At 40.3% G+C, this 144,179-nt stretch overlaps 1 non-coding gene across 1 annotated transcript; it reads left to right on the top strand.

Annotated features, from left to right (window-relative positions):
* The first annotated feature begins 33,165 nt into the window (after positions 1-33,165).
* LOC127133491 (small nucleolar RNA R71) lies at positions 33,166-33,272 on the top strand. The gene has a single exon (XR_007807462.1). It is a non-coding gene; the product is annotated as a small nucleolar RNA R71 (small nucleolar RNA).
* The last annotated feature ends 110,907 nt before the right edge of the window (positions 33,273-144,179 follow it).

Raw genomic sequence — 144,179 nt, 5'->3', positions numbered from 1 at the left:
CCTTGGTCCCCTGTGGAGTTAGATCTTCCTGAGTCGAAATATGCCTTCTCCAGGTTTTCCTCAAATGTTTGTTGGTGGATTGATATCTCTCACTCGTACACCGGTCTTTGATATTCATTCTCCCCGAGCTTGTTACCTACTAACCGGTAACACCTCTCCCTTTCTTGCTTCCCCAAGAGAGTCTTTTCTAGACAATTGTTGTTGTGTTGACGTTTACCACAATACATGCATGTTCCCGGCAGGGACATCTTGTTCAGATCTTTCCCATTCGTCCGTTGACGTCGGGTCGTTGTTTCTTTGATCATCCCCCGCAGAGTGCAAATTCTACGGTTCTTTGGTATTCAATCCCTGGTTACCTTGAAGGTCTGACAGCCGTTGCTCTCATCCATTCAGGTCCTCAGTTGATTGAATAGGGGCAACTGTAGCACCTCAAATTTTCACCCCCCATTCATGCATTCATTTCATTTTTTAGGTCATTGACATTAATTAGCATTGCATAGCACATTGCATCTCATCAGTCAAGACTGGTATCATGAGGATCCATCAGTGCCAAGGAGTAAAGCATTTCCATGAGATCAAGGCCCTATGGTTGTTTTAGAGAGCTTATGTGAACCAAGGTTCATTTTGAAGCCATTGTACCAAGTGCTAGAGACTCCAAAGTCATCAGTGTAGTTTCAGGTCATCTGGGCCCCATAAAAGTCAACTGAGGGCTAGGAGGTGGAGAAATGGTTTGAGACACTTCATTCATGTTCAAGAGAGGTTTATTCAACATGTCCAACATCTACCTTGAAGGTTTTGAAGCCAGATCAAAAGTTTCCCAAAATGGAAAGTGACCTGTAATTTCAAGTTTCCAAAAATGGCAAGTTTTTGGACCAACTTCAACTTGACTTTACAACATCAAAGAAGCTTCAAATGAAATTTTGTCCAACATAAAAGTTGAAGATCTTTCTCTCCCATTTCCAAAAAGTCCAAGATCATGAGCATCTAATGAATGGTTGAGAATATATGATCAAATCATTGCCAAGTGTGCATGGAACTTCAAAAGGCCATAACTTTTGATTCATAACTCCAAATTGAGTGCTCCTTTTTGCAAAATTCTTCTTATGACATGAACTTTCCAAATCATTCATCACATTGCATGAAATTTTATCATATGGTCATTTATGCATACATGTGATTTTTGGAGGGAAAATCATGAATTCAAAATTGGTGCATCATATGGACTTTTTAACCATTCCAACACGTTCATAAGAGGATTTTAAGTGAAAATGTATGGCCATTGTTACTGTTCACGTGGGATTGCATGCATGGGGTGAAAAAACCAAATTTTGCATAACACCTCTTTTCTCACTAAAATCTCATTAACCATGATTAATTGTGATTAGGAAATGGATTAACATGTCATATAAATAGCTAATCATAACAGAATTTTCACAATTCATAATTCTAGATCTAGATCCAAAATTTCCCTCCAAAATTTCTCTTCTTCCAAATTCAAAAATTCTTCAAAGGACACTTGATTTTTATTGCATTTTTGTGTTCTTGGATCATTATTCAGTATAGATCAAGCCATTGATTGCAGAATTTGGTGAAGAATTGAGCACATGAAGATCAAGAACATGATAATGGAGATTCAAATCTAAGCTAGTTCCAAGCCATCTCAAGCTTCAATTTCAACTTCAGAAGTCATTACAAGGTTGATAGAAGGGATTTGGATGCTTGCCAAGCCTTGAATCTACCACTGCCATTGTTGAAGCTTCAAGAAGGTCAGAATTTCGCGCCTCATAATTCTTGTTTCTATTGCCCTAGTCTTGTAGTGCTTGTTCTCCGGATTACACTGATATAAAATTCTTGAAAAACTGATAAGAATTGAGTGAGTTACATGAGATTAAAGTTTGGATGTTAGATCTTATTCTCTTCGATTTGCATGATTCTTTGGGAATTAGGACAAAATAATGTTAGATTTTAACTCCTCGCGTCGAGACTTTTCATTTGGTATATGGTTTCGCAAAATCTGGAAAAAAAATGGTGATGATCACTGTTCACCACCGTCTTCATGAGGAAGATGGTGTTTTCCTCCGCTGGGAACAATACCTCCACCTTGCTGCTACAGTACTAGGGCTTGGCTGGTTCAGTGCTTCGTTGGCACTGTGTATGCGCTGGTAATGGTGAAGTCCTGTGTTCGATAGCACTGCGCGCTTCATTTTTTTTTTCATTTTTATCACTATCGCCCAAAACGACGTCGTTTTGGCGCTACCTCGCTTAAAATTTGGATGATGACAATTCCATTTTCATTCATTTTCATTATTTTCATGATATTTCAATTTTTATTTCATTTTCTCCATGCTACTTCAAAAAACCATAAAAAATAGAATAATGATCCAAATAATGCCAGATTTTTTTCCACATGATCCTTGAGATGTCTAGAATTTTATGGTGTGGTTTTGAGGATTTTATCATTTTGGAATTTGAATTGTGTTAGATTGATTGAACATGTATGCTTTTGTGACCTTGCTTCATTCACCCTATCATAAAATGCTCATACATGATCCAATTGCCATGAAATTTTGCATGATGATTCTTAACATGTTGATGGATTTGTGTGATTTTATTTGGCATTTTTTGCTATTGTCTTCACTGTTTGGAACACATGTACTTTAGCTGTGACAATTTGTGTCACACAATTGGATATCTAGCTTGTGAATTTTTGTATCCATGTAAATTGAACTCTGATGATTCTGATTTTTGATATGATGATTGTGTTTGATGTGTTGAATGCTCATAAAAATTTCCAGAATTGTTTGAGTCTTTTCTGTTTTAATATGGAATTTTGATTCTCAATGGTCAATTGCGTGCTTTGAAATTGCCTTTGCCTTCTCATGCTCATGAAATGATTTTGCTTAATGCTTTTGATTTGGTCCTTTTTAGGACATGTTCATGATAGAGTAAATGTGATTCATGTTGAGTTTTAGCTTCTATTTTGACTTTTTGCCCCACCTTTGACCCTAGCCTTTGAGCTAGTGGTTTGTTCTCATCCTTTGGACTTTGTGTTTCAGGTTTCAAGCAATTAGCCACATTGGTTGATATGATCTCATCACTTGAGATACAAGTCATTTTGGTTGACTAACCTTGCTGTTTTGTAGGTCTTGTGGATGATGAATCAATTTAGTTTGCTTGCATCTTATGCCTTGCATTGATGTTGTCTGACGATTGGTTGTCTCACTGTTGGATTTTCTGATTGTTTTGTCTGAATACCATACTGATTGATTGGTTGTTCACACTGGTACATTAGCTGCTTTAAGTTCATTATTTGAACTTTGCTTTGCTTGTGGTTGGCATACCACCCAGGTAATGACCTCTGACTTCATGTAGTCTGGAAGACCTGTCATGTTACTTTGGCAGGCCTCTGTCTGAAGTCCTCCTTAAGAGGCAATGTTTGTGCTTGTTTATCCTTGTGCCTTGTACATTTAAAGACCTCCTAAGTGAAGAGGCATTGGCAGATAGAAGGGATGTGCAATCCATCTCCTGCTATTCAGTTGAGTCATTCATCTTGCTCGCACTACGTGCTGATGCATTTTGAATAAACACCCAAGATCATTGTATATCGAGTCAGTCATGTGGAGTAGAGTTCCTCATTCTGAACTCTCACACTTTCATTGTTTCAAGCTCTCCCAGGCCAGGGATAAGAGCTATGAGGTCTGATCCTCATTTCCCATTTCATCTGCTTCACCCTAACTCTCAATGTTAGGGTTAAGAGCTAAAAACACCCCTTTCCAGTTGGCTTGTTTGTCGAGGTTGATTTGACCCCTTGAATAAAGCCTAGCCTTGTATGAGCCACTTGTTTGCATATAGTGTGTGTGCTTGCTCTCTTGTGCTTGTGTTTGCTTATTTGATGTTTAGGCTAGCTTGCTTCCTGTGCGAGTTAGGACTAGAGACCTCAACATAGGGATCGTATGCATGACAACTTCTAGGCTCGAGTCGTAGTCTCCCTAGTAGCTTATTTTCTCCCTAGTCTATGGTTAGGATAGAAGTTTTTTCCCTGTTAAGGGGAACTACGTCGCCCTGATCCTCATACCAGATGAGGTACGTAGGCAGAAGATGAGCAGATCTCTCCGGGCGCCCTTTTTCTTTGTCAACCCTCTTGTGTGTGTTTGGAGTCTGACGTAAGTCCATCGATTGGCAGTCGGTTTCCTGTGTGTGTTTGTTTGTTCGGAGTCTGACATAAGTCTAGCGATTGGCAGTCGGTTTCCCGTGTTATGTGTGTGCCTGGAGTCTGACGTAAGTCCAGCGATTGGCAGTCGATTTCCTGTTTGTGTTCTGTTTGGCGTGCGTTAGCCGAGCTACGGGTGCTCTGATTCTTTTCTCTGGTTAGTGAAGATACGTATGCATAGGATGCGATATCCTAGCGAGCACGTTTCCCGTTGTCCCCGAACTACGTCGACTCTGATGTTTGTTTCAGACAAACTACGTAGGATCAGGATGTGACATCCTGCCGAGTCACCTTCTTCCGTCTTTCCTGTGTTTCTATCCCAGTTTTGTGTAGTCCTTGAGCAGTTATTTAGCAACCTTTCTTCTATTCTTTCTGAGCGTGGATCCCGTCGAGTACGACGGATGCGTAGGGGTGCTAATACCTTCCCTTCGCATAACCGACTCCCGATCCTATCAATCTCTGGTCGTGAGACCATTCCTTTCCAGGTTTAGTTCGAGCGTTTCCTTTCCCTACTTTGGGATAAATAACGCACGGTGGCGGCTCTATGTCTTTTCCCGCCGGTTTTTCGCGTAATGCGACAAGGACCAAGTCATCAGTTTAGGCCTAGACCTCAACCTTTCAAAAGAAGGCAGGTGCAACCTGCAAAACCTAACCATCCTCCGAAATGTCAAGTATGTAGGAAGTCTCATTTTGGAAGATGTGCTGGAAGTGGAATTAGGTGCTTTAAGTGTCAAGGAGAAGGTCACATGGTTAGAGAGTGTCCACAAAATAAGGTCCAGATGCAGGGAAAGAATACCGATCAGGTTTATATGTTGGGCGCAAAGAAGGCTAAGAGCAACAATGCCTTAATTAATGGTACGTGTCTCGTCAATAATCATCCTTGTTTTGTATTGTTTGATTGTGGGGCGACACATTCTTTTGTATCAACTCAGTGCTTGAAGCATCTTGGCTTAAAAGCAATTCCATTGTCTCCTCCTATGGTGGTTACTACTGCCATGGATGATGTGGTTGAGACACCGTTGATTTGTGAAAATTGTTCGCTCTCGATGAATGGTAGAATTTTCCAGATTGATCTTATTTATTTACCACTTAAGAAGGTTGACGTAGTTCTAGGGATGGATTGGCTTTTCGCCAATTCGGTGTTTATTGGATGTGAAGAGAATTTGATTATCATTCCATCTAGTAATGCTACTCCAAAGGATGTATTGATTACTATCTTGGAAGGTACGGTTGGTATGGTTAATTCTTATTTGAGAAGGAAAAGTCAGTTCTCTTAGTTCTCACCCAGGAATCTAGCAATAATCTGAGTGTTACACAAATTCCTGTCGTTTGTGAATTTCCGGAAGTTTTCCCTGAGGATGTCACCTCTCTTCCTCCTGAAAGGGAAGTGAAATTCTCTATTGATCTGACACCTGGGACGACTCCAATCTCTGTTTCTCCATATCGCATGGCGCCACCCGAGTTGAGAGAGTTGAAGAATCAATTGGAAGAGTTGTTAACCAAGCATTTCATCCGACCTAGTGTCTCACCATGGGGAGCTCCAGTATTATTAGTAAAGAAAAAGGATGGTAGTATGCGGTTGTGTATTGATTATTGCCAGTTGAACAAAGTTACCATTAAGAACGAGTATGCTCTGCCAAGGATAGACGATTTGTTAGATCAGTTAGAAGGAGCCTGTGTGTTTTGAGGATTGATTGCGATCGGGCTATCATCAAATAAGAGTTAAGAGTTCGGATGTACCAAAGACCGCATTTAAAACCCGATATGGCCATTATGAGTTCCTTGTAATGTCGTTTGGTGTAACGAATGCCCCTGCTATTTTCATGGACTATATGAATAGGATATTCCAACCTTACTTGGACCATTTCGTGGTGATCTTTATTGATGACATTCTTATTTATTCTCGTACTCCCCAAGAGCACGGAGAACACTTAAGGATTGTTCTTCCAGTACTGCAAGAGAAGCAACTTTTTGCCAAGTTAAGTAAGTGTGAATTTCGGATGAACTAAGTGAAGTTCCTTGGTCATGTAATATCACAAGGAGGAGTATCAGTGGATCCATCTAAAGTTGAAGCAGTTATTAATTGGGAAAGACCGAAGAATGCTTCCGAAGTCAGAAGTTTCTTAGGTTTCACAAGTTACTATCGAAGGTTTATGAAGGGGTTTTCGCAGATAGCATCACCAATGATTAGACTTACCCGAAAGGAAATTTCTTTCAAATGGGATTCGAAGTGTGAGAAGAGTTTTATGAGTTTGAAAGAAAAGCTAACGACTGCTTCTGTTTTAATCATCCCTGATCCTAGTAAGTCTTCTAAAGTATTTTGTGATGCCTCTAAGAGAGTATTAAGAGGAGGTGTTAATGCAGAGTGGTCAGGTTGTAGCATATGCCTCTCGTCAGTTGAAGCCTCATGAAGAGAACTATCCGACTCATGATCTTGAACTAGCTGATATTGTTTTTGCATTGAAAGTGTGGCGACATTACTTGTATGGGATGCGTTTTGAGATGTTTAGTGATCACAAGAGTTTGAAATAATTATTCGACCAGAAAGAGTTAAACATGAGACAAAGGAGATGGATAGAGTATTTGAAGGACTTTGATTTTGAGCTTAAGTATCACCCGGGGAAAGCGAATAAGGTTGCAGATGCCTTAAGTCGGAAAGAGATGCATAAAGCTGAGTTGATGATGTTAGGATACGCATTGTTGGAAAAGTTTCGAGATCTTAATCTTCAGTTTAGTTGGACGCAAGATGGTGTGGTAATGGGAAATTTGAATGTTATTTCTAACCTAAGGGAAGAGATCCGGCAAGGACAAAAGCTGGATGAGAAGTTGCAAGAGATGTCGACTCAACCAGGTTTCTCTCAGTCACCGGATGGAATTATTCTGTTTAATCAAAGGATTTGTATTCCGAATGATGTCGAGATGAAAAGAAAAGTTTTGGAGGAAGGTCACAAGGGGGCGTTTACAATACATCCAGGTTCATCAAAGATGTATCAAGACTTGAAGAAGGACTATTGGTGGCCTGGAATGAAAAGGGATATTGCAGAGTATGTGTTGGAATGCATTGTGTGCCAGCATGTAAAGATCGAACATCAGAAGCCAGGTGGTTTATTGTGACCTTTAGAGATTCTAGTTTGGAAATGAGATAGTATTTCAATGGATTTTGCAGTAGGGTTACCTCGGACCCAAGGAGGTTATGATTCAATTTGGGTGATTGTGGATCGGTTAACTAAGTCCGCGCACTTCTTGGTCGTGAAGACTACTTACAAGGAAAGTCATCTTGCACGGTTGTTCATTTCAAAAATTGTTAGGTTACATGATGCTCCAACTAGCATTGTGTCTGATAGAGACCCGAAGTTTACTTCAAGATTTTGGAAGGCATTCCAACAAGCTATGGGATTGATATTGTGTTTGAGTACCTCTAATCATCCTGAAACGAATGGTCAAACTGAACGGACGATACAAACACTGGAAGATATGTTAAGAGCTTGTGTACTTGAAAGTGGAGGGAATTGGAAAGAGCTTTTACCACTGATTGAATTCACATATAACAATAGTTATCATGCAAGTATTGGGATGGCTCCTTATGAAGCCTTGTATGGACGGAAATGTAGAACACCTCTATGTTGGACGGAAGTTGGTGAAGAAAGGATCTTAAGACCGGAGATTATTCAAGAGACTACCGAAAAGATAAGAATGGTCCGTGATAAGATGAAGAAAGCATAAGATCGCCAAAAGAGCTATGCGGATCACAGGAGAAGACCATTAGAATTTGATGAAGGTGATCATGTATTTTTGAAGGTGACTCCGAGGTTGAGACTGAAAGGACCGTTTAAGTCACGAAAGCTAAGTCCGAGATACATAGGACCATACCAGATTATAGAGAGGATTGGAGAAGTAGCCTACAGATTAGCCTTGCAACCTTCTCTATCAGAAATGCATGACGTTTTTCACGTATCTCAACTTCGAAAGTTTATTCCAGATTCTCTTCAGCCTATTCTTCCAGATTCAATAGATGTAGAAGCATATCTGACTTTCGAACCTCTACCAAGTCGCATTGCAGGACGAGAAGTTAAGGTATTAAGGAATAAGGAGATTCCTCTTGTTAAGGTTTAGTGGGATGAATCACATTCGGGCGATGCTACTTGGGAACTAGAGTCAGAAATGCTAGAAGCTTACCCTCATCTCTTCCAGGTAATATTTAAATTCGAGGACAAATTTTTATTTAAGAGGAGAGGATGTAACACCCCGTATTTCCTTAAATAACCAAATTCCTATTAATTAAGGTCAATTGAGTTCCTCTGTGCTTTACAAGTTGTCAATTGGGATATATAAAGTAAATAGTGAGCTCATATTGACTTAATTAATATTAATTGGGATTGACCTTTTATTGGGACATTTTGGTAACACTGATAATGGGTCAATAGCTCTGGTAGAACAAATATTATGGTTAGTACCACTTGAGATATTTGTTTCTACCCACCTTCTAACCACACAATACCCTTGGCCACTTACTTGTGATCTTTCACTCACTCACCACCACATGTTATTATCTCTTACCAACTACCCACATGTGCTATTCTCATTTGCTCTATGTATCAGAAAGAATAGAGAGAAAGAGGAAAGCTCAAGAGAAGAAGAGAAAACAAGGATAATGGAGAAGAAGAAGAAGAAAAGCTTGGAACCAACACCATCATCTTCATCCTCATCTCATCTTCAACAACTTCTCCTCTTCTATTTCTTGAGGTGGGTTCTAGTTAGAAACCCTAGGTTTATAGAAGATTAGGGTTGCAGAATCATAGATAAATCATGAACAATCCATGCTATGTGATGAATATTTCTCTTGATGTTGTTGTTTTTATGAACATGTGCTTGATATGTTCTTCATGATTGTTTTGATTACATGATTTGTTATGGTTATGTTTATGACCTTGAAATCCTTGTGGCTATGAACTTGGAATTCTTGTTATACATGTGCATATGAGTATGTAGTGAGATGGGTGTGTTGGAAGAAGGAGTGGGGCTTTGGTTGGAAATGGTTTAACAGGGAAAAATGGTGTTCTGTGAAGTGAAAATGCGAAAATGTGTATGGACCAATCGATTGGTCCCTGTAACCAATCGATTGCACAACCCTTTTGTTTTGCAGAAAATGTGATTTTTACAGGACCAATCGATTGACAGCGTATTACAATCGATTGCACAAACTTTCTGTTTATGAACAGTGGAAAATTTTAGTGAGCCAATCAATTGATACTCAGAATCAATCGATTGATCCTCAGCAAACTTTAAAAAACAGAAATGTGAGAGGAACCAATCGATTGGGCCTCCCCAACCAATAGATTGACTTATGTTAAAAACTTCAAAATCCATTTCTTAAGTGTTTCTAAATGCATTCTTCCAACCATTAATCATTTGTGATGCTATGCTTATGTTGAATACATGTTAATGGTGAAAATTACATGATGAATATAGTAAGTTAACCTAGGATTGGTATTAGGTCATGAGTGAGGTTTATAACTTAGATAACATTCGATGACGATATTCATTCGTACGACGCTTATGTGGAGGTCGTGGACGAATTGTTGTCATAATTGAGAATGAGACGCATTGTATGGAACATGCCATGTTATTATTTGTGTATTATGATGAATGAAGTCACCTGTGATTGACGGATTTTGTTTGGTTCGTGGAACCGATGATTTGTGGAACCGATCATGTATTCAAAATGTGTGTTTTCTTTGATGGTGCACATCTCTATTTGGTATGCTTAGATGAGTAAGCATTGGGATGTGAGACTGATGATTCAAGCCTCAATTGGGTTTGAGCCCCAACCACAGCGGATGTGGGGCAAAGGTGGACACCTAAATGGGTTAGAGGCCCATATGGTGAAAGATACCCTAAGTAGGTTAGAGGCCCATACGGGTGACGGTCACTTGAACTGGGGATTAAGCCTCATAGAGGACCCAATATCCACTGCAAAAGTCGAATCATACGAGCATGCATGAATCGTACCTGGCTTAGATGTAAGTCCACTCAGGAATTGATGTTTCGTGATCTGAATAATGGTCGTGGTTGAGTTGTGAGAACTCAAGTGTATGTTGCCATACATTGTGAGTTAGTTCCCCATTGCTTAAGTCTTCATTCCCTTGTTGACTTGAGTTGAATATTGATTAGAAAACCCTGTAGTGCCGAGTGGATCCATAAGATAGGGAACCCACTGAGATTATTATCTCACCCTATGTTGTTGATTATTTTTCAGGTGGTTCTGAGCAGGTGAAGGGTAAGGGCAAGATAGAGTGATACCTTACTTACCTGATGGCTTTTCCGCCGTGTAGATATTTTTGGGATCATTGTTTAATGATCTAGCTCCTAGTAGTTTTATTTTAGGCACTTTTGTGTACATTTTGTGCCATGTTATGTTTCTTTTGGAAATGTATGTATATGTACACCGTGCCTCTAGGCGCTTATGTATTTCAGTACTAGTTTTACACTATGTATAATATGTATTCTAGACATATATTATATGTGGGTTTTACACAAGTGTTGCCTTGTTGAAAGATCAATAGTCCCCGACAACGGCACCAAAAACTTGATGACTTCTCGATAAGTGTACTGATGGTATCGCAGTAATAAAAAATCAAATCAGCAGGGACTGCTTTTTAACTAGATAAAAAGTGTGCAATACTTAGATAATAGTAAATGAGGGGTTTTCAAATTTCAAAGAGAAAATAAACAAAGAGTTCAGTTAGAATTATGGGAGCAGCCTGGTTGTGTATATAATCCCCTATTTCTCTATTGTTGATGTTTGATGCCTTACATGAATAATCTCATAACTATAATTCCACGACGAATTAGCAAAACCGTTATAACCAATCCCTTGCGAGATAGCTCACTAATCACTACTCAGAGTTTCATATCCTTAGTCCATTAGCGTAATTAGGATTAGGTGATGCAACAGAGAGTTAATTCACTAGCCACTACTCAGGGTTTCCTATCCCTAGTTAACCAGTGTAAGCATGACAACTGACCTAGGTCTAAAACATAGACTAATGGCCAGTATTCCCTATGTGTCCAAAATCATCTTAAAAGAGTGTCTCACAAAAAAATCATTAAGAACAAGAAATAATTGAATAGAATTATAGATCAAAGAATTCATGCAAAGTCAAATCAACATATTGCCTAACAATATTGAAACAGGTTCATCAAAACACAACCTAACCTAGAGGAGTTTAGCTACTGATAATTCAAAATACAATACCAAAAACAATTAAGAAAAATTGCATATGAGACTCCTTGGAGGATTGACCTCCAATGACTTCAAATGCTCTCAAAATCACCTTTAATAATCTCTTTCTCTTTATGTCTCTATTGCATGAAGTTTGCTAACATAGACCCACTTATTTTTAGGAAGGTCCATTTTAGCAAGCTTTAACTAAAAAAAATACTTAAATGCACATTAAGGTGCATGTTCCTAAAACACACTTTCATATAAATAAGTGAGTGTATTTTAGCAAACCCCAACAGGAATTTGCTATAATACAGCCACTTATTATTTGAAGGTGTATTTTAGCAAGCTTTGACTAAAAATGGTTAAATACATCCTAAGGTGCATGTTGCTAAAATAAACCTTCATAAAAACAAATGGATCTAGGTTAGCAAACCCATATATATATATATATATATATATATATATATATATATATATATATATATATATATATATATATATATATATATATATATATATATATATATATATATATATATATATATATATATATATATATATATATATATATATATATATATATATATATATGCGCGAAACCAGAGGTATAATTTTTACCAGAATCCAATCTACTTATTTTTAACTCAATAATTAACTTGGACGTTGGAGTATTAACCTTTTAAATACGTCCCTGCGCTATTGCATCAAAGGCCCGCACCACCGTGTTGAGAGTCCACCTCATCAGCTCATCAACAATTCTGGTTCTTGAAAGGAATAATTACACCGTTTATGAGAATTGAACCCATGGCGACACGGTAGTTAAGTGCAATTAAGCATCCTAGAAGGAAGCGTCACCCCTTAGCCTAGAAACATAGGGCAATGTGTCATAAAGGTCTTGTCAAATGTCTCAATGATGAGACTAGCATTTAATGCATCCGTTTTTAAGCTCCTTGTGCCGACTCCCAAGCCTTTTCCCTTCCCGGTGTAAAGTAGCTAACCCAATTTCTGCAAAGTCTTCTCATTTGTTATGCCATGACAAACCTTAAGGGTAACTGTTCTAGGCCATCAACCAAGTCCAATAAACAAAGGGCCTAATTTCCACTTTGAGATTAACTATCCAAGGTCACAAAGATTCAAGTCAATCCAATTGTAAAAGATATCTATTATTTGATATAGTCAAACGATTTCTCAAAGTAGCAATTGGCTGGATGGTCTCAAAGTAGCAATTAGACCTTTTTTTTTTTATTTTATTGAACCTTGCGGACAACCTATAATAGAAACCATAGTGATATATCCAAAATTAAGAGAGAAAATAATAATTTATATTTAACACTCGGTTGTGTTATTTCTTTACATGATCCTTATTATTGATTACAAGACACATCTTCAAGTTTGTGTAGTTAGAAATTAAACTATACAAAAAAAAAAAGGTGTTGAGTTCCATCACATTACTCAAATTTTATCCTTCATGAAATCTTTGTACTCGCTAGGGCATGGACAATGGATATCCAGAGTTAATAACTACACACTTGTAATCAATGCACTTCGTAATTAAAAGATAAAAAATATCTTTTGGACAATCATCATCAGATTCGCATTCACGTAAAGTTGCTGTAATTAAAAATAGAGAAAAAAATATCGTTAAAACATGATAAAAAACTGTGCACAAATTAAAAAAGAATGAAAAAATGACTTACGTAAACATTTCACACCAACAAGTAGAGAAATAAATAGAATGATAGCATAAATAAATTTGAGAAGTTCAATCATTTTTTTCTCCTTTTTGCATGTTAAAAAAATATGATTTGATCTCTTTATATACATTATACAGCTCATACTATCATAAAAGTAATTAAATTATTTTTACGACTTATGGAGTTATAAAAAGCCATTACTAATATTAGAATACTTATTTTATTAAAAATAGATTTATTGTTAAATGTATCTTAAATAGATGAATGTGACATATTTGATCTTTATCACAATTAGTAAGGTGTTCCCATAAAAAAAACTTGCTACTCATAATTATTTATCACAGTTAGTATTATTTTTTTCATTAATTTCCAAAATTGCATAAGAATTCAACGCTTCAGAGTTTTAAAAAATGAATGGGTTAAATATGTTTAGGATTTACCAAATATTGTTTTATAACTTTTTAATATCTGATTTAAATATATTTTAAATTAATCAATTATTGTCGTATCCTAAAATTTGCCCTCTCATTTTCTTCGTATTTCCATCTAACCAGTTGACTAGGTTTCAATTGCATACATTAATAACTCATTACCATGGATTTTAAGTGTTTGGCTTGCAGGCCTTTGGTTTGTTTGTACAATAACTGAAAATACTTGGTTTGGACTTGCACCAAGGCGCGGAGGCCTCCAAAACCCTAAGTGATCTCAGCGTGTCGCACTCATCATCATGTGCTTGGTCCATTCATAACCCAAGTCCTTGGTCTCATAATTTTCATCCACTTTCGTTCATTCACTTCATCACCGTCATGCCACTATTGCTTGGTCCATAGGTTCACGTTTCCCGCTTCCATGTGTCAGTTATAGATCTCGGGTTTGAGTTTATAGTCATGTATTGAGTCAATCCATTTTCATTCAATTGGATTTTTTTTTTCATTTTTATCCCTAAAATACTCGTTACATGCAGAAAAGGATGCAAAAAGGTGTATTACATTGGAAAAACTTATTTTTGGGTGTTTTTACCCTGTGAGTCGACTCATGACTCGGCGTAAAACCCTCGGGTCTGAACAGGTCGACTCACAGGTCGACTCAATTCTGGGAAACTTGAGTGAGTCGACTCACTCATTCCTTGCGTCGACTCATTCCCTTTTTTTCTTGAACCTTGCCCCTTCGGGTCCGAACAGGTCGACCCCCAGGTCGATTCAATTCTGAAAAATCCTAATTGAGTCGACTCATTCACTCCTTGCGTCGACTCATTTCCAGTTTTCCTTTGAGTTATTTCGCCGCGGGTCCGGACAGGTCGACTCCCAGGTCGACTCAATCATGGGAAAAACTTTGTTTGAGTCGACTCATTCCCTGTTTCAGTCGACTCATAGCTTGTTTTGCAGGAATTTTGCATTGCTGTAAGATTGGAATTTGTGGGATTGAAACTTGAACTCTCATCATTGAAGATAGCCAAGGCTTGCAACCCAAGACTAGTACACACCTGCATAAATACCGGGAAAAAATCGTGAGCACTCGACGACACTTCAAGGTTCGGTATTTCATCAAGCTTCAACCACATACATTGTGAATACAGTAAATCTGCAGCAAAATTCACAAACTCTTGAACCTGCACAAACATAACCAAAGCCAAAATCACAGTTTGCACAACATAACCATTGTTAACCTACAGTTGCAAGTCATGATAGTTATACCCACACCTATATCAAATAAATAACATGTTATTAGCTAACATCAAAGCCTAATTTCCTTCAAGTTTTCACCTGCACTAGCCAGTCATAAAAAACGATCTAAACACATTCCATTAAGTTAACCAATTAACTAACCTCCAACTCAGTGAGTTAACTGCCTAAACTCATTGAGTTCATCCCAACTAACTCCTAAGCTAACTCCAAACCTGTCAATAACTAACTCCAAGCCTCATTAATCCCAAGCCTAATCACTATAAATTCTCATCTTCATCATCATTTGAGGAACTCTCTACATTCTCTACACTATACATTCTCTACACTCTATATTCTCTACATTCTCTACACTCTACACACTCTACATTTTTTGCAATCATCACCTTCATTTCTATGCAATTTCTGAATCCTCTCCCTCTCACACTCAAAGCTCAATTTCCAAAACTCCATTGAAGCTTCACATTGAAGCTTCAAGAAGAGTGAGCTCAACCTCATCACTCTACAGTATTTTTTGAAAAAGAAGAACCGGAAGACAAGCTAATCGGAAGGAAGTGAAAGCACTATCTCACCTATTTGTACAAGTGATTTTCCGCAAACATCTTCTCCGATCAACACTCGCCGGAGCAAATCTCAGCTTCGGAGGTAGGTCTATTTTTTCACCATTTCATTGCATGTAGTTGCTATGCTAAACCTTGCATCATGTTGTTACAAACCCCTATCATGAGGAGCTCTGAATCTTGTTCATGGAGGAGTATTTTAGATCTAACTTTTTAGGGATTCTTGAGAGTTTGGCTTCACTTATGAATTTAGGACAGAAATTAGAGAATTTGGAGAGTAGATCCTTGTTCAGGAGATGGAGACGAAGATAAAGGTGTTTCCGTTTTCATTTCCGGTAGCCACCGTCGTCGGAAGCGATTTATGGTGCAGTGGCCCGCGGTGGAGCTCTGACGCCAGCGGTCTGAACGGCCATGAAAAAGAGCGTGCATATACATTCAAATTTTTCTGGTTTTTTCCAACCAGCTCCCCAATCTTTGGGCTTATTTCTAGTTGGGCTTATCATTCCAAGCCCAATGCAGTATCCTCTCACTCCCATTTATCTGCTGCACCCCTTGGCTGAAAGGAACTGTGTTCAACATTGGACTTTGGCAACTGAAGCCCATGTATTTGGACCCTGTTTTGCCCTTTTTTTCTGCACATCCAAACTAGACCTGCACCATCTGTTTTACAAAGGCCCTCTTATGTTATTTGTTTGGTTTGCTATTTGTTTTGTTAATTAGATGATTTTGATTGTTAGGATTTAGGTTAATTAGATCAACTAGAATTTGCATAATTAGAATTTTATATTCAAAGAACCACTAAAAATTGTCAATTGACCATTTTACCCTTTAGGGGTTATTTTGATGATTTAGTCATATAATCGCATGTTCCTTTAGGAATTTTTACATAGAAATTTTAATCCACAATAACATGCCCCCTTAGGATTTTTTCTAACATAGAATTTGCAATTAACAATGACTTGATCCCTTAGGACAATATAATTCAACGTTAACCATTAGATTAAGGGCTAACCTAGTTTCTCCAAATCATACAAACCCTCTGATTTAAATTGATCAAAAGCAATTTTGATCAGTTAAGTCCTTTGAACTTGTATAATCCCACAATCCAAGTTGAGTGACCAAAAGACCCTTGGTCACTTAATAAGACTTTTCTTTTAAGCTGTGGAACTCGAAGCCTCAAATCAAGATCTTCAATCAAGGCATCTCCAGTCACACCAAGTAGCGGATTATACAAGATAAATCAAAGGCTAACACTTGGTAAATGCGATTCAAATTGTATGAAACAAGCATTAAGTAATAAGGAATGATGAGATGGAATCTCTCCTATCCTCATCTAGAGAGACTTTGCGTATGGGGCGTATGCCCCAAATATTCAAAGTGTTCTCCCTTATTCATAGACTTTAGTGTAATACGAATCGATTAAACTACCAAGTCTTCTTCGCCCAAGATCAACATCAGCACAAGGATCAACAATGAAGAATCTTCACCAACAACTTGTCAGTTAAGAGAAGTATCATACGAAAAGAGCCTTAAGTAATAGGGAATGATGAGACGGAGTCTCTCATATCCCCGTCTAGAGAGACTTTATGTATGGGGCATATGCCCCAAATATTCAAAGTGTTCGCCCTTATTCATAAACTTTAGCGTGATTCTTATCAATCGACTGTCAAGTCTCTCGATTCAGTTCTCCATTCTATTAATCTCTATTTAATCATTCAATCATATTATTTTGCCTTCAATCACCTTGTTTTCAGCCCTAGTGAGTTGAACTACGAAAGCTCTGATTTCCTTATTGCACTATAAGGATACGTAGGTAGGAGAATCCAGTTCCTTCGCGAGCTATCTTATTTATCAATCTATCTTATCTATTGCTATCCTATTTATGAATCAATCATTCTCCATTCAATCTATACGATCTTTTTGAGATCAACCATATTTCTCGTTGGACTCCTTGTCTATCCTTTTGGGATATCTTAGCGACTGTCTGATGCGTGCTTTTCGCAAGTATACGAATGCATCAGAGTAATATAAAAGATTGTCGAATCCACAGAGACCAAGTGTCAAGCTATCGTTATCTGTTGTTATGGTGTTTATCAAAGGCAGTCAAAATAAGTATTTTTGTAGTGTGAAATTAAAAGTAAAGTGTTGAAATAGATTTATAATTGATAAAGACAGGGTCGAATGCAATTTACGTAATCAATGTTTCCTACTTTGAAAAGAACTCATTTAACAGGAACTGTCGCTTTCGCGTATTCAGAACCGAGTTGTACTCCCTAATCAAACCCTCTTATTGTCACTTATAAAAAGGCGCGCATTGCGTTAGAGTAGTAAACCTATTTTTAAGAAATATAGTATCTTGACTAAGTTGAAAAGTATTATAACCTGGACTTCTTAACCAAAAGAGGTTCTTACGAACCAGACTCTAAACTTATAAACGCGTCCGAAAATAGTTTTAAAATCTCTTTTCTTCTTAATGTTAAAAACTCCTAATGAACTAAACAAAGCGCTTTCGCTATTTTTGAAATAGTTAAAAACAATTAAGTTTATAAAGACGTTGGACGGCTTTCGATCTTACCCAACGAAATTGAAGTGCGGGAAAACTTAAGTTGAAAGTTAAAATAGCCCTTTAAGTATTTCTACGAACAATTGTACGGATTACTGGTTTAATTACGATCCTTACATTCTAACCTTATAAATTTAGTTAGACATGGTAAAGTAAAAGTGCATTAAAGTAAATAAAAGTAGTGCGAGTGCGGAAAGTAAATAAAAGTAGTGCGAGTGCGGAAAGTAAATAAAAGTAGTGCGAGTGCGGAAAGTAAATAAAAGTAGTGAGAGTGCGAGGAAATAAATAATTTAAAGCGAGTGCGAGGAAATAAATAAAAGTAAAGCGAGTGCGAGGAAATAAATAAAGTAAAAGCGAGTGCGAGGAAATAAATAAAGTAAAGGCGAGTGCAGGAAATAAATAAAGTAAAGGCGAGTGCGGGAAATAAATAAAGTAAAGGCGAGTAATAAAAACCTGCTCCAATCGGAGGGCTGAGAAAATTACAATGCGGAAAAGAAAATGGCGGCAGGATTAACTTCCTTCCAAAGTGCTCCAAACTCGATTACAGACTCTATCACAGACTTGATGACACAATTGTGGTAACACTCCAATGCGAAGCGATTACCACTATAAAATTCTGAATATATGCCTAAGTGAAACAAAGTTGCTTCTGAGTTTGCCTCTGCTCTAAGTTTGGATGCTTGTAAAACTGAATTCGCGTTTCTATTTATAAGCAAATAAAAAAAAGTGGAATTGACTTGGATGCCCTTCAACTTGAAAATAGAGGAAACCGTTTCCTTCTTGTGGCGCCCGCCACAAGGCTATGGCGCCCGCCACAAGCACAAAGTGGGGCGCCTTAGTGGATGTAGTGGGGAAACGTGGGAGTTGAGGAAGTTGGACTTGGACACGTCATGGCTTGGTCTGTGGCGCCCGCCATGGGGTAGGCCATAAGCACAAAATGTTGAATTTTAGGGTTTTTAGCTCTTTTTCACTCCTTTTCTCGATCGGGGCTCCGATTAAAGTAAAAACCTGAAAATAAAGGAAAACACAGTAATAACACAACAAAATGACAATAAAACAACTAGAATGCATGTGAAATCGGAGTCGAAAATACGTAAATTTTAGTGTTATCAAACTCTCCCACACTTAAACCTTTGCTTGTCCTCAAGCAAAACATTATAAAGCTCATGAAAGAAAAACTGGTATAAACGAGTGCTTTAGGTAGAAATTCTAAGTTCAAGTCGGGATGCAGTGATAGGTACTAACTGAGTGAACTAAGGGTATCATGATGACACTAATCCACGAATACGGACATAAACTCCATTCCTATATTAACCAACCCATATTATCCCACAATACCTAGGCTTGCCTCTTCATCTCTTTTGTGTCCTTTTCATTCAGGCGCAATCACATTAAGCCCGTTATCCGTACATGCTTCATAGTAGAGTGGCCTGTTAGTGATTATGATCAGAGCTTGGGGTTTGTGACACATAAACATGTGTAAACCCTTTTATTGGACCCAACTGTAGTTGTGGGGGATCGGATCGTAATCCGCCCTACCGAGTTCAGTGCCAGATACCTCTGAACCAACTGGCAGTGGGTATTGCTTTTCTTTTTCTTTTCCTTTTTCTTTTTGTAGCAATTTTTTACAATCCTTTGGTTTAAACGACTTTGTGAGGGTCACCTATACCGGAGTTGCCTTTTTGCTTTATTTTATTTTTTTGTTTTTCTGGATCATTCACTTATTTGCATCGGTCCCCTACGTAGAGGATGCGTAGGCCAGAGTTGACTGCTAGGATAAACTACTGAGGACTTATACGGAAATGATGATTAAGGCCATGGTATATGGGGTTTCGGGAATGATTCCTATATTTACGAAGCTTATGGTGCTAAAACAGATACTGATGTTTCGCAAAGTTCTCCCAAGTCACCGCATCCTTACTCAAAACATGTCCTTAAAACCTGAAAACTTTCGAAATAACACTATTTTCTTTTTGCAAAATTTTTTGGTGGGGCTAAAGGTATGGGGAGGTAGGATTGTACTAAGGATCTACTATATTTGGTGACTCGTCAGACTCATGCATTATACTAAAAAGCAAAATAAACAACTGAAAGGGAAATTAAATAACTAAAAGGGAATAAACAGTCTAAAAACAGCAAATAAACTGAAAATAAAAGGAAAACGATAAATGCTCCTCCCACACTTAAATCGAACATTGTCCCCAATGTTTCGAAATAAGATAAGGGAAGAGATACCTGGCAACCTATTGCTGACCACTAGTGCCCTCGCCATCCTGAGGTGGACGACGGGATTGGGTACGACGACGGTCTCTCTGATCCATCCTCGGGCATCCTGAGCGGTCCTCACGTCTCGAAGGTGACCTAAAATGGTACCCTGAGTGTTTTCTACGAGAGCAATGTGTTGCTGGTGGTAGTGTTGTTGACGGGCTTGTGTATCTGTGATCACTTGCAGGGACTGTAGAACAGTGTCGTAGGACCTGTCTGTCCTCCGCTGCGATTCTTGCATGAAGTTCATATTATCCGTCATTTGTTGCTGGATGGTAGAGAGTAGGTCATCTCGCCTCTGCTCTCTAGCCATGTGGTCTCACCACATCTCCTCTGTAATATAGAACCAGGAGTGGTACCTGCAGAAGAAGAAGATGGTGCGGTGTATGGTGGTGAAGGATGATGGGGGGACACATGTGGTACGGGAGATCTCTCTCCCCGATCATATTCATCATCAATGTCTGGTCCCGCCTCATCAGGAATGTTAGGAGGATGAGGACCCAAAACAGGTGGAGCATCTAAATCGTAGGTCTAATTCCTCTCATCTCGTATATTTGTACGTCTAGTGCAAGGTAGAATAACAGATGGGATGGCTACACCATGAACCATAAGTGTATAACCTCCTTCTCTCCTTGAACGGCACAATTTCATGTCTCTCAGAAATTTTAAGTTAATTGTGCGAGGAGGTAAGGGGTCTAGGGTAGCCATCTCATTGTTCAGGTTGAGTGCCCGAGCAATAGACGTAATCAGTCCACCAAAAGAAATCGGTCCCGCCTTATTCAGAGTTAAAATCATATGGGCGAGCATAAACGGAACCGAATTAATTCTCATATTTGTGAGGCTTCCTTGCAAATATAGAAGCTCTCTAGCGTTAACCTTATTTGGATTCTCCCGACCAAAAATAGTGCATGCCAACAGATATCTAAAAACTCTGATGGCCGGGTTATGGATAGTTGAGGCAAGAACTCCTTCAAAAGAGTTTATGGAAGTGTTTGATAAATGCTCCCAGAAGGAAAATACCTCAACAGACCATTCGGAATCCAAAGGGGCCTCACAAATAGCACCTTCCCCATGAGGGATCCCTAACAAGCTGGCTAGTTCATTGGTACTGAATTGGTATTCAACAGCAAACATTCTAAATTTGACAGTACCAATTGTGCTAGTAGTGTTAGGGTTGACAATATAAATTAAGGAACTTAAAAATTCGATGTCAACCGCTCATAGGTGGGTTCTTTGTTGATAAAGAAATTATGCAAACCTAAGTTGTCTAATAAATGGAAAATGCTATGGTAGATGCCTAAAGTATAGAGACAATTTTCGTCAACATACCTTGTCGGGAGAATTTCCCGATTTTGCAACCGTTTAATGATTTTTCTTTGTCTCTCCCTCGGTTTCCCTCCTCGAAGAATGAATCCGTTGAACTCCATTTGAATGCTCTTGAAAAGTGGATGAAGTGGTTGGTGAAAAGGTTGGATTTTTACAAAATCCGGCGGATGAAATCGAAAATGGAAAGTGGATTAATGATTTGTGTGGTATGATGGTTAGGAAAGTATGAGCTTTTTGTGGGTTCAAGGACTTTTTTCCAAGGTGAAAAAATGGGTTTTGGAGGTTGTAAGTTGAAAAAATGATGAAGAAAAGGGGTCTGCCTCGACCATTTACAAACGCTGTGGCGGGCGCCACAGGTTCTATGGCGGGCGCCACAGGTCCTATGGCGGGCGCCACAGGTCCTATGGCGGGCGCCACAAGGCAAAATCTGGCTGGGCCAGATTTTGGTCCTTTGGTTTGGGCTTCTCTTGTCTTTTGGCTTTGAGGGGTCTGGATAACATTTGTCTTGTGATTCTCCTAGTTTCTTTGACTTTCATAATTTTATAAAAGTAAAAACGAAAATAAAAAGTGAAACTGAAACAGAAACAAAAACAGAAATTAAACGTAAATAAATAAATAACTGAAAAATTAAAATGCAAATAAATATAAAACATATATAGATAAAAATAGAAATACTAATGTATAGTAGTTTATATAATATTCAAATGCGATAATAATGAGCAATGCAAATACGAGAAATATAAAAGAAAAATAAAATGAAATGAAATGGTGAGATCAGGTAGTAGGGGTGTCGTCTGCCTGAGTGGATCCACGGAGCACGACTATCTCCTGCCTGAGCTCTGCGATCTCCTGATATAGACAATCGGCTTCAGTAGCATGGGTGAGATCAGACACTCCTATCTGTAAAGTTAGGTCCGTCACTTCCTGTTTAAGCTCTGCAATCTCTCTACGGCACTCAGCAATCTGGGTGCGTATGTCGGGTGTCTGCAATGAATGATTATTAGAGAAAACAGTGATTCTAGGAGATGGTGGTGTAGGCGTGTATTCAGCAATAGGTGGTGATCTCGGTGCCTCGACGGTCTCTCCCTGGCCCTCCAGAGCATAACTCCAATTCGCTGGATCATGCACACTGGTCATCATAGGGTCTGGCAATGTGAAGTAATGGATAGCCTCACTGTCGATTAGAAATCGGAACTGACATGGGTGGAAAGAGGCTCTCCTCATCAATCCTCTGGTCAAACATAAATCGATGTCCATGGTAGTGTGTCCACAGTAGATCCGAAGATGTGACAGCTTGCGAGACAGACCCAAAACGACTGCAATCTGTGTGATGATTCCACCAACATGGATGACTCCTTCGGTGGATCTAGAGATACCGCTGAGATTATTCAATAAAAAGTTCCCACATGCTACTGGGTGAGACTGGGATGCGCAAAATAATAGGAAAATCTCCTCTTCACTCAGTAGTGTCTCTGCATCCTGTCTTCCCAAGAAGGAATGTGCTAATATCATCTGAAAATATCTGAAGGCTGGGTTAAGTATGACATAAGATAACTGTGTAGATGGATCCTGGCTTCCGCCACCTGATATATCACTCCAAAACTTCTCCACCTCCTTACCTAGAAAATATCCCATAGGTGTCTCCGGGATAGCATCAGGGGTAGTCTGGAAACCCAATAAGTCGCCGAACTCTTTCTGGATGAAGGAGTACTTAACTCCAAAAAGTCTGAAAGCAGCATACCCATCTGGTCCAAAATATGGGTCATAGTCGAATGAACTCAGGAATTCCAAAGTCAGGTTCCTATATGTGTTATTCAAGTCATCAGCAAATTCATCCTAGTGGAGCTGGTGGCTAAGGAATCGGATACTAGGCTCGACACCCAGTGCCTCCATACAGTGCTGATCAGGATAACGTGTGGGCACCATAGGGCGCTGATACAAAGCAATGTAGCGCTCCCTCTGAGCATTATCTCTATAGGCAACATGCATGTCATCAAAACCTTGCATCCTGTAAAAGTTAGGAAAGTGATCCTGAAAATGCAAACCATTCAAATCTTAGTCTCAATGCAAAATAAAATAAAAATAAAAATAAAAATAAATGTAAATAAATGCGAAAAAAAAAAGAAATAAAATGAAAAGAAAAACCATGGGTTGCCTCCCACGCAGTGCTTGTTTAACGTCATTAGCTTGACGGTTAGAATTTATACACCTGTAGTAGTAGGAATTGGTGGATCAATCAGGGTGTGGCTTGAGTAGTATGTTGGAATGTCTCCTCCTTCGTAGAGCTTCAGTCTTTGTCCATTTACAATGAATGGGATACAGGTTTGGTTCTTGATTTCTACGGCTCCAGATCTCAGAATCTTGGATACTTCGAAAGGACCAGTCCATCTTGAACGTAGCTTTCCAGGGAAGAGTCGTAACCTAGTGTTGAAAAGGAGAACAAAATCGCCTACGTTGAAGTTTTTCTTTACTATTCTTTTGTCGTGATAGGCTTTTGTCCTCTCTTTATATATTTTTGCATTCTCGTAGGCAGATTGCCTAAGTTCTTCTAATTTATGAATGTCTAGGGTACGCTTTTCTCCAGCGGCTAGGTAGTCTAAATTCAAAGTTTTAATGGCCCAATAGGCTTTATGCTCTAACTCGAATGGTAAGTGACAGGATTTTCCATAGACTAGTTGGTAAGGAGTAGTTCCTATAGGGGTTTTGAAAGCGGTTCTATAGGCCCATAATGCTTCTTGAAGCTTATGAGACCAGTCTCTCCTAGAAATAGAAACAGTTTTCTCTAGGATTTGTTTTATCTCCCTATTAGATACTTCTACTTGGCCACTAGTCTGTGGGTGGTATGGTGTTGCTACTCTATGCCTAACTCCATATTTTCTTAAAAGTTTGTCAAATATTCTCGATATAAAGTGTGATCCTCCATCGCTTATGACTAAACGTGGTGTTCCAAATCTAGGGAATATATAGTTTTTAAATAATTTGATTACTAACCTAGTGTCGTTTGTGGGTGTAGCACCTCAAATTTGCACCCCTCATTCATCTATTCATTTCATTTTTAGGTCATTGACATTACATTAACATTGCATAGTACATTGCATCTCAGCAGTCAAGACTGGCATCAAGAGGATTCATCTGTGCAAGAGACCAAGAATTTCCTTGAAAAGAAGCCACATGAGTATTCTAGAGAGCTTACATGAACCAAGGTTCATTTTTAAGCAATTTGACCAAGTGCTAGAGGCTCAAAAGTCATCAGTACATGTCCAAGTCATCTGGGGCCCATAAAAGTCAACTGCAAGTCAACTGAGGGCTAGGAGGTGGAGAAATGGTTTGGGACACTTCATTCATGTCCAAAAGAGGTTCATTCATCATGGCAAACATCTACCTTGAAGATTTTGAAGCCAAATCAAAAGTTTCCCAAAATGGAAAGTGACCTGTAATTTCAAGTTTCCAAAAATGGCAAGTTTTTGGACCATTTTCAACTTGACTTTCCAACATCAAAGAAGCTTCAAATGAAATTTTATCCAATATGAAAGTTGAAGATATTTCTCTCCCATTTCCAAAAAGTCTAAGATCATGAGCATCTGATGAATGGTTGAGGAGATATGAGCAAGTCATTGCCAAGTGTGCATGGAACTTCAACAAGTCATAACTTTTGATCTAGAACTCCAAATTGAGTGCCTCTTTTTGCATATTGCTTGTCATGACTCATATTTTCCAAATCCATCAAGGCATTGCATGAAATTTCATCACATGACAATTTGCTCATTCATGCTCATTTTGGAGGGAAAATCATGAATTTGAATTTGGTGCATCATATGAGCTTTTTAACCATTCCAACATGTTCATAAGATGATTTTAAGTGAAATTGCATGGTCATGTGGTACTGCTCACGTGCATGTTGCATGCATAGGGTGAAAAATCAATTTTTGCACTACACCTTATTTCTCACTAAAATTTCATTAACCATGCTTAATTCTAATTAGCATATGGATTAGCACAACATATAAAAGGATAATCCTAACAGAATTTTCACAATTCATCATTCTAGATCTAGATTCAAACTTTCCCTCCAAAATTTCTCTCCACCATAATTCAAAATTTTTCCACATAACACCTTGATTTTCTTGCATATTTGTGTTCTTTGATCATTATTCAGTATAAATCAAGCTTTGATTTGCAGAATTTGGTGAAGAATTAAGCATATGAAGCTCAAGAACATGGCAATGGAAATTGAACTTTGAGCTAGATCCAAGGCTTTCCAAGAGTTGATTCGTGCTTTAGAAGTGATAACAAGGTTGATAGAAGAGATTTGGACGTGGCTAGACACCTGAACACGCTGCTGCCATTGATTGAGCTTCAAGAGGTTGGATTTTCGAGTCTCTTAATTCATGATTTTATGTGCATAATGTTGTAGAGCTTTGATTGCTGAGCATTTTGATCTAAATTTCATGCAATTTGGTTGAGAATTGGCTGTGTTATGATGATTTAAAGTTTTAGATGTAGAAATGTTTCTCTTCGATTCTCCTTATTCATGGCTTGTTAGGAGTAATTGATGATAGATTTGAATTCCTCATGTTGAGAGTTTTCATTTGGTATAGGTATTACAAAATTCTGGAAAAAAAATAATTTGACGTTACTGTTCATCCACCGTCTTCATGAAGAAGACGGTGGTTTCCACCTTGCGCCGCCGTGCTGCATAGCTTAGGGTTTTGGTATGGTTCAGCGTTCCAAGAGCACTGTTTGGACGCTATTCATGTTCACGTCCTGGGCTCGATCCTGCATGAGCGCTCTTCTTTTTTTCATTATTTTCTCAATTAGCCAAAACGACGTCGTTTTGGAGTGCACCGAGTTCGATACTGGCATGATGCATTTCCAATTCCATATTCATTTTCAGTATTTCCATGTTTTCAATTTTTATTTCATTATTTCATGCTTATTCAAAAAATCACCAAAAATAGAATAATGATCCAATTAACTTGCAATTTTTTTTCACATGATCATGTGTTTGTCTAGTATTTTATGGTGTTGATTTTATGATTTTACCATGTCTGGATTTTTAATGGTGTTGAATTGTTTGAACATGTACACAATTATGCCATGCCTCATTCAAATTGGTGTGAAATGCTCAATACTTGTCCAATTGCCATGAAATTTTATATGCTGCTTCCTAACATGTTGTAGGATGTTTGAGATTTTATTTGGCATTTTTAGCATTTTCCTTCTCTATTTGGGACACATGATTGTATGGTGTGACAATGTGTGTCACACAATTTGATGTTGATCTTATTCATTTTCATTGCCTTATCAATTGAGCTCCTCTGTTTATAATTTTTTGCATGATGCTGTTGTGTTGGACATGTTGTATGCTCATAAAAATTTCCAGAATTGTTTGAGTCATTTCTGATTTAATATGGAATTTTGATTCTTGATGACCAATTGTGTGCCTTGAAATTGCCTTTGCCATATTTTGCTCATGTGATGACTTTGCTTAATGCTTTTGACTTGGTCCTTTTTAGGACATGTTCATGATAGATTAAATGTGCCATATGTTGAGTTTTGGTTGCTGTTTTGACTTTTTGCCTTACCTTTGACCCTAGCCTTGGTGCTAGTAGTTTGTACTCACTTTTTAAGCTTTGTATTTCAGGTTCAAGCTTCTAATCTTAATGATTGATGTAATCTCACTTCATGAGATGCAAACTACTTTGTGCACTAATCCTTTGTGTTGTAGGTTCATGGAGTGTGGTGGAATCACTTGAACTCTTGAGTCATAAAGCTTGACTTGTGTGCATATTGAGTTGTAACACTGTTGACTGTTGGTTGTTTGTCTGAACATAGTACTGATTGTTTTGACTTTCTTACAGGTACTTTAGCCGTTTTAACTCATTGCTTGAGTTGCTTTGCTTTGCTTGTGGTTGGCATACCACTTAGGTAATCCCTCTTGTACTCCATGTAGTCTGGAAGCCCTGCCGTTTATGTTTGGCAGGCATTTGGCTGAAGTCCTCCTTAAGAGGCAATGACTGTGTTTGTTTACTTTTGTGCCATGTACTTCAAGTCCTCCTAAGTGAAGAGGCAATTGGAAGATAGAAGGGATGTGCAATCTATCCCCTGCTATTCAGTTGAGTCTTTCATCTTTCTCGCACTACGTGCTGATGCATTTTGAATAAACACCCAAGATCCTTTGTATATAGAGTCAGTCAAGTGGAGTAGAGTCTCACATTCTGGACTCCCACGTTTTCATTGATTGAAGCTCACCCAGGCCCGGGTTAAGAGCTATGAGGTCTTACCCTCATTACATTTCATCTGCTCACCCTGACGGTCAATGCCAGTGGTTAAGAGCCCTCAGATACCCTTCCAGTCGGCTTGTTTGTCGAGGTTGATATGACCCCTTGACTAAAGCCTCACCCTTGATGTTTGAGCCCCCTTGTTGGTGTGTTTACTTCATGCTGTATGTGTTTGTGTGGTGTGATTGTATCCCCTAGGTTTGCTAGACTTTGCGTAGTCTCGTTTGCATGTCAATTAAGGTAGCACGGTTCCTTCGTCTAGGACTTCCTTTCTTGCGTGAGCTTTCCTAAAACACAAACCAACTTTATCCCCTCTTAAGGACACGTTAACTCCTTCTACTACAGGTGAGTAAGTCTCCAAAGGTCGAGCATCCGGTAGATTGCGTAGTAACGTCATCCATCTAAAAAACACAAAACAAATAGAAATGGTTTAGCCGAACTACGGCAACTCTGATTCTCATGTCCAAATGAGATACGTAGGCACGAGATGCGATGTCTTGTCGAGTTTGACTAACAACTAACTTTGATCCTTTCTGTTCTCTCGCCCCCGTTGCGATTGAGACCTTCCCTTTCTCTTGCCCTAGTTGCAATCGAGACCCTTCTGCTCTATGTGTGTGTTTGGAGTCTGATGTAAGTCCAGCGATTGGCATTCGGTTTCCTGTGTGCGTTTGTTTGTTTTGTTTGGAGTCTGATGTAAGTCCAGTCATTGGCATTCGGTTTCCTGTTGGTGTTTGTTGTTTGGAGTCTGATATAAGCCCAACGATTGGCATTCGGTTTCCTGTTTGTGTTTCTTTTGTTCGGAGTCGGACGTAAGACCAGCCATTGGCAGTCTGTTTCCATTTGCGTGTTTCTTTTGACGTCTCAGCGTCTTTGTGTTGTGTTTTGTTTCGGCGTGCGTTAGTCGAGCTACGGTAGCTCTGATTCTTACTCTGGTTAGAGAAGATACGTATGCATAGGATGCGATGTCCTAGCGAGCCCGTTTCCCGTTTCCCCGAACTACGTCGACTCTGATATTTGTGTTTGACAAACTACGTAGGCCCAGGATGTGACATCCTGCCGAGTCCGCTTTCTCCGTCTCTCATCTGTGTTCTATTCCAGTCTTGTGCAGTTTTTGAGCAGTTATTTGGCAACCTTTCTTCTATTCTTCTGAGCATGGATCCCGTCGAGTACGACGGATGCGTAGGGGTGCTAATACCTTCCCTTCGCATAACCGACTCTCGATCCTTGCAATCTCTGGTCGTAAGACCATTTCCTTTCCAGGTTTACTTCGAGCGTTTCCTTTCCCTCCCTTGGGATAAATAACGCACGGTGGCGGCTCTGTGTCTTTTCCCGCCGGTTTTTCGCGTAATGCGACAGTGGGTGCAGCTATAGCTTCAATCCACTTAGACACATAGTCTACAACTACTAAGATATACCTATTTCCTAAGGATGGTGGAAAGGGTCCCATGAAATCTATACCCCATACGTCGAAGAGTTCTACTTCCTGAATGTTTCTTAAGGGCATTTCATCACGTCTTAAAATGTTTCTAGTGCGTTGGCATCTATCACATTTGACAATGCAAGCATAGACATCACGCCACATGGTAGGCCAGAATAGGCCAGCTTGAAGAATCTTGGCGTATGTCTTAGAGGTGCTCGCATGTCCACCATAAGGTGCAGAATGACAATGCTCGATAATATTATTTACCTCTTCTTCTGGAACGCAACAGCGAAAAATGCCATCTTTACCCCTTTTGAAAAGGAGCGGTTCGTCCCAATAGAAGTTTCTCACATCGTGGAAGAATTTCTTCTTGCGGTGGTAGTCAAGATCAGGGGGTACTATATCAGCAGCTAGGTAATTAACGAAATCTGCATACCAGGGTACGTTACTTATTGCTAAGGAATTTTGGGGGTGCTCATAAGGATCTAGGTTATTATCTTCAATGGTTTCCACTCTAGCGATCAGTCTATCATAGGCAAAATCATCATTTATGGGTACTAGTTCAGGTTTTAGATGTTCTAGCCTAGAAAGGTGATCGGCTACTACATTTTCAGTGCCTTTTTTATCTCTTATATCTAAATCAAACTCTTGTAGTAATAGAATCCATCGGAGTAACCTGGGCTTGGCATCTTTTTTACTTAATAGGTAACGAACGACAACATGATCGGTGTAAACAATAATTTTTGCTCCTACTAGATAAGATCTAAATTTGTCTATAGCGAAAACTACAGCGAGTAATTCTTTCTCAGTTGTTGCGTAGTTGAGTTGGGCAACATCTAGGGTTCTACTGGCATAATAAATGGCATGTAATTTTTTATCTTTTCTTTGTCCTAGAACGGCTCCAACTGCATAATCACTAGCATCGCACATTATCTCAAAAGGTTCCGACCAATCGGGCGGTTTCATAATGGGTGCCGATACTAATGCTTGTTTTAAAAGATTAAATGCGTCATTACATTTTTCATCAAAAATGAATTCAGCATCTTTCATTAAAAGTCCGGTTAAAGGTTTGGTTATTTTGGAGAAGTCCTTAATAAAATGCCGATAGAATCCAGCGTGTCCAAGAAAGCTTCGGACTTCTCTGATGGTTTTTGGGGGTTTTAGGTTTTTTATAACTTCTATTTTAGCTTTATCTACCTCTATACCTTTTTCGGAAATTATAATTCCTAAAACTATTCCTTCGGTCACCATGAAATGACATTTTTCCCAATTTAGCACTAGGTTCACCTCCACGCATCTCTCCAGGATTTTCTCAAGGTTAGCGAGACAATTATGGAAATCGAATCCGTAAATTGAGAAATCATCCATAAACACTTCCATGATACCATCTAGGTAATCTGCGAAGATTGACATCATGCAACGTTGGAAAGTAGATGGAGCGTTGTAGAGGCCGAACGACATTCGTCTGTAGGCAAAAGTTCCATAAGGGCATGTAAAGGTAGTTTTTTCTTGATCTTCGGGGTGAATAGGTATTTGGAAGAATCCAGAGTATCCATCTAGATAGCAGAAGTAAGAGTGTCTGGCTAAACGCTCCAACATCTGGTCTATGAATGGTAAAGGGAAATGGTCCTTCCTAGTTGCTTTATTTAATTTTCTATAATCTATACACATCCGTCATCCTCCTTCTAAACGTTTTGCTACATGTTCGCCTTTATCGTTTTGCACGACTGTGATGCCTCCCTTTTTAGGTACTACATGCACAGGGCTCACCCACTTACTATCCGAGATCTGGTAGATTATACCTGCCTCAAGCAACTTAAGAACTTCCTTCTTAACAACATCACTCATTATAGGGTTTATTCTTCTCTGATGCTCCCTAGAGGGTTTTGAATCTTCTCCTAGCGAAATCCGATGCATGCATACGGATGGGCTTATACCTTTCAGGTCAGAGATATTATATCCTAAGGCTGAGGGATATCTTCGTAAAACGTCTAAAAGTTGGTTCGTCTCCTCTTGGCTCAAGGTAGCACTGACTATAACTGGGTGGTTCATCTTTTCATCGAGGAACTCATATCTCAGGTTCTTAGGCAGTTCCTTAAGTTCTAAGGTTGGTTTCTTAGGGCATGGCATAGGATCTGGGGTAAGGGATAAACATTCGTAAAGGTTATCATCGATGTAAGGTTCTTTAAAGTCATCATCTTCCTTTATGGGGGTTGATGGTAACTTAATTGTTTTTATAATTTCTTTTTGTTCTAATTCTCTCACACATTCATCAATGATATCTAAGGCATAACACGAGTCTCCCATCATAGGTGCCATAAGAAATTTCGAAAGTATAAATTCTATTTTCTCGTCACCTACCTCAAATGTCAACTTTCCTTTCTTGACATCTATTATGGCTCCTGCAGTCGATAAGAATGGTCTACCTAGAAGGATTGGTATATCATTGTCCTCTTTGATGTCCATGACGACAAAATCAGTAGGGATAAATAGTTGACCTATCCTAACAGGAACATCTTCTAAAATGCCTATCGGATATTTAACAGATCTATCGGCTAACTGAAGTGACATCTTAGTGGGTTGTAATTCTCCTAAGTTTAAACTCTCACAAACTGCTAGAGGCATTAAACTCACACTAGCTCCTAAGTCTAGAAAAGCTTTATCGATGACATGATTACCCAAAAGGCAAGGAATGGAGAAATTTCCAGGATCTTTATTTTCTTTGCTAATTTGTCCTCGGAAATAGCATTACATTCCAAAGGCTTCGGATCGTCAAGTCTACGTTTGTTGGTAAGGATGTCTTTGAGAAACTTTGCATAAGAAGGTATTTGGGTGATGGCTTCTGTGAAAGGGATTTCTACATGAAGTTTTTCTATAACTTTAATAAATTTTTGGTACTGTTTATTGATCTGGGTTTGTTTGAGTCTTTGGGAATATTGTATAGGTGGTTTATATGGTGGGGGTGGTACGTAAATTTTATCTTTAGGCTCTTCTCCTTTCTCTCGACCATCCTGGTTTTCAGATTCCTCTGGTTCCTTTACTTCGTCCGGGGGTTTGGTACATTCCTTAGAAGTTTCGGGTTCACTCAATCTTGGGTTTGGTGGCTCATCATAAGCATTCCCACTTCGTAGGGTAATGGCATTGGCTTGTCCTCTCGGATTTTGTTGAGGTTGTCCAGGGAATTGTCCTCCAGGTGTAGTCTGAGGGGCTTGGTTTAAAGCTACCTGAGAGATCTAGGTTTCAAGCATCTTGGTATGAGTAACTATTTGGTCAACCTTGGTTCCTAACTGAGTAATCAATTCGTTAACATGAATGTTTTGGTTCATGAACTCCTTGTTTTGTTGGGTTTGAGCGGTGATAAAAATTTCCATAATTTTCTCAAGGCTCGGCTTTGGTGGTATAGGTTGCATAGGTTGATTTGATCTAGGGGCTTGATAACTAGGTCTCGGAGGTGCATTATTTTGAATAGGGTTATTGTTTTTATAGGAGAAGTTCGGGTGATTCCTCCATCCAGGGTTATAGGTATTCGAGTATGGGTTCTCTTGGGTGTAGTTCACTTGCTCAGAGTGGGTTTCGTTCAATAGACTGCATTCTGCAGATTGGTGTCCTTGGGTTCCACATATCTCACAATCCGACGAAACTGCGGCTACAGTGTTCGGGTTCGTGTACATATGCTCGACTTTAAGGGCTAATGCATCCATTTTAGCCTGCATCATGTCTATAGAGCTTAGTTCATGCACTCCTCCTTGGGCTTCCTTATTCTCAACTGTCGCTCGTTCGACTTTCCATGATTGATGGTTTTGGGCCATGTCTTCGATGAGGGCACTAGCTTCAGGGTAAGGTTTATTCATCAGAGCACCGCCTGCGGTAGCGTCAATGGTCATCTTTGTGTTATAATGAAGTCCATTATAGAAGGTTTGAATGATTAACCAGTTTTCTAAGCCATGATGTGGGCATGCTCGTAACAACTCTTTATATCTCTCCCAAGCTTCGAACAGCAATTCTCCTTGGTTTTGGGTAAATCTAGTTATATGGTTTCGAAGAACGGAGGTCTTACTCGGGGGAAAATATCTAGCAAGAAAAACTCTCCTAAGGTTATCCCAAGTCGTAATGGAATTGGGTGGAAGGGAATCTAACCATGATAGGGCTTTATCTCTGAGAGAAAAAGGAAATAATCTTAAACGTATTGCCTCAGGAGAAGCTCCATTGGTTTTGAAAGTATCTGCTAATTGAAGAAATATTTTTAAATGTTGGTTAGGGTTCTCGGTAGCGAGACCCGCGAATTATCTCTGTTGCACTAGTTGTAACAGGGATGGTTTAAGTTCAAAATTATTGGCTGGGATGATTGGGTTTACTATACTAGAACTAGGTTCTTCATTGGATGGTTGAGCGAAGTCCTTAAGAGGTCTTTGGTTTTGATCTTCAGCCATAGCTCTCTTAATTCTATGAAAGAATAAACGTGCGCGAGCGTAACGTTCAGGTTCCGCCAGAGGGTATACTAAGCTTAAACTTCCGGTACTGCGAGTTCTTCGCATTGACCGGCGGGAAATAACCTAAGTCTAAACGATATAACAACAGGAAAATGAAATTTGACGAAATTGGTCCCCGACAACGATGCCAAAAACTTGATGCGTGCTTTTCGCAAGTATACGAACGCGTCAGAGTAATATAAAAGATTGTCGAATCCACAGAGACCAAGTGTCAAGCTATCGTTATCTGTTGTTATGGTGTTTATCAAAGGCAGTCAAAATAAGTATTTTGTAGTGTGCAATGAAAAGTAAAGTGTTGAAATAGATTTATAATTGATAAAGACATGGTCGAATGCAATTCACATAATCAATGGATAATCCAAGTACTTGCTAATAGAGCTACTTATGGGCAATGTTTCCTACTTTGAAAAGAACTAATTTAACAGGAACTGTCGCTTTCGCGTATTCAGAACCGAGTTGTACTCCCTAATCAAACCCTCTTATTGTCACTTATAAAAAGGCGCGCATTGCGTTAGAGTAGTAAACCTATTTAAAAGAAATATAGTATCTTGACTAAGTTGAAAAGTATTATAATCTGGACTTCTTAACCAAAAGAGGTTCTTACGAACCAGACTCTAAACTTATAAACACGTCCGAAAATAGTTTTAAAATCTCTTTTCTTCTTAATGTTAAAAACTCCTAATGAACTAAACAAAGCGCTTTCTCTATTTTTGAAATAGTTAAAAACAATTAAGTTTATAAAGATGTTGGACGACTTTCGATCTTACTCAACGGAATTGAAGTGCGAGAAAACTTAAGTTGAAAGTTAAAATAGCCCTTTAAGTATTTCTACGAACAATTGTACGGATTACTGGTTTAATTACGATCCTTACATTCTAACCTTATAAATTTAGTTAGACATGGTAAAATAAAAGTGCATTAAAGTAAATAAAAGTAGTGCGAGTGTGGAAAGTAAATAAAAGTAGTGCGAGTGCGGAAAGTAAATAAAAGTAGTGCGAGTGCGAGGAAATAAATAATTTAAAGCGAGTGCGAGGAAATAAATAAAAGTAAAGCGAGTGCGAGGAAATAAATAAAGTAAAAGCGAGTGCGAGGAAATAAATAAAGTAAAGGCGAGTGAGGGAAATAAATAAAGTAAAGGCGAGTGAGGGAAATAAATAAAGTAAAGGCGAGTAATAAAAACCTGCTCCAATCGGAGGGCTGAGAAAATTGCGATGCGGAAAAGAAAATGGCGGCAGGATTAACTTCCTTCCAAAGTGCTCCAAACTCGATTACAGACTCTATCACAGACTTGATGACACAATTGTGGTAACACTCCAATGCGAAGCGATTACCACTATAAAATACTAAATATATGCCTAAGTGAAACAAAGTTGCTTCTGAGTTTGCCTCTGCTCTAAGTTTGGATGCTTGTAAAACTGAATTCGCGTTTCTATTTATAAGCAAATAAAAAAAAGTGGAATTGACTTGGATGCCCTTCAACTTGAAAATAGAGGAAACCGTTTCCTTCTTGTGGCGCCCGCCACAAGGCTATGGCGCCCGCCACAAGGCTATGGCGCCCGCCACAATCACAAAGTGGGGCGCCTTAGTGGATGTAGTGGGGAAACGTGGGAGTTGAGGAAGTTGGACTTGGACACGTCATGGCTTGGTCTGTGGCGCCCGCCATGGGGTAGGCCATAAGCACAAAATGTTGAATTTTAGGGTTTTTAGCTCTTTTTCACTCCTTTTCTCGATCGGGGCTCCGATTAAAGTAAAAACCTGAAAACAAAGGAAAACACAGTAATAACACAACAAAATGACAATAAAACAACTAGAATGCATGTGAAATCGGAGTCGAAAATACGTAAATTTTAGTGTTATCACTGTCCATCTCATCAATCGAGAGTTGTTTAGGGGCTTTTCCCGAACACTTAATTCAGTCTTTCTTTTTGGCTTTACCCTATAGTTGCGGCCTGCTAGTCCATATATTGGTAAATACCTACCTTGCTTTCTGATTCAGAGTCTATCTCCTCCTTGGATCCAAGATACCATTCTTATTTGATCTTGAATTGTTTGTTTCCCCAGCAAGTGATATACTATTCTTTGTACTACAGTACTACAATCATTACTTAAATTGGTGTTTGTCTTGTGAGCCCCCGTCGCTTAGACAAATATCCCTCTCCTTGTTTTATGACAGTTAACCTCTGAAATTGGGTTTGTCTTATGAGTCCCCGTTGCTTGGACAAATACCTTTTTGATACCATTCTTTTGGTACAAATTATACTTTTCATCACTGTATGTCTCTCTCTCTCTACTCTCGTGGTTCCGAACTAAGATTGCTCTGCCTTTCTCATTGCATGATAAGAATATGTAGGAACGAGGATGCGAATCCTTGGCGAGCATACTTCTAATTATTCCTTCGCCTTAGGGCACTGCTCATATCTTTCACTATTTACTATCTACCTTCGATCTTAAACCGTTCACCTAGTGACATATTATTCCTTCGACATCGAAATACACTTTCCTTGGAATTCCATATACATCCTTTTAGGACACCTAATGTAGTCCGCCTTTCTACCTAGAGTTGTTTGAGCTACAACCTCAAATATTTAATTTCTTCCTTTTTTGGCTAAACACCCTATAGTGGCGGCAGGCTGGTCCACGTGTCGGTTAAAGTCGTTTCCCTATATGGTATGAATCACATTTATATCATGGATCCCAATACACCTTCACCTTTCAGTTTCAAACTATACTTCTTCAGTCATTTATCACCAGATACTTTATTCTGTGACTTCGGTCCCTTCATTCCATTCATTTCAATGATGCACTCATATTCTACCTTTCTTCACTCCATGTGATATACCTATTCTTTGAGACAAATACACTACCTCTTTGTGCTCCTCCTTGCGTCATCTTGTGAACCAAGAGATGTTTGGGACCGCGCCCAAACACGTATTTCTTCGTCTTTTCGGTTTTACCCTATAGCGGCGGTCCTACTAGCCCGCATGTGGGTAATAGCCACCTTACTCCCGGGTTCATGTTTTCACCCTTGTTGGAGCTCAAAACATTATTCTTTGGTTCAGACCATACCTTGATCACAACTTCTTTTCACCTCCTGCCTCTAGTTCCTTAAACTACGAAGCTCTGAATTCCTCATTGCACTATGAGGATGCGTAGGCATGAGGGCCCCAATCCTCATCGAGCACTCTATCTATTTCTTTTCCTTTCACCATTCTTTTGCGAGTAATATTTAGATATAACACCCATTCGAGCGAGAACAATCAAAATGGTTCCCATGGAGTACCATGGATGTTTGGGATGCTAATACCTTCCCATTGCATAACCGACTTCCTTACCTAACATATTTCTTTCCCCCGGGTTTTACCGATGTTTTTCCTTCCCTTAGGGGATAAATAAAGTTCGATGGCGACTTTGTTGTATGTTTGAGGGTGCGATACGTTCGGGTATATTTCCGATAGCTTCAGCTGGCGACTCTGCTGGGGATGCTTCATTGCTTGGAGTATTTCCTAGTCGCTAAAAGGAGTCGAGCCTAGTTTAGGTCGTTTATCGCTAGTTTTTAGGTGTTTATCTTTATGCCTTACTCGCTTTACATTATTCTCTATTTACTCTATTTTTGCATTTTGGCATCCTGGATATTTATATATCTTGTTGTTTAGGTTGGGTCGATGACACAGGAGAGAGAAGCTCTATACCCGAGCTTGAGTACACACACAGGATAGTAACATGACTAGAGTCGTGTTTGACCTCTATGGAGTTATTCTGTGATTATGGTTGACACGATACGTCACACATAGAGTAGATCCTTTTAGGAGCATCATTGTCCAAAGAGTCATTTGTCCAAGACAATGGTATCTAAAATTGGTTCGTTGACTCTAGGTACCTTTTAGGATCACCCTTTGAGGATAGTACATACCTGTGAGGGGAATATGGGCTTTTCTTACAGGAAACGAAGACCCTTCATACCCGTGTTCTTGTGTATACGTCGAACCTTTGAACTTGCAACAAATAGATTATACAGCTTATCCAGAGCATGTCAGAATTCTGATTATACGATACCCTGCCATCCTTGCATCGCATAACACCATAACATCATTACATTAATCATTACATGTTACATTTGTATCTTTCGAGGACCTACTGTGCCAGTTGCTATTGTCAGTGTAGTCATGGATAAGACAGACCGAAGAAAAACATATCAGTACAAATTGATAGACTCTAAGGTCGATGAATTAAGGAAGCTCGATGAGTTCCTGACCGAAGATTACCGAGTAGCCTTCAAGCAAGCCTATGGCAACCTGTTGGGAATTTTGTCTACCAAGGAAGATTCAGGGTTGATGTTCACATTCGCACAGTTTTATGATCCCACTCTACACTGCTTCACATTCTAGGACTTCCTTATAGCTCTCACACTAGAGGAGTTTGCCCATCTGCTACAGTTACCGGTTAAAGACCAAGCTCCCTACATGATTGGGGATAACTTCTCGAATTCCGCAGATATAGCTCAAGCCTTGTGCATGAAGAAGGATTTAATCGAGGCCACTCTCCGAATCAAGGGTAACACACAGGGCCTACCAGCTAAGTTCTTATTCGAGAACGTCACTGTGTTTGCCAACGGAGGAAGTTGGGACGCCTTTTACGCCAGCTTCACACTACTCATCTATCGATTGGTACTATTCCCGAATGTTGAAGGATTCGTTGACAAGACCGCCATCACCATATTCATCTCCCAGAACCCAGTTCCCACCTTACTAGCTTATGTATTCTTCTCCTTCCAATGGAGAAACATGAAGAAAAGGGGGACTATCAATTGATGTATTCCTTTGCTTCAGAAGTGGATCATGTGCCACCTACCAAAGAAATGGTCGTTTGTTGATAATGTGGGTGATCTGAAATGGTCACAAAGGTTGATGTCATTAGATGTTGAGGACGTCGTCTAGTTTAGTCTCAATTACTTAAGGGTGAAGCTAATTTTTTTATGTGGGGAGTTCCCAAATGTTCCTCTCGTCAGCATAAAAAGGGGTTTGATCAACTATAATCTTGTTCTCTCATTGTGTCAGTTAGGGTATCCGCTCAAGGAGAAACCCAAAGGTCGTCTATTGGAAGAACTGATGTTAGCTGAAGGGGTTGAAAATCCAGAACTGATGAAGAAAGTGAGCAGAGCCTGGGGCAAGATACAGAGAGTTGGGAAGAAAGACCTCGGCAAGCAATTGTGTACCGTGACAACTTCATATGCTGATTGGGTGAAGTCAAGGGCCAAAATGATCAAACTACCATACCCATGGGAACCTTCCATGTGTATCAAGACCATCAAACCACCTGCCACCGTCGTTTCTGAAGTGGATCGCCTTAAAGAAACCATTAAGAAGTTGGAAAAGGAGAACGCCGGTCTCTGTACCAGCCTGATAAAGGTCACCTCAAAAAAGAACACTCTGAAAGCCAGTCTCAGTCAGAAGAGAGAAAGGTTCAACAAAGCAGATACTGATATTCAGATTGAGAAAAACAAAAGAAGGAAGGCGAAAGATGCCTTCAAAGGATCTTTAGAGACCATTGCAAACAAGAAAAAGGAGTTAGCCGAAGCCCAACACCAATACTGTAAGAGGGAGATTGACTACCAAGGTCAGATCAAGACTCTGCAAGACCAATTGGAGAAATGTCAGAAAGAGTTGAAGGACGAGCAAACCAGCACCCAAAAGCTGGAAGTAACTCTCGTGCAACTGCAGAGTGACATTGATAAAATGTTTGAAGAGATACGAGCTTTGAACAGTCAAGCCCATCAGAACTTGGAAGAAAGGAACCAGCTGCAAGAGGAAGCTGCCCAATGGGAAATTCAGAGCCGTCACTTGCAAGTTCTCCTAGACCAGAAAGAAGAATTTGTACAAGATATTCTGAGCAGACCTAATCATTCCTTACTGCACAACCTCATCAAGGATGCTTAGTATTGGACTGATAGACATGCCCTCCTAGCCGAATTTGCTAATCAGTCGCTCGAGGGCCCTTCTGGAATATTGAAGGAAGCTTATGCTAACATGTTCCCTCACAACACTCTGTGGGCCGTTTTCCATTTTGTATCTGTATGTAGGGTTGTTATGGCAAGGATAAAGTCTGATCCCCGTGCTAGTTCATCAAAATGATCTCGAGTTGTATTAATTTGTACTGTTTGATTTTCAAATGAATAAAAGAGATTTTGTTGAAATACTTCTATTGTCTTGTTCCTGCTCACTGTATGACTATATATGCACACTGGCACCCTAGAAATAATCTTTTCTTATTTGTTAACATGCATTTATTACATTCATTCATTGTTGTAAGACCCCAATTTTGACCCTAAGATCCCTCATGCAATTTCATCATAAGCATTAGCATTGAGATCATACCTTGGCATTCTCCTTACCCCTCCTTCATTGGGTTTGTTTTGGGAGAGATCACCAAGCACTTTGTGATTATATTATACTTGTATTTTATCATTTTTACTAACCAAAATACCAAAAATATGTCTTTGCATTTGCCTAACTCCTTTGTAGATAGGGCATGATCTCCATTGATCTATCAAGTTCATATATAGGGTTGAGACCCTCATGACAAATAGCACAACCATGAATTGATGCAAGAATGGTTATGGGCATCATATATGAGTTACAATGATCTCTACATGTTATATTGATCAATTTTTCTTCAAGAGTTTGAGGGTGATTTGCCTTGGAACCCCTAGTTTGACTGGGTATCTTGAGTAACTTCTCCAACAAGCTATCTCACCAATTGATCAAATTTCTCAAGGGACATTTAAAAATTCATCATATTATACATATATGATCCACCATGAGCTTAGAAAGTCAAGAGAATTGAAGGTTAGCAAGTTGGTTGATGGTGGTTGGCCAGATGATTTCATCTGATTAAAACTGGGTCTTCCTAGACCCTATCTCCTACAATTTTCACCATATTCCAAGAGAAAACTTACTCTAAATGACATTCCAAACAAATTTCATGTTGATACCTAGAGCTATTTTTGCTTGGAAAATCATTTTCTATGTTGAAACATTATAGGTCATTTTGTCTAAACCCTAATTTGAAAGTCAACTTCCCAAGGCCATAACTTGCACAATTTTTATGAGATGAAATATTTCCAAGTTTCAAAATCAAATTCAAGATGTCTAGTTCAACTTTGATGTTGGTAGTGAGATCTAATTCAACTTTTATGAGCATGTGATATGAGGCTACGTTATAGGTCACTAAGGAAACTCACACACATAATTAAAACCTTTGAGGAACCTCTCTTTATTTTCTAAAATCACCTAAAAACCTATTTAAGGCCTAGCTAACTGATTAGGGATTTATATAGTCAATTGGAGGGTTGTTACAGCTGGATAATCAATTTATCCCTAAGGCTCTAATCGATTATTTTCACTTTGTAGAGTCTAAAATCGATTGGTACAATCTCTTAATGATTGGTGAGGGCTAAATATCAAAACCTTCCATTTGTGGTTTGAATAATCAATTATCTATTTGTAATAATTGAATAGCCTAGTCGATCATCCATTTATTTTGGCCTATGGATTATTTCCTTCTTAATCCATACTTTCTCATATATAAATGAGGCCTCTCTTCATTCTAAATCACACCAAAATTCAGAAATTTCCATTTTCCTTACTATTTAATCACTATCCTCCTCTATCTTTAATATTTTATTTTCACCAAAGTTTCCTCAGTGCCTTGTGAGTGAACACTACTTATGATGAAAGTGTTGTAGTGGTGTTGTGCCTTCATTTATTTCAAGAGTGAGATTCTCTTAAAGATTCATGGTTTATTCTTGAGATAAACCACTAGAAAAATATGTTTGATTATAGAACTCATCCTCGTAAAAGTTTTGTTTGCTTATTGAGATTAGCCGAGAAAATCTATACATGGTTCTTAAGCTCAACCCGTGTAAAATCTATTGTTTGGTTGGGGGGATAAAGCAATATAAAATCTCTTAATTCACTTGTATAAAAGGTTAATGGTGTAACACCCCAAAATTTGCCCTCCTCATTCATGCATTCATTTTTTTAGGTCATTTAGCATTTCATACCACATTGCATCATGTCAATCGGAATTAGCTCCAAGAAGCTCGGACATCATCCAGGACACTTTGTGGGTTCTACTTAGACGATCAGTCAACACAAGAAAAAGACTTGAGATACTACCAACAGGGCCAGATGGGGCCTATTCGCCGTGCAAATCGCCAGGCTGGAAGAAGCAAGAATTTGCGGCTGAGCTGTCATGCTCGCTAGGCGAGCAGATGCTTCGCCTAGCGAAAAGTACTGTCATGCTCGCTAGGCGAGCAGATCCTTCGCTAGGCGAAGGGCGCGCATTTCAGAAAATATCAGAAAGATTTTGGGCTTGAGTTGCCCTCATTTGAGCCCACTACCCACGAAATCAGTCTATAAATACTGAGGTTTCAGTAGAGAAAAAAAGACTTGGAGTAGACTTGGAGTTTCACTGGAGTTTCACCGAAGAAAGGTCTTGAGAGAAGGAGACCTAGGAACTACTCTGCAGCAATCTTCAGGCAGCTCTGAGAAGTTCACTCCGATTCACACACTCTTTTGCCTCCGCCTCATGCCAACCCTAACAGAGCTTTGCAAATCCAGTCGTGCCGTTCGATCGGCCTCTCTCATCAGGTATGCCTTTGTTCCTATTACTTTATGCCTTGAATTTGAATACTATGAATGTATGAGGTAACATCAGGTTTTGCCCACGGGTTTATATTTGTGTATGAATATGTGAATAATGCTTTGAATGTTTGATAATTTCGTTTCTGAGATGAATGCCATAGGGTCTGGAATCCTTTTAACATCGGACTGTTATCAATGAGAAACCCGAAACCCGCAGGCGCTCGCTAGCCGCTTCGCTAGGCGAGCACGCAGCGAAGCTTCGCTAAGCTTTCGCTAGGCGATGCAGTCGCGAAAATGACAGCATTCGCTCTTTTTGTTCTGTTTTGTTCTAACCTGTCTTTTTGTTGCCATGGCATTGTTTTCTCTTGATTTCATCCTGTTTGCCTAACCCTTTTTTGTCGAGTTTTTGTGAGGACTCACGCACTCTTGCAGGGATACCATTCGGAGGTTTATTCTGATTACTCGTATTGACTGATTTTCTTTGATGGTCTAGCTGAAGAGATCTCAGGGTCGCTAATCCTTTAATTGCTGTAACTTCGGATTTTTTATCCGTGTGGTAATTTTTTCCCTTTCTCGCACTTTATCGCTTTCTTAGCTGGAAGACCTCGATAGGAGGCAATGTTTGAGCCCCTTGGTGGCATTTTACTTTAAGATACATGTTTTGTATGGTGTGATCGCCTCCCCATAGGACACGAGGCTTCAGATAGTCTCCCGTTTGTATGCCAATTAAGGTAGCATTGTTCCTTCGCCTAGGACTTCCTTTTGCATGCGCGTTCCTACAACGCGAACAAACCCTAAAACCCAAAGCAACATGTTATCTCCTTCTACTACAGGCGAGTAAGTCTCCAAAGGTCGAGCATCCGGTAGATTGCGTAGTAACGTTGTTCGTCCAAAACCCAATCCATAACCCTGTAGTTAGCCGAACTACGGCTTGCTCTGATTCTCATTCCAGATGAGATACGTAGGCATAAGACGCGATGTCTTAGCGAGCACACATCCCCCCAACCCATAGGTCAGCCGAGCTACGAAGACTCTGATTCTCATATTCAGATGAGATACGTATGCAGTGGATGCGACATTCGCGCGAGTTATTTCCCTTAACCTTTTTTTAGTAAGTAAACACGTTAGGTAAACTCACACCCTTTAGACAAGAACTACAAAAGTGGATCCCGTAGAGTACTACGGATGCGTAGGGGTGCTAATACCTTCCCTTCGCATAACCGACTCCCTAACCCAAGATTTGGTTGCGAGACCCCGTCTTGTCCTTTCCTTTTTCAGGTTTACTTCGAGCATTTCCTTTCCCTCCTTGGGGATGAATAACGCACGGTGGCGACTCTTCTGTCATTTTCTTTCGCCGGTTGTTTTTTTCGCGCACTGTATTTTTCAGGTTGCGACAGCTGGCGACTCTGCTGGGGACTTAAGAAGTTGACCTCTTGCTGGTCCATCTTCCCTAAGCGAGTCCCTCCTAGCTTTTGTGATTTCTGGTTCATTGGGTGTTCATGCTTTGGTACATTTATTTACTTACTTGCTTGCATTCATCTGCTGTATCTATTGGAGCTGTTGTTTGTTTGTTGGGATGGGATGTTCTACGAGAGATAAGCCCATTACCCAGGCTTGAGTGTACACACAGGTTTTAGAGTGGATGATCATGAGGCTTGCGTGGCATGTTGCTACGTTAAGTCGTTCGTGAAGAACCACACCCAGACGAGGTTTCTTTTGGATATATTATGTCCTACGGATGTTCCGTAACGACATAATGTTCCTTTAGAAATCGTCGACTCTGGTGACCATTTCCCGAGAACTCAGTCGAGGCCTCTCCTCCGAGACGTGATTATGTTAGCTCTGGTGGGCGCATTCTCGCTGATCAATCCGAGGACCCCGAGACTGGGAACTTGCTTTAGGATGTCCTGTTGAGGGGAGTCAGTGGAGGTCTTTTATCCCGTAATAATGCCAAACCTTCAGTGGTAAACGTATTATTCGCGACTGAAGGGCTGAAGTCGACGAACTTCTGTTCTTAGAACCTACCAGTGAGGGGCGGGCTAAATTCAGGAAACCTTAACCTCCAACCAACCCGGTTTTTTGGAGCAGAGCTTTGATCTTGTATTATATTCCTCAGTGGTTTTCTCTTCAGACAGTGTAACCCGACAGATGTTCAAGCAGATACAGCAATCCTGATTGACATGTCAATGCATTGCATTCACATCATCACATCATTTGCATTCATATCATTTAACACATGTTTATCCATTTCAAGGGGGTTTACATCTTCTTCTTGATTCCAGTCGGAGTTTTTTCCGGTTCTCTTAAGATGGATATTGGCAGAAAGAGACTTGTCGCCTACAAGTTTCCGGTGGTCTGTCTGGAGCCCATCCAACAGTTGATGTAGTTAATGGATCCTGGTTCTCTAGAAGGATTCCGAGAGGATTACGGTCTGATTCTAAGTTTCGTCACGGTTCTTTCCAAAGATCAACATGACGCCCTATTCACACTGCTACAGTTCTATGACCCTCCACTGAGATGTTTCACTTTCCCGGATTATATTTTGGTCCCTACTCTGGAGGAGATTGCCAGTTTTCTCAGAGTTCCTATCAGGTCACAGTTATTGTTCTACAGTTCTGAGTTTCTGCCCGATCTCAGCATGGTTGCTTCAGCCAAATATTTAGAGGAATCAGTCTGGAAGGCTAATATGTGTCAGAAGGGAGAAGTTAGTGGTTTTCATCTGAGTTTCTTACTGGGAGAAGCAAAGAAGAAGCTGGAAGACGGTAACCAGAGGGGTTTCAATGCTGTGTTGGCTCTTTGTGTGTATGGGATTGTCTTGTTCCCTAATGTTGCCAAATTTGTGGACGTGGACGCAATACGCCTCTTCGTGTTGAGAAATCCAGTACCGACCTTGCTAGGAGATTTCTTTCATTCAGTGCACCACAGAAATAAGAATAGAAAAGGGGGATTGTTGAAGTGTTGTGTGCCTTTGTTTTATAAGTGGTTCAGTTCTCACCTACCCAAATCAGGAGTGTTCGTTAATGTCAAGGACTCGTTGAGTTGGTCGAAGAGATTGATGGGGTTGAGAGCTGAAGATATTTCTTGGTGGTCCGACCGGAGCTTGCTTCGGGAAGATATTATTCATAGTTGTGGGAGCTTCCCAAATGTTCCGTTGGTAGGAAGAAGAGGAGGAATCAACTATAATCCTTCTCTAGCAATTAGACAGTTTGGATATGCTTTAAGAACTCCGCCTTTGGAAAAGGATGTGGAAGAATCTCTGTTTTTCCATTCTTCGCCTGATTTGACGGTATCCCGTAAGGCAGCTGAGGCCTGGCTCAAGGTGATCAAGAGAGGAAGAACCGTCCTTGGAAAAGGAGATTGTAGAACTTACCCTCGGTATGAGGAGTGGCTTCAAGGAAGAGTCGAAGAGTTTGGTCTGCCGTTCCCTATTGAAGAACCTTTGTATCCACCTACTCCTGAGCAGTCAACAATGGTGAGCCGAGAGGAGTACGACAAGTTGAAGAGTGTCATGGAGGGACTTCAAACCAAGAACTCAGAGTTAAGTGAGAAGTTGCAAGACTTTATGCATCAATTCCAGGAGGCAGAATATCAGAAGGGGGAAGCCGTCAGAGTGCAAAAGGAAGCAGAGAGGAAATTTGTTGTGGAGGTGGACTTCTTCCGGAAAACGGACGAAGCCTTGAGATCATCCAGTTCTGAGTTGAGGCGAGTCAAGCAGCAGTTAGTAGATGCTCATGGTAAATTAGCTGGGTGGCAGGAGCAATGGGATGCATTTTCAACTTCTCGGAAGGCAAAGGAGGAGGAGACAGTAGCCGAACTGACTGGCCAGATAGAGAAATTGACGACTTTGCTGAAGGGGAAGAACAATGAGCTTCTGTGCGCCCGTTCTACTAATAGCTACATCACATATCAACTCCATGAGGCTCGAGGACAGATTGAAGAACTCAAGGTGTTGGCAGGTTTGAAGAAATCCAGACTTGAAGAGGTATTCGGAGAAGATGATGGGAATTACTACAGAGAGCACATCAACAAACTGGATGAGATCATTCACAAGAGGAATCTGCTTATCCGACATTTGACAGAATCTCCAGATCATCCCGACACGGTGGCATTACTGGATGATGTGAGGAGCAGTCCTTATGGGTTGTATACAGGAGGCTAATTCCTGGTGTATGTTCCTCCCTTTACTTTTTGTTTTGTTGCTGTGTAGTGATAATCCACAGGCTTGTTGTGGGGATCCTCTTTTGATGTACTTTTGGCTAAGGCCCCTTTACTGGAACTCATTTGTATGTTGGTTTCCGTTTGTTGCATCTTGATCTCAGAAGTTTATCCATGACTCAGTCTTCTTGCACTGTTCGCCTGATGTGAGACTGGAATCAAGGGGGTAGAATACCTTTTGGATTTGATAAACATGTCATTGCATTTGCATATCCATAGCATGTTTTGCATAACAGGTATCGCTGCAGTGTTCTCATTTTGTTTGGTGTCCCACTAGCAGGATAGCTGACTCAGGCATTCACTGCTACGGTACCCGCATGAATCAACAGAGAGCGATGGAGAGCCTACAAGCAGAGCTCGCCGAGATGAAGATTCGCATGAATCAATTCATGGATTTGGTTCAAGGGGTGGCTCAAGGACAGCAGGAGCTTAGATTGTTGGTGCAGAGGGATCCCCCTATTACTCAACCGGAGACGTTGGCCGATCCTCCAGCTGGAGAGGCTAATGGTCCCAATGGACCGGGGCCTATCCCGATTCCGCGTGTCAACCTAGATCAACAACCCATTCGGGACGGTCAGGATGATCAGTTCCCCTTGCTTCAGGAAGACTTTGGCATGGACCCCATGTTTAGAAGATTGGAAGAGAGGCTGAAAGCTGTGGAAGGACAGAATCCTCTGGGAGTAGATGTCGCTGACTTGGGGCTGGTCCCAGGTGTGAGGGTGCCACCGAAATTCAAGGTCCCGATATTTGACAAATACAATGGCAGCTCTTGCCCCAAAACTCACGTGCAAGCCTATTTCCGTAAAATGGTTGCATACTCTAATGACGAGAAGCTACTTATGTACTTCTTCCAGGACAGCCTGGCTGGGGCATCCTTGGAATGGTATATGAGGTTGGACAGAGCCCATATCCGCTGCTGGAGGGATTTGGCAGAGGCTTTCGTGAAGCAGTATCAGTATAATGCAGACATGGCTCCGGACAGAACCCAACTTCAGAATCTGTCTCTTAAAAGCAATGAGTGCTTCAGGGAGTACGCTCAACGCTGGAGGGAGACAGCTTCCCGTGTTCAGCCTCCGATGTTGGAAAAGGAAATGGCCAACATGTTCATGAACACTCTGCCCGGACCTTACTTGGAGCGTCTGGTAGGTTGCAATGCTTCCAACTTTGCTGATGTGGTCTCTACTGGAGAAAGGGTGGAGAATTACCTAAAGACCTATAAAAGCCAGAGTGGAGGTGGATCCTCATCAGGGGTGAAGAAGCCATTCATTCAGGGACAGAAGAGGAGAGAAGGAGATGCAAATGCCATATCTTCTTATCAGAACAGGGATAACCGGAGGAATAACTTTCAAAATTATCATCAGCAACCGTATGTTGCGGCTGTGACCATTCCAGCTGCAGCACCACTACAACAACAACAACCACAACGACAACCAGCTCAGTATCAACAGCAGCAGCAACCGGGTAACAGACCCGCTTATCAACAGAGGCAAAGGATGATGGACCGGCGTTTCGACACTCTTCCAATGTCGTACGCTCAGCTACTTTCTAGTCTTCAACAACTACAACTTGTGCAACTGCGCACTCTGGCCCCTCCTGTTGGTAGACTTCCGGTGGGTTACGACGCCAACGCTAGGTGTAGCTTCCACTCTGGGGCACCTGGCCACAATATTGAGAACTGCAAAGCTTTTAAGCACGTAGTTCAGGACCTCATAGATTCAAAGGCCATCGACCTTGCACCGGCTCCGAATGTCGTTAACAATCCCATGCCCCAGCATGGTGGTGCGAACGTTAACATGATAGAGGGAAAAGCCAAGTCCATTAAGGATGTGTTGAAGTTGAAGACTCCATTGTTGGATATCAAAGGATGCTTGCTGAAGGGCGATGTTTTCCCCGGTTGTGGGAAGGGTTGTTTGGATTGTGCCACTCAGAGTGGAGGTTGTTTGAAGCTACAACAGGGTATCCAGGCCTTTCTCGACAAAGGTATCCTCCAGGTTGAAGATTTGTCTGTCCAAGAGTTTGTGGAAGGGGTTGAGGAAGAAGAGTTTGAAGATGCTACTGATGAATTCGCAGATGTTGTTCCTACTGATTATGTAATCCATGATGATGTATTTATTTTTTCCAATATGGATGATCCCGATGTTTCGGATGCTTGCATTTCAATGAATGAGATTTCCGAGTACGACTGTGATATTGCTACTATCACCATTTTCTACCCAACTAATCAGATCAGTGTGCCAGAAGCGCAACCCGTGCCACCAGTGCGACAATCTACTATGACCATCACAACCCATGGTCCTTTACCTTTCACCAGTGAAAGGGCCATTCCGTGGCATTATGGGGGGAGCGTGTATATGCACGATCATAGGGTGGAACGGCCACTGAAAGTAGAAGAGGGTCAGAAGCCTGAACTTGACGGTCCCGCAGTGGATAATGTCGGTGGAATCGGCCGATTCACCAGGAGTGGTAGATTGTTCTCACCACCGATTACCCAAGCTGATAATGTTGATGCTGTGGCGAAAACCAAAGGCAAGCAAGTCGTGAATGAGGGTACCTCTGCACCCCAAGATGGTTCTGAGACCACTTTTGCAAAGGATGTGGACGAGCTTCTGAGAATCATAAAGAAAAGCGACTACAAGGTAGTCGATCAGTTGATTCAGACTCCGTCCAAGATATCCATTCTCTCACTCCTGTTGTGTTCGGAGGCCACAGGGAGGCACTTCTGAAGGTTCTTAATGCTGCATATGTACCTCAAGAAATCTCGGTAAACCAACTAGAAGGGATCGTCGCCAATGTGCATGCAAGCAACGAGTTGGGTTTCACCGATTCTGACTTGACACCAGCCGGACGCAATCATAACAAGGCTCTGCACATCTCGATGGAATGCAGAGACACCGTGCTATCGCATGTTTTGGTGGATACAGGCTCCTCTCTCAATGTGCTACCCAAGAGAGCCCTATCAAGGATAGAAGTAGAGGGTTTGGTCTTGAAACCTTCAGATCTTATTGTGAGAGCCTTCGATGGTTCTAAGAGATCGGTATTTGGAGAGGTAGAATTGCCAATTCTGATTGGATCACAAACCTTCAACACTGTCTTCTACGTGATGGATATCAGTCCTTCCTACAGTTGCCTGCTGGGTGTCGCATCACGCGAAAAACCGGCGGGAAAACAAGAAACAACAGAGCCGCCACCGTGCGTTATTTATCCCAAAAGAGGGAAAGGAAACGCTCAGAGTAAACCTGGAAAAAGCATGGTCTCGCGACCAAAGAGAATGGGTTCGGGAGTCGGTTATGCGAAGGGAAGGTATTAGCACCCCTACGCATCCGTCGTACTCGACGGGATCCACGCACAAAAGGAAGGAATATTGGTTGCTAAACACTGCTCAAACTCTCACACACTGGCCGAAAGAGACACAAGAAAACTGACTGAAACTGACTCGGCAGGATGTCGCATCCTGGGCCTACTTAGTCTATCAGGCATAGACATCAGAGTCGAAGTAGTTCGGACTGGGGAACAACACATGCTCGCTAGGATATCGCATCCTATGCATACGTATCTTCTCGGACGAGAGAAGAATCAGAGCATTCGTAGCTCGGCTGACACGCACACAAACAAACACAAATAGGCAAACGTGGAGCCCGACTGCCAATCACTGGACTTATGTCAGCATCCGAACCTAAACACACACAAGGAGGCAAACATGGAGCCTGAATGCCAATTGCTGGACTTACATCAGCATCCGAACCAAACACACGCACACTGGAACCCAAATGCCACTCGATGGACTTACATCAGCTTCCAAGCACACAACAACACAACAAGTAAATAGGGAGTCGGGGACTCGAGCCTATAACTGTCAAGCACACACTCAAACAAACAGACAACAAATTGCTAAGGAGTCAGGCACTCGAGCCTAGCAACTGTCAAACAACTCACACAAAAAAGAAAAAGGGCGCCCGGAGAGATCAACTCAATCTCCTGCCTACATACTTCATCTGGTATGAAGATCAGGGCGATGTAGTTCCCCTACGGAGGGATAAAGGACTAGCCTAACCAGATAACAGAGGGAGACACAACTAGGGAGACTACGACTCGAGCCTAGATGTTATCATGCAAAATCATCCCTAAGTTAAGGTTTCTAGCTAACTGGCACAGGGAGCCAGACTATCCTAGTCATGACTTGCACAGGGAGCAAGCCACACACACACTTAACTTGCACAGGAAGCAAGCCAAGCAAAACCTAACTTGCACAGGAAGCAAGTCTAAACAATCCTAACTTGCACAGGAAGCAAGTCAAACAATCCTAACTTGCACAGGAAGCAAGTCAAACAATCCTACAAGCACAGATAGCACACACTATACACAAACAAGTGGCTCAAACAAGGGTTAGGTTTTAGTCAAGGGGTCATATCAACCTCAACAAACAAACCTCTGGAACTGGGTGAATGTGCTCTTAACCTTGCCATTGAGGGGCTAAGGTGAAGCAGATGAAAGGTGAGTGAAGGTAAGACTTCACAGCTCTTATCCCTGGCCTGGGAGAGCTTAAGACAAGAATGTGTGGGTTCAGAAAGTGGGAACCCTTCTACACATTTGAAACTGACTCAACTGTACAATTGTACAAGATCTTGGGTTTGTATCTGCAATGCATCAACACAGTGGTGTGAGCAAAGCAGATGACACACTGAATAGTGGGGGATAGATTGCATATCCCTACCTTCCACCAATTGCCTCTTCACTTAGGAGGACTTTGACTCTATGCAAGGACAAAATTAAACAGTCACAAACATTGCCTCTTAAGGAGGACTTCAGACAGTTGCCTGGCCAAGTAACAGGCCAGGTCTTCCAGACTACATGAAGTAAAAGAGACATACCTCAATGCAAATTGCTTATACAAGCAAAGCAAAGCAAAAAGTTCACAAGGAACTAAGCAGCTAAAAGCACCTGAAACAGTCAAGCAGATGTTAGTATGCAACTTCAAACAAAGCAAAAGAACAGACACCAACAGTTAATTGGAAGTAGATGAATGTGCAAGGCACAAAACTCAAGGCATGTGAGCCAAGCCACCTACAAAACAAATAAGTTAGACAATGATATTTGAGCAAGCTCAATCAAAAGGAATTGGTCTCATCGGTCATTTGATGGTCAACCAATTTGGAAGAACAGTAGTGGTACAGATGCTTTTTGATGTCCAATGCTTGAAACAGTTGCTCAATACACTTCCTCAAGGTGCATGGTGGAGAGACTTTGGCTTGCAATAGCTTGAAGGGACCTTAAACACACTCTGCCATGGCTGTGCTTCATTTGAAAACAGTGAGGGAAAAGGAGTTTACAGGTGAGAAAATGTGGTTGGAATGAACTCAAAGTGTTGTTTGAGTGATGTCTAGGCAAGGCAAGGTTTAGCTCCTTTGGGAGTTTGTTGACTGGTTCTTGAAAAATGCATCAAAAGTGAAGCTTGAGAAATGTGAAGTTGGTTGGTCTGCTACTTTCAAAAAATGAGGAAAGTGTGTAGTGTTCACAATTACATAAAATGATCATAACATCTGCTGTTTGGAGTTTGACAGGATGTTTGAAATGCAAAGAAAATAGCAAGGTGAGGTTTTGAGAGAGTGTGAAGATCTTTTGTTTGGCTGCTAGTTCCTCATGACAGGAAAATGAAGTTTCATTCTTGTTACAAGCAAAGCCAAGGTTTTGTTCATTGTGAGCTTTGACAGTTTTTTTGGTAAATGCAAGTGAGGTGAGTTTGAATGAATGAGGTTTGTTTGCAGTGTTATGTTATGTTTGATGGTGGTTCAACATGATGAAAATGGTGGTGAAACAACCAAGGCTTAAGCTCTTTGCATTTTGGGACCGACTTTTTGAAAGTGCAAAGCAAGGTGATGTTTAGAAAAAAAATGAATGAAGTTTGTCTGCAGTGTTGTCTTGACAGAAAAATACCATGCCCTGCTGTTGGATGTTGGCTTTGGTTTTGAGTTTTGACAGCCTTTTGCAAAATGGCCAAAAGTAAAGTGAATGCCCTTGGAATGAATGATGTGTGCAGTGTGTTTTTACTGCTTGGGCCCAAAAGGTTTGTGGCTTGTGTGGCTCCTTTTGACAGAGAGTGATGCAAAGCAAGGATGAGTGAAGTCTTGTGTGCAGTCTATTGCTGCTGCTGCTACTATCCTTGACAGAAAATGATGGATAAAAATCTGCAATGTGAGAGTACAAGGCATGGCCTGCTTTTGGTCCTTTCTTCCCAATTTCAAGCAAACCAGCATGGCCTTTGTACTGTTGGTTTTGGCTGCACAATCAGGCTTCAAACTGTGTTTCAATTGACAGCAAATCATGCTTCTCCATGCTGTTTGCTGTTGCTTCTATTTTAAGCAGGCTCTTGCAATTTTTGAGGAGGAAAATGCTAAGTGAGAGAGTGAGGATTTTGTGTGGTTTAGAGGCTGCAAAAATGTGGTTCTAATGACAACAAATGACCTGCTAATTTTTTGTTTTGATGAAGTACAAAGCATGGCTCAAATGCAAGTATGGATAGCATGGTGAAATTGTACTTTTATCCAAATTTCAAGCAAGTTAAAGAATGGCTTCATGTACTGCATAATTGAGCTTGCAAACACATTTTAAATGACATTTCTGAGCTGTTCCAATTGGCCAAATGTTAGAAAAATGTTTATATCAAAAAGTCAACTCTTGGTCAAACTTGCATTTAAATGAGATAGGTCAAAAAATGCCATTTTGATTGGTGAAGTTTTGGCTCACGAAATTTATATTTTTGGAAAGAGGGGATCAAATGTGACTTGTAGGAAAAAACCCCACCAAAATTGGCCAAACGGTTTGAGAGATATGGTCTTCTGAAGTTCAAGATTTTCTGAAATCGATTCGATCATAACTTGCCAACCACACATGGGAATTAAGAGTTCTTGGACTTTTTGGAAATGGGAGAACAAGATCTTCAACTTTCATGTTGGGCAAAAATTCATTTGAAGCTTGTATCATGATGTAATTTTGAGGATCAAGACTTTCCATTTTTGGTAAGTTTCAGTTACAGGTCCAGTTTCCATTTTTGGAAATTTCTGATTTGGCTTCAAATTCTTCCATGATGGTGTTTGACATGATGTATGAGGACTATTTGGCCATGAATGAGCTCTCACAAACCAATTTCAATCATCAAATCACTGATTAAATGGACAGTTGACCAACAGTTGACTTTTAGGGTTTCTGGCTGACTGCTCATTGACTGATGACTTCCAAACCCTAATTCCTTGAGAATTTGACTTCAAATGATGTCCCAAGTTGTATGAACTCTTGATTATTGATCATGGTGCCCAAATTCCACAAGAATGGCCACCATCCACTGCTTTGACTGACTGTTGACTGTCTAGGGTTTTTGACTGTCTGTGTATGAACTGATGACCTCTGAGCCTTCAACCCTTGACTTGAACACTTCAAATAGACCTTCAAGTCCTGTGAACTTGTTGGACCAACCCTAGGGCCTTGGCTCTTTGAGAAACACCCTTGCTTGCTTGGTTGACTGATCTCCTGATCAGTTTGACCTAATTCCTTGATTGGCTTGCACTTTGAGGCAAAAAAGGCAATGCAATGCTATGCAATGGACCATGATATGCTATGACCTAGTATGAAAATGTTTGTACAATGATAGGTGCAAATTTGAGGTGCTACAGCTGCCCCTATTCAATCAGCTGGGAACCCGAATGGATGAGAGCAACGGCTGTCAGACTTTCAGGGTAAACAGGGATTGAATACCAAGAACCGTAGAATTTGCACAATAGGGATCCACCAATGGAAACGTCCACTGGGACTTGATTTTTATTACTGGGTATATATTTTTTGGTTTTGTTTTCAAAGGGTACGGCCACATCCAGACATCGCAACGACGATGAATGGGAAAATAAATCACAACTAGATGCCAACGGACAACTAGGAAAAACTCGTCGTTTACCAAGACCAACGGAGAGGTAACCAGACATTAATGAATGACCGGAAGGGATACAACCATACGTCAACGGACGAAATGGGAAAAACTCAACGTTTACCAAGACCAACGGAGAGGTAACCAGACATTAATGAATGACCGGAAGGGATACAACCATACGTCAACGGACGAAATGGGAAAAACTCATCGTTTACCAAGACCAACGGAGAGGTAAATCCACATGGGGACAGGTACAACTAGACATCATAGGACGAATGGGAAAAACTCATCGTTTACCAAGACCAACGGAGAGGTAACCAGACATTAATGAATGACTGGAAGGGATACAACCATACGTCAACGGACGAAATGGGAAAAACTCAACGTTTACCAAGACCAACGGAGAGGTAAATCCACATGGGGACAGGTACAACTAGACGTCATAGGACGAATGGGAAAAACTCATCGTTTACCAAGACCAACGGAGAGGTAAATCCACATGGGGACAGGTACAACTAGACGTCATAGGACGAATAGGAAAAACTCGACGTTTATCGACACCAACGGAGAGGAGAAATCTCTGGGGAGAGTGAACACGACCAAATCATCAACGGATGATCGGGAAAAACTCGACGTTTATCGACACCAACGGAGAGGTAAATCCACATGGGGACAGGTACAACTAGGCGTCATAGGACGAATAGGAAAAACTCGACGTTTATCGACACCAACGGAGAGGAGAAATCTCTGGGGAGAGTGAACACAACCAAATCATCAACGGATGATCGGGAAAAACTCGACGTTTATCGACACCAACGGAGAGGAGGAAAACTTCTTCGGTCTGAATACCGGAAAATTGGCCTTGTGCCATGAGTACATCGACCTGATCGTCGGAAACCCCTTCGGTCTGAATACCGGAAAATTGGCCTTGTGCCATGAGTACATCGACCTGATCGTCGGAAACTCCTTCGGTCTGAATACCGGAAAATTGGCCTTGTGCCATGAGTACATCGACCTGATCGTCGGAAACTCCTTCGGTCTGAATACCGGAAAATTGGCCTTGTGCCATGAGTACATCGACCTGATCGTCGGAAACTCCTTCGGTCTGAATACCGGAAAATTGGCCTTGTGCCATGAGTACATCGACCTGATCGTCGGAAACTCCTTCGGTCTGAATACCGGGAAATTGGCCTTGTGCCATGAGTACATCGACCTGATCGTCGGAAACTCCTTCGGTCTGAATACCGGAAAAACATAAGACATATTATCTATAGCCGTCAAAACGTAGATAATACACTCGCATGGAAGATTATCCATAGCCGGGTTGTAGGTTGTTAAATGAATAATCGACCGAAAAGACAGGCATCTGGGTACCAGACTAGGTATGCAAAAGATGACCAATCAAAAGAGGATAAAGTTGCTTATTCGGAGCAAGTATCCAAAAAGAAGGGGAAGACCCACTGGGGACAATACTGCTTGATCAAGGCAAGTATCCAGAGGGGAAAGAATGTCAATATCACGAACCGGATACTGATAACTGCAAGGAGGGGATTACATCTACCGGTTTGTAGGCAGAAAACCACGGAAAAGTAGCCAGTCATCGATAGGATGAGCACAAAGGGTTAACTCCAACAAGGGGATGAAAGTGGGATTTTACAACTACCAACTAGTAGGTAGAAAACCACAAAGATAGGACTTACAACTACCGGGTTGTAGGTAGAGGCCAACAAATTCTGCTGAGGATGAAATGAATGAGTGCCGGTTAGTGAGCGACTATTCATTTATGCCCCAGGGCAGCACAAGAGATAGTCAACAAGAAGCCAATTTAGGATCGATCCAAAAAGGCAGACTGAATCAAGACTCATCCTAATGAGGAAAGAACTCAATAGGGAAAACCCATCCCATTAGGGAGGGAACGGAAGCAACCGTCATCCACGAGGATGTATCTCAGTGGGGAAATGGCAGGAAAAGATTGACACTTTCTGCTTAAGGGGTAGACTCTACATGGAGAGATCAGACACACCCATATCTGCTTAAGAAAAAAGACCCAAGCTGGCAAGATGCTAACAATTGGGGAGTAACACTGCTGGGGATACCCACTCGACTGAGGAATCACTTGTTGGGAAAACACCAACCTCTCAACCATGCTGATGAACCCAATTCTAAAGCCGATCCAATGGCGCGATGCTAAACTCTTTCCAACAACCCAATCTCGGCTGGTCACCACGGCCTAGGGCTAATGGATATGCTTGCAATGTTGATGCATGAGTTTTTTCTTGCTTTACACAATGCCCCATGATTATGGAAATGCTATGCACTAATGATGCGATATGCTATGCTTATCTAAATGATGAATGCATAAACACACGTCTCCTTCAGAGACAACACCGGGGAACTCCAGGAACTGTGCTGGGGAATGGTAAATCGACTTCACTGGGAGGAAGACTCAACCAATCTTCAGATAGGATAAACCCTGCTTTGGAGAACGTCTGTTACTTCGCTAGGGATAACCCACGCGATCCATGGGTAGAATCAACTCAGCTGGGGATGCAGATATCAGTCTACTACAGAAACCCGTCCAATCCACTGGTAGGATGAACTCTGCTGGAGAAATAAATGCTACTCTACTTAGGGACGACCCAACCAATCCATATGTAGGAGAATCACTGCTGGAGATGTATTTCATGAGACCCGCTCCACTCGGGGAACTTGCCGAGGAAAAAACACACCATTCTGCTGAGGAGAACGATCCTAGTGGAGAGATCAACCATAGTGGTGAGAGTAACAACTCTGTTGAGGATGATAACACGTCATATCATACTGGAGATGAATTCCCACAAACCTGCTTGGGATAGGCACTCACGGCCATACTGGAGATAATAGCATCACAAAACCAATTGTTGGGGAACACACCAACAGTCTACTGATAAACTCCACTAGGGGACTCCCGGGGAAAATAACTGCCAGGCGCTCAGCGGGGATTCTCAACTGGGGAAATCTGCAAGCATAGGCCTGCCGAGGAGAGGAGAAGACTGCTCTGCTGGAGAGAGGAACGCTAACGTCTTCAGCAAACACTCTGCTTGGGGAACTGCCTCACAAAAATATTTCAACAGCAACCTTGCTGGGAATGCCCCACGGTAGGGCTCAAACAAACCTATATTGGAGATGCCCCACAATAGGGCTAACAGGGACCTGGAGGAAGAATGTTGTACTGCCGGGAACATGAAGATAAACAACTTCAACCAACACTGCACTGAGCAAATTCACTGAGGAGAGACCATACGAGGTTCTGCAGGACAAAGATACAGTCATGCTCGAGATACGAACAATTGTCTTACCTGCTGGTAATCATACCACCCCCGGGAGAGCACCGTGGGTCTCCTAAGTATCCTTCCATCATTGTGAACGTTCACTTTGTTTAAGAACAATTTTTTTGAAAAATTTGTTTATTTTGAAAACAATGATACTTTATCAATTAAAACATGCAAAACGTTTGTTGAGTTGAAACAAATAAGAGTGCAAATAATTGGATGAAAAGCTCAAATTGATGTGATGGAATGGTAGTCTGCAAAGGGCGAGACTCCATAGATCTGTACAAGTTTGAAATCGGTGATATATATTGGAGAGGGCTACATCGAACATAATGACCTTTCCTCTACCATTCTGAATTTGCGATGTATTCAAAGCTTCAGTCGACGACGAGTCGAGAATCCCTGACGGATGACAGATATAGAGCACAGTCTTGTCAAGATGCAGTTACTTGCCAAATCCCTAATTTTTGCCTAGATTGCCCCAGTGTGAGGTGATCAATCTAGCGGGATGCAAATTCTCTTTTTTTTCAATGTCTCTAACTTTTGCCTGGATCGCCCTTTCGGGTTTTCAATCCACCGAGACGCTCCTTTTTGCCTAAGTTGCCCTTTGGGGTGTTCAACTTAGCGAGCTGTTACTTTTTTTGTTTGTTTTAGGCGAAGTATTTCTTGACTGCACCAGGATTCACAGGACGAGTGAACTTCTTCATCCATCGTAGTAAGTGTCAGAACACTGCCTGAAGAGGCTCTCTTGACAACATATGGACATTCATAGCTTGGGGGTTCACCTGCCCCTGGAATCGGGTACAAAAGACAAGACTTTCTTGAGCACAAGGTCACCTTCTCAGAACACACGAGGCTTGACCTTCTTATCAAATGCTTTTTCACTCTTTGCTGATATGACTGACCATAACACATGGCAGTTGATCTCTTCCTTTCGATCGGATTCAGCATCAGTCAACTTGGGACTTTGAGGGTGCTATCTTCTTTTGTTTTCTTTTGATTTCTTTCTTTTTCTTTCTTTTGAATTCTTTTGATTTTGATTGACTTCTCTTCTTTTTTTTTTTTTTTTTGATTTTGCACCCTCCTCTTTCTTTTTTTCTTTTTCTCTCTTTTTGATACGTGCCCCAGTTGGCTGTTCTGCTGATTCTCGAGATGCAGCTGAGTGATCTTCTTTTCTTGCTCAAGAAGTCGGGAAATCTCGTCAGGAATCCCTTCAACATCATCTTCTTCCGCTTCGAATACAGGGAATTCAAAATTGGGAGATGACGTCTGATCATTACGTTCAATGGGTTTGAGAAACAACCTGCATAATGATTTAGAGATGAAAAGCTCTTTGAAAATCAAACAAGACAATCGTTATGCAGATGAAAAGATTGCTTTTATTCTTGTTTTTTAGGGTTTTTTGTGATCACCAATTTCATGCAAAAAAGCAAAAAGGGAAAACAAATGGAAAACAAATGTTTTAACATGAATTATTTGAATGAAAATATCATTGCACAAAATGTTGCCAACAATGTCATCACTTCTCCTTTTGGCATGGGAGAAGGGGTTTTAAACAAAGTGATTGTTACTCTGACTTATGAACAACTGTGGGAACGCCCACAGTGACCCAATTGCGATAGATCCCTCCAGGGATGACAATTGTCAGTATCCTTTGCATCAGCAGCTTCTGTTTTCTGAACAACCCTTCTGAAGAAAAAGTCGGCGCCAGCCCAGGACTTGTTATCTTCAGACTTGATTATCACAGGGACCCAAGTCTTCAAAGTTCGAAATACCTGACCTCACGAGGTCTTGAACCTTCATCTTCAGCTGGAAACAACTATCCACATCATGACCAGGAGCACCCGAGTGATACACACAATGTTGTTCAGGCCTATACCAACACCGAGGGTTGACGGGTATGGGTGGCGGGTCTCTGGGAGTAATCAAGTTCCGCTCTATCAACGAGGGACAGAGCTCGGCGTAGGACATGGGGATTGGATCAAAAATGATCTCCTTCCTCTCATTACTTGTACTGGCTTGATTACCATTGTGAGGCTGGGAAGCCTGCTGCTGAGGACGATGTTGTTGACGCTGATATTGCTGAATTGACCTTCTCTACTGTTGTTGAGGTTGAGTTGCTGGAATAGTCACACCAACAGCCTGACGATACTGTCCTCTGTTCACACTCCTCCGTCGGTGCACAGCATTTATTTCAATCTCTCCCCTTTTGGGTGCCCCAGAGTATGTCTTCTTAGAACCGGAAGAACTTGAAGAGCCAGGATGGCGAACCGGAGCACGGGTTGCTCTGACATTAACAGTCTCTGCAGCAAGAGGCTGTTCACTGATTCTGATCCCCCTCAATTCATCACCCACGGCATAATCATCGACGAGAATGGTGACAGCAACATCCTCATGAGCGGGTACATCCACTGGTGGAGCACGGTGGACTGGTGGAATCACGGCTTCCAGTCTCTGGGCTAAAGCACGCAGCTCCTCTTGCCCCTGAACAACTCCTTGCATCATCGTCATAAAATGGGCCATGTTAGCCCTCATCTCAGCCAACTCTGTCTGAACCTGGTCCATACTCCTCTGTTGATTCAATCTGGTTGAGTAGCGGTGTGGACGACAATCAGCAATCCTGTCTCAGTCAAAGTGAGAACTCTCTCCCAAACATGTCTGCAATGCAAGGATGTGCATGATATGCATGATATGCATGATATGGGTACTATTTTGTCATGAATGATCCTGATAAAGGATATGCGTATGCGAGTTAACTTTTTTCATGCATTATTATTTTTAAAAATAAATATGCTATGATGCAAATGATGGAGCCAAGACTGGTCAGGCTGTGCATTTCAAGGCACAGGGTCAAAGCTTCGGCTTGAACTCTGATCACAAACATCTGAAACCCAAAGTCAATCCGATCAACTGGCATCTGAAACCAATCTGAAACCCCAAAGTCATCTGAGGAGCTGGCATCTGAACCCATGTCTGGAGAACTGAGTCACCATCTGAGCGAGTACCCTCAAATTCAGCCCAGGGATCCGAAATAAACGGAACCCTCTGATCAATACCAGGGTCAAACCTCCGGCGTCCAGAAATATAACTCGTAGTCACCATCAGTACCAGGAGTCACCAACTGTACCTGTTAAAATGATCAAACCCTTCCCCACTCACGGGTGTCATCTAGGCCATGGTAAGGTCGAAAAGAAACGCAGCATAAATAACCTTTCGCAGAATATCATCCTGTGCACACCCGATGTATGCACCGATAATATCCCACCAGGGTCTGAACTGCTCGTGATATCAATGTTCCGCTAAGTGGCGCCATACCACCCGCTTCCCATGAATCACTCTATTCCTAGGTTTCCTAGATTTCACTCATAGCCTGGGTATTGGGCCTTTTACCTCGAGTAACTCCCACCCTAAACAGAGAAACACAGCCAGATGAACAGATGAATATGAATGAATGCAAACATTAATGCAAATAATAAATGCAAACAGTAAATGCAAATATATACAATGAATGCAATAAATACAACAAACAACAACCAAAATCCTAACCTAGAGAGCGCTAGGAGAGACTCGCTCAGGGAAGATGGACCAGCACAGGTCAACTTCTCTATCTCCCCAGCAGAGTCGCCAGCTGTCGCATCACGCGAAAAACCGGCGGGAAAACAAGAAACAACAGAGCCGCCACCGTGCGTTATTTATCCCAAAAGAGGGAAAGGAAACGCTCAGAGTAAACCTGGAAAAAGCATGGTCTCGCGACCAAAGAGAATGGGTTCGGGAGTCGGTTATGCGAAGGGAAGGTATTAGCACCCCTACGCATCCGTCGTACTCGACGGGATCCACGCACAAAAGGAAGGAATATTGGTTGCTAAACACTGCTCAAACTCTCACACACTAGCCGAAAGAGACACAAGAAAACTGACTGAAACTGACTCGGCAGGATGTCGCATCCTGGGCCTACTTAGTCTATCAGGCATAGACATCAGAGTCGAAGTAGTTCGGACTGGGGAACAACACATGCTCGCTAGGATATCGCATCCTATGCATACGTATCTTCTCGGACGAGAGAAGAATCAGAGCATTCGTAGCTCGGCTGACACGCACACAAACAAACACAAATAGGCAAACGTGGAGCCCGACTGCCAATCACTGGACTTATGTCAGCATCCGAACCTAAACACACACAAGGAGGCAAACATGGAGCCTGAATGCCAATTGCTGGACTTACATCAGCATCCGAACCAAACACACGCACACTGGAACCCAAATGCCACTCGATGGACTTACATCAGCTTCCAAGCACACAACAACACAACAAGTAAATAGGGAGTCGGGGACTCGAGCCTATAACTGTCAAGCACACACTCAAACAAACAGACAACAAATTGCTAAGGAGTCAGGCACTCGAGCCTAGCAACTGTCAAACAACTCACACAAAAAAGAAAAAGGGCGCCCGGAGAGATCAGCTCAATCTCCTGCCTACATACTTCATCTGGTATGAAGATCAGGGCGATGTAGTTCCCCTACGGAGGGATAAAGGACTAGCCTAACCAGATAACAGAGGGAGACACAACTAGGGAGACTACGACTCGAGCCTAGATGTTATCATGCAAAATCATCCCTAAGTTAAGGTTTCTAGCTAACTGGCACAGGGAGCCAGACTATCCTAGTCATGACTTGCACAGGGAGCAAGCCACACACACACTTAACTTGCACAGGAAGCAAGCCAAGCAAAACCTAACTTGCACAGGAAGCAAGTCTAAACAATCCTAACTTGCACAGGAAGCAAGTCAAACAATCCTAACTTGCACAGGAAGCAAGTCAAACAATCCTACAAGCACAGATAGCACACACTATACACAAACAAGTGGCTCAAACAAGGGTTAGGTTTTAGTCAAGGGGTCATATCAACCTCAACAAACAAACCTCTGGAACTGGGTGAATGTGCTCTTAACCTTGCCATTGAGGGGCTAAGGTGAAGCAGATGAAAGGTGAGTGAAGGTAAGACTTCACAACTCTTATCCCTGGCCTGGGAGAGCTTAAGACAAGAATGTGTGGGTTCAGAAAGTGGGAACCCTTCTACACATTTGAAACTGACTCAACTGTACAATTGTACAAGATCTTGGGTTTGTATCTGCAATGCATCAACACAGTGGTGTGAGCAAAGCAGATGACACACTGAATAGTGGGGGATAGATTGCATATCCCTACCTTCCACCAATTGCCTCTTCACTTAGGAGGACTTTGACTCTATGCAAGGACAAAATTAAACAGTCACAAACATTGCCTCTTAAGGAGGACTTCAGACAGTTGCCTGGCCAAGTAACAGGCCAGGTCTTCCAGACTACATGAAGTAAAAGAGACATACCTCAATGCAAATTGCTTATACAAGCAAAGCAAAGCAAAAAGTTCACAAGGAACTAAGCAGCTAAAAGCACCTGAAACAGTCAAGCAGATGTTAGTATGCAACTTCAAACAAAGCAAAAGAACAGACACCAACAGTTAATTGGAAGTAGATGAATGTGCAAGGCACAAAACTCAAGGCATGTGAGCCAAGCCACCTACAAAACAAATAAGTTAGACAATGATATTTGAGCAAGCTCAATCAAAAGGAATTGGTCTCATTGGTCATTTGATGGTCAACCAATTTGGAAGAACAGTAGTGGTACAGATGCTTTTTGATGTCCAATGCTTGAAACAGTTGCTCAATACACTTCCTCAAGGTGCATGGTGGAGAGACTTTGGCTTGCAATAGCTTGAAGGGACCTTAAACACACTCTGCCATGGCTATGCTTCATTTGAAAACAGTGAGGGAAAAGGAGTTTACAGGTGAGAAAATGTGGTTGGAATGAACTCAAAGTGTTGTTTGAGTGATGTCTAGGCAAGGCAAGGTTTAGCTCCTTTGGGAGTTTGTTGACTGGTTCTTGAAAAATGCATCAAAAGTGAAGCTTGAGAAATGTGAAGTTGGTTGGTCTGCTACTTTCAAAAAATGAGGAAAGTGTGTAGTGTTCACAATTACATAAAATGATCATAACATCTGCTGTTTGGAGTTTGACAGGATGTTTGAAATGCAAAGAAAATAGCAAGGTGAGGTTTTGAGAGAGTGTGAAGATCTTTTGTTTGGCTGCTAGTTCCTCATGACAGGAAAATGAAGTTTCATTCTTGTTACAAGCAAAGCCAAGGTTTTGTTCATTGTGAGCTTTGACAGTTTTTTTGGTAAATGCAAGTGAGGTGAGTTTGAATGAATGAGGTTTGTTTGCAGTGTTATGTTATGTTTGATGGTGGTTCAACATGATGAAAATGGTGGTGAAACAACCAAGGCTTAAGCTCTTTGCATTTTGGGACCGACTTTTTGAAAGTGCAAAGCAAGGTGATGTTTAGAAAAAAAATGAATGAAGTTTGTCTGCAGTGTTGTCTTGACAGAAAAATACCATGCCCTGCTGTTGGATGTTGGCTTTGGTTTTGAGTTTTGACAGCCTTTTGCAAAATGGCCAAAAGTAAAGTGAATGCCCTTGGAATGAATGATGTGTGCAGTGTGTTTTTACTGCTTGGGCCCAAAAGGTTTGTGGCTTGTGTGGCTCCTTTTGACAGAGAGTGATGCAAAGCAAGGATGAGTGAAGTCTTGTGTGCAGTCTATTGCTGCTGCTGCTACTATCCTTGACAGAAAATGATGGATAAAAATCTGCAATGTGAGAGTACAAGGCATGGCCTGCTTTTGGTCCTTTCTTCCCAATTTCAAGCAAACCAGCATGGCCTTTGTACTGTTGGTTTTGGCTGCACAATCAGGCTTCAAACTGTGTTTCAATTGACAGCAAATCATGCTTCTCCATGCTGTTTGCTGTTGCTTCTATTTTAAGCAGGCTCTTGCAATTTTTGAGGAGGAAAATGCTAAGTGAGAGAGTGAGGATTTTGTGTGGTTTAGAGGCTGCAAAAATGTGGTTCTAATGACAGCAAATGACCTGCTAATTTTTTGTTTTGATGAAGTACAAAGCATGGCTCAAATGCAAGTATGGATAGCATGGTGAAATTGTACTTTTATCCAAATTTCAAGCAAGTTAAAGAATGGCTTCATGTACTGCATAATTGAGCTTGCAAACACATTTTAAATGACATTTCTGAGCTGTTCCAATTGGCCAAATGTTAGAAAAATGTTTATATCAAAAAGTCAACTCTTGGTCAAACTTGCATTTAAATGAGATAGGTCAAAAAATGCCATTTTGATTGGTGAAGTTTTGGCTCACGAAATTTATATTTTTGGAAAGAGGGGATCAAATGTGACTTGTAGGAAAAAACCCCACCAAAATTGGCCAAACGGTTTGAGAGATATGGTCTTCTGAAGTTCAAGATTTTCTGAAATCGATTCGATCATAACTTGCCAACCACACATGGGAATTAAGAGTTCTTGGACTTTTTGGAAATGGGAGAACAAGATATTCAACTTTCATGTTGGGCAAAAATTCATTTGAAGCTTGTATCATGATGTAATTTTGAGGATCAAGACTTTCCATTTTTGGTAAGTTTCAGTTACAGGTCCAGTTTCCATTTTTGGAAATTTCTGATTTGGCTTCAAATTCTTCCATGATGGTGTTTGACATGATGTATGAGGACTATTTGGCCATGAATGAGCTCTCACAAACCAATTCCAATCATCAAATCACTGATTAAATGGACAGTTGACCAACAGTTGACTTTTAGGGTTTCTGGCTGACTGCTCATTGACTGATGACTTCCAAACCCTAATTCCTTGAGAATTTGACTTCAAATGATGTCCCAAGTTGTATGAACTCTTGATTATTGATCATGGTGCCCAAATTCCACAAGAATGGCCACCATCCACTGCTTTGACTGACTGTTGACTGTCTAGGGTTTTTGACTGTCTGTGTATGAACTGATGACCTCTGAGCCTTCAACCCTTGACTTGAACACTTCAAATAGACCTTCAAGTCCTGTGAACTTGTTGGACCAACCCTAGGGCCTTGGCTCTTTGATAAACACCCTTGCTTGCTTGGTTGACTGATCTCCTGATCAGTTTGACCTAATTCCTTGATTGGCTTGCACTTTGAGGCAAAAAAGGCAATGCAATGCTATGCAATGGACCATGATATGCTATGACCTAGTATGAAAATGTTTGTACAATGATAGGTGCAAATTTGAGGTGCTACACTGGGTCGTCCTTGGATCCATAATGCTGGGGCAGTCTCTTCAACTCTACATCAGAAGATTAAGTTTCTGGTCAACGGACGAATTATCACCGTCTGTGGTGAGGAGGACATCCTGGTCAATAACCTGTCTACATTCAAGTATGTAGAAGTAGAGGGTGAAATTCATGAGACTCTGTGTCAGGCCTTTGAGTCAGTTCAAGTCAAGGATGCAACTCCGGTGGAAGAGGTTAAAGTGGGTGCCTCTATCTCATCCTTTAAGCAGGCACGGGCCGTGGTGGATTCAGGTGTTGCTCCCGGTTGGGGGCGTCTGTTGGAATTACCAATGAAAGAAGATAAGTTCGGGATTGGGTATCAGCCAGTTTTGACTTCTACAACACTTCAGGGGCCGATCACTTTCTCCAGTGTTGGCATCATTCAGTATGGCCAAGTCTCTGCGGTCAACGAAGAAGATGGGGATAGTGATTGTGATATTGACAACTGGGTGCGTCCGAGGGTCCCGGGTGAAGTCATCAACAATTGGTCTTCTGAAGAAATTATCCAAGTCACTCTTCTTGAAGAGTAATTTTCTTTGTTTATTCATGCATATCCAAGTCTTACGTTCCGCCCAGGGCGTAATGACTCATTGTAGGGCTCATCTATGTGACACTTGCATTTTTATCATAAATAAAGGACGTATTTTTGCATTCAAATATTTCGTTCCCTGTCTTTCTATTTTTGCAGTTTTTCAAAACAAAAAAATGGCAATGTTTTGTTTAGTTTTCACTTCTTGTTCACACTCATAAGCACATACCATCACTCATACAGATGCACATCACCGGATCCTATTGATAACGTTTCTGCTACGGCTCGTTTCGACTTTGAAAATCCAATCTTTCAAGCTGAAGAAGAGGGTGTTGAAGACTATGAACTCCCTGAAGAGCTTACCAGGTTATTAAAACAAGAGGGAAGGGTTATTCAATCGTATCAAGAGCCCACTGAAGTGATTAATCTCGGCACCGAGGACGCCAAGAGAGAAATCAAGATAGGGGTTGCTTTGGGAGATGATGTGAAGAAGGGGTTGATTGAATTGCTGCAAGAATACGTTGACATCTTCGCCTGGTCTTATCAGGACATGCCTGGGCTGGACACAGACATCGTGGTACACCGCCAGCCTCTCAAAGAAGGTTGTCCTCCGGTCAAGCATAAGCTCAGAAGAACAAGACCAGAGATGGCTGTCAAGATAAAGGAAGAAGTGCAAAAGCAGTTGGATGCATGGTTTCTAGCAGTCACCAATTATCCGTCATGGGTTGCAAACATCGTCCCAGTACCTAAGAAGGATGGAAAGGTACGGATGTGTGTCGACTACCGGGATCTGAACAGAGCTAGCCCTAAAGATGATTTCCCATTACCTCACATCGACGTTTTGGTCGATAATACAGCTCAGTTCTCGGTATTCTCCTTCATGGATGGCTTTTCTGGCTATAACCAAATCAAGATGGCACCAGAAGACATGGAAAAGACAACTTTCATAACCCCATGGGGCACCTTCTGCTACAAGGTGATGCCGTTTGGTCTGAAAAATGCCGGAGCAACATATCAACGAGCTATGGTGACTCTGTTCCATGATATGATTCATCATGAAATTGAGGTTTATGTGGACGATATGATTGCCAAATCTCAGACAGAAGAAGAACATTTGGTGAATTTGCAGAAACTGTTTGAGCGCTTGAGGAAATTCAAACTGAGACTTAATCCGAACAAGTGCACTTTCGGGGTGAGATCGGGAAAATTGCTGGGTTTTATTGTTAGCGGAAAAGGGATTGAGGTGGATCCCGACAAAGTAAGAGCGATACAGGAAATGCCAGAGCCAAGAACAGAGAAGCAAGTCCGTAGTTTCTTAGGGAGGTTGAACTACATTGCAAGGTTCATCTCTCACCTAACAACCATGTGTGAGCCAATTTTCAAATTGCTGAGGAAAGATCAGGTTATCAGGTGGAATGAAGATTGTCAAAAGGCTTTCGAGAAGATAAAAGAGTATCTACAGAAACCTCCAATCCTTATACCTCCAGTTCCTGGGAGACCTCTGATAATGTACCTATCAGTGACTGAGAACTCGATGGGGTGTGTATTGGGACAACATGACGAGTCTGGTCGAAAAGAGCATGCCATATACTACCTTAGCAAAAAGTTTACCGACTGTGAAATCAAATATTCGCAGCTTGAGAAAACTTGTTGTGCTTTGGCCTGGGCTGCTCGCCGACTGAGGCAGTATATGATGAACCATACTACCTTATTGATTTCTAAGATGGATCCAGTCAAATACATATTCGAGAAGCCAGCTCTCACCGGAAGGGTGGCTCGTTGGCAAATGGTACTAACAGAGTATGATATCCAGTATACATCCCATAAAGCCATCAAAGGGAGTATTCTGTCGGACTATCTTGCTCAGCAGCCGATTGATGATTATGAGCCGATGAAGTTTGATTTTCCAGATGAAGACATCATGTTCCTCAAGATGAAAGACTGTGAAAAGCCAGTTGTTGAGGAGGGACCTGATCCAAACGAAAAGTGGACTTTGTTGTTTGATGGGGCTGTCAACGCCAGAGGAAGTGGAATTGGTGCTGTCATTACAACTCCGAAAGGTGCCCACATACCTTTCACCGCTCGTTTGACTTTTGAGTGCACAAATAATGAAGCTGAGTACGAGGCCTGTATTTTGGGTATTGAGCAAGCCATCGATCTGAGAATCAAGACTCTGGACATCTTCGGAGATTCAGCTCTGGTGATCAATCAAGTGAATGGTGATTGGAATACTCTCCAGCCCACTCTGGTCCCCTACAGAGACTACACGAGAAGACTGTTGACTTTCTTTACAACAGTAAAATTATATCATATACCTCGTGATGAGAACCAGATGGCAGACGCACTTGCTACTCTATCCTCCATGAACAAGGTAATTCGTTGGAACCATGCTCCGAGGATCGATGTGATGCGCCTTGACAGGGTCGCGTATGTGTTTGCTGCTGAACTGATAGTCGATGACAAGCCCTGGTATCACGATATCAAGTGCTTTCTGAAGAATCAAGAGTACCCTGCAGGGGTATCCAACAACGACAGAAAGACTTTGAGAAGATTGGCAGGCAGTTTCTTCTTGAACAAAGACAATGTGCTGTATAAGAGGAACTTCGACATGGTTTTGCTCAGATGCGTGGACAGACACGAAGCGGACATGTTAATGCAGGAAGTTCATGAAGGTTCCTTCGGTACTCATGTCGACGGACATGCAATGGCTAAGAAATTGTTGAGAGCGGGTTATTATTGGATGACCATGGAGTCAGATTGCTTCAAATATGCTCGGAAGTGTCATAAATGCCAGATTTATGCTGATAAGGTGCATGTGCCGCCAAATCCTCTGAATGTGATGACTTCGCCGTGGCCTTTTGCTATGTGGGGCATTGACATGATTGGAAAGATTGAGCCGACAGCTTCCAATGGGCATCGCTTCATCCTTGTTGCCATCGACTATTTCACCAAGTGGGTCGAAGCAGCGTCGTTCGCGAATGTCACCAGACATGTGGTTCCCCGTTTCATCAAGAAAGAAATCATTTGTCACTATGGGATTCCCGAAAGAATCATTACTGATAATGGTTCTAATCTCAACAACAAAATGATGAAGGAGTTGTGTCAGAACTTCAACATTCAGCATCACAATTCTTCCCCTTACCGCCCTAAGATGAACGGCGCTGTTGAGGCGGCAAATAAGAACATAAAGAAGATTGTGCAGAAGATGGTCGTCACGTACAGAGATTGGCATGAGATGCTACCCTCCGCCTTGCACGGGTACCGTACTTCAGTACGTACATCGACCGGGGCAACCCCTTACTCCCTGGTGTATGGTATGGAAGTAGTCCTACCTGTTGAAGTGGAGATTCCTTCTCTAAGAGTCCTGTTGGATGTCAAGTTAGACGAAGCCGAATGGATTCGGACAAGGTTCAATGAGTTGAGTCTTATCGAGGAGAAGCGAATGGCAGCCATTTGTCATGGGCAGTTGTATCAGAGTCGGATGAAGAGAGCCTTTGATCAGAAAGTGCGTCCTCGTTGTTTCCAAGTCGGAGATTTAGTGTTGAAAAGGATCCTTCCTCCTCAGACAGATCACAGGGGCAAGTGGACTCCTAACTATGATGGACCATATATTGTCACCAAGGTTTTTGATGGTGGGGCCTTAATGCTTGCAACTATGGATGGTGAAAACTTCACTTCCCCTGTGAACTCAGACGCAGTTAAAAAATACTTCGCATAAAATAGACCCGCTGGACAGTAAAAAGAATAGTCCAAGCAAAAATGGGCATCCCGACGAACCAAGAAAATGAAAAGGTTCGGGCAAAAATTAGGGATTAAAAATGAAAAGATCGTACACCCGGTAAGTTGAAAACCTGAAAAGGCAACTTATGCAAAAATGGGTATCCCGGTGGATTGAAAACCCGAAAAGGGCGATCCAGACAAAAATTAGGGATTAAGCGAATGATTGCGTTCTGAGTTAGTTCTGAATCTCATCTCATGTCGATGACTGGAAATTTTCGAAAGGTAGGAAACAGTCCAATCACCTTTTCAGAAGGCTGATCATCTGGAGGATCTTGAAGACGGGCAAGTCATAGCAGAATTGGAACCCAATAGAAATCGATTTCACATTGCCATTAGATTAATTTCTGTTTTTATCTCTTGTGCGATTACCTCTTTCCAGGGATTGCTTCCTGATGTAAACGCCTATTCAGAGGCCATTCAATCAATAAAATCATGTTATTCAGTATATCTCTGTTTTCATTTCCATTTTACTGTTTTGTTTACAAAAATAACGTCCGAATTTTTGATAAACATTGCATCATGACACATAAGGGCTTTACAGGTACATGCTTAATAAACATTTAAAATTGCTATAAATTTTAAGTGCTTTGGATCGTCTATTCAGAACAGATACCCTCGGGGCATTTCCTTAAAATCCCCTGCAGATGATCGTGAATATCTTCCCCAGTGAAGTCGCCAACAGACGAATCCGGTGTCTTATCCCTGCAGAGCTGATCAGAGTGTTGGATTCTTCAATCCCCAGCAGGTTCTCACCACTGTACTTCCCCAAGCGTTTGTTTCAGGACATACGCTCCCCGGTAGAGTTGACAGTGCCAGGCTATATATCCCCAGCGGAGTTGACAGTGCCAGACTGTATCTTCCCAGCAGAAGTGGCTGCTCCTTAGAGTTCGAGGCCAGATCGATAATCCCAATGCCAGATCCATGGTTTCTTTCCTTGAAGTAGAACCTCGGTACCGTATCAGTGTTTGCTTCCCCTGCTAAGTCATCTCTCGCTGATCGTGGTTTCCAGAACCACTATCGCTTTCCCCAACAACAGGTTTTTAGTGTCGTTCTCTCCCCAGTCAGAATCTCGGCATTTCATCATTGCTAGAACACCGTGTGGCGGGTCATTTCCCCACATATTTCTTTGCGATGTGCGTCTCCAGCAGCCTTGCTAGAGCCCAAAGGATGGTGATCATTTCCCCAGCAGATCCCCTTGCCTTAGCTTGGCATTCTACCCAACATTTCGCATCCCTGCATGTAGAATCATATTGCATTGCATCCTTCCAAATCGCGTAGCATTTCCATTTTCATGGAGCATTACGCCATTGAAAAATTCAAACATACGCATGTAAGCATAAAACATTCTCGGTATCCCAAGTGATAAGCTAGAAGTTGTTTCCAGTACTCAGACTGAAGATTGTTCATGACGTACCTTTGTTATCCCCAGCAAGTGTCATTGGCCCATGCGCCGCCTCTATTATCGTTCCCTATGTCTGCCGATGCTGACAGGCATGAAGTTTTCCGGTATTCAGACCGAAGTGGCATTCAGGCCAATTTCCGATATTCAGATCGAAGTGGCGTTCAGGCCAGTTTCCGGTATTCAGACCGAAGTGGCGTTCAGGCCAGTTTTCCGATGTTCAGATCGAAGAAGTTTCCGACGTTCAGGTCGATGCAACTTGTGGCATTCAGGCCAGTTTTTCGGTATTCAGACTGAAGTGGCGTTCAGGCCAGTTTTCTGGTATTCAGACCGAAGTGGCATTCAGGCCAATTTCCGATATTCAGATCGAAGTGGCGTTCAGGCCAGTTTCCGGTATTCAGACCGAAGTGGCGTTCAGGCCAGTTTTCCGATGTTCAGATCGAAGAAGTTTCCGACGTTCAGGTCGATGCAACTTGTGGCATTCAGGCCAGTTTTCCGGTATTCAGACCGAAGTGGCATTCAGGCCAATTTCCGATATTCAGATCGAAGTGGCGTTCAGGCTAGTTTCCGGTATTCAGACCGAAGTGGCGTTCAGGCCAGTTTTCCGATGTTTAGATCGAAGAAGTTTCCGACGTTCAGGTCGATGCAACTTGTGGCATTCAAGCCAGCCTCTCGGTGTTCAGACCGATATTAATAATCTCATATCTCCCGATGTTCAGATCGAAGTCATTGTCATTTCCAGTATTCAGACTGATGAGTGGCATTCAGGCCATGGCTATTTTTGTGTTACCATTTATTTTGGTATCGAGGTCGGCATTTCTTGTCGGTATTCAGACGGACTTTCACCGTACCAGACGGATTCTTCTTTCAAGACCACCTCTTTGCCGATTCTGACAGGCATTGTTACTTCACTTCAGTGCAAATTTTTGGGCTTTTATTGTATTCAATCCCTCGATACCTCGAAAGTACGAAAGTCGCTGCCATCTTCTTTCCGGGTCTCCAGTTGATTGAATAGGGGCAGCTGAAACACCCCAAAATTTGCCCTCCTCATTCATGCATTCACTTTTTTAGGTCATTTAGCATTTCATACCACATTGCATCATGTCAATCGGAATTAGCTCCAAGAAGCTCGAACATCATCCAGGACACTTTGTGGGTTCTACTTAGACGATCAGTCAACACAAGAAAAAAGACTTGAGATACTACCAACAGGGCCAGATGGGGCCTATTCACCGTGCAAATCGCCAGGCTGGAAGAAGCAAGAATCTGCGGCTGAGCTGTCATGCTCGCTAGGCGAGCAGATGCTTCACCTTGCGAAAAGTACTGTCATGCTCGCTAGGCGAGCAGATCCTTCGCTAGGCGAAGGGCGCGCATTTCAGAAAATATCAGAAAGATTTTGGGCTTGAGTTGCCCTTATTTGAGCCCACTACCCACGAAATCAGTCGATAAATACTGAGGTTTCAGTAGAGAAAAAAAGACTTGGAGTAGACTTGGAGTTTCACTGGAGTTTCACCGAAGAAAGGTCTTGAGAGAAGGAGACCTAGGAACTACTCTGCAGCAATCTTCAGGCAGCTCTGAGAAGTTCACTCCAATTCACACACTCTTTTGCCTCCGCCTCATGCCAACCCTAACAGAGCTTTGCAAATCCAGCCGCGCCGTTCGATCGGCCTCTCTCATCAGGTATGCCTTTGTTCCTATTACTTTATGCCTTGAATTTGAATACTATGAATGTATGAGGTAACATCAGGTTTTGCCCACGGGTTTATATTTGTGTATGAATATGTGAATAATGCCTTGAATGTTTGATAATTTCGTTTCTGAGATGAATGCCATAGGGCCTGGAATCCTTAACATCGGACTGTTATCAATGAGAAACCCGAAACCCGCAGGCGCTCGCTAGCCGCTTCTCTAGGCGAGCACGCTGTCGCATCCTATGCCTACGTATCTCGTCTGGAACGAGAATCAGAGCTGCCGTAGTTCGGCTCACGCACGCCAAACAAGCAAACACAAACACAGGCAAACTGGGAGCCTGAATGCCAATCACTGGACTTACATCAGCATCCGAACCAAAACACACACAAGAAGGCAAACGTGGAGCCCGACCGCCAATCACTGGACTTACGTCGGCATCCGAACCAAACACGCACAAGAAGATAACAAGCAAACACACACAAAAAGAAAAAAAAGTGCCCGGAGAGACCTCGCACGGTCTCCTGCCTACATACCTCGTCTGGAACGAGGATCAGGGCGATGTAGTTCCCCTGAAAGGGAAAGAAAATCTAGCCAGAAACCAAGGGAAGACACACTACTAGGGAGTTGTACTCGAGCCTAGTGTTGTCATGCATCATTGCCCTACGTTGAGGTTTCTACCTACTTGCACAACTGCAAGCTAATCCTATCCAGGAAGAAAGCAAGCATACAAGCATACAAGCAAACAGAGCAAATATTCACAAAGCACACACTATAACCAGTCAAGTGGGGCTCAAACAATGGGTTTGACTGCCGAAGCAAGTCATCTGTACATGGGTAGTATTCGCTCTTAACCTTGCCATTGCGAGGCTAAGGTGAAGCAGATGAAAGGTGAGTGAAGATTAGACTTCACAGCTCTTATCCCTGACCAGGGAGAGCTTCAGACAAAGGAGCGTGGGTCCAGAATGGAGGGACCCTTCTACGCTCAAAGACTCTGACTCGATTGTGCAACAACACAAGATCTTGGGTTTGTGTCCCAATGCATCAACACACAGCCGTGTGAGCAGGGGACGAATCAACAGAATAGTGGGGGATAGGTTGCATATCCCTTTGATCCACCAATTGCCTCATAGAGGTCTTTACCTGCTTGGCACAAATGTAAACAACCACAAACATCGCCTCTTAAGGAGGACTTCAGACAGTTGCCTGGCCAAGTAACAGGCCAGGTCTTCCAGACTACATGAAGTATAGAGAGTCTACCTCAACTGGTTTAAAAACCAAGCAGCTGCAAGCAAGTTCTTAAAGAACTATAAGCGACTAAATGTACCTGAAATCAATCAAGTATCATCAGTACTCAGACAAACCAACAATAAACAGCAAAAGTCAATCTATACAGACAACACAAGTTAATGCACATAAGTGCAAGCTATAATCCCAAGCTCAAGCTTTAATCCCTATAACACAAAGTCAAGTTAGTTCATAAACATCAACCAAACTCAACTCAAATTGCCTTGAAGCAATCTCCTTAAGCATTGTGCATTTCATCCTGAAAATCCAAACCAAATGTGAGAAACTAGACCACTAGGCCAAGCCTAGGGTCCAAAGGGGGTAAGAAGTTCTAAACAGCAAGCAAAACCAATCCAAAATCACATTCAAACAAATAGAAAGCAAATGCACTTGGTCTCATGCTCATATCATTCACCAATATCAATTCATGCACAATATACCATAAACTAGGTCAAATACAACACCAAAAGTCCAAACAGAATGACTTCAATCAAAGGCATACCAAAACAATTCCAAAAATCCTCAAATAATTCACACCTAAACAGGACACAATCAACAAGTAGCATGTCAATTTTCAGCTCAATTGGACAAAAGAAAGTAGGTCAATGAAAATCAAAAAGTCCAGACACAATTATGTAAGCCAATTCAAGACATCCAAGCAAGCATCCATTTCAATAATTCATAAAACAGTGACAACAATTAAGAAATAAATGGGATCAAAACCATGATGGCCTACAATGTGTCTAGAATGCTCATATCAAATTTCATCTTCATCCAATACCATATGAGAATTTCACAAGTAAAATGCCAACATGTGTCACATAAGATCACCAAATGAGCATACAGAGAAGAAAATTATCAATCAATTAGAAAACTCCATCAAAAATTCCAGCAAAAATCACATGTTATCTTGACATATCAATGATCATTCATGCAAAAAATTGGAGCAATTAAACATTCCTAAGCCAGGCAAATAAAATCAGAAAGTTGACCTAGCTTGGTGTGACACAAATTGTCACACCTCTATTCAAAAACTCATATCTAATCAACCAGAGATCCAAAATTCACAAACTATACATGGAAATCACCATCAACATGTCCAGAACAAGCACAAAAATTTTCATTCATTTCTTTAAAGGTATGAGCATTTCATGAAGGTTTTGGCATGGCATGTACAAAATGCATACATTGAAACAAACCCTAGGTCAATTAATTTTCCACACGTGCAAAAAATCCACAAAAATCATCATAAAATTCTACACATTCTCATGAGCATGGCACAAAAAATTTCACAAAATTTGGATGAGTTTTGAGTGAGTTATCAATTTTCTAAGTTCACCTAACAAAATGAAATAAGCAAAGCAAAATAAAAATGGAATAATTATTAATTAAAGGCGTAATGGCAGAAGCGTAATTTTTTGAACAAGAGCCAAAACGGCGTCGTATTGAGACGCGGCCAGGAAATGTTTTGATTGGCTAAGCTTGGAGGGAAACACCTCATTTGAAAAGAAGGCGCAGGCAATGGATCGAACATGCTTATTTTTCCAGAAATCATGTGTTCTTCATCATGTTCTTAAGCATTCAAAACCAGAAAATGCAGAAAACGAAAATCATCAAACCACAACCAAAATCTACAAACCTATAACCAAACGAACCGTCTTCCAACAAGGAAACTGAACATGTAACTATTTTCTCCTAATTCTTACTATATAATCGGGATCGAGCAAAAACATAAACACACATCCAACTTCAAATCGAAATAACTTTCTCTACAGCTAATCATTTCACAAACCAAGAGTATCATGTCGATCTACGTTGAACGAACTTCAAAAAGCATATCACAATTTAAGAAAATAAGAGTTTCGAATCTTGCACCTTGAATGAAGACAGTTGTTGTTCTTGATGTTTCTGGACATGAGAACCTCAAACAGATGCGTGCCAAGATTCCTGAAGTTGAATGGAGAAGTTGTCTTAGCTCAAACACGATCCAAGTGGAAGAATTCACAAAACTCCATGGTTGCACTCATGATGAACAGTCACGATTTCGAATCCTTTTTGCACCAAATCACCAAAACAGTTGAAGCTTATGGTTTATAGAAGATGAAGCAAAAGGAATTTCGCACTTTGATCCAGAATTGAAGAAGTTTGGATCAAAAATGTGGAATGAAGATTCTTGAGATTTTGGAAAATTGGAGGGAAAGTTTGTTAGATTTTCTTGAGAATTGTAATTGTTATTAGCATTCTGTTATGATTATCCTCTTATACTCCAACTTAATCACTTTGTTAATCTCAATTAGCAATTTCCATGTAATTAGCATAATGTGGTTTAATTGTGAAAGCTCCAAAATGCCCTTGCCAAATATCACCATATGACAGCTCAAGCAACTTCTAAATACCATTTGGAATGTGTTGGCTTTTGTCTCATGTTAATTGGCCTTGTACAATTCATTTTCAATATGTCATGCCAAATTTGCACTTAAAGTGATGGTTCAAAAATGGCCTAGCCAAATATTGATCCTTGACAGCTTATGACAGTTCAAACCACTTCTATTTATCATTTGGAATGTGTTGCAAAAACTCCCATTCCAAAATTCCCATTATTTCTCAAGTTGGACCATTTTGCCCTTGGATTCTAATTAGTGCACTTGAAAATTGACCTTTTGCATTGACCATTTTTGATAAATTCCAATTATGCACCATGAAAGTACATGTTAAATGGAGTTTGCTCATAAAAAGATCACTCAATTTGGACACTCCATGTGAAAGTTATGCCACTTTGATTATGGGTCATTTTTGAAATTGAATGGACCATAACTTGCCAACCATACATGGGAATTTCAAGTTCTTGGACTTTTTGGAAAGGTGAGAATAAGCTCTACAACTTTCATGTTGAACAAATTTTCATTTGAAGCTTCCTTGGACATGTAAATTTGAGGTCAAAAACTTTCCATTTTTGGAAACTTCCATTACAAGTCACTTTCTATTTTTGGCAGTTTTTCTCCTGACTTTATTTTCTCCATTCTTGAGCTTTGACATGTCAAATAACACTTGTTCCAACATGAATGAAGTGTATCCAACTCTCTCCCACCTCCAAATCCATAAAATCAAGCACAGTTGACCACAGTTGACTTTTTCAACTGATAGATGAATTTGGCAATGCACTGATCAATCTGAACCCCAATCCTCTGATGAAATGGCTCAAGGATGAACCCCTAGCCTCAATAAGCTCCATATAATCACATGATGATCCCCATATCCATTGTAGACCCCATTTCCTTACTATGCCCTGATTGGCCCAATGCAATTGATTAGGGTTGACCAGTGGTCAAAACCCTAATCTCAAGGTGTATGATCAATCACTTGAATCTTCTTATGATAAACCATGATGATGATGTATCCTTTCAAACAAGATAAAGACCAATCTCCTTGAGAACCACAAAACCCTAACTTGGACCTCCACATCCTCAGATGATTAATGACCAGTCCAATGAAACCCTAGCTTGCACCATGACCTCTCCATCTTCTGACCAAGACTTGGAAGGATGACTTGCACAATGTAACCACATGATATGCAATATGCAATGCCTAATGACCTAAAAATGATATGCAATATGCTCAGCTAGTCCCAAGAGAGGAGGGCAAATTTTGAGGTGTTACAGCTGCCCCTATTCAATCCACTGTGAACCTGTCGATATGAATAGTGATTGAATACCAAGAACAGACGAACAATTTGCACTCTGATGGGATAATAATTAACAACGCCCGTCAGAATCAGCGAAGAAACAATCTTGAAGAAAAATCCGTCTGGTACGGAGAAAGTCGGCCTGATCATCGAAACAACAACATCAACCTGGATACCAAAATAAATGGTAGCACAGGGATAACCATGTGTTAGAACACCACACATCCGCTGGGGATTATATTTCTTTTTTGATTTTCTTGAACCCCGAAATTTTTTCTTCTTTTTCATTTTCTTGAACCCCGAAATTTTTCTGCTTTGCTCTTTTTCATTTTCTTGAACCCCGAAATTTTCTCTGCGCAAATGATCCTCAAATCACCGCATTTGAACCCCGTTCTCCTGTTTGCCAAAATAATGAACCCCGTTCTCCAGTTTGAACCCCAGTCGCCTGACGATAACTTGCGATCGCCAATGTGAACCCCATCTCCAGAAAATGCCTCAACATTTCCCTTTCTCCGATTGAACCCCATCTCCAGAAAATGCCGCAACATCTCCCTTTCTCCATTTGAACCCCGTCTCCTGAAAATGTCTCAACATTTCCTTTTCTCCATTTGAACCCCGTTCTCCTATCTCTCATGATAATTCCGCTGGCAACGTCGGAAATAACACCAACACCACTCTGAGGGCGACATGTCAGAGGGTATACCTTCACAAAGGAAGGTAGCATGTGTATCTCTTCCTCAGAAGACACCCATAACGACCTCCACCAGCGTCAGCCAGAGTCTAAGGTGACACATGAACAGAAGATAATCCTAAGGACCTCATCCCGGATACATTCTTCAACTCCAATCTTCATTTGAACCCCAGAAAAATGCCTCAGCATATACTCTTCTCTGATTGAACCCCGATCTCCAGAAAATGTCGCAACACTTCCCTTTCTTCATTTGAACCCCATCTCCAGAAAATGCCTCAACATCTCCTTTTCTCCATTTGAACCCCGGAATCGCGCTGATCGCGTAACGTCTTCTGATATTATTTCCATCTCTGTCCGACGGAAACATTTCCTCCAATATCGCACTACTGGGGAACATTGCTGATCTGACGTCGTGATTCTGAACTCCTCGGAGTACCATCTTCACCATCTGATGAAACCAAACCTTCAAGCGGTAACCACGGCTTAAATTGCGCTGATCGCGTAACCTTTCCATCTCTGCCCGACGGAAAAACTCCTCCAGTATCGCACTACTGGGGAATATCCTCTGATCAAATCATGAGGCCAAACTCCTCGGAGTAACACCTCTACTTCTGGTAAAACCACCTCTCAAACGGTAACCACAGCTTGAGACTAGCTTGTGCTTGCAATATGATGCATGATTGATTTTTTCTGCGTAATGCTCCATAATTATGGAAATGCTACGCGCTTTATTATTTTTCTATGCAACATGCTATGCTATTTTTTTCATGATGAATGTATAAAAAGTATCCCCTTCAAGGGATTCTGCTGAGGAGCACGAGACACTCTGCTGAGGAACTCGTCAATACACCAATCTCCACCCTGCTGGGGAATAAGCACTGCTGCTGGGAATAAGGCAACCCTTGCCGGGGAAGAACCTCCTTTGCACCCAAACCGCTCGGGAAACTGCTGGGGATAAGAACCACCAACGCTCTGTGGGGATACAACAGTCTTTGACTTGCTGGGGATATCAATCCCGACTCTGCTTGGAGAACCCTCACAGATACCTGACGACTTCACTGGGGAAATGCTCACAGATACTCTGCTGGGAAACAGCCACCTCCAGGCCTGGCAACTGGGGAAGCATCGATCTAACACCTGTTGGGGATAACCATCCTAACCCTGCTAGGGAAGCGAATGCCACTCCGCTGGGGATTACCCATGCAATCCATAGATAGAATCAACTCAGCTGGGAATGCAGATATCAGTCCGCTACGGAAACTCATCCAATCCACTGGTAGGATGAACACTGCTGGAGATATATTTCATTGAAACCCGCTCCACTCGGGGAATAGCAACCTTCAGACCTGGCTGCTGAGGAAACACCATTTACCTGCCGGGGATAATCATCCTGACTCGGCTGGGAAAGTCACAGACCTTGGATCTGCAGGGGAGTTGGCCCTCTGATTCTGCTTGGGGACATAGCTGGGAAATGAGAAAAATTGGTACAGAACACCCGTCGACTCATCGAACCATGGTATCCGCCTCCCAATCTCGTATCGGCTTTCCACTTTTGAGAACTCCCAGACTCGTCTGGACCTTTTCTGCTCCATCATCTTGTATTCCCAATCGCTCCGCGCTCGACGGAAACGAGCTCCTGGGATTTATACATAATTTCAATTTTCCGACTTTGAAGAGTCTTCTTGATTACTATCAAGGATCGTCGTACGTCTCAACGTCTTCGTCATTCTTTCATACATTCGTCCCTGGTCAGACTCTGCGGGGAATTTCTACAGACTTTCCAATCTTCCGATTTTGAAGAGTCTTCTTGATTATCATCAAGGACCGTCGTACGCCTCAACGTCACTTCGCCGTTCTTTCATTCATTCGTTCCTGAGCGAACGCTCTGGGGATCTGTTACAAAGCTTCCACATCAAAACCTGCAAGTGAGTGAGAATACCTAACAGTTCCTGCAAAACAGATCGTCAGATAAAACCATGCCCCGGGCGTGTCAAGATTTCAACACTTGGGTCACTCAATCCTTCCAAATAAGATTTCAAGCTTTCAATCTTATAAACATGCATTGGAAGGGACCTGTATGTCTTAAAATGCAAGATTCTTTATCAAAAATATCTGGATGTTTTTACAATCAAAGCGGTAATGAAAAACAAAAACAATTTTTTTTTTTGACTGAACATGCATTTTATTGATTTGAAAAGTGTGGCTCAAATTGAGCAATACAAAAGAAGCAATTCCTGAAAAGAGGTAATCGCACAAAAGGAAAAATCTATCCTAATGGCAATGTGAAACCCGTGATCTCATCGAGTTCCAACTCGGTTACACCCCATATGTCCTCAGACTCTCCATGCTTTCTGCCTTCTGAACAAGACGTTTCCAACTGATCCCCACCGGGTATTATCCATGATGCTTTAACCAAAGCGCAAACGATCATGCTAGACGCAGTTGTTCGTTTCAATCCCTCTTTTGCCTGGACCGCCCTTTCGGGTTTTCAGTCCACCGGGATACCCATTTTTTCCCAAGTCGCCTTTTCAGGTTTTCGACTTGCCGGGTGTACATTTTTCCATTCTATCCCTAACTTTTGCCCGAACCTTTCTTTCTGTTTTTTGGTTCGCCGGGATGCCCATTTTTGCCTGGACTATTTTATTCTTTTCGTCCAGCGGGTCAATTATACGAAGTATTTTTTAACTGCGTCCGTATTCACAGGGGATGGAAAATCCTCGCCATCCATAGTCGTTAGCAACAAGGCTCCACCAGAGAAAACCTTCTTGACCACGAATGGACCTTCATAATTGGGTGTCCATTTGCCCCTTCGATCGTTTTGAGGAGGAAGGATCCTTTTCAGCACCATATCACCTACGTGATATACCCGAGGTCGCACCTTTCTATCAAAAGCACGTTTCATCCGTTGCTGGTATAACTGCCCATGACAGATGGCTGCCAGCCTCTTTTCTTCAATCAGGCTTAACTCTTCATACCGAGTCCTTACCCATTCCGCCTCTTGCAATTTGACGTCCATCAGGACTCTTAAAGAGGGAATCTGGACCTCAACCGGTAACACAGCCTCCATTCCATATACCAAAGAGAAAGGAGTTGCCCCAGTAGATGTACGCATCGAAGTTCGGCACCCAGGATACCAGTTTCCTACTCAACCACACCGTCGGTGCATTCAAACGTTATCCGGGCAACAAAAGCTTATTCACCTTAACTTCCCCATCAGACATCAAAATCCGTTCGAATTTAGGGTCAGGCCCCTCCTCCGGGATCGGCTACTCTCAATCTTTCGATCAGAGCACCTCGAGATATCCTCATCAGGGAACTCAAACTTCATCGGTTGATAATCCTCAACGGGTTGCGGGGCGATGTAATCAGACAATTCACTCCCCTCGATTGCTTTCTGAGGGATATACTGGATATCACATCAGTCAAAATCATTGGCCCTTTCGCAACCCTTCCGGTTATTGCTGGCTCTTCAAAAATCTACCTGATCAGATCCATCTCGAAATCCACAAAGTGGTATGAACCAGCATATACTGTCTCAGTCGGCGAGCAGCCTATGCCAAAGTACATCAAGTTCCCCGAGCAGTGAATGTATTGTTTCACAGTCGGTAAACTTTTTGCTAAGTTAAATTGCATGCTCTCTTCGACAAGACTCGTCATGCTGACCCAATACACCTCGTAGACCCCTCGAAGGCTGTCAAGTACCAGATTAACAATCGCTCCTTCCGCAGGAGGTATCAGAATCAGAGGTTCCTGCAACTTATTCTTTTATTTTCTCCATGCCCCTTGGCAATCATTATTTCGCCTGACCGTTTGATCTCTTTTTTCTTGAATAGGTTCCCACGTGGCTGTTAGGTGAGATGTGAACCATGACATGTAGTTCAATCTACCCAGGAGACCACGAACCTCTCTTTCCATTCTCGGTTCAGGCGTTTTTTTGCTTTTTTTTTCTTTTTTTTTTTTTTTTTTTTTTTTTTAAGCAGGATCAACCTCGGATTCCTCTCTGACAATAAACCCCAACAGCTTACCGGATCGCACTCTGATAGTGCACTCACTTGAATTCAACCTCAGTTTGAATTGTCTCAACCGGTCAAACGACTTGCCCCGGTCTGCCAGATGCCCCTCTTCTGTTTGGGACTTTGCTATCATGTCATAGCATAGCATTCAACTTCATGATGAATCACATCATGGAACAAAGTCACCATGGCTCTCTGATACAGGCTCTGGCGTTCTGCTTCTTTAGAGGACAACCTTCTCTCCATGGCAGCTTGTGCACAACGACATCGGTATCCGACCCTGGCATATCCTGACACGACCAGGCGACGGTATCGACATGCTTTTTCCACAGGGTTACCATTCTGCTCTCGACTCGCCTCTGAAACGGCTCCAATTTCTTTCCTTCTTGACCTCGGCGGTGCTTGGAACAACAACCTCAACCCGCTCCTTGTGCGGCTGAATCACCTTCTCCTCTTGTTTTGACAACCTGGCTAATTCCCCTGGCAGTTCACAATCTTCTTCGTCTTTTCCTTCAGCAAGATAGATTGGATTGTCGAAGTCATACAGAGGTGTAACAGGATTGTTATCAATGAGATCCGGAGAAGAATCGCATCTGCATGAATGTTGATTCATGCATTGCTTTAGAACCGGTGTGAGACAAATAGAAAAGAAAAAAAAATGAAACATTGCCATTTTTATTTGTTTTTATTTTTAAACTGCAAAAATAAATGAAAAAACAGGGAACACCGCTTTTAACTGAAAAACATCCTTTATTAATGATGCGAATATGCAAATTTAAACATGAGGTGGCCCTTACAATGAACCATTACGTGTCGGGCAACACGTATGGCTTTCATGCATATAAGACTAAAACAGGAAAAATATTACTCTTCCAGCAGAGTGACCCGGATGATCTTTTCAGCCTTCCAGTTCTGGACTCCCATCCCTGGCGCGCACGGCTTTATCCACCGGTCCATGTCACAGTCGCTATCAGCATCTTCACCCATCATGCAGATGTGATCCGGATCCAGCATTCCGGCACTTGTGCATGTGACTGACGTACGACGTCCTCTGCCTTGCCCTGAGCCTCGGCCAGGCTGGTACCCCACTCCAAAACGATCTTTCTTTGCAGGGACATCCATCATTCTGCCCCAACCAGGAGCCTCTCCATTCTTTACCACCTCAGCGGCCTGCTTGTATGAAGAAATGGGCGGTTTCTCTTCCTCCTGTTTAGCAAACAGAGCATTCTCCACCTTAACGGTTTCGAATGCCTGACTGGGCGTCTCCCATATCTCACCATCCATCTCAACATATTTGAACGAGGACAAGTGGCTGACAAAGATGTCCTCTTCTCCGCACACAACGACGACTTGGCCTTCCCAGATGTATTTCAACTTCTGGTGCAAAGTCGAGGTAACTGCCCCAGCATCATGAATCCATGGCCTACCCAACAGGCAACTGTATGCCGACTGAATATCCATGACATAAAAAGTTGACTTAAACACCTCTGGGCCAATCTTCACTGGCAGCTCAACCTCCCCAAACACGGCCCGCTTTGACCCATCAAAAGCCCGCACTATCAAATCAGTCGGAGTCAAAATCAGCCCGTCGCAATTTAGCTTCGCCAGAGCCTTCTTTGGCAACACATTTAAAGAGGAGCCGGTATCAACCAGCACATGCGAAAGCACTGCTCCTTTGCATTCCATAGCTATGTGTAGTGCCCTATTGTGATTCCTCCCATCCACAGTCAAATCCATATCCGTAAATCCCAACCCATGGCTGGCATGCACGTTAGACACCATTGTCTCCAACTGGTTGATTGTGATCTCTTGAGGAACATAGGCTTTCTTCAGAATTTTCAACAAAGCCTCTCTATGCCCCTCAGAGCTTAACAGCAATGACAGAATCGAAATCTTGGAAGGAGTCTGCTGCAGATGATCAACCAGCTTGTACTCTGACTTCTTGATGATTCTTAAGAATTCCTCTGCATCATCATCAAGTTTATCTTCCGACCCCGCAGGCGCCGGTGTCATCACAGGAGTACAATTATCAACCACAGCTTTTCCTTTTGCCCTGGCTAAAGCCTCGGCCTTTTCTTTTTTCTCCTTCTCTTCTTCTCCCCTCCTCAACGCATCAGGAGCAAATAATCTGCCACTACGAGTGAAACCGCTGGTACCGGCATTATCCACCTTTGAAATGGTGGTTTCACTAGCAGCCTGATCTTCCAACTTTTCCCCATTACAATAAACCTCCCCACCATAGTGTCAAGGCACGGCATCATCTTTGTCATATGGAATTGGTCCAGGTACCGTGATGGTAACTGGAGCCGCTTCAGCAAGATTAGACAAATCCACCGGATCGAAGTAGATTGTTATGGTGGAGACCTCCTCTTTTCCCTTACCAGCCTTCTTCTCAATCACAATACTCCCCTCGTCCATCAGACCCTGGACAGTCTTCCTCAGAAGTTCGCACCCATTAACAGAACCAGTGCACTCAGCACAATCATCTTCACAGCCCGGATGAACCCCATTTTTCAACAACTGCCTCTTGACCTCGGCCAGAGGAGTCCTCAACTGATCCACTGACAACACCCCAACTCGGTTCTCCTCAGAGATAGCATTCACCCCCCTTTGACCATGCGCAGGCATGGGATTAGCATTGACATTGGGAGATGGCGCGAAGTTGATTGCCTTAGAATCCACCAGCTCTTGAACTGTGTGCTTAAAAGCTTTACAGTTCTCAATATTATGCCCAGGCGCACCTGAGTGGAATTCACACTTTGCATTTTCATCATAACTGGCTGGCCTCTGATCAGGTCTCAAAGGTGCCAGAGTCCTGGTCTGCACAAGCCCCAAGTCCATCAACTTTTTAAACAGAAAAGCGTAGGTCACCGGAGGCCTGTCAAATTGTCTGTCCATTGCTCTACCCTTCATCTGATAACCAGCCCTCTGAGGCCTCTGCTGAAAGGGTTGCCTCTGCTGTTGTTGCTGCTGTTGCGGTTGTTGTTGTTGTTGTTCAGCAGGAATAGTTACCGCAGCAGTGTGCTGGAAGTAACGATCCCTACTGGGTCCTCGTTGAGCATAGACAGCGCTTGTGTCACCCTCCTTCTTTCTCTGACCGTTATTACCAAACGGCTTCTTCGACCCAGACGACGAAGAAGAAGCAGTACCCTGAATTTTACCGAGCTTCAACCAGCTCTCTATCCTTTCCCCCGCCACGACAATATCAGAAAAGTTGGTCACCGGACAACCAACCATTCTCTCAGCAAATGCCCCCTGCAGGGTTCCCATGAACAGATCCGACATTTCTCTGTCGACAAGAGGAGGTTGCACTCTGGCAGCCAACTCTCTCCACCGTTGGGCATACTCCTTAAATCCTTCACTGTTCTTTTGAGACATACCCTGCAGCTGGGTACGACTCGGAGCCATGTCAGCATTGAACTGATATTGCTTGAAGAATGCATCCCCAAGATCCTGCCAATTTTTAACATCTGAGGACTTTAGCTTGGTGTACCATTCCAAGGAGCCTCCGGACAGGCTGTCCTGGAAGAAGTACATCCACAGCTTCTGATCCATGGTATATGCAGAGATCTTGCGAACAAAAGCTTGTAGATGAGTCTCGGGACATGAGCTTCCATTGTAACGGTCAAACGTGGGCGCTTTAAACTTCTGCGGGATCACAATCCCCTCAACAAGCCCCATATTCGACATGTTGACCACCCCAGGAGTGGCATAGCTTTCCAGCACCTTAATCTTCTCAGCCAACAACTGAATCTCCTTGCTTTGAGGCTGGACCCCATAATGACCCAAGGGCTCATTATGCATTAAAAACTGGTCTGCTTCCCTGTCTTCCTCTCTGTCCTCATCAAACCCGTAGAATGGAGGCAACAGACCGTCCTTCATATTCTGCCCCAGACCGGGCCCAGGCTGACCACCAGCACCAAAACCAGCAGCATTGTTCACAACACCAACAGTCGTTCTCTTTCCACCGTCACGAGACCCCAACCCCTGGTTGGAGACACCATCCAGGTTTACACCACTATTTGCTGCAGAAGCCCGCTCGAGCTTCTCAACTTTGTCTGCTAGAGCTTTCTGACCAACTGCAAAGCCTTGCATGATGTTGATCAGCTCATTCATTTTGTCCTTCAGCTCGAGGATGTCTGTATTTGGAAGATCCATTAGCCTGGGAGTATTGCGCCTTGTGAAATATCTGTGAGGACGGGTTGAGTGCAAAGGTACAGTTCTGCGAGCACGAGCAATGATTCCTGAAACAATCAAGCACGTTAGCAACAGATACCTGCAAAATAAAACACAAGTTATTATGATCAATGCATGAATGCAGTGTTTATCCATATGAAGGACACTTTGTCTCTTAATCCTGGCATCATCGAGACAAATAATAATCCAGCATCAATATTCGGGTATTCAGCATTTAATTCCATCGTGCAGATCGGAGATATGATTTAGCACGATACCCCCAACCATGTGTGTGCTTGTGTGAGTGCATATGGTAAAGCAAATAAAGCTTGAAGATCAACCACTGAGTGAAAATCAATATCACATAGCAAAATGCACAATAAGTGCCATAGTCATACATCAAATCAGATACAAATCTCCAGAATCAGGAAAGAAATACAAACAAATGAATTCCGTCAACAAGCCTGACGGTAATCCAACACAAATGAAAGATCTAGCCTGATGAGGGTCCCACAGATGGCCCTATCTCATCTTCCATCTTCGCGAACTCTACAGCGAACCTGAGCTCGGTATTCTCCTGCTGTAATCTTCCCACTTCTTTCTGGTGAATCTTCATCTGCCTGAAGTAATGATCCCTCTCAGCAATGTAATGATCTCTCTCGGCGATGATCTTCGCTTTCTCTGCTTCCCATTCTGCAGCAAGGACTCTGGCTCTAGCATCTCTCTGATCTCTCACGAGGATTTGCCTCCTCTTCTCATCTTCAATGACTTTTGAAGCTCTAGCCAATCTCTCTTTGGTGATGTCGTGCTCTCTGGTAGATGACGCTAAGGCTTGACTAACCTTCCCATAGTAGGCAGTATCCATCTCAAAGTGCTTTGCTTCCAAGGCATGCCGCTTGTCTTGATCTTCCATCTTCACTCTGATCTCCTGGTTGGCTATCTGAACCCGAGCAACAGTCATCTCCAACTCCGCTTTCTCTGCAAGCAGCTGATCTCTGGCTCTCTTCATCTCGAGAAATTCTTCCATACTGACAGAAGAACTTGGACCCTCAATCACGGGACACCAAGGATCACCTCCTGGAAATGGTAGAAGTGTGAGCTCTATCCTCTTCCGCAACCAATCCTCAAATAATGGAAAATACCGACAGTTAACTTTGCCAAATGGAACCTTTCCTTTCCTCTGAATATTGCGCCATGACCCAGACACCTGCATCAACTTGGCCTGATTGCCCTCAATCGGGAAGTAAAAGGACTCCTGAGTCTCACACTCAAGGGGAGGAACCTCCATAGCAAATCCCATCTGTCTCCTAAGAAGCGTTGGGTTGTAATTAATGCAACCCTGAACTCCTATGAGAGGCACATTGGGAAAATCCCCGCAGCTATATATAAAATTCCGTCCAGCCAAACCATTATGAGTCCATGCTATGTCATCAGCCCTCAACCCCATCAACCTGAAGGACCACTTGACCGAAGGATCAAGATGAGCAAAAGCACCTCTGGAAGGCAAATACCCCATAAACCACCTGAAGAGTAACTGAGCACAGCACCGGATCAAACCACCACGCCGCTTCTCGTTCCTGTTATGAACCGAGTAATAAACATCTCCGATCAGAGTAGGAATAGGGTTTCTCTGCATGAACAATCTGATGGCATTATGGTCCACAAAGCTCTTCTGATTAGGAAACAGGATAACCCCATAAATGCCCGCAGCAATCAAAGCACAAACCGTCTTCCAATCACCCACAGCAGCGTGTTCCTTGGCCTTAGCTTCCAAGAAACTCAAGTGAAAACCCGGTAATTTTCCTTTCTCCTTCAAACCCTCCTTGACTATTTCCGGACTCAAATAAAGAGCACGGGAAATCCCAAGGACGTCAGGCTCTCCCCTAATAGCACAGAAAGGAATCTGATCGCGGATCTGAACACCCAGGATGCTAGCATAATCCTCCATCAGAGGTCCCAACAAATAGTCCGGAAATACAAAGCATCTCAGCCCCGGGTCATAGAACTGGAGAAGAGTATGAATGGCGCTTCTGTCACTGTCAGTGAGTCTGAAAACCATCTTCAGGATACTACCGTATGACTCCCTGAACATCCCCACATGGTCAGGTGTAATCAATGCAATCATATCTCTCAACTCATCAATCTCTGGGTTGAAGAAACTGTAAGCAACATCATGCTTCAAACCGGTTCTCATCTCTAGCAGAAAGTCTCTCAACCAGGATCCCGATCAAAAATGTCCCTGCATATGGATAAACATGTGTTAGATGCAGGTAAATGCAAAATGTAATGATGCTGATGAATGAATGCAATGCATTGCCATCCTCTAAGTCATCTGATCATCTGTTGCCCTGAACCACAGCTCGGATCTCTGAACTGATCACAACCATCTGAAGGCGAAAATGTAACCACAAATCCAACTCAAGGGTTCCGAAATAAACGGAAGACAGATACATCATCATCATCATCATCTGACAATCTCTGAGCAGATACCTACTGAATCTCTTAATCGGCCCGGGGAATCCTGAAATAAACGGATCCCCACTGATAAATACCACGGACAGCATTCCGGCGTCTCGGCAATAAATGACCATAAATCCGACTGATAAATATGACTCTGATCCACGGAACAATTAGTCACCATCTGATCATACATCTGAACATGCATCTGAAAGAATCACCCTCCCCTCACAGGTAAATTCTAATCAGGTCACCCTAAGGCGGATAATAGTCTCGACAATCGGGCGGAGATACTCAATGGGTTTGCCCTTTCGGGTGTGCCATTGTAGCTCCCTTAAGATCGTCTAAACCAAAGATCCGGGAAATGATCGGTCACCAGAGTCAATAGTTCAGATGAAGTAACTCAACCAAAGTGGAGTACCCCACAGAGGAAAGCACTATCAAATGAACCTCGTCTGGCTTGTGGTATGTCACGTTGCAACAATATGCTGATAAAGCAAATGAGGAACGCGAGACCACACTAATCCTAGGTGTATACTCGGGCCTGGGTTTTAGCCCCACTCAGAACACCCACCCCAAAACAGAGGAACCACCTGCACAGAGGACGGCAACAACATGATAGTATGATGCATGCAAATATTTATGCAAATATATACACAGGTTAGAATAATAAATGCAATAAATACAGCAAAACAAGCAACCTAAACTATCCTAGAACACTAGGAAGGACTCGCTTAGGGAAGATGGACCAGCACAGGTCAACATCTGTGAATCCCCAGCAGAGTCGCCAGCTGTCGCATCCTATGCCTACGTATCTCGTCTGGAACGAGAATCAGAGCTGCCGTAGTTCGGCTCACGCACGCCAAACAAGCAAACACAAACACAGGCAAACTGGGAGCCTGAATGCCAATCACTGGACTTACATCAGCATCCGAACCAAAACACACACAAGAAGGCAAACGTGGAGCCCGACCGCCAATCACTGGACTTACGTCGGCATCCGAACCAAACACGCACAAGAAGATAACAAGCAAACACACACAAAAAGAAAAAAAAGTGCCCGGAGAGACCTCGCACGGTCTCCTGCCTACATACCTCGTCTGGAACGAGGATCAGGGCGATGTAGTTCCCCTGAAAGGGAAAGAAAATCTAGCCAGAAACCAAGGGAAGACACACTACCAGGGAGCTGTACTCGAGCCTAGTGTTGTCATGCATCATTGCCCTACGTTGAGGTTTCTACCTACTTGCACAACTGCAAGCTAATCCTATCCAGGAAGAAAGCAAGCATACAAGCATACAAGCAAACAGAGCAAATATTCACAAAGCACACACTATAACCAGTCAAGTGGGGCTCAAGCAATGGGTTTGACTGCCGAAGCAAGTCATCTGTACATGGGTAGTATTCGCTCTTAACCTTGCCATTGCGAGGCTAAGGTGAAGCAGATGAAAGGTGAGTGAAGATTAGACTTCACAGCTCTTATCCCTGACCAGGGAGAGCTTTAGACAAAGGAGCGTGGGTCCAGAATGGAGGGACCCTTCTACGCTCAAAGATTCTGACTCGATTGTGCAACAACACAAGATCTTGGGTTTGTGTCCCAATGCATCAACACACAGCCGTGTGAGCAGGGGACGAATCAACAGAATAGTGGGGGATAGGTTGCATATCCCTTTGATCCACCAATTGCCTCATAGAGGTCTTTACCTGCTTGGCACAAATGTAAACAACCACAAACATCGCCTCTTAAGGAGGACTTCAGACAGTTGCCTGGCCAAGTAACAGGCCAGGTCTTCCAGACTACATGAAGTATAGAGAGTCTACCTCAACTGGTTTAAAAACCAAGCAGCTGCAAGCAAGTTCTTAAAGAACTATAAGCGACTAAATGTACCTGAAATCAATCAAGTATCATCAGTACTCAGACAAACCAACAATAAACAGCAAAAGTCAATCTATACAGACAACACAAGTTAATGCACATAAGTGCAAGCTATAATCCCAAGCTCAAGCTTTAATCCCTATAACACAAAGTCAAGTTAGTTCATAAACATCAACCAAACTCAACTCAAATTGCCTTGAAGCAATCTCCTTAAGCATTGTGCATTTCATCCTGAAAATCCAAACCAAATGTGAGAAACTAGACCACTAGGCCAAGCCTAGGGTCCAAAGGGGGTAAGAAGTTCTAAACAGCAAGCAAAACCAATCCAAAATCACATTCAAACAAATAGAAAGCAAATGCACTTGGTCTCATGCTCATATCATTCACCAATATCAATTCATGCACAATATACCATAAACTAGGTCAAATACAACACCAAAAGTCCAAACAGAATGACTTCAATCAAAGGCATACCAAAACAATTCCAAAAATCCTCAAATAATTCACACCTAAACAGGACACAATCAACAAGTAGCATGTCAATTTTCAGATCAATTGGACAAGAGAAAGTAGGTCAATGAAAATCAAAAAGTCCAGACACAATTATGTAAGCCAATTCAAGACATCCAAGCAAGCATCCATTTCAATAATTCATAAAACAGTGACAACAATTAAGAAATAAATGGGATCAAAACCATGATGGCCTACAATGTGTCTAGAATGTTCATATCAAATTTCATCTTCATCCAATACCATATGAGAATTTCACAAGTAAAATGCCAACATGTGTCACATAAGATCACCAAATGAGCATACAGAGAAGAAAATTATCAATCAATTAGAAAACTCCATCAAAACTTCCAGCAAAAATCACATGTTATCTTGACATATCAATGATCATTCATGCAAAAAATTGGAGCAATTAAACATTCCTAAGCCAGGCAAATAAAATCAGAAAGTTGACCTAGCTTGGTGTGACACAAATTGTCACACCTCTATTCAAAAACTCATATCTAATCAACCAGAGATCCAAAATTCACAAACTATACATGGAAATCACCATCAACATGTCCAGAACAAGCACAAAAATTTTCATTCATTTCTTTAAAGGTATGAGCATTTCATGAAGGTTTTGGCATGGCATGTACAAAATGCATACATTGAAACAAACCCTAGGTCAATTAATTTTCCACACGTGCAAAAAATCCACAAAAATCATCATAAAATTCTACACATTCTCATGAGCATGGCACAAAAAATTTCACAAAATTTGGATGAGTTTTGAGTGAGTTATCAATTTTCTAAGTTCACCTAACAAAATGAAATAAGCAAAGCAAAATAAAAATGGAATAATTATTAATTAAAGGCGTAATGGCAGAAGCGTAATTTTTTGAACAAGAGCCAAAACGGCGTCGTATTGAGACGCGGCCAGGAAATGTTTTGATTGGCTAAGCTTGGAGGGAAACACCTCATTTGAAAAGAAGGCGCAGGCAATGGATCGAACATGCTTATTTTTCCAGAAATCATGTGTTCTTCATCATGTTCTTAAGCATTCAAAACCAGAAAATGCAGAAAACGAAAATCATCAAACCACAACCAAAATCTACAAACCTATAACCAAACGAACCGTCTTCCAACAAGGAAACTGAACATGTAACTATTTTCTCCTAATTCTTACTATATAATCGGGATCGAGCAAAAACATAAACACACATCCAACTTCAAATCGAAATAACTTTCTCTACAGCTAATCATTTCACAAACCAAGAGTATCATGTCGATCTACGTTGAACGAACTTCAAAAAGCATATCACAATTTAAGAAAATAAGAGTTTCGAATCTTGCACCTTGAATGAAGACAGTTGTTGTTCTTGATGTTTCTGGACATGAGAACCTCAAACAGATGCGTGCCAAGATTCCTGAAGTTGAATGGAGAAGTTGTCTTAGCTCAAACACGATCCAAGTGGAAGAATTCACAAAACTCCATGGTTGCACTCATGATGAACAGTCACGATTTCGAATCCTTTTTGCACCAAATCACCAAAACAGTTGAAGCTTATGGTTTATAGAAGATGAAGCAAAAGGAATTTCGCATTTTGATCCAGAATTGAAGAAGTTTGGATCAAAAATGTGGAATGAAGATTCTTGAGATTTTGGAAAATTGGAGGGAAAGTTTGTTAGATTTTCTTGAGAATTGTAATTGTTATTAGCATTCTGTTATGATTATCCTCTTATACTCCAACTTAATCACTTTGTTAATCTCAATTAGCAATTTCCATGTAATTAGCATAATGTGGTTTAATTGTGAAAGCTCCAAAATGCCCTTGCCAAATATCACCATATGACAGCTCAAGCAACTTCTAAATACCATTTGGAATGTGTTGGCTTTTGTCTCATGTTAATTGGCCTTGTACAATTCATTTTCAATATGTCATGCCAAATTTGCACTTAAAGTGATGGTTCAAAAATGGCCTAGCCAAATATTGATCCTTGACAGCTTATGACAGTTCAAACCACTTCTATTTATCATTTGGAATGTGTTGCAAAAACTCCCATTCCAAAATTCCCATTATTTCTCAAGTTGGACCATTTTGCCCTTGGATTCTAATTAGTGCACTTGAAAATTGACCTTTTGCATTGACCATTTTTGATAAATTCCAATTATGCACCATGAAAGTACATGTTAAATGGAGTTTTCTCATAAAAAGATCACTCAATTTGGACACTCCATGTGAAAGTTATGCCACTTTGATTATGGGTCATTTTTGAAATTGAATGGACCATAACTTGCCAACCATACATGGGAATTTCAAGTTCTTGGACTTTTTGGAAAGGTGAGAACAAGCTCTACAACTTTCATGTTGAACAAATTTTCATTTGAAGCTTCCTTAGACATGTAAATTTGAGGTCAAAAACTTTCCATTTTTGGAAACTTCCGTTACAAGTCACTTTCTATTTTTGGCAGTTTTTCTCCTGACTTTATTTTCTCCATTCTTGAGCTTTGACATGTCAAATAACACTTGTTCCAACATGAATGAAGTGTATCCAACTCTCTCCCACCTCCAAATCCATAAAATCAAGCACAGTTGACCACAGTTGACTTTTTCAACTGATAGATGAATTTGGCAATGCACTGATCAATCTGAACCCCAATCCTCTGATGAAATGGCTAAAGGATGAACCCCTAGCCTCAATAAGCTCCATATAATCACATGATGATCCCCATATCCATTGTAGACCCCATTTCCTTACTATGCCCTGATTGGCCCAATGCAATTGATTAGGGTTGACCAGTGGTCAAAACCCTAATCTCAAGGTGTATGATCAATCACTTGAATCTTCTTATGATAAACCATGATGATGATGTATCCTTTCAAACAAGATAAAGACCAATCTCCTTGAGAACCACAAAACCCTAACTTGGACCTCCACATCCTCAGATGATTAATGACCAGTCCAATGAAACCCTAGCTTGCACCATGACCTCTCCATCTTCTGACCAAGACTTGGAAGGATGACTTGCACAATGTAACCACATGATATGCAATATGCAATGCCTAATGACCTAAAAATGATATGCAATATGCTCAGCTAGTCCCAAGAGAGGAGGGCAAATTTTGAGGTGTTACACACGCAGCGAAGCTTCGCTAAGCTTTCGCTAGGCGATGCAGTCGCGAAAATGACAGCATTCGCTCTTTTTGTTCTGTTTTGTTCTAACCTGTCTTTTTGTTGCCATGGCATTGTTTTCTCTTGATTTCATCCTGTTTGCCTAACCCTTTTTTGTCGAGTTTTTGTGAGGACTCACGCACTCTTGCAGGGATACCATTCGGAGGTTTATTCTGATTACTCGTATTGACTGATTTTCTTTGATGGTCTAGCTGAAGAGATCTCAGGGTCGCTAATCCTTTAATTTTTGTAACTTCGGATTTTTTATCCGTGTGGTAATTTTTTCCCTTTCTCGCACTTTATCGCTTTCTTAGCTGGAAGACCTCGATAGGAGGCAATGTTTGAGCCCCTTGGTGGCATTTTACTTTAAGATACATGTTTTGTGTGGTGTGATCGCCTCCCCATAGGACACGAGGCTTCAGATAGTCTCCCGTTTTCATGCCAATTAAGGTAGCACTGTTCCTTCGCCTAGGACTTCCTTTTGCATGCGCGTTCCTACAACGCGAACAAACCCTAAAACCCAAAGCAACATGTTATCTCCTTCTACTACAGGCGAGTAAGTCTCCAAAGGTCGAGCATCCGGTAGATTGCGTAGTAACGTTGTTCGTCCAAAACCCAATCCATAACCCCGTAGTTAGCCGAACTACGGCTTGCTCTGATTCTCATTCCAGATGAGATACATAGGCATAAGACGCGATGTCTTAGCGAGCACACATCCCCCCAACCCATAGGTCAGCCGAGCTACGAAGACTCTGATTCTCATATTCAGATGAGATACGTATGCAGTGGATGCGACATTCGCGCGAGTAATTTCCCTTAACCTTTTTTTAGTAAGTAAACACGTTAGGTAAACTCACACCCTTTAGACAAGAACTACAAAAGTGGATCCCGTAGAGTACTACAGATGCGTAGGGGTGCTAATACCTTCCCTTCGCATAACCGACTCCCGAACCCAAGATTTGGTTGCGAGACCCCGTCTTGTCCTTTCCTTTTTCAGGTTTACTTCGAGCGTTTCCTTTCCCTCCTTGGGGATGAATAACGCACGGTGACGACTCTTCTGTCATTTTCTTTCGCCGGTTGTTTTTTTCGCGCACTGTATTTTTCAGGTTGCGACAAATGGGAATAACCTATAAAAGACAAAGTTATTATTGACACTCTCAAAAAGATCTCGTGGGGACAATAGTAGGCTAACATTTGATTGAACCTGTATACAACTCATTTTCATCTCTCTAACCATATCTCCTTACCTTATGTCATTTACTTTACCTAAAATTATTTTTTCTACTTTTCTCATTGCCTTTTCAATACTAACATAAGTTGATGTTTTAAGTAAATAATATTTTAGATTAATCACAATATTTAAATACCATAATTCACCCCCCTCGCGTGCTTGAAGTTTTTGGACAAGTGACTTCAAGCACGAAAGGGGTTATGAATTGTGTCTTTTATAATTTGCGATTACTTTGGCTGTTTTCTCTATTATACTTAAAACTGTGCTAATAATTTCTTAAGAGTAAATAGCAGCGAAAATAAAAACAGAAAATAACATAAAATAAAGAGGATAAGGGTTAGAGAGATTGTACCAGATATTTATCCAAGTTCGGCTGACCGTTGGCCTACTCATATCCCCAAGAGATCTTCTTGAGATATTGACTATAAACCTTGTGCTTTTACAGGTTATTCCCGAGAACCTTAATACAATATATTCTTGACGTTTTATAGGCTTATCCCCTACCAAAGATAGCTTTTACCCCATACTAAGTTAGCAAACCATTTATAGATTTGATGACTTATCTCAATAACCAAAACAAAACTTTTCCAGCAAAGTTCGAGAAATCAAAACAGAGGCATTATGTAAATCTTCGTAAAATTGTGTGTGATGAAGAAGAGGCGACCCTCATTTATATAGGAGAAGGAAAATCCAAAAAAAGGAAAAGATCGGCATGCAAAATTGAATTGTCAATCGATTGGAATCTTGCTCTAATCGATTGGAATCTTGCTCTAATCGATTGGAAGCCCTAAAAATAATCAGTTATGATTGTTTAAAAGGAAATAAAGGATACATATATGTTATAAGTGATTAATATGTTGTCATAATCATTTGGTTAAACACTTAACCCTTCTCTAATTGATTGGCTTAATGCTCCAATCGATTAGTTGGTTTAAAAAAGTTTTACCAATCTATTCGCTTAAGTCCCCAATCAATTGGATACTTAAAAAAACCTTTTAAAAGATAGTGGACATCTTCTTAATCACTTGGATCGTTCTTGAAAACATTTTTAAGATATAAAAAGGTTAGAAAAGAAATTTTAAGTGTGTGTGTGTGTGTGTGTGTGTGTGTGTGTGTGTGTGTGTGTGTGTTACTTCCTTACTTTTACAAGACTCTGGCTACTCAGGAAGATACAACCTGGAGAGTTTTCACACTTCCTCTCTTTCATTACTATGAGGTTTCAAGATTCTTTCCATTTGTATCGGTCATATGAGCACTTCATTCTTGTGTTTCTTTTCTTGAAGAGGCTTGAGATATTTTTCTATTTTAGTCACCATATTAGAGAGTTGAAAGCTATTTCCACCAACTTTAACATCACAATTGTTGTTATCGTCATAAAAAATTAGGAGATGATATTTTTCGAGATTATCAACTTTATACCTACAAGCACATACATCCACAAGAGTCACTTATTCAACAAGTGGAATCAGAGCATAACTCCTGTTAAATAATAATTGTCCTAGGAGGTAGGAAACAACTTCGAGCTATTAATTAAAAAAAAACTCATCCTTTAATGGAGACGAGTATAGTTTGTGGAAAGAGAAGATGAAATTCTTCATTAAAGGGATGAATTGTGGTATTTGGAAGACTCTGAAGGAAGTTTCATTTGTTCCTACACACAAAGTTGATGATGTTGTAGTGAATAAACCTAAAAAGTATTATACCTAAGATGATAAGAAAATGAGCAACACAATTTGAAAGCAAAAATTGTCATCACTGTCACTCTTGGTATTGATGATTTTTTGCGAGTTTCTCATTACTGGACTATAAAATAAATGTGAGATATCCTCCTAATTTCCCACGAAGGAACTAATGAGGTTTAAAAGGCAAGGTTGGGCACATCAACTCACGAGGATGAACATTTTAGAATGAAACCTAAAGAGAGCATTAGTCAAATACAAACACACTCTTAGACCATGGTACGATCGTCTAGAAAAAATATTTTCAAATGAGGAATTGGTTGTGAAAATTTTTATATGCCTAAACGTAATTGGTAACCTCAAGTCATTGTGATTTCTGAATCTAGGGATTTAGAAAACCTGTACACACACACTCTTTTTGGAAAATTACATGAACATGAGATGGAACTGAAATACTTTCCATGGGTGAAGAAGGAGAAAATATGAACAAAAGTATACGACCTAAACAAGCTCCTAGAGCATGGTACGATCGTCTAAGAAATTTCTTGCTTGAAAACATGATTTAAAGAGAACAAGTTGATAAAACTCTTTTTATCAAGAAAATCGAGCATGTCAGTTTACTGGTACATATTTATGTTGATGATAGAATCTTAAGTTCTACTAACAAATCCTTGAGGAAGGACTTTTTTGAAATTATGCAAAACGAGTTTGAGATGTTAATGATGTAGGAGCTTCAATACTTCACAGGGCTTCAAATTGATCAGGCTAAGGAAGGAACCTTCATTAGTCAAGCAAAGTATTAAAATGATCTTATAAAGAGGTTTGACATGGAGAAGGCCAAAGCCATGGTAATTCCATTGGCCACCTCATGCAACCTAGGCAAGGAGAAGAGGGAAAACCAGTAGAGGGAAGTAAATATTGAGGTATGATTGACTCTTTCCTTTATCTCACTGTATCTCGTCCTAACATCATGTTTACCGTGTGTCTTTATGCTCGTTTTCAAGCATCCCCGAAGGAACTACATCTCCGTGTCGTCAAAAACATCCTGATATATCTTTCTGGCACACCACAAATGGGTTTATGGTACCCCAAGGGAGCGGATTGTGACTTATTTGGTACACCGACTCTGATTTTGTTAGGTGAAAATTGGATAGGAAAAGTACATGTGGTACGTGTAATTTACTTGGGAACTTGCTTGATTCCTAGCATAGCATGAAGAAGCACATGTCGTGCTATCCACAAATAAGGCGGAATATGTTGCTGTGGGTAGTTTTTATGTGTGTATTATATGGATGAAATAAAAACTCGATGATTACGATGTTAATTTTGGAGTTGTCCTGATAAAATGTGATAACACTGGCACCATAAACCTCACCAAAAACCCAATACTTCACTCTCAGACTAAACACATTGAGGTTAGACACCACTTTATTAGGAATTATGTTCAAAAAAAGAGAAATATGCACTTGAGTTTGTGTCTTCATTTGACCAACTCCTAGACATTTTAACTAAGCCTCTTCCTAAGGAAAACTTCTTTTTCATAAGAACTGAATTGGGAATCTTAAATCAATCATGCATAGATTAATATGCTAATTGTTTCTTCTCTCTCTTCTTCCTCCATTTCTCTAAATTATTATATGTGATCTATGTGCTATGCCTTATTGATTGTGACAAAGGGGGAGAAGTATACTCTTAAAGGGAGAAAGGTATACCCTCTATTCATGCGAGGGGAATTTAACCACTCTAAAGTTTACATGTTTATTTTCTATATTACCACCTCTTTGAGAGATGTGATGTCATCATCAAAAAGAGAATAAATGGTGTATTTATGTGCTTGCAGGGGTAGAGAAAATGATCCTAATATTTTTTATTGTCTTGGGGAAACACCCTAGGACTGTGACTTGATGCTACGAAAAATAAATTTCAAGAAATCTATAAAATAAATCACCAAAGGCATGAATGTTTCCATTAAAGCCCTGAACTACGTAGTTGCAAAGGATGCCTACAATGGGTGAAAATACAATTATCAAAGACAAGACCAAAAATAGGAAGAATCCTAAAATTGAGGCGATATTGATTATCCTTCTTCTTGAACTCATTTGTATTCATGTGTAGGAGTATCCTTCGAAGAAAGGGTGTGTGTTCTCTTTCTCTATATGGAGAACCACATTCTGAGTAGCAGGGACCGCCTTCTTATCAAGCTCATCATCCTCATCCACCAACTTATCACACTTTATAACCTTAAATAGAATGAGCTAGCTCAAATTAATGGTTGTATAGAAGTAGGCCTTGTGCATTTTATTCCTCTCAAAAAACTTATCTGCAGTTTTGACCATCTCGCTATTACACTCACAAGGTGCACCTTAAGTCTCTTCTCGCGGAGGGTCTTTTCTTGGAGAGAATCCTTTAAAATTTTGAGCCAATTTTAAAAACGTTTTAACTCATCCACAGAGAGAACCGCCTCATTTCACTAATCAGTTTTGGATTTCAGTTATTCCTCGACCTTAACAAACACTTCCTTTGATGTGTTTAGTTTGGTCGTCAACTTCATGAAAAAATTGTATGTCTAGCTATGGGTCATATGTATCTGGCATTCCATCATTAGAACCCTTAGCAGATGGGTCTCTACAGAGTTAAACATAGGTATGCCCCCCATTTGACTCGCCATCTTCTAATCATTGGGCAAGTCAACATAAAAGTTGAAGTGTTCACCCACGTAATTTTTCACGTCAAAATTATCATTCCAAAGAGAAGGCGTCGCCTTACCCTTAGGAGTAACCCTAAAGAGGTCTACCCTTATGGGTGGTCCCTCAAGAGGCTAAATACCTTTATTATTTTGGCTCGGGCAGGGGAGGAAACAATGTCAACCTCTCCTGGGTTCAGGAAATCCATTTTTCAAATTTAAGCCTCTTAAAATTAATGAAATGATAATAAAAACTATAAATTTGAAGCGTTTAAAAAATTATATAGATAAAAATATTATGAAAGAAAATAAAAATTTATAAAATTTTAGGTTCTGAAGTAAACTAAAATTGTACTCAACCTATATATTAAACATAGTTTTATAAGAATTGAGTTTGAAAATGTGACTCCCTAAATTGGAGTTTATAAAGGTGTATAAATTTTTTAAAGAAAATAAGATAATCTAAATAATACTCTTTATTGCGTTATTTTATTAGATTATTGTCATCTTAGAATACAAGTCATAACTCTGAGGTTAATAAAGTGTAAATAAAATAATAATTATTGGTATCCATATACTGCAAATATTTTTCTTGTAGAAGAGATCATTTATTCCCTTCATAAAATTTGTGCATTCCCTTGGGTTTGGGCGCAACATCATTAGTGTTAATAACTACACATCTGTAACCAATGCACCTCATAACCAAAGGATATTCAACAACCCTTGTACAATCTTGATCAATTCTACATTCATGTTCAAGTGCTGCAATTAAAATAGAGAAAATACAATTATATTACTTAAACATAAATAAGGAATTTTGAATAGTATGAAAAATATCTTACGGAAATGTTCTGCTGCAACAAGAGATAGGGAGAGAAATATTATCATGGCATAAATAAACATGTGAATTTTAGCCATGTTTTTTCTTTTTGCAAAGTTAGAAAAGACAATATGATTTGGTTTTTCTTTTAATGTATAAAGTTTATGTTCTCCTATAAATAATAAAATAGTTTTGAGCATTTATTATAAAAAAAAATTATTTTAAATAGTTAAATAATTACTTGATGTCTCTTAAATAGATGAATGCGGCATATTTGTCCTTTATCACACTTCAAAAGTGCTCACATAATTTTTTTTCATCATTGTAATTTAATATTTTACTAATTATAATTTAATCTCTCATAATATCTCAATTTTTAAAAACACTCGTATATAAAATGAGTGTTCTACTAAAGGTAGAAAACAAACCTGTCCAGTTGTTTAGATCCCCCTTGCAAAAACATAGAAAAAAAGAAAAGGACATGACAAGACGAGTATAAAAAAAAGTGAGAGCTTAAAACTTTTATACGCGCTGTAAAAAATAAGGGCGTGAGATAAGCTTGACGAGTATAGTAAAAAGTTAGAGCTTAAAACTTTGATCAGCACTGCAAAAACTAGGGCGCAAGATAAGCTAGTGTACGAAAATATAGTGGCTTTCAGATTCAAATTTAGAAAGTCATGCATATGTGCATCTAGAGTTCGTATACTCAAAGTTAGCGGGTTTGTCTTATGTGTTATTTGTACTTTGAGTGCAACACATCAAGGTTTTGTATGCGCAAAGCTTGTGTATTTTGGGTATGTCGTTGGTGTTTTATAAGGTTCAACATTTTTCTCATATTTCATTCTACATTAAATTCTTCTCCAAAAACCTTGATTTTTATTCTCTAATTTCCTCTCATGAAATCCATCAATTATATATCAATCTTTGATGATCCTTTATCATGGAGAGTTATTTTGAAGTCAAGAGTCATCCTTGAAACCTAAATTTCAAAAAAATTATATTTCATGGTAGGGTTTTCCTTTACATAGTTTGTGTTCCTTTTCAACCAACATTCTTATTTCCTTCTGATTTTGACCTAAATTAACCAAATTAATCACCTCACCTTCCTAGGTTCGTGTTTGAGGGACTATGGACTAAGCCAGACTTATTGAACCCATAAGAGGAACAACCCATGGTCTGAACAAACCTAAAGGAATTGTGAAAGAGTTTGACAGACACGCTCTCAGGTCACCCGATTAGGGCCTGGGCCACCCTACCAGAACCTACGACTATTACCCATATGTCTCATCAACATGAGGCACAAGAGGTGTCCAAAAGAATTTAGTTAGGGTCAAACCAATAAAAGAGGAACCCGTCTCTCCAATATTTAAGGATGAATCGGTCCCCCTACCCCCATGTACTTGTTTGGAAGTTAGGGGAAATTGTTTCTCTCTCAATATCTGACTCAAAGGTCTGCTTATAAAGATCTCAATCTTTAAGGTTGAATGAGATATCAAATAATCTCACATATTCTATCTAAGAAAACCTTCTTGCAATCACATTAGTGAGCAGGGTCACTTTCATTGCATTCCACAAGGACATACACGCCTTGATGTTTCCTTATCATACTTTGGTGAATAAGGTTGTCGCTTCAACAACTAAGTGATTTTTGCAGGTTGTTGTTGTTATTTTTCTCAGTAGGATCAATTCATCTTTTTCCCATACTGGCTTGATTTGAGCCAAACGCAAAAAAAAAAAGTTTCATAGCATTTGGATCAATGTTATTTTTATTAGGAATATTTCAATTACATTAGCATAATTGAAATATTTTTTAGGCCTAATAAAAAGTGGCCTTCTGTTTCAACTGCATGCAAAAATATGTTATTATTTTATTTACATTAGCATGATGAATTAGGCCAGTCTTTTAGGCCAATTGTTTAGTATGTTAGTTGAAAGTTGGAGTTTAGTTTTCTTATAAATAGCATACTAGTTCTCATTTATCCCCCAATCCCTGATAATCCTAATTAGAGGGAGAAGGTGGTGTGATTGAGATTCGATTGTAAAAATTATTCCCTAATGTGTAATTGAATAAAAAAATTAGTTTTTAACCACTTTGATTGTTCCTTCTCTTCTCTATTTTCTTTTCCTTTGTGGTTTTATTGTTAATCAAAAAGCTGATTATACTATGTTTTATGGGCATCAATTTCATAACAAATGGGTTCAGTGAGTGTGTAGGAGAAGATGTCGTCAACAAAGTATGAGATTGAGAAATTCACTAGTGTGAATGATTTCGGTTTGTGATGCTTGAAGATGCAAGTCCCACAGGATCAATAGGGTTTCTTAGAAGCATTGAAAGTATTAGAGAAGATGTATGTTTCTCTAACATAGAAGGAGAATACGATAATGATCGAGAAATCCCACATTGCAATCATCTTGAGCCTTGGCGATAAGGTTCTCCGGCAGGTCTCAAAGGAGAAGACGGCAATGGGTGTATGGAGAAAACTCAAGGGTTTGTAAATGACCAAATATTCAGTCAATTGCCTCTACCTGAAGTAAGCTTTATATTCATTCAAGATGAGTGAAGACAAAGTCTTTGATGAACAACTGGATATGTTCAACAAGTTGATTCTTGATATTGAAAATGTTGAGGTCAAGATTGACGATAAAGATCAAGCATTGTTGTTTTTGTCGACTTTACCTAAGTTTCATGCTTATTTCAAAGAAATTATCTTGTATGGAAGAGATTCATTGACCTTTAAATAAGTTTAATCATCCTTGTAGTCTAAGGATTTGAAAGAGCAAAAGGAGCACAAGTCATCTTCTGTTGGTGAAGGTTTGTTTTTTAAGGGGAAATTCTTGAAGAAAGATGATAGGTTTTAGAAGAAGAAGGGTAAGGTTCTACATAATTCTTATGGTGGAAATGCTTCTGCTATTATATGTTATGTAAGAAGAATGGTCAAACAAGAAAGATGTGCCATGAATGCTTGAATAATCATGGTGGAAAGAATAATGGTAATGCAACCATTGCGCAAGATGGTTATGAATCATCTGATGTCCTAGTGGTTTCAAGCAGCGACTCTAGAAAGGATTGGATTATGGATTCAGGTTGAACTTGGAACATGACTCCAAACAAAGACGTGTTTGAGGAATTATGCGACTAAGACTGTAGATCACTGCTGCTGGGAAACAACAAAGCCTGCAAAATTGCAGGTATTGGATCTGTGAGATTCAAGCTCCATGATTAGTCAATAAGGCTATTGACTGATGTCAGATAAGTCCCTAAATTTAAGAGTAATATGATTTCTCTTGGTGAATTTGACAAGAAAGGATATGTTTTGAAAGAAGAGCAAAATATCATGAGGGTAATGAAAGAGTCGAAGGAAGTCTTGAGAGGAATGAAGAAACAAGGTTTGTATACCCTTGAGGCCGAGGTTGTAAGTGGTTCAGTAAATATGGAATCTACAAAACATGTGCCGAAGACTAAGTTATGTCATAACCTACTTGGCCATGTCAGTGAAAGATGCATGATCGAATTGTCGAAACAAAATCTGTTATGTGGTGACAAGGTCAAAAAACTGGAGTTTTGTAATCCTTATGTATTTGGTAAATCTTGTAGAGTGAAGTTTAACAAAGGTAAACAAAGAACACATAGGTCCCTTGATTATATCCATGCTGATCATTGGGGATCTGTAAGGAATCCTTCACACTCAGGTGCAAAGTATTTCCTATCCATAGTTGATGATTATTCCAAAAAGTTATGGATATTCATTCAGAAAGCTATGGATGAAAATTTTGAACATTTCAAAAGTTGGAAGAATTTGGTCAAAAACCAAACTGGTAGGAAGGTCAGGAGGTTGAGGACCGACAATTATATTGAATTTTGCAATTAGGCTTTCGACAACTTTGTGTTACGTCTGGTATTGCAAGGCACATAACTACTGTATGTACTCCCCAACAAAATGGTCTGGTTGAAAGGTTTAATCGAACCATTCTGGAAAGAGTGAGGTGCATGTTGGTTAATGCTGGATTGAAGAAGGTGTTTTGGGCAGAGGCTATTGTGACTATAACATACTTAATAAATAGGTGTCCTTCAAATTTCCTTGGCCATGAAGATACCCGAAGATGTTTGATCATGCCATCCACTAGACCTTGAAAAACTTAGAGTATTTGGTTATGTAGCCTATGGTCACGGTCACATTAGGCAAGACAAGGTCGAACCTAGAGCTCTGAGATGTATGTTCCTTGGATACCCTAAAGGTATCAAAGCTTATAGGTTGTGGTGCCTAGAGCTAGGTGACGAGAGATGTATCGCAAGTCAAGATGTAGTTTTCAATGAAGCAGAGATGACTTTCAAGAAAACTGGTGACATTTTTTGAAGTACGAAGATCTCTGGAGAAGAGCTAGAACATAAAGAGATTCTTGTTGAGGTAGGGCATAGTGAAGCTGAATTGCATATCCCAGATGAAGTCGAAGAAGAAACACAAGTTGCTTATGAAGATAAGGAGACTGATAATGACTACATGTTGGAAAAAGACAGGTCGAGAAGAGTCATTAAGCCACCTCAGGGAGTTGGTTATCCATATCTCATATCTTATGCCTTAATCTCTGCAAGTGAGGTTCTGGATGAAGAACCTATAGACTTTAAGGTAGTTATGAGAAGTCAAGACAAGACTGAATGCCTAGAAGCCATAGATGATGAGATGAAATCTCTTCATGATAATAACATTTGGGAGTTGATCAAGAGACTTGTAGGGGCCAAGTTAGTTAGTTGTAAGTGTATTTTCAAGGTTAAGAAAGGAATCGAAGGAGTGATATTGAGGCGAATTAAGGCAAGGTTGGTTTCAAAGGGGTTCACTCAGAAAGAAGGTGTCGACTTTAATGATGTGTTCTCACCTGTTGTAACTCATATATTCATTATAGTTTTGTTAGCCATGGTGACAAAGTTTAACCTATAACTTGAACAGATGGATGTGAAGACATCATTCTTGTATGGTGATGATCTAGATGAAACAATCTTGATGAGGCAACTTGAAGGGTATGCAGAAAAAGGAAAGGAAAATTATGTGTGCAAGTTGAATAGGTCTTTATATGGCCTTAAACAATCTCCTCGAAAATGGAATAGGATATTTGACTAGTTCATGGAACACATAGGTTTCCCTAGGAGCTAAATCGACCACTATGTTTACCTCATATTTCGACCTGGAAATTCACTTGTTATTTTGTTGCTTTACGTGGATGATATCCTCATAAAAAGAAACAATGTAAAGGATTTTATAAAGGTGAAGGTTGAACTTGATAAGGAGCTCGACATGAAGGATATGATAGTTGCCTTTAGGATTCTTGGGATTGACATCCAGAGATATGGAAAGCATACAAGATTATGCTTATCTCAAAAGACAAACCCAAAGAAGATTCTCGACAATTTTGGTATGATGAATTCAAAGTCTGTTCTAACACCACTAATCCTTAGTTCAAGTTGAGTCCGACTCAAAGTCCTAGTACTGAAGTCGAAAGAGCCTATATGAATAACATTCCATATGCTAGTATAGTAGGTTCTTTGATGTATTCTATGGTATGTAAAAGACTATACATAGCATATGGGGTGAGCCTTGTAAGCAGGTATATGATCAATCCTGGGAAGGTGCACTGACAAGTATTAAAGTGGATTTTAAGGTACATATATGATAACAAAGCTGAAATCGAAGGATTTGTCGACTCTGATTATGCAGGTTGTATGGATTCCAGGAAACCTATTTCTAGATATGTTTTCACTGTGTTTGGCACATCAATTAGTTGAAAAACAACACTTCAGAAGGTTGTTGCATTATCAACCACTGAAGCAGAGTATATTGCCCTCATTGAAGTTGTAAAGTAAGCATTATGACTTAAAGGTTTTGCTAAGGATTTGAAACTTCAAGGTCAAGTTATCACTGTAAAATGTGATGGTCAAAGTGCCATACACATGTCAAAGAATTAAGCCTATCATGAGCAAATCAAACACATCAATGTAGAGTTGCATTTCGTCAGAGAGATAATTGAGTATGGAGAACTCCAAGTGCTGAAGTTGTCGACTGATGACAATGTTGCTGATATGATTACCAAGACATTGTCGAGTAACAAGTTCTTCCACTATATACATTTGATAAAGTTGCATGATGAAAGCTAGTTTGTTCCGTTGTTAATGTAGAGTTTGTTCCAAGGTGGAAGTTTGTGGTATTTGAATCAAACTCTAGCCTCGACAAGGTTAGCTTCATGGTTCGACAGTAGTTGAAGATGTGCATGCCATAGTCGAACCAGTTCCTGCATGCAGAAATATATTTGCTTTTTGTTTAAGTTAGCATGATGAATTTGACCAGTCTGTTGAACCAATTGTTTAGTATGTTAGTTGAAAGCTAGGGTTTAGTTTTCTTATAAATATCATACTAGTTCTCACTTCTCCCTCAATCCCTGATAATCCTAATCAGAGGGAGAAAGTAGTGTAGTTGAGATTCAATTGTAAACATTATTCCCTAATGTGTAATTGAATCAAGAATCTAGTTTTTAACCACTTTGATTGTTCTTTCTCTTATCTTCTCTCTTTTATTTTCTTTGTGGTTTTCTTGTTAATCAATAAATTGATCATACTCTGTTTTCTAGACATCGATTTCATAATATAAATTTTTAAAAATAAAAAGGGGAAAAATATTATGAAATAAAAACAGTTTTAGGTTTTGAAGTAAACTAAAATTATATCCATAATAATGTTTAAAAAATTAAGAGAGAATAAGACCATCTAAATAATACTCAGTATCACGTTATTTTTATTGCATTATGGTTATTTTAGAATACCAACAATATCTTTGAGCTTTGTAAAATTTGAAAATAAAATACAAATAAAAAATATAATCATTGATATCCATTTCAATAACATTATATTTTTTTAGATGAGATAATTTTTCCCTTGATGGAATTTGTGCATTCCCTTAGGTTTGGGCGCAACATTATTAGTGTTAATAACTACACATCTGTAACCAATGCACCTCATAACCAAAGGATATTCAACAACCCTTGTACAATCTTGATCAATTTTACATTCATGTTCAAGTGCTTAAATTAAAATAGAAAATACAATTATATTACTTAAACTTAAACATAAATTAAGAATTTTGAAAAACATGAAAAAGAACTCTTATGGAAGTGTTCTGCTACAACAAGAGATAAGGAGAGAAATATTATCATGGCATAAATAATCATGTAAATTTTAGCCATATTTTTTCTTTTTGCAAAGTTAGAAAAGACAATATGATTTGAATTTTTTATAGTGTGCAAATTTGTGCTCTTCTAAAAATAATTAAATAGTTTTTAGCGTTTATTGGGTTATATAAATCCATTTATAATAATAGAACTATAATTTTATTTTAAAAAATAAAATAATTATTAAATATCTCTTAAGTAAATGGAGGTGGTGTATTTGCCCTTTATTGTACCTGAGAATATGTTCACATAATTTATTATTATTATTATTATTATTATTATTATTATTATTATTATTAACTTATTTATTTATTTTTTAAAAAGAAAATTAATATTAATGATAAAAGGGATAAAAAGCTCAAACAAAATACAAATGAGTAGATGGTCGACACAAAATATACCAAAAGTTACACCGAAAAAATCAAACAAATACAAATATATGATGAGAAAGCTACATGGCAAAAAACAAACAGGCAACGAAAGCTAACTCCAAGAAAACTACCATCTAAGAACTACACAGGAGTATTAAGCTAGAGCTCAAGTCAGTCGGACCACTAACACCAAATGAAAGACAACCAAAGGATATGATTCTAAAGTCAATCTTTGAAGGTGCAAGAGTTCCCCCCGATCTACCAAAAACCCATTTACAAAAAAAAAAACACTTCTCGCATCCCCTTCTTTCATGTTTATTGTGGAACAAAAAAACATAATCTCATTTTGGCTCTTGCAAATGGTCAGGACTACAGTATTTCCAAATCATAGAGAAATCTCTCATAGACTTTTTCTTGCAACCTAAATAAAGAAAATTGTCGAAGAGAAGACTAGGATCCCTAGGATGAACTATTTGTCACCCCAACCAGCTAAGAATCTTATACTAGCCAGTACTAACTAAGTCACTAGTAACAGACATGTGAGAAGCGAACTTGACAAAAACACGACAAATAAGACACATTGTAAGACCAGGGTCAACAATCACCTCTCTCTTAAAAAAGTTATACCTATAAGCAAAATTATAAAGGAAAAGCTTCGAAGAGAAAATAGTCACCTTAGAAGTTTCCCAATTACTGCAAATGTGAGGAAGAGAAAACCTGTATGTGGAGGAGGAATGACTTAAAAATTAGAAGGCAAAAGAGAATGATAAGCAGGGAACACCGAGAAAGTATCATCCATAGCAATCTTCCAAATCTAGTTATCTTTACCCAGAGAAAATATATGGCATCGGCTGACCAAGAGAAATTCAACAACAATTGGTTCCTCATGAATGAAGAAAGACCTCTTCCACCTGAAGTCCCAAATAAAGGTGATATCTACCCACACTTTCTTAAGGATACACTACTACAAATAATATATTTCATGATAAAGCTTTCACCTTACCCAACCAAAAACCGAGGTAAAATGCCAAGACACGCCATGTTTTATTCTTTTTTAAATAAATAACACATATTCCTTTGGTTTATAAATATAAGTGAAGGGAAAAATAATTCACGACATGCTTTGAATCCTAACAACAACCCTTTATGTTTTTATTTCTTTAAAAGTGATCTATTTCTTTTTATTTTATTTTAAAATTTTTTAATTAATTATCTATACTTTCGTTTATATTTAATAGTTGAGGGATTAGATTGTCCTATTTTACTATAAAAGCACTTGTTAATCAAATTTTATCATAAACTTTACTTATATGTAGATGCTCCAAAGTGTTGGACATCATTCTTTGGGATGGATTGTAACACAGAAAAAATCTTCAATGTTCTTATGTCTTAAACAAAATCTTTTTTTGCCCTTGCAATCTATCTTAGATAATGAAGTTGGTGTTTTTTTTTTGTAATAACTTTCCTATGTTGTCAATCGAAGAAAACATTGAGAAATTTATTGTTTTCCTCGATTGACAATATTGAAAAATTTATTCATAAACACAATCATCCATTTATGTTTCATGTTCTCTTTCATGTGAAAGCATTTTTCATGAAAACATTTGTTAAAGATAATAAAATCTCTCTGGGATGGATTGCAAGTACAAAAATAAAAATCCTCTTAGTTTGAACAGATAACTTATCAAAAATCTGAAAAGATATTTTATTCTCTAAGAATCAATTGTAAATATGTAATTATGTGTAAACAATGTAAATATATATAAAAAAAAACTTTTCCACTCTGTTGTTAACAGAAACCGAGAGGTATGTGGTGCTTGGGGTGAAACATATTTATTATATTTTTTATCTAAAAAAATTATATTTTATCTGAGTTTTGAGTAATAAACGAGGTAAAATATTAAGCGTGTTTATTCAGTTTCTTCGTCGTCCTTAAACAAATCTTTATCGTCCATTTAATGAGTATTAACGCTCAAGACAATGTCATTAGTGATCCTCATGAAACCTAAAATCCTCATTATAAAAGCATTCATTCTGAATATTAAAAATTGATAATGAAACGTTTGACATGAAAACTTTGAAACTTAAAAATATGTTTATTTGGTTTGGAAAAAGTTCTCAAATATGGACCGCAATAACAAAAATTATTTGTGTTCTTAAATAATCATATAACTAAATATTTATTTTATTTATTTAGTTTTTTTGTTTTATATCGGGCATTTGATCTTTCTCAAGATTAATGAAACGAGGATCCCCAACATTTTCTCTTCTCCAAGATATTTAACATTTATTCTTCACCGACATCGATGATGATGAGTCAGATTCAACATTTTATTCTCCCACATTTGTTCTTAATATTATGTATAAACAATGTAGTTTGTACAAAAATTAATTTATTAATTCTTTGTAAACAATGTAATGAGTATTTAATATATATATATATATATATATATATATATATATATATATATATATATATATATATATATATATATATATATATATATATATATATATATGTGTGTGTGTGTGTGTGTGTGTGTGTTTCCCCTCGGTTTTGTTATTAAACCGAGAGATATATGATGCTAATTTGGAAAATATAAAAAACTATTATTGGGGATCAACCCATGACCATTTCAACTAACCCCTAAGTTATTCTTAAACCGAGGAGTAAAGTGATAGTTTTTCATGACGCACTTCGTTACCTCGCCTCTTTAATCGACGTTAAATCAGTTTCGCGTCCGAGGTTACATATATTTTTTGTAGTTTGTAGTAGTGATAATTAGTTATTTTAAATAGCCTAGGGAGGTATACTCCCAACCCAAGGTTCAAACCAAAAGGATATCTAAAAACTTGATCCAACCTTCCAATAAATGTCACCCACAAACCAAACATAATGGTCTTCCTGCTTAGAACCGTGAAATTAAGCGAATCTTCCGGTTGAAAAATAATGTTGTTTCATGCCTAATTCAGTCTCAAGTAAAAGTGATAAAAAATTGAAAAAAGTATTTCTATATATATTTTTGTCTGTCACTATGATGTACTAAAATAAGGTAAGTAGGACTTGATAAGATATATGAAACAACTCCATACAACAAATGTAACTGCTAGGGCCACAATATTGATGTAGAAGCACTACAAAAAAAATTGTTTGTAGCCACATGATATTCACATCACAACGTGAAATATCACTTCACAACACGTTTTTAGCGACGTGAACTTTCACGTGTTATGAGCATGGGTGGCAACTCTGTTGCTACGTGAAAATCACGTCGCAACTTTGCCATGTGAAAATCACATCATAACACGTTTTTCAGCTTTAACTGCTATAATTCAGAGTAGCAGAGATGGTAGGTAAGGTGACAGTAACTTGCGACGTGGTTTTCACGTGGCAAGTTGTGAAGTGAAAATCATTTCACAAAGTTTTATCTGTTATAGCCAGAGAAGTAGGGGAGGTGATTTGCGACGTGTTTTTCGCGTGACAAAGTTGTGAAGTAAAAATCACGTCGCAACTTTATCCCCAATTTCCTTATTGTTTCTAGCATTTCAAGTGTCAATTGTGGTGCATATAACGTTCCTTCCCCATCTCTAACTCTTTGAAATAAAGTTCTATCCCCTTTTCTCAAGTTGCCGACCAAAGATCCACCACCAAAAAACATCCATTAGGTCCCTTTCCGCCATTTACCAAACCTCAAATATAAAAATACACACGTGGATTAAGCGGCTCAAAACCTCTTGGAGTATATTGAGGATTTTCAACCAAAAATTGTGTGAGCAATGTCTGATAATTCTCCTACACATACAATAAAATGTTAAGTTAAATATGTATAATTTAAACAACTTAAATTAAATTAAATTATAAACGAAATATATCCACGTGATTTTCACGCCACAATATCTCAGTTGCCACGTGAAAATCACACCACAAAATTTCCATTAAATAAAAAAATATATAAACAATTAAAATAACTTACCAAAGCTTTTTTGGTACGTTCGTCAACAAATTCTCCCGATTTTTTTGTGTAAGTCTTTATAACCAGCTCATTCATTAGTGGATGTCTCCCCAAACTCTTACCCTAAATAATAAAATTAACTTTAATTAAAAATATATAATATATCAAAATATAACTTAAAAAAATAGTAATAATTACCATGCGTCGAGCATGTTCGGCAAAACTTATACTTCCAACTGCATTAAGGCAACCCCTTTTTCAGATGCTCTCATTTTCTTTGCTTTTTAATATCTTTCCTTAAAACCAGTTGTATCCCAATAGATAAGAAGTTCATCAAATACTTCTTTCCCTATCCAGTTGGGACGAATATTCTCTCTTTCCTAACGCTTTCTAGCACGCGGTAACATGTCAGAAAGTCGAAGTGATGTTCTGCCATAATAATTTTTTTAAACCACTTTCTCGTTCATTTTTTTCCACGTACACTTTTCCTGCAATGGTGTATGACATTCAAATAAATAGTTAGATAATTATAATAAAAAAGTAATTTAAACAAAAATAACTTAACAAATAAATTAAATAACTTAACAAAAATAAATTAATTATACCTTAAATAAATTAAACCAAGCTTCTTTTTCTTCTCCATCAACATCTTTAAATCTCTTCCAAGCTTTTTTATACTTTTGCTGAATTACATAACTTATACATTGGCCAGCAGTCCGACTCGGCTCAAAACTAAACATCAAAATTTTTAATTAGTATTAAATATAAGTTTATATAAAAAAATGGCAATATGTATACTTAAATAAAAGCTTATAACTTATGAATTTTCGCTGGGACAAATGTAATATCTTCCATCAATGATATGAACCACCTCATGATTGCTATCCTCCTCTTCATGATCGTTGTCCTCATCATGCACCTCATGATCGTTCTTATCCGGCTGCTCATGATCATCCTCACGCGTAGGTATATGCATGGATGGTAAGGGTACCTGTGTGGATGGTAAGGGTACCTGTGTGGGATGTATGGTATGGGACACCCCAAACTGCATGAAGGATGAAGGTACATGGGAGGAAGGTGGAAAGTTAGATCCCCTAGACTGCATGAGTGATGAGGGTACCTATGAGGAAGGTGGAAAACTACATCCTGTAGTGTGTTGGTATAAATAGCTAGGTCCCCTAGTCTATTGGTATGGATAACTTACATATAGGTAGGTAAGATGCACATGTAGATGTTCCATAGAGTAAAAAAAAAAACAGGCGGAAATACTTGTTCCAACTTACAGAGAATGATTGGAATATTTTGGTCCAACTTAATGATGTCATCCACTCTTAAAGCTGACGTACAAATATCTCTAAAAAATTGACTAATTTTAATTAGTGGATTAAGCAAATGACTGGGTAGTGAACTTGACGCAATTGGAAGCAATCGTTCCATAAAAACATGGCAATCATGACTTTGCATAACATGCAACTTCCCAGTGTTAACTTTGGTATACCTTGCTAAATTTTAAGCATAACCATCGGGCATTCTTAATTCTTTTAACCATCGACAAACCACTTTAGCTTCTCGGGAAGTTAGACTGTAATTAGCCTTGGGTTTTAATAATTTTCCATTCGGTTGAGGCTTCAACTCTAACTCTTTTCGATTACACCAAATTTCCATGTCTTGTCTAGCCTTCTCATTGTCTTTTGTCTTGTCTTTAATATCCATCATTGTGTTAAATACATTATCAAAAAAATTCTTCTCAATATTCATAACATCGAGATTATGGCGCAACAAATTATCTTTCCAATATGGGAGGTCCCAAAATATACTTCCTTTTGTCCAATTGTGTGTGACCCCATGATCGGAAAAATAGCAAGTGTACTATTTTTACCGATGTAGTAATAAGGAGTTTTATTTCCAAGTATCGATCTCAGGGATTGCGTAGGAAATACTTATTTAACTTTGATTCTATCAGAACAAAAATATAATGGTTTGGTTGTTTTAGGAATTTCAGCAATAAAACAAAAGACAGTAAAAATGTAATTGATTAAGTTAAAGCATGCTAGGGGAAGTGGTTGATTTAACCAATTATGAATTCAGTCAAGATTTCCTTAATACATATGAAACATTCAATCACCTAACCTCAGAATGTTCTTACTTAAGTCCTTAAGGAAGAAACTATTAAACTACCAATTCTTACTCAAATGTCCATTCAATTAATCATTGGTTTTAATCATACAAAATATCAAGGTTTACGGTGATTTACGAAAGTTACTAGTCCTAGATGATGCATTCATAAACCCAATTATGTGAAAACCCTAACAATCACAATCCTGTTATTGAAAGTCATAGATCAATTTGTATTTATCCGATACAAAAGCATAATAACATCACACAATTGAATTGAAATACGTAACATAGTAATCAAGAAATCATTTGTTCAAATTCATAACATGCGATAACATCAGGACCACCCCCCTAACATCAGGGGGTTTAGCCTCTCATAGTACTTAAAGAACTCATAATGTAAAGATTAGACATTACAAAGAATTAGGAGAGTTTGATCTTCAATGGTTGATGCCCTTGAATCTCACCGTCTTCAAATCCTTCGTATTCGCTATCTTCTCCAATACAATGTTTTCTTTCGTCTGTCAAAAGGTGCCTTCCTCTTTCTCTTCCAAGCCTTCTTATAGCTTCAGATGAATCTCTTCCAAGCAAAAGGTCCAAACTACCCTTAATGAGCAGAATCGGTTCACAAAGCAAAAGTTAGGGTTTCCAAGCTGCGTCCAATCAACACGGCCGTGTGTCACCACACGGGTGCCCGTGTTGCTCTCCATTATAATTATTTTCAGCACAAGCTACAGAAGCAACAACACGGGTCGTGTTCCTCCACACGGGTGCCCGTGTTAATGCACTGTTTTAATCAACACGGCTGTGTGGTGACACACGGGTGCCCGTGTTGATCTCTGTTTTTCTTCTCCCATTTTGCTCTGCTTGATCAACAACACGGGCAGTGTTGTGGCACACGGGTGCCCGTGTTGACCTGCTGTTTCTTCATATTTTTTCCTTTCTGAGTATCCATAACTTCACCATTATTGCTTTTAAACCTGTGCAATGGCCTGTAACAATGACACTACCAAACGAAGCATAAACGAGATCTTTTTGACATAAACTTGTAATCGAATGCAATGCGATACCAAACCAATAAAACATGATAAATGACTCCAAAGCAACTAAAAAAAGCATAAATCTTACCAAAGTGATGAAAATATGTCGGATTAACGGTGGGAATTCAATGGCAATGGTGACCGATCACAACCCCAAACTTGTCTCATTGCTTGTCCTCAAGTGATGTATTGAGTCCAAACAAAGGTCACCCCCGAATTCATTTTCCACAATGCAACCTAGTCTTTCACCATTTGTGTTCTTCCTTTCCAATCGAATTTTAGGTCTCTCCGATTCAGGCAGTTTACCATATTTCCACATCAGAAACCTGTTCACCTGCAAACTTTTCACACACTCACAATATCTCTCAGGGTTAGGTGTGTACACTCACAACACAATATGCAATACCAAACTCTTAACTTTGAATACATTCTAATGTCACTGCCACAGCAGATTCCACACACTTTTCGAGGTCTTTTTAGGTTGTAACGGGGCTTGGGTACGGTGGGATAAACAAAAAATTGGATAACAAAGGGTTTTGAACTCGGTAGTCATGTTGTGTGATTTTTCTTTCTCTTTTTCTCGTGCATCACGTATACTCTGGGGGTTAATTTCACTTTTTTGACTCTTTTTCTACTCAAGTTTTCCGAGCATTTTATATGTGTTAGAGTCTTAAGTCTCGGCAAGTGCATTTTTCTCTTTTGTTTTTCTTTTCTCTTTTTTTTTTCTTTTAAAGAAAATACATACTATTTTTCTTTTTGTATGATCTCTTATTATGCACTTGCCTTCTCTTTCAAGATTTCCACCCCAAACTTAGTTTTATTGCACATCTTGCAATTCACACAATCATACCGAGTTATGGAAAAAAAATGAATGATTAAAACTTAACAGGGGGTTTATGATGAATAATGCTTAAAAGTTAACAGGGGGTTTATGATGAAATAAAATGGCTAAGGCTCAACGGGGTTTATGAAGGGAAACATACAGATATGGATGGTTAGAAAGGCCCTGGCTAAACAAACAACTTGCCTCAGTGTGTGTTGTCATGCTGTGACGTGTCAACAGGACATACGCAAAATCAGAGTGATAAAGTCATACCTGGCTGAACTCTCATGGTGATATTTAGTGTTTGGCTTTTTGTGATCTCACCATGTTGGTTAGCTTGCAAGCTCTGAAGTCTCCTCGTGTTCTGTGGTTCTTTTCTGACTTGGTTTTTCCCTACCGCTCTCTTGGTCCGGTGTCCCCAAATTGTGTCCGACTTCTTTTCTCAAGGTTGCATCAACTTCCGGGGTGCCTTATCAGCCTAAGTTTGAGGAGTGCCATTCATCCACTACCATTGATCCCGGGCTTGTCCAACCGTTTCTCATCACTCTGTACACACAAGTAAACAACGAAAACAAACAAAAACAATATGACGACAACAAAAACAAAAGCGATGGAAATAAAACATGAAAGGAAAAACCCCCCACACCTGAACTAAACATTGACCTCAATGTTTAAATCCAGATACAAAGGGGACTCACAGCGACTACTGTTGATTTACTGCACTTGTGTGGTTTCCTTCCATTTGGAGGTGTTTGTGACTTTGCCCTTTTAATTCTCCTCCTCCCCTACACAAAATTTTAGCACACACAAAGAAAAATAAAAACGAAATAAATTAGAAATCAAACGCGTGGGTTGCCTCCCACGAAGCACTTCGTTTAACGCCACATGGCTTGACGGTTCATTTCCCTTATCATGGGGGGTATTTCAGGTTCAAAACCTTGTTGCACCTCTTGTCTACAACACGGACGTTGTCTCTTTTATCAGTGTGGACTCCTTTGTGCCACGATTCCTTTTTAACTATCCTTTCAGTGTTAGGACTCTTTCCATTTTGGGTGGCTACTGGCAGTGGTGGGCCTTTGATAGTATTCAATGTCCTGATTAAGCCTACTTGATACTGAGATTTTGTATCTTCCTCCATCTCCTGGTTTTCAATAGCATTCAATGTTATTTCCTTGTTGTGAACTTTCAAGGTTAACGTGCACTCATCCATGTCGAGCTTGCATCGACTCGTCTTCATGAAAGGTCGACCCAGAATGATGGGTGCCTCATTGTCTTCAGGTATGTCTAGGATTACAAAATCGACTGGGAATGTCAAGTCAGCTATTGTTACCAGCACATCTTCAGCTATACCATATGCATCTTTTCTTGAGTGATCCGCAAACTTCAGATTGGTCTTTATATCACTGATATTTTTAATACCCAGCCTGTGATAGACCGATAATGGCATCAGATTCACACTAGCTCCCGAATCTATTAGTACCTTTTTGAAGGTTCTTTCTTTGATTGTGCATGGTACTATGACGGTTCCTGGATCCTTTTGTTTGTTAGGAATGTTCTGCTCCGGGGAGTTTGCATCATATTGTTCCTTACCGGATACCTGTTCTTCAGTGGTTGGTTTCTTTTCAGCCATTACCTCTTCCACGAATTTCTTGTACATGGGCATCTTTTCAAGTGCTTCACACAAGGCCATATGACCCTCAATCCTTTTAAACATTGTCATGAATTTCTCCAAGTCTGACTCACTAGGTTCCTTCTTTGTCATTCTCTGAGGGTAGGGCAACTTAATCACCGGTTTAGTTCCTTTTGTAGTTTCTTCTTTAGTCGGCTCGCTCGGTGATATAATTTTTTTCTTTTTAGCATCCTTTTTCTATGTCGTCGTGACAGTATTAACATTCTCCTGCCCTCTCGGGTTTTGAACTGTTTCACTTGGTAGGGAACCTGGTGTTCGAGAACTTGCCAGTTGTTGTGCTATCTGCCCCAGCTGAACTTCGAGATTCCTTAGGGAGGCGGTGGTACTTTTCTGATTGTTTCTAGTCTCTTCTTCAAATTGCATATTTTGAGCTGCCATCTTTTCAATTGCAATCTCCCAATCTGCCTTCTTTGGGACTTGTTGTTGCTGTTGCTGATATTGGTTTTGATATTGGCCTTGTACCTGCTGTTGCACATTCCCCTTCTGATCTTTCCAAGCAAAGTTTGGATGATTCTTCCACCCCGGATTGTATGTGTTGGAGTAGGGGTTGTTTTGCTTTAAAAACTTAATATCTTCTATCTGCTGTGGTGTTGCAAAGCAATGAACAATATTGTGTGGTCCATTACAAATGCCACACACATCGTTTGGTACCTGTTGTACTTGAGCCACTTTCTGAGCACCTATGTTTAGTGCTTTCAACCTTTTCTCTACCTCTACAACAACTTCTTCTTCAATTTTCACCTGTTTGTTTGTTTCAAGCTTCAAATCAATAACTGCGGATTTGCTTGACACTCTATCATACAGCTCTAGATGCTCATTTGAGGCAATTACTTCAATTATCTTCTTCATACCCGTGGCTGTTGCAAAGTTAGCTGAGCCACCAACTGCTGAATCAAGGATTTGTCTTGTTTGAATTCGGAGACCATTAACAAACATTTGCATCTGCTCGGTTTCATCCATGTTGTGAGTAGGACAAGCCACTAGAATTCTCTTGAATCTTTTATAGGCATCTTCTAGTGACTCACCCTCCTTCTGCTTGAAGTTTAGGATCTCGTATCTTTTTCTCAGTGACACAGATGCGGGAAAATATTCCTGCAAGAATGTTGTTTCCATCTGCTCCCATGTAGTGATACTGCCAGCATGTAAGGAATAGAACCACTCTTCGACTTCATTTGCTAAAGTGAATGGGAACATACGAAGCCTCATTGCTTCTTCGTTATGTCCAGGCATTTTCGGCGTTGTGCTCATAGTCAAAAACCTTTGGAGATGCTTGTTGGCATCTTCATTCACTCTTCCAGAAAATGACCGCCTTTCGAGTTGATTAATGGTGCTGGGATGCAGCTGAAATTGTTCCACATTAACCGGTTGGTTGACAATTGTCATACGACCACCCGGAGTGTTGGTTCCACCATAGTCACCGAGAAGTCTCTCTGGTGGTGGGTTTGCAGCCATGATTTCAGGACTTGTTTCCGCGTCTGAATCTGAATTCTCTGAGTGCACTGAAACAATTTCCTCCTCTGCTTTCTCTGCTAATTCTAGTTTTTCTCGCTTAGCTTGTCTCAGTCTAGCGCGAAGAGTTCTTTCTGGATCTGCGTCAAAAGAAAAATTCGTTGAGGCCTTACCTCGCATAAACAAGTTAGACAAATATTAGAATTGAATAACAAGGTCGTCACAGATAAAATTTTGGTTGACGAGCAATAAATTTTCAATAGAATAAAAATTAAAATAGGTATTTTGGCAATCCCCGACAACGGCGCCAAAACCTTGATCGGAAAAATAGCAAGTGTACTATTTTTACCGATGTAGTAATAAGGAGTTTTATTTCCAAGTATCGATCTCAGGGATTGCGTAGGAAATACTTACTTAACTTTGATTCTATCAGAACAAAAATATAATGGTTTGGTTGTTTTAGGAATTTCAGCAATAAAACAAAAGACAGTAAAAATGTAATTGATTAAGTTAAAGCATGCTAGGGGAAGTGGTTGATTTAACCAATTATGAATTCAATCAAGATTTCCTTAATACATATGAAACATTCAATCACCTAACCTCAAAATGTTCTTACTTAAGTCCTTAAGGAAGAAAATATTAAACTACCAATTCTTACTCAAATGTCCATTCAATTAATCATTGGTTTTAATCATACAAAATATTAAGGTTTACGGTGATTTACGAAAGTTACTAGTCCTAGATGATGCATTCATAAACCCAATTGTGTGAAAACCCTAACAATCACAATCCTGTTATTGAAAGTCATAGATCAATTTGTATTTGTCCGATACAAAAGCATAATAACATCACACAATTGAATTGAAATACGTAACATAGTAATCAAGAAATCATTTGTTCAAATTCATAACATGCGATAACATCAGGACCACCCCCTAGCATCAGGGGGTTTAGCCTCTCATAGTACTTAAAGAACTCATAATGTAAAGATTAGACATTACAAGAATTAGGAGAGTTTGATCTTCAATGGTTGATGCCCTTGAATCTCGCCGTCTTCAAATCCTTCGTATTCGCTATCTTCTCCAATACAATGTTTTCTTTCGTCTGTCAAAAGGTGCCTTCCTCTTTCTCTTTCAAGCCTTCTTATAGCTTCAGATGAATCTCTTACAAGCAAAAGGTCCAAAATACCCTTAATGAGCAGAATCGGTTCACAAAGCAAAAGTTAGGGTTTCCAAGCTGCGTCCAATCAACACGGCCGTGTGTCACCACACGGGTGCCCGTGTTGCTCTCCATTATAATTATTTTCAGCACAAGCTACAGAGGCAACAACACGGGCCGTGTTCCTCCACACGGGTGCCCGTGTTAATGCACTGTTTTAATCAACACGGCCGTGTGGTGACACACGGGTGCCCGTGTTGATCTCTATTTTTCTTCTCCCATTTTGCTCTACCTGATCAACAACACGGGCAGTGTTGTGGCACACGGGTGCCCGTGTTGACCTGCTGTTTCTTCATATTTTTTCCTTTCTGAGTATCCATAACTTCACCATTATTGCTTTTAAACCTGTGCAATGGCCTGTAACAATGACACTACCAAACGAAGCATAAACGAGATCTTTTTGACATAAACTTGTAATCGAATGCAATGCGATACCAAACCAACAAAACATGATAAATGACTCCAAAGCAACTAAAAAAAACATAAATCTTACCAAAGTGATGAAAATATGTCGGATTAACGGTGGGAATTCAATGGAAATGGTGACCGATCACCCCATATCCTTGAATTCTACATGCTTTACCAATATTTGTGAACTTTGGTAGTTCACAAACTTGGTTCCATACTTGCAGCGGTAAATTCATGACCATCAAGCTATGGATAAGCTCAACGTCAGTAAAACCAGAGTCGCCACTACGCTTTTATTGTTTCCAAAAGAAAAGGGAAAAGTACGAACAAAACCCAAAGATAAGAAGTTTTCAAATCAAAACTAATAAAATGCCAGAGATTACAAGTAAGGGGGTTGGTTACACCGAGGGAAGGTGTTAGCACCCAAAGTGTCCTAGGTACTCCTAGGGAGCCCTTTATTTTATGTGTGTATGTGTTTTTGGTATAAAAGATGTTTGAGGAAAATAGAGTGTGGGGATGAGAAAAGAATTTATTGATTATATTTTTATGTTTGACAAGACCTTCGGTCTTGTGCCTACGTACCAACATAAAAATGAGGGATCAAAACCACGTAGTTCATGGTAAAAATTTCAAATAAGTTGGTGAATTGCTTTTAACAAAAGTTTAATAAGAAAAAAGGCACAAAGGACCCGAACGTTTGAATGAAGTTGTTAGTTCTTTTTGTCTTTTGAAATTTTAAGTCAATATGATTAAATTTATTTACAAGTTTGATTTAAGAAAAAGTTTAAAATTCAATGGCATAAGGCCAAAATTTCTAATTATTAAAATAAAGTCTAAGTTTGAAATCATAAGCAATGAAAGTTTTTGAAAAGAGGGAGCGATTTGAAATTTAAGAAGTGGGAGGAGATGAAGAGGCTATCCTAAGAACAAATTTAAAGTTAAGAGTTGAAAAGATCTGACCAATGGGATGCTATCCAATAGACAAAAATGTCATATAGAAAACCCATTTTCCCTTTGGACTTTGAATCAAGAAATAATCAATGAGCAATTAGCAATATCTAGGCATTATGAAGATCGAGGCATCAAATTAAGATAGCCACATCTAAGCAAGCAATCCCAGAAGCTAGCAGTCTTCTTTGTCTTCTCATGTATCAGATGAAATATTCGTTGATCAACTGAAAGCAAAGCATCAGGCACAAGGTCAAGATAACAATTAGCACAAAGACAGAATAGCAGATGAAATCAAACAATATCCAAGGCTTGCATCAGATGAAGGCTCAGTTCACAATAGCTTGGTCTCAAAATGTTGGCATTGGCCAAGTCCTTTTTGCATAGGGAATGTTGCCTAGTTCTAAGTCCAAGAGTTCAGATCAAGATCAACAGTCCACCCAACATTTTTTAGTTTTTTTTGTTATTAAGTATTTTAAGGTCCTAAGACCACAAATAAAATCAAAACACACAAACAAATATATACAATTACAAGATATGACTCAAATGAGTAAAGTGAAAATGACATAAACATAAACAAGTTAAATGAAATGTAAATGGCAATGAATGTTAAATGGCTGAAATTTAAATTGCATAAAGTGAATGACTTGAAAGTAAAGAAATATTAATAAGAATTAGTCAAATGTTAGTCAAAGGTTAGTGGTGTTTTTTTAATTGATTAAGTCATTCTTTGGAGAAAACTCAACCATTCTTTCACAAGTATGAATCCTTAAACCAAGACATCTTCCATGAGAATGGCTCCAACTTGGATAATTCAACAAGTATGCCACTAGCTCTCATGAAAGGAAAAAGGTCAGGTTTCCACACAATACCATGAAGAATGGGAGACTTACAATCTCACTTACTAGAATGTTATGCCATTAGGGTCAAATTTAGCTCTATGTTAAGCAATAATAATTGGACTTATGTAAAAGTCACAACTATTTGAGATCGGACAATAAAAATTTAGGTGTTAATGCATGTTATAGATTTGGTATGAAGAACCAAACTCCTAAAACATACCACACACTAAAAGAAAAGATCAAGAGGGAGGGACCTATCTCAGTCATACTTGTATTGGTTCATCTGACACAAGGTCATTAATGAACCAATTAGCCTTAAGACATTAGAGATTTCATTGGTCAAATGAGGGAATGAGAAATAATAGGGATGAAGATGAAGAGGGAGGGGAAGATAGAAACACAAATTGACTAAGGGAGGACTTTCATCAAATCAAAACCATTCGTTCATTTTGGGAGATGAAATGTACATTTCATCAATCCCCTAAATCCAATGCCCAAACAGAAAGTCAAACATCACAAGACCATAAAAATGGCTCAACATAATTTTTAAACAATTAAACAATTAAAATCTAATTAAAAGTGAATTAAAATACATTTTAATTTGGTCGAAACCTAAAATCCCTTCAAAACACCAAATAAATGGACAAGGGATTTATCCTAGGTAAACACAAGGTCAATGGATCTTAGACAAAAAATTTCACTATTTTTCAAAAGTCAGAAGTATTTTTAAACAACTAAAAATATGCACAAAAACATTTAATTCATGAAAAATATCAAAATTAATCCAAAAAATAATTTTAATTCAGAATATAAAAGATAAAAATATTTGAAGATTTTTGGTGAAAGTCCCATATTTTTTGGATTAAAAATGAAATTAATATAAATTAAACAAAATGGAAGGATTAAACATAAAATCAGAAATTAAAATAAAATATGAAAAAACAAGGGTCATTAGATCTCCCTTATTAATTGAGGTGACACGTCTGATGGCCACACGCGCGTGTTCCGTGGTAGTCATCAGTCAACGTGTTGTACGAGTGGTAATTCAAACCAAATGTCCAGATTAGAACATCCAAACATGATCAGATGGCCAGGAGGTGTGCCAGCACACGACCAGAGCTAAGGCTCCGGTCATCTTCTCCGGTGACCTCCACCGGACTGGTCCAACTTCATCTCAATGGAAAATGAAAAACAAGGACATTATTTCAATGAGAAAATGCTTAGGATCACAAATCTGGCCTTAATTTTCTCCAATTCCAAGTATATAAAAAGATACAGGGATTTGAATTTTGAGGATCATGAACTGAGTTGCTTCGATTTAACCTCAAAGTAACTCAATCTTGTTGCCTACTGTTAGATACCCCAAAGTGCTTATTTGAGCTATCAAATATGGGTATCTTTCACTCCATTTCCTTGCTAAAATGTCGAAACCACCTTTGTTTCAGATGAAATGCAATGCAATGATAATCTATCTTGGTACCTTTGATTTGTGTGTTATTGTGCAGGAAGTAGGCATGAAATAATAGAAAATGAAGACACAAGAAATGTGGCAAAGGGATCAAATGAAACATGCATTCATCAGCTGCCTCGCTAGGCGAGGGTTGTGGCGAAGGACTCGCTAGGCGAGCGTCCAACGAGTGTCCAGCGAGAAGCTCCAGTATTTAACAGAGGCAAACATCACCACACTCGCTAGGCGAGCTTCCAACGAGGAGTGTGGCGAACGCGTCCAGACTTGGTGAAAAGCGCAGCCAACACTCACTCGCTAGGCGAGCCATTAGTGAGCTCCCAGCGAGCATTCCAGTAGCAAAACCTCTCAACCTCGCTGGGGTGAAGGTTGAAGTGTGTCCTTCGCTAGGCGAAGGTTTTGTTCGCTAGGCGAACATGACAGTCTGGGAAAGGCTGTTTCTCTGGGCGCAGGTGCCTCAATTAGGGGCTCGCTGGGCGAGCCATTCTGCTCGCCTAGCGAGCATGACAGCCCAGTAGCTGCTCTATAAGTAGCAAGTGCCACTTTTTGGAGCCATACATAGTTTTTCCATACTTTTGTACTTTTTCCAGATATTTTTACAGCATTGTTCCAAGAATCTTTTGTGACCTAGATTTCATTTCTCTTCATCTCTTAACCATCTTTTACAAAAAGAAGGTGGATTCCCATCCAATCTTGATTATTTGACTTGGATGTTGATCAACCTTCTTCCGAAACTTGCCGACCAAGCTACCATGAAAATGAGTAGCTAAGTCCTCCATTTCTAAACTCTTTAATGGTGAATATATGATGAAAACTTTGTTCTTATTCAAAACTCTTTGTGTTGGTTTCTGATCGAGAGATGTTTACCAACTCTTAACCTAGGTTTTCATCCAAACTTGTTTGTTAGCTAGAGATAGTAATGAATGATTTTGTTCACCATAAGGTTGAACCAAAAAGTTGTCATTTTGATAGATTGTGTTAGAGATAAACAATGGATCAAAATGGAAAAACTCACAATGTGTGTTAGAGATAAACACATTGGGAGGATTTTGTGAAATAATTTATCATCTAAAGGAGTTTATAAGTTTGTTGATCGAACATATACATGCAAAGTGATCGTTGAACCCTAACTTTGGCAATATTTCTCAAATATTCAAACCAAAACTTTTACCGCATTTAATTACATTTTTATGCAAGATACCGTGACAAACACCAAAACCCTATTGTTACCTTAAGCTAAGAATTAATACAACCATCGAAAGGCGGTGATATCTTACAATCCCTGTGGATACGATAACAAAAACCCGACACTTAAGATTACATTCAACAAAATGGCGCCGTTGCCGGGGATTGTAAATTGATATTGTGAGCATCGCAATGGTTGCTTAATTTTTAGCTTTCGAATTTTTGACTTGTGCTTGTAATTTGTTTGGTTTAGTGTGCAACTTACGTTTTATGCAAGGGCAAATCCCTGTGGACGAACTTCTTTTTGATCCTGAGATCGAGAGAACCGCAAGGAGGCTCAATAGCAAAACGAGACGTAGGAGGCAACAGGCTAGACAACGTCAAGAGCAAGGAGATAGTTCTTCTACCACAAATCCACCACCATTCATACCTAACATGGAGCCACCACCACCACCTATTTCTACTCCATGCATAAACAGTCCAAGAAACACCGCTCAGTTTGCCAACCACACGGGAAGGCAAGCTGAGATGAAAACGGGAACTCTCAATTTATTATATGGAAGTCCATTCACCGGAATGGACCATGAAGATCCCTTTGCTTTTCTCACAAAATTTTATGAGATAGCATTGGCGGCTGGAGTGGATCAGGCTCAGGAGTTACCATTATTCAAAAGATTATTTCCCCACGCTTTGCTCGGCAAAGCAAAAGATTGGTACTTAGATCAGACACCAGCCGTCATGACAGACTGGAATGTGTTAGAAGAGAAATTCATCGAAATATTCTTCTCCCATAACCGGTTCATGGAATCCAAGACGGCCATCTCGGTGTTTGCACAAGGAATCAATGAATCCTTAAATGAAGCGTGGGAAATATTCAAGTCCATGTTGCGGAAGTGTAAAGGACATGGATTTGATGAGATGACTCAAATCCATATTTTCAAAAATGGACTTCAACCAAATTGCAAGACGTTGTTGGATGCTACCTCGGGTGGCTCTTTATTGTCTAAAAGTGCCGAAGAAGCTACAAATATCATAAATCGAATGGCTCTAAATGATCTTCAGAGTCAAAGTCGAGGCAACTCTTTGAAGAAGCCGGGAGTGCTTGAACTAGGGACGAACGATGCCATCCTTGCCCAAAACAAGCTCATCTCACAACAAGTGGAGCTCTTAACGCAACAAATTAAAAAGTTGAGAGAACCGTCTAAAGCTAAACAAATAGCTTGTTGTGAGCTTTGCAAAGGTGAGCATGACACCAGATTCTGTCCATCTCCGGGATTCGAAGATGTAAACTACATGGCAAACCAAAGGGACTACCAACCGAGACAACAACAACAACAACCTTATCAACCGCACCCTCAAAATCAACAACAACATTACCAAGGGAACCAAGGGTTCCAACCTAGGAGTAACTATTACCATAACCAAGGTTATGGAGGTGGTTCTTCTAGCCGTCAAAACCTTCCCCAAAATCCTTATCAACCTCAACAACCGCCGGTCGTAACTTCTAAGTTGGAAGACACATTGACGCAATTCATGCAAATGTCAATGGCAAATCAAAAAAGCAACGACGCGGCTATAAAAAATCTCGAGACTCAAGTTGGGAAACTTGCTAAGCAACTCGCGGAACAACAAACCGGTCCCTCCTTTTCGGCAAACACGCAAACAAATCCTAAGGAACATTGTAAAGCTATCATGACGAGAAGTGGGAGGGAGTTAATTAGTGAGAATAAAAAAAGAGATGAGAAAGAAAATGAGGAGGAAATATTGGAGGAAAATGTTGATGGTGAAGTGGGGGAGTGGAGTGAGGAGGAAGAAGTTGAAAAGAACAAAAAGAATGGTGAAGTTGAAAAGAAAAAAAGTGTGGAGATTGAGAAAAATACGATTGATGAAGTAATGGGGGAGGAAGTGAAAAAGCCTAGATGGAGGAGTTCTAGAGTTGCAAAGGGAAAGGAGGTAGTGAGCACTACTCCAATCCAAAATCTTCCTTATCCTCATGCCCCGTCCAAAAGGGAGAATGAACGGCATTACGCCCGGTTCATGGATATTTTTAAACAACTACAAATCAACATTCCGTTTGTCGAAGCCTTGGAGCAAATGCCCAAGTATGCCAAATTCATGAAGGACATACTTACAAAAAAACGGAGGTATACGAAACCGGAGACCATCGTCCTAGATGCGAGCTGTAGTGCCATTATTCAAAGGACGCTTCCTAAAAAAGAGGTTGATCCGGGAAGAGTTACTTTGCCAGTTAAAATTGGAGATATCTATGTCGGGAAAGGACTAATTGACTTGGGGTCAAGCATTAATCTTATACCTTTGTCAATTATAAAGAGGCTTGGCAACATTGAAATTAAGTCCATCCGAATGACGTTGCAATTGGCAGATAAATCGACAACCCATCCGCATGGCGTAGCCCAAGATGTTTTGGTTAAAGTCGACAAATTCTTTTTCCCGGTCGATTTTATTGTTATTGATATGGAGGAAGATGATGATGCTCCGTTCATCTTGGGCCGACCATTCATGAAGACCGCGCGAATGATGATAGACGTTGATGACGGTTTAATGAAGGTGAGAGTCCAAAATGAGGAAGTAACATTCGATCTATTCGAAGCAATGAAGCATTCAAAAGATAGAAATGATAGCTTTCGCATCGATGTGATCGAAGACGCTATTTTGGAAGTTTCTAAGCATATTCATGAGATATCTCCTATGGAGTTAGCTCTTGATGACTCATTGGAGGTTTTCACTGTTGAAGAAGAGCAAGCTCTTGAGGAATGCTTAAAGGAACTTGATAGTTTAGACGAACTACAACCGTGGGAAGTTAAGGAAGAAGACTTGAAGAAGGAGGTTATTGACGAAAAAGCGCCTATTGAATTGAAAATACTACCTTCTACTTTTGAAGTATGTATTCCTAGATGAGACCGAGGCAAAGTCGGTCATCATAAGCAACCTTTTGACAAATGAAGAAGAAGCCCGTCTGATCACTGTGCTAAAAACAAATCAAGAAGCCATGGGTTGGACTCTTTCCGATCTAAAAGGAATTAGTCCCTCCTATTGCATGCACAAGATTTTGATGGAAGAGGATTTTAAGCCGGTAGCTCAACCACAACGCCGCTTAAATCCTACCATGAAGGAGGTTGTTCGAAAGGAAGTTGTGAAGCTGTTGGATGCGGGGATGATTTACCCGATCTCGGATAGTCCATGGGTTAGTCCCGTGCATGTGGTTCCGAAGAAGGGTGGAATTACCGTAATCCGAAATGACAAGGATGAATTGATCCCTACTAAAGTTGCAACGGGGTGGCGAATGTGTATTGATTATCGGCGGTTGAATACCGCAACTCGAAAGGATCATTTTCCACTCCCGTTCATGGCTCAAATGCTCGAAAGACTCTCGGGCCAACAATACTATTGTTTCTTGGACAGCTATTCCGGGTATAACCAAATTGCGGTTGACCCGGCCGATCATGAGAAGACGGCTTTCACGTGTCCGTTTAGAGTGTTCGCATACCGGAAGATGCCCTTTGGGTTGTGCAATGCACCGACGACTTTCCAACGATGTGTGCAAGCCATTTTTGCCGACCTGATAGAGAAAACAATGGAAGTCTTCATGGATGACTTCTCGGTATTAGGTGGATCTTTTAGTCTATGCTTGGCAAACTTGAAAACGGTGTTGGAAAGATGTGTGAAGACCAATCTGGTGCTTAATTGGGAGAAGTGTCACTTCATGGTGACCGAGGGGATCGTGCTTGGCCACAAAGTCTCTTCAAGGGGGCTTGAAGTGGATAGAGCTAAGGTTGAAGTGATAGAAAAGTTACCTCCTCCGGTGAATGTGAAGGGCATCCGAAGCTTTTTGGGGCACGCCGGGTTCTATCGGCGCTTTATCAAGGACTTCTCAAAGGTGGCTAAGCCTTTGAGCAATTTGCTAGCTAAGGACCAGGTATTTCTCTTAACCGATGAATGTTTGCAAGCTTTCGAAACTTTGAAAGAAAAATTGGTGACCGCTCCAATTATAGTCGCTCCAAATTGGAATTCAAATTTTGAGCTAATGTGTGATGCAAGCGACTATGCAATTGGAGCGGTCCTTGGCCAAAGAAAAGATAAAAAATTTCATGCGATACATTATGCAAGTAAGGTTCTTAACGAGGCCTAAATAAACTATGCCACCACGGAGAAAGAACTACTTGCAATAGTAAACGCGCTTGAAAAGTTTAGGTCTTATCTTATAGGGTCTAAAGTCGTAGTGTATACCGACCACGCGGCGATTAAATATCTGCTCACCAAACCGGATTCGAAGCAAAGGCTCATCCGTTGGATCCTCTTGTTACAAGAATTTGATGTGGAAATTAAAGACAATAAAGGATCGGAAAATTTGGTGGCGGATCATTTATCCCGCTTAGTGAATGTGGAGGTTACCGCGTTAGAAAAGGAAATCCGGGAAGAATTTCCTGATGAAAAACTGTTTAAAGTTCAAGTTAGGCCGTGGTTTGCAGACTTTGCGAACCACAAGGCTAGTGGTTTTGTGCCTCCCGACCTAACTTCGAACCAAAAAAGGAAGTTTCTTTCGGATGCCAAGTATTATGTTTGGGATGACCCGTACTTGTTTAAGTTGGGTAGTGATAACCTATTAAGGAGATGCGTTACTAGCGATGAAGCGCAGAGCATCCTTTGGAATTGTCACAACTCGCCTTACAGCGGACACTATAATGGGGTGAGAACGGCCACTAAAATCCTTCAATCAGGATTTTATTGGCCCACTGTAAGACCCCAATTTTTGCCCTAAGATCCCTCATGGCATCATATCATATCATACCATTGCCTCAAGGATCATTGTGCACCTTTGCTTCCCTCCTAGTGGGTGGGCTATCTTGTGAGTGTGATTCTTGATCACCAAGCATGTCTAGCATTTGTATATCATTGCTTTTCATTTGTTTACTAACCAAAAGTACAAAAATATTGTCATCTAACCTTGTTTCTTGCAGCTGAAGCAAACTAGGTCAAAACAATCAAATCAGTTATTGAGCAATAGATGGTGGCCATTCTTGAAGAATTTGGGCACCATGATCATTCATCAAGAGTTCATTTAAGTTGTGACATCATTTGGTATCAAGATCTCAAGAGAAAAAGGCCTGAAATTCATCAGAACATGGCTCAGTCAACCAAAACCCTAGCAAAGTCAACTGTGCATTTAATCAGGGATTGGAAGGTGTGAGATGGTTGGAAAGGTCTCATTCATGTCCATACAAGCCTCATATGACATTTCAAACATCCACAGTGAAGGATTTGAGGTCAGACAAAAAGTTTCCCAAAATAGTAATGACCTGTAATTTTCACCTGCCCAAAATGGAAAGTCATTCTCCTCAAAATTACATGTCCAAGCAAGCTTCAAATCAAAATTTGTCCAATATGAAAGTTGAAGAGCTTGATCTTGCCTTTCCAAAAAGTCCAAGAACACTCATTTCTCATTTATGGTTGGCAAGTTGTGATCAAATCATTTTCAAGAATTTTGGAATTTCAAAGTAGCATAACTTTCAAACCATTTGGCCAATTTGGATGATTCTTTTTTGAGCAAACCACATTTGATGTGTACTATCCAAATCCATCATCACATTTTATTAAAAACCATCACATAAAAAGGTCATTTTTCAAGTGAACTAATTAAAATTTGGTGGGAAAAATAGTGATTTTCAAAAATACATGGGATTTTCATACCAAACCAATTCAATTCACTTCTAAACATGATTTGTGACTTGCTTCAAAGGAGAATTGACTGTTCCATTGGTTCTAAGTGCAAAAGGGCAATTTGGCCAAAATGCATAACATGTGCAATTTGCTAATCACTTCCAATTTGTGCTAATCATGATTAAGGCATTGGATTAACAAGACTATAAGAGCCTAATCATAACAGAAAGTTCAGATCCACATTCACAATCTCAGAGCAAAATCCAAAAAATCTCAAATTCTCTCAAGATTCTTCAAACTTTTTTTCAATTTTTCCTTCGAATTTCATGATCCTTTTTGGTTTCTCTTGTGATAATCATCATCAATAGGTACTATTGAAGATCTGTTTTAGGCAAAAATCGTGGAGAAGCTTTGAGAATTACAACTGTCGAAGCAAACTCACTTCCATGGCAGTTAGGGATTTCGCGAAGCTGGAGCATTGTTGAGCTGAATTCTCACTTCTATTCATCTCCTGCATCATCCTAGTCCATCTGTTTTCACCATTGGAGCCTTGAGGAGCTCGATTTCGCAATTGTTGCTTCATAGAGGTAAGAATCCAAATCCTTTGATTCTTTAAATTGACATGTGGTTTAGGTAGAGCGTGCAACATAGAGTATTCTGAAATTCGAATCGTGCTAATTCATCAAGTAATCATGGAGAAATCTGGATCTAAAGTTTGGATGACAAAACTTTTCTTGATCGAATCTTTTTCTATGTTGAGTTCTGGATAAAATCATGATGATATCAGTGATCCTTGATGAAAGATGAATCGATCCATATATGATTTGTCTGTTTCGGTGATGATTTGGTCATGGTGATGTTGGACTGTGCAAGAACACGATGAACACTTCTAATTTTCGTTCCAGAATGCGTGTAGATCTTGTTGCCTGGTTTTGTGTTTGAATTCGCTGTTTCCCGCGCCTGTTAACCATTTGCACGCTGACACCTCACTAAATGAAACGCAGCGTTTCATTTAGTGAGCGCTGTATTTACGAAAATGCCACGGCCTTCATTTTAATTCATTTTAGTTCTAAATATTTATTTCATTTCATGATTGAACTTCAAAAAATCATAGAATATTCATCCTTGATCCAAATTGAGTGAGGATTTTTGTATTCATCTCCAATTTCTTTCTAGTTTTTTTTAGGCATGATAATAAAAGTTGTGCCTGATTGATTTTTAATTTTGTCTAAGGCCTTTGATCATGTGTGCTTTGTGTATAGGTTTTACCATTTTTGATCATAAAATAATGATGCCTTATTGGAAATACTTGAAATTTTATATGCATGATCTAGACTCTTTCCTGGTGATTTTGATGTATAGTTTGCTATTTTTGAGTTTCTGGATTGGTAGATATGATGTGATCAAGTTGAGTGTGACAATGTGTGCACATTAGTTTTTGTTCAACTTCTTGAATTTTGTTTCCACGCTTGTGCTATGCCAATTGCTCTGGATTTTTGCATGTGATTACTTCTGTATGTCTAGTTTGAGCATGATCTTTTATAGATTTTTTAGATTCATTTCCTATTTTATTGGGATTTTTCTTTGCTGTTTAGTCATTTTTGAACTTTTGTGGGTGTTCAACTTACATGACTTGTGAAATTTTCATGCCTTTTCATATGAAGCTGAAATTTTGTGGATTGGTTCTTAACAGGTTTAACTTCATTTTGGCTTTGGTGTGGTTCAGTTATCTTATGCCATCTCTGTTTTACACTTGCCTAAAGTTGATACATGATCTGTGGCCTTAGTTGGGTTTGTTTTTGCATACCATGATTTGTTGATTTTAATTCCCATACTTCTTCTGGTCCAAATAGCATGAAATTTGATATGTTGCTCATTGAATGTGTTCTGTTTAAGCTTGAATTTTCTGGAAATTTATTGAGCTATTTTGGTATTGGTTTGATTGTGATCATTCTGTTTGCTCCAATGTGATTCCAAAATGCATAGTTTGACATGTTTAGCTTATGAAATGCAATTGGTGCATAGTTTTGACATGAGACCAACTGGAATTTACTCTTGTTTGATAAATCTTGATTTTGATCAATTTTCACTTGCTGTTTTGAATTCTTCACCTCCTTTTGACCCTAGGCTTGTCCTAGTGGTCTTACTTCTCACATTTGAGTTGTTTTTTCAGGTTAAAGAAGCAATTGCTTTAAGGAGTTTAATTCAAGTTGATTGAGTTTGGTTTAATTGATTGTGATGAACTAACTTGGTTTGTTTTGTAGGATGCTAACTCATTTGCTTTGAGTTTGTGCTTTGCACATATGATTGATTGTGTTGACTGTTGGTTCATAACTTGTCTGTTTTGACTTTGTGATTGGGATACTGATTATATTTGATTGATTTCAGGTACCATAGTCGCTTTAGTTCCTTTGAGAACTTGCTATTGCTTTGCTTTGCTTAAGCATTGAGGTAGACTTTCTTGTCTCCATGTAGTCTGGAAGACCTGGTTTGTTATTTAGCCAGGCAACTGTCTGAAGTCCTCCTTAAGAGGCGATGTTTGTGATTGTTTAACTTTGTCCCCAAGCAGGTAAAGACCTCATGTGAGGCAATTGGTAGACAAAAGAGATATGTAGCCTATCTCCTACTATTCTGTGAGTCTCTCACCTTGCTCACACCACATGTGTTGATGCATAGTGAGTAAAAACCCAAGATCTATCGAGTCTAACTTGTGGAGAGAGTTCCATCTTTCTGAACTCCCACACCTTCTGATATTCAATGCTCTCCCTGACCAGGGATAAGAGTGATGAGGCACACCCTTCATATCCTTTCATCTGCTTCACCTTGGCTCTCAATGTCAAGGTTAAGAGCACCATTGACCCTATTCCAGTTGACTTCTTAAGTCTAACCCCTTTGATTGAGCCTAATTGTTTGGTTATAGTGGGTGCTAAATGACTTTGTTTGATTGATTGCTTGTTGCATTTGTACATACATGCTTGCTTGCCTTTGTGCACTTATCATCATTGATTGTTCATTATTGCATGATCATCATTGCATACTCTTGTGGTTTGTTTGAGTTTACCCATTGAGGACAATTGTAAGACCATGTTCTTTGGCCATTGTTCCTAGGATTTGGAAGGGATAGAGTGTAAGACCACTTCACTTGGTCACTCATGTCCATTGCTTATTGCATTGTTTGTTTGTGGTATGTGAGGATGCAAGTGTAAGACCATGTTGTTGGCCCTTGTATTCCCATGATCATCCTTTGGAGGTTAGTGTAAGTCCAGATAGATTGGCATCTGACATCCAAGTTTTGTTTTACCTTAGGAGATTGGTGTAAACCCATTTGTTGGTATCCGATATCCGCTTTTGCTTTGTGAGATTGGTATAAGACCATTGATGGCATCCAGTATCATTGTTTTGTTTTAGGAGATTGGTATAAACCCATTTATTGGTATCCGACATCCGCTTTTGCTATGTGAGATTGGTATAAGACCATTATTGGCTTCCGGTATCACCTTGCTTTATTTTTATTTGCTTGTTGCCTCATTCCTAAGGACACACTTGAATCATCTTCTATATGATTTCAAGAGGTGAACTTTTTTAAGAAGTTTTACATTCCATCATCCATACCCTCTTGGTCCTAAACCTTTTCACACTTTGCTTTCAAAAACTTTTGACTTGTTGTGCAAACATCTTCATGCCTTTTCAAATTAGAAACCTGGACCATAAGTCCTTGATTTTTCAAACTCCACTTTTCATAACACTTCTTTGAATCAATCTTAATCATATCTTGACCATATTTTGTGAATAATCATAATCAATTAACTTCACCCATTCAATTGTTTTGGCTTTGTCCATTGTTAATATGTTTTCATACATTAGCCATAGGTTTCAATTACCATAGTGGTTGATGTAAATCCTACCTTGTCCTTAGTGAGTTGATTGTAAGTCTTCCATACTTATTATAGGGTTAACCCCTCACTAGTATGTTGAAGCCGTCCTCGCATGGTGGATTGTTGATTCGGGTTGAGTTTTCTCCCATTGGTAATGAAAAGCCTTAATGCTTGTGTTTTAAAATGAACTCACAAATTTTTGGAAATCTTTTAGCCGAACTACGGCGTTTTGATCCTTACCTTTGATGGAAGGTACGTAGGCAACGGGTTCATCCGTTCAAACACAAAAATAACTAACTTGTACATTCTTTTCTCATCTTCCCATTCATGTTTGCACAATATGTCAAAACACAAATAAACATTTTTATACAACAAGTGTGAAAAGGGCTCCCTAGGAGTACCTAGGACGTGATGGGTGCCTAACACCTTCCCATTGCGTAATTTACCCCTTATCCAGATTCTCTGATCTTTTATTGGTTTTCTACGTGTAAAACTTCTTAGGTTTTTGTTCGCTTTTTAACCAGTCCTTAGGATAAATAAAAGTGCGGTGGCGACTCGATTCATTGTATACTTTGCTTATGGTTTAATCAATAAATCATATAGCGACGAATACACCGCTACAGAAAAGTGGCGACTCTGCTGGGGATGAATTAGACCTTCCCTGGTGGTATTGCCTACTTTTCACCCTTGTTGTATGATATTTGTTTATGTGTTATTTGACATATTTTTGTATAATTTGGGATAACTGTATTGATTGTAATGTTTGAATTGCTTGATATACAATTGCTGTTTGCTTTGGTGATCTCTGTGAGATGAGTTCTATACCCGAACTCGAGTGCACTCTAGGATAGGAGAATGGCGTAGTCTTGTTGACTGGTGTGGAGTATTCCTTAGCCAGTTGACTTGCGAGTCCATTCACTTGGTGGAGGTCATGTTGGATTAATAATGTCACACAAGTCATTTGTGGTTAGGCATTATTCGTTCAATCATGTGCCTTAGAAGCCAAGGACCTTAGTTTACCAAACCCATCTTGGCCTATTTTTAGGACGTAGTGCGGAGGTCGTTCAGATGTAAGATCTGATGCGATTGTTACGCGATACTACACTCATAAGAGTCTCTCTTGAGAATATTTTTAGAATACGAGTATTTGTTCCTCCGATAATATCCGAGAGATGGGACGATGATTATGGGAACCTCTGGTAGAACATGTCTGGCAGGTTTAAACCCTAGTACACTCCCTTTGGGTGGTTCTTAACCGAGACTCCATGCTCGTGACTCTCAGCAAACCCGTGATTCGTGGTTGAGTCGTTCAAACATCGTTAATATCAATGGAACTTGGGCGTTGATAAGGTGCAAACCATAATCCGCCAAAATGGATGATTGATATTAAGGATGTTAGAGCCGGTTCATGTACCGTTAATATCAATGGAACTTGGGTGTCGATAAGGTGAAAACCTAAATCCACCAAAATGGATGATTGATATTAGGGGATACAATGAGCTTTCCCACGACCTTTGTTTGGTGTGCTTTGCTTGATCCTTGAGTGTGATTGTTGCATTCATGCATTCATGCATTCATCTACACTTCATGTCATCAGAAAAAAAAAAAATTCAAGGAACTTAAAGGGTTTATTTGCAAAATTTTCAGACATGGAAAGACCAAAAAGGCATACAAAGAAGTACAGCTTTAAACAGCCTGATGTGAAGGAGTTAAGGAATCTGACATCTTATGTACTAGATCCCTTGGGTTTCAAAGCTCGCTATGGGAAGCTTCTGCCTCTGTTGACTACTCAGGTTGACGAAGGGCTGATGAGTACTCTGGCTCAGTTTTATGATCCTCTGTATCACTACTTCTCATTCCCGGACTTCCAGTTGCTGCCTACCTTGGAGGAGTATTCTCACCTTATTGGGATCCCGATTCTGGATCAGGTGCCGTTCAGTGGCCTAGAGAGTATTCCGACCGCTCGAGAGATTGCTGATTTGTTGCACATAGATGAAGCTTTGATTAAAGCTAATCTGACTACCAAAGGTGGAATTCAGGGTTTTCCTTCCGAGTTCCTCGTCGCTCAAGCTACCATCTATGGGAAGGCCATGAGTGAGGATGCCTTTGAGGCTTTGTTTGTGCTGCTCATCTATGGATTGGTCTTATTTCCCAACTTCGACAAATTCGTGGACATGAACGCCATTAGGATCTTCTCAGTTCTTAATCCCGTTCCGACTTTGTTGGGTGATGCTTATGTCTCTTTGCACCTGAGGAATGCAAAGGGTGGGGGAGTTATTGTCTGCTGTCTGCCTTTGCTGTACAAGTGGTTTATTTCGCACTTGCCGCAGACACTTGCTTTCAAGGAGAACAAAGGATGTCTACGGTGGTCTCAGAGACTCATGTCTCTCACTAATGATGATATCTCCTGGTATGATCGCGTGTATGATACCGTCCAGATCATTGACTATTGTGGTGAATTCCCTAATGTGCCTCTTCTCGGTACATGTGGTGGGATCAGCTACAATCCCATTCTAGCACGACGTCAGCTTGGGTTCCCCCTAAAGGATAAACCTCATAACATTCTGTTAGAAGGTGTATTCTTTCAGGAGGGTAAAGATCCCCAAGGCCTGAAAGCCAGATTTGTCCGCGCTTGGCGCAAGATCTGCAAGAAGAGTAGGAATGAGCTAGGTCCGAAGAATTGCATTGCTTTGGAACCCTATACCTCTTGGGTTAGACAGAGAGCCGCTGTGTACTTGATGCCATACGACCATCCGAGACCTACACCGTTGGATGTGGCTGGGCCTTCAACCCTCCCTACCCAACGTGTAGAGGAGTTGAGAGAAAAAGACCTTTCACGTGCTTGGATCCGTGAAAGAGAGGAATTGCTTCAGCAGCTTAAGGAGAAGGACGCTCTGATTGAGTTTCTTGAACATCGAGTGATCGAAGATCCGAACGACACTTGGACTTCCTTGCTTCCTCAGTCTTCTAAGTTCTGGAAGAGGAGGTATGATCAGCTTGCGAAGGAGAAGGCGGATATGGAAGCTGCCTATGAGAGAGAGATCAAGAAGCTTTGTACTTCTCGTCTTCCAGCATCCCGAGCTACTAGGGATCCATAGGATGTTATTTTCCTTTTCTCCTTGTAATTGAATCAAAAATGATGTACTTCTTTGTCTCGATATATTGAATGAGATATTTTCCATAATGATAATAAATGCTTTAAAATTTCAAAATTGCAAATAATACCCTAAGGGTTCCTTGAAAATAAAACAAAGCATATGCATTAGCACTTCACGCATCATTTGCATAAGCAGGTACCTTGTTTCCGGTCTTCTTGTGCTGACTCTGTGTTCTTCATTTATTTTGAAGACAAGCTGACTCACCGGTACTATACTCGAGCCAATTCTGCAAGAGTTATGGATCAGCTAGAGCAAGAGAACAGAGAACTGAAAGAAGAGGTCGCCAGACTTGGCGCTTTGATGGAGCAACTTCTTGCTGCTCAGAATCAACCTGCTCAACCGCCTGCAACTCCTGTTTAGAGGACGGTTATTTCAGAGGTCACTGCTTCGACTGTGCCAGCCGCCAGTGCTCAGTTTGCGCCTCACGCAATGCCAGCCGGGTTCCCTTGGGGTATGCCTCCGGGTTTCATGCCGGATCTTCCAGCTTCAACCTTTGCTCACATGCCGGCATCTAGCCCGGTCCCTGTTGCTGCTCCTCCTGTCGTGCATACCATGCCCAGGGTAGACGACACCATCTATCATTCCGAGCCGTCTGAGGGCCCGGATGTTAATGAGAAGATGGACGCCATGAATGACCAATTCCTTGAGCTGAGGAAGGAATTGAAGACTCTTCGAGGTAAAGATCTGTTCGGCAAGTCTGCTGCCGAGTTGTGCCTTGTTCCCGGTGTGAAGATACCGATTAAATTCAAAGTGCCTGACTTTGAAAAATACAAGGGGAACACCTGTCCACTTGCTCACCTGGTCATGTACGCCAGGAAGATGTCTACCCAGACTGATAATGATCAGCTGTTGATTCATTATTTTCAAGACAGTCTGTCTGGCGCTGCGCTCAGATGGTACATGAGCTTGGATATGGCGCCTGACCGAGATCAACTCAGGTCCATGTCGCAGAAGGACAAGGAAACTTTCAAGGAGTACGCCCAGAGGTGGCGAGAGCTGACTGCTCAGATTACTTCTCCGCTGGAAGAGAAGGAGATGACTAAGATCTTCTTGAAAACTCTTAGTTCTTTTTATTATGAGCGGATGGTCGCTAGTGCTCCCTCTGATTTCACCGAGATGGTGAATATGGGGATGAGGTTGGAAGAAGGTGTCCGTGAAGGACGTTTGGCGAAAGATGAAGGCTCTTCTAGCAAGCGGTATGGAGCATTTGCTAAGAAGAAGGATGGGGAAGCACATGCTGTGCAATCCCATGGCAAATCAAGGAAACCTCCTGTTCAGAGGAAACCCGCACGCCGTGCCGGTCATCAGCACCAGGTGGCTCATATAGCACCTGTATTCAGAGATAATCAACAGGCTCAGCATCAGCAACAATATCAACAGCCTCAATATCAGCAACAGCAACGCCCACAGCAACAGGCTTACCAGCCTCGTGGAAGTACAACCAATCAGGCCAACTTGAATTATGATAGGAAGAAGATCAGCTTCGATCCGATTCCGATGTCATACGCAGAGCTTTATCCTTCCTTACTGGAAAGAAAATTGGTTTCTCCCAGGGATCCTCCTGCTATTCCTGCAAACCTACAATGGTGGTATAAGCCAGATCAGCATTGTGTGTATCACTCCGGAGCTCCGGGCCATAATATTGAAAATTGCTATCCACTCAAGACTAAGGTTCAAGACCTTATGAGGTGTGGAATTTTGAGCTTCGAAGATTCAGGCCCAAATGTCACTAAGAACCCATTGCCTTCGCACGGGAAATCTGTGAATATGGTCCAGGGATGCCCTGGGAAATACAAGGTCAAATATGTAAGTCATATTCGACAGTCGTTGGTGGAATTACATCGTTTGCTGTGTCAATACAGCCACATGGAGCATGACCACGACAAGTGCCGCATCTGTTCGGTGAACCGCTTGGGTTGCAACCAGGTCCGCAGAGAATTGCAAGAGTTGTTAGACGAAGGAACCATTGAGATTCTGCAGAATCGCAATGTCGATGAGGACGAACCGGAGGTTAATGTTATATCCCCCGTGTTCAAGTTACCCGAGCCTGTTGTCATTCACTATGATAGCAGCAAGCCGAAGGCTTCTCCCTCCTTGGTGATTAAACCTGCAGGCCCCGTGCCTTATTCTTCTGACCGAGCTGTGCCGTTCAGATATAACCCTGTTGTTGTGCAAGATGAGAAGGAAGTGCCTTTGCCCTCAACTGTTGTAACCAACATCGTTGATGTAAGCGGGCTGACCCGGAGTGGTCGTGTTTTTTCTGCACCTGCCAAGGCTCCTGTTGCTTCTGAATCTGCTGAGCATCCGGTAGGGACCGCTGTTAATATTCAGAATCCGGCACTTGATGTTGCCAAACCCTCCTCCTCTGTACAAAAGACTCCCGCTTCTTCTGTTGGCCCGAATGGCATTATGAATGAAGAATCTGATGAGATGTTGAGGCTCATCAAGAAGAGTGAGTACAATGTTGTAGACCAGCTTCTACAAACGCCATCCAAGATTTCCATTCTATCCTTGCTGTTGCATTCAGAACCCCATAGGGAGGCTCTGCAGAAAGTATTGGATTTGGCATACGTTGATCACGACGTCACGATTGAGCAATTTGACAATATAGTTGCAAACATCACTGCTTGCAACACTTTGAGTTTTAGTGACGCTGATCTCCCTGAGGAGGGAAGAGACCACAACATGGCTTTACACATATCTCTGAACTGCAAATCTGACGCTATGTTCAACGTACTGGTGGACACCGGGTCATCCCTAAATGTATTGCCAAAATCCACACTCTCTAGATTGTCATATCAGGGTCCTCCTATGAGGCAGAGTGGTGTTGTTGTGAAAGCATTTGATGGGTCGCGCAAGACTGTGATTGGGGAAGTTGATCTCCCAATCAAGATTGGACCAAGTGATTTCTAAGTTACCTTCCAGGTAATGGATATCCACCCATCTTATAGCTGTCTCTTAGGCAGACCATGGATTCACGAGGCTGGCGCCGTGACATCCACCATACACCAGAAGCTTAAGTTTGGTAAGAACAAGAAACTGGTTGTGGTAGGAGGATAAAAGGCTCTCCTGGTTAGCCACTTGTCTTCTTTCTCATATATTGACGCTGAGGATGAAGTTGGAACTCTGTTCCAAGCTTTATCTACTGATGAACCGATCGAGAAGAAGTCTGCTTCATTCACTTCCTACAAAGATGCGAAACTGGCCATTGAATGTGGTGCAGTAGCTGGTTTAGGGAAGATGATCAAGCTTGAAGACAATAGATCCCGGGCTGGCATTGGCTACTGTTCTGGGGCGTTTAATGAGCAAGGTTTGTTCACAAGTGGAGGATTCATCTATGATGATCAGCCTGAAGAGGAAGTTGCTGCTATCTTGGAAGAGGATGCAGAGAATGTGAATAACTTCGTTATTCCTGGTGGTGTCTGCCACAATTGGGTCACTGTAGATGTTCCTACAGTCATCCATAGATCAGAGTAATTGTTCACTTTGTTTAAAACCCTTCTCCCATGTCAAAAGGAGAAGTGATGACATTGTTGGCAGCATTTAATACAATGATGTTTCATTCAATTAATGCATTGTTAAACATTTGTTTTTCCATTTGTTTTCACTTTTTGCTTTTTGCATGAAATCAGTGATCACAAAAAACCCATAAATAAAAACAAGAATAAAAGCAAACATTTTTCATCTGCATAATGATTTGCTTGTTTAAATTCTAAAGTTTTTCATTAACCAAAATCATTATGCAGGTTGATTATAAAGCCCATTGAACATAATGATCCAACGCCATCTCCCAATTTTGAATTCCCTGTATTCGAGGCAGAGGAAAATGATGTTGAAGGAATTCCTGATGAGATTTCCCGTCTCCTTGAGCACGAGAAGAAGATCATTCAGCCGCACCTTGAAGATTTGGAAACAGTCAACTTGGGGTCTGAGGATTGTGTTCGTATGGTGAAGATTGGGGCACTTCTTGAAGAGTCTGTCAAGAAGGATTTGATCAGCTTGCTACGAGAATATTCAGATATCTTCGCTTGGTCATATGAAGACATGCCGGGTCTAGATACAGATATTGTGCAACATTTCCTGCCTTTGAAGCCTGAGTGCGTGCCTGTGAAGCAGAAGCTCAGAAGAACTCATCCAGATATGGCAATGAAGATCAAAGAGGAAGTTCAGAAGCAAATTGATGCGGGGTTTCTGGTGACTTCTACATATCCTCAATGGGTGGCCAATATTGTGCCTGTTCCTAAGAAGGACGGAAAAGTCCGTATGTGCGTTGATTACAGTGATTTAAATAAAGCTAGTCCGAAAGATGATTTTCCTCTACCACACATTGATATGTTGGTAGATAATACAGCTAAATTCAAAGTCTTTTCCTTTATGGACGGATTTTCCGGATATAATCAAATCAAAATGGCACCCGAAGATATGGAGAAGACAACATTCATCACACCTTGGGGAACATTCTGTTATCGAGTGATGCCCTTCGGTTTGAAGAACGCCGAAGCCACGTATCAACGAGCTATGACTACCTTGTTTCATGATATGATGCACAAGGAGATAGAGGTCTACGTTGACGATATGATTGCTAAGTCCCGAACGGAAGTTGAGCATGTTGAGCATTTGTTGAAGCTTTTTCAGCGTTTGAGGAAGTTCAGACTTCGCCTGAATCCGAACAAATGTACATTTGGAGTCCGTTCCGGCAAATTGTTGGGTTTCGTGGTAAGCGAGAGAGGTATTGAAGTTGATCCTGCCAAGGTCAAAGCAATACAAGAGATGCCTGCACCCAAAACTGAGAAGCAAGTCCGAGGTTTTCTTGGCCGCTTGAATTACATTTCCATATTTATATCCCACATGACTGCCACATGTGCGCCGATATTCAAGCTCCTTCGGAAAGATCAGTCTCATGATTGGACCGAGGATTGCCAGAAAGCTTTCGACAGTATCAAAGAATATCTGTCTGAACCTCCGATCTTGTCTCCGCCTGTGAAAGGAAGACCTCTGATCATGTATTTGACTGTGCTTGAAGGCTCGATGGGTTGTGTCCTCGGTCAACAAGATGAATCAGGGAAGTAAGAATCTGCTATCTACTATCTCAGTAAGAAGTTTAC

Source organism: Lathyrus oleraceus, chromosome 3 (assembly GCF_024323335.1).
Source record: "Lathyrus oleraceus cultivar Zhongwan6 chromosome 3, CAAS_Psat_ZW6_1.0, whole genome shotgun sequence".
Classification (NCBI taxonomy): domain Eukaryota; kingdom Viridiplantae; phylum Streptophyta; class Magnoliopsida; order Fabales; family Fabaceae; genus Lathyrus; species Lathyrus oleraceus.
Note: the sequence above shows the minus strand (reverse complement) of the source record. Positions and strands in the feature narration are given on the sequence as shown.